The sequence below is a fragment of the Capra hircus genome, chromosome 18 (genome assembly GCF_001704415.2).
Source record: "Capra hircus breed San Clemente chromosome 18, ASM170441v1, whole genome shotgun sequence".
Taxonomy (NCBI): Eukaryota; Metazoa; Chordata; class Mammalia; order Artiodactyla; family Bovidae; genus Capra; species Capra hircus.
Genome location: NC_030825.1, coordinates 20,743,751 through 20,887,929, shown reverse-complemented (window position 1 = coordinate 20,887,929; position 144,179 = coordinate 20,743,751). Strand labels below are relative to the sequence as shown.

General features: G+C 46.2%; 1 protein-coding gene across 1 annotated transcript; it reads right to left on the bottom strand.

Moving 5' to 3' along the window:
* Nucleotides 82,533-143,191, bottom strand: ABCC12 (ATP binding cassette subfamily C member 12). The gene is given in 30 exon segments (XM_018063266.1): nucleotides 82,533-82,644; nucleotides 82,747-82,911; nucleotides 85,362-85,475; nucleotides 86,414-86,492; nucleotides 87,744-87,903; nucleotides 88,358-88,547; nucleotides 90,185-90,274; nucleotides 94,204-94,360; nucleotides 97,809-97,946; nucleotides 100,692-100,743; nucleotides 100,746-100,917; nucleotides 101,503-101,700; nucleotides 103,597-103,700; nucleotides 104,400-104,489; nucleotides 107,354-107,428; nucleotides 107,503-107,584; nucleotides 107,691-107,825; nucleotides 111,064-111,267; nucleotides 112,923-112,995; nucleotides 115,042-115,166; nucleotides 116,800-116,871; nucleotides 120,977-121,252; nucleotides 125,712-125,819; nucleotides 128,436-128,584; nucleotides 132,761-132,908; nucleotides 133,310-133,483; nucleotides 134,781-135,010; nucleotides 135,299-135,450; nucleotides 138,671-138,826; nucleotides 143,073-143,191. Coding segments are annotated over 30 exon segments (4,080 nt in total). The 3' UTR covers nucleotides 82,533-82,551.

Below are 144,179 nucleotides of genomic sequence, written 5' to 3'. Positions count from 1 at the left end.
ATATATTAATAGTAGTCCACGCTATGAATATGTGGTTATTAAAGAGTGCAGTAGGTCAAAAGCATTAAAAGGGATAGAATTTTTGTTAGCAAAAATTATAATACACAAAGAAGAAAATAATAGATATGAATCCTTATGAAATAAAAAACTAAGTAAGAAAATATGTATAATAGAAATGCTTAGAAATGCATGAAGTATTTGATGGAACCATATTAGTACTGAAGGACTTTGATCCAGGTCTTTTGGAATATGATAAGCCAACTAAACAAAATGAAAAGGGAGGCTTCCCTGTTGGCTCAGTGGTAAAGAATCTGCCTGCCAATGCAGAAGACACGAGTCCGATCCCTGGTCTGGGAAGATCCCACAGGATGCGGAGTAACTAAGCCAGTGTGCCACAACTACTGAGCCTGGGAACCACAACTACTGAGCCCAGGCACCTCAGCTACTGAAGCCTGCCTGCCCTAAAGTCCATGCTCTGCTGCAGGAGAGTCTACCTTAATGAGAAGCTTCTGAGCCAAAACAGAGTGGCCTCCACTCACCACAACCAGAAAAAAGCCCTCACGGCAATGACGACCAGCGCAAATATAAATAAGCACAACATGAAAAGGGCATAAATGACGTGAATACCACAATTGACAAACTTGAAATATATTTGGTATACTACAAATAGAGAACACACATTGCTACATTTTTTGGATATGCTCACAAATTATGTATAAAAACTGGCCCTTTACTTGGTTATAAACAAAAGCCTTAAATTCTCCAACTATAAACATTTTTGGACCACATCAATGAAATAGAAATTGTCCCCCGAAAAACGCTACTTTGAAATTTTTTAAAAGCTGCCTTTAAAATAGTTTTTTGTTCAAAGGAAAAAATCACAACTGAGATGAAAATGTATTTGTGATTGAAAGTGAAAGTGTTAGTTTCTCAGTCGTGTCCAACTTCTTGCCACCCCATGGACTGTAGCCTCCCAGGCTCCTCTGTCCGTGGGATTCCCCAGGCAAGAATACTGGAGTGGGTAGCCGTTCCCTTCTCCAAGAGATCTTCCCAATCCAGGGACTGAACTCAGGTCTCCTGTATTGCAGGCAGAGTCTTTACCTTTTGAGCTACCAGAGATGTAAATTATTTATCTTAAAACCTTTAGAACGATCTTTTTAACATAGAATCAAAATATGTCACCACCCTGTTTAAAACACCTCGGTCTATCTCCATAGCAACTTGAATAAAAATCCAGGTTTCTTTCATGGCCTTCAAGTGCCTGCATAACCTGTTCCTGCCTAACTCGCCAAGCTCACCACTTCCATCTCTACCTTCTATCAGTCCCCTGCGGCCGCACTGCCTTTCTTTTCAAGCAGCAGAGTGTCAAGGTAATTCTCATCTTAGCTTTTGCTTATTTATTTTTTCTGCCTGAAAATTGCTGCTTCATACCAGTGCTATCCAACAGAACTTTCTGTGATGACGGAAATATTCTGTGTCTGTTCTGTCCGATATACTAGTCACAAGCCGCATGTGGTTCTTGAGCACTTGACTTGTGAATACGGCAACCGAGGAACTGGATTAATTAATTAATTAATTAAAGCTTAATTAAAATTAAAATGTAAGCTTAATTAAAAATTTTAACTTATTAAAATTTATTTTAACTAATGAAATTTGGGTAGCTAGTGGTCATTTTGGACATTACAGCTCTAAGCATTTGCCAAACTGTTTCTTATCATTCAAACTTCATTCATCAATATTTCAACATAAATATTGCCTCAAAGAAACTTTCAGTAGGTGATCAAATAAAGCTTCATGATTCAGTCTTTATAAGTTGTGTGTTTCTGGGAATTTATCTACTTTTTTTTTAAGTTATCTAACTTGTTTATATAAAAGTCGCTCAGTGAAGTCGCTCAGTCGTGCCCGACTCTTTGCGACCCCATGGACAGTAGCCTGCACCAAGGTCCTCCATCCATGGGATTTTCAAGGCAAGAGGACTGGGGTGGGTTGCCATTTCCTTCTCCAGGGAATCTTCCCAACCCAGGGATTGAACCCAGGTCTCTCACCTTGTAGACAGATGCTTTACCATCTGAGCCACCAGGGAAGAGTCAAAATTATTCATAGTATTATCTTATAAACATTTTTTTTATTTCTGAGGCATCAGTAACAATGGCCCATATTTCATTTCTAATTTTAGTCTAGACTTCTATTTTTTTTTCTCTTAAGTTAAATAAGGGTTTGCCAATTTTGTTGATCTTTTAGAAAGACCAGCTCTTCGTTTGGTTGACTTTTTTCTGTTTTTCTATTTTCCATTCCATTTACCTCTGCTCTAATTTTTACTATTCCCTCCCTCCTTGGTAACTTTGGCTTTAATTTGTTTTCCTTTTCTAGTTCTTTGAAGAGTAACTTTACTTTACTTGAGTAACTTTAAAGTTGTTGGCTTGAGATCTTGTTTTCTTTTTTAATGTAAGCATATATAGCTATAAACTTCCCTCTTAGCACTGCTTTCATTGCATCCAATAACTTTGGCATTTTGTGTTTTTACTTTCATTTGTCTAAGGATATTTTCTAATTTCCTTTTGACTTCTTCTTTGACCCTTTTTGTTGTTAACATGTATGTTTAATATCCACATATCTGTTTTCCAGTTTTCATTCTATTAATTTCTAATTTTATTCCATTGTGATCAGAAAAGATCCTTTGTATGCTTAGTTTCTTCACGTTGTTAAGACTTGTTTTGTAATAGTCTGTCCTGGAGAATATTCCATGTGCATTTTAGAGAAATGCATATTCTGTTATTGTTTGGTGGTGAGTTTGGTATACATATATTAGGTCTAATTGGTCTATAGTGTTATTCATGCCCTCTTTTCCCTACTGATATTCACTCTAGTTTTCTATCCAATACTGAAAGTGTGATATTGAAATCTCCTGCTATTGGGCTTCCCTGGTGGCTCAGATGTAAAGAATCTGCCTACAATGCAGAAAACCTGGGTTTGATCCCTGGGTTGGGAAGATCCCCTGGAGAACATAACAGCTACCCACTCGAAGTTTTCTTGCCTGGAGAATTCCATGGGCAGAAGAGCGTGGTGAGCTACAGTCCTTTAGTGTGATATTGAAAGTGTGATCTCAAAGCCTCCTACTATTATTGTATTGCTGTTTCTCCCTTCAGTTCTGTCAAAGTTTGCTTTATATATTTAGGAGCTCTGAGGTTTAGGGTATAAATGTTTACCATTGTCATATCTTCTTGGTGAATTGACCCTTTTATCATTTATAATGTCCTTATTTGTTTCTTGTAAGAGTTTTCGACTTAAACTCTACTTTGTCTGATATTTGTATAGCTACTCCTTCTCTCTTCTGGTTACTATTTAAAAGCATGGAACATCTCTTTCCATTCTTTGACTTTCAGCCTTTGTGTCCTTAAATATAAAGCAAGTCTCCTGTAGATAGTATATTGTTGGATACTATTTTAATATATTCAGTCAGCCTCTGTCTTTTCACTGGTGAGTTTAATCCATTTACATGTAAAGTAATTACTGATAAGGAAGGGCTTACCATTGGCATATTATTAACTTTTTTGTGTATCTTATAACATTTGGGGGGATAAAAAATTTTTTTATCCCTCCTTTCCTCTCTTACTGTCTTCTTTTTTATTTTATAGTGATATGCTTTGATTTCTTTCTACATATATTCTCTAAACATTTTCATTGTGGTTACTGCTGCAATCACATAAACCATCTTGAAGTTATAGCATTCTATATTAAACTGATAATTTCAATCATATACAAAAACTCTGTCCTTAACAAATTCACCCTACCTCCCCACTTTATGCTTCTGATGTCACAAATTACACCTTTAGATGTTGCATGCCTAACAACATAAATTTATAATTTTATTTCTAATTCCATGCAACAAAATTACAATAATAATACAATAATATAGTTTACACATTTGTCCCTGTATTTTACCTTTACTGGAGAAACATTTATTTTTGTACAGCTTCATGTTGCTGTCCACCATCTTCTTGTTTCAGCTAAAAGGACTCCCTTTAGCATTTCTGGTAGAACAGGTTTAGTAGTGAACTCTCTCAGCTTCTGTTCATCTGGGAAAGTCTTCACTTCTTCTTCATTTTGAAGAATAGTTTTGCCAGATACAGCATCCTTGAATAGATTCTCTTTTCTTTCGGCATTCCTAATGTATTATCCTACTGCCTTCTGGCATGTTAGGTTTCTGCTGATAAAAACAACTGATAATCTTACAGAGGATCACTTGTACATAACAAGTCAATTTCTTTTCCTGTTTTCTATAAAGTATATATATATATACTTTTTCTAAAAAAAGTTTTCTAAAAAAAAAGTTATATATATATATATAAACAGCTTTTTCTAAAAAGTATATATATATACTTTTATATATATATATATAAAACAGCTTTTTTATCTATTATACTTGGAAAAGTCTTGAGAAAGAATAACAAAAAAGATGGAGAAATTGAAAAGGATAAACTAAATGAAATGGGATCACTGAATGTGAAATAGAAAAAGGGAAACAAACTAGATACAAGTGAAAGACTATCATACAGGTCAGTTGTTTCTAAATATGGCTGCTCATTAGATTCACATCTGGATCTTTGGAGAAAAAAAAAAGCTGGATATTTGTATTTTACAAAAAAATTCTAACAAAATTCTAATGTGCCTCTGGATTCTAAAAAGTGATTGATTTTTAAAACTGTTAAAAATTAATAGAATGAACAGACAGAAAAGTAGAAGGTTATTTGTTGTTTGGTGGCTAAGTCATGTCTGACTCTTTGTGATCCCATGGACTGCAGCATACCATGCCTCCCTGTCCCTTGTTATCTCCCAGAGTTTGCCCAAGTTCATGTCCTTTGAATTGGTGATGCCATTCAACCATCTCATCCTCTGTCTCCCCCTTTACCTTCTGCTCTCAATCTTTTCCAGCATCAGGGTCTTTTCCAATGAGCCGGCTCTTCACATCAGGTGGCCAAAGTATTGAGCTTCAGCTTCAGCATCAGTCCTTCCAATGAGTATTCAGGGTTGATTTCCTTTAGGATTGACTGGTTTGATCACCTTGTTGTCCAAGGGACTCTCAAGATTCTTCTCCAGCACCACAGTTCAAAAGCATCACTGATAACTTCTTCCACATAAAGAAGTTGGACCTTTTTTATGGTCCAACTTTCACATCTGTACATGACTACTGAAAAGACCACAGCCTTGACTATATGGACCTTTATTGACAAAGTGATGTCTTCACTTTTTAAAATACTGTCTAGGTTTGTCATAGCTTTCCTCACAACCTGCAGTGCTTTCAGAACCCAAGAAGAGAAAATTTCCCACTGCTTCCACCTTTTCCCCCTCTATTTACCATGAAGTGATGGGACTGGATGCCATAATCTTAGCTGTTTTTTAAAAAAATACTGAGTTCTGCAATGAACATTGGGGTACATGTGCACTGGGATGACCCAGAGGGATGGTATGGGGAGGGAGGTGGGAGGGAGGTTCAGGATGGGGAACACATGTATGCCCGTGGCGGATTCATGTTGATGTGTGGCAGAACCAATACAATATTGTAAAATAATGAGCCTCCAATTAAAATAAATAAATTTACATTTTAAATAAATAAATACTGAGTTCTAAGCCAGCTTATTCACTCTTCCCTTTCACCCTCATCAAGTGACTCTTTAGTTCCTCTTTGCTTACTGCCATTAGAGTGGTATTATCTGCATAAAAAGTTTGTTGATATTTCTCCTGGCAATCTTGATTCCAGCTGGTAACTCATCCACCCTGGCATTTCTCCTGATGTACTCTGTATATAAATTAAATAAACAGTGTGACAACACACAGCTTTGTTGTACTCCTTTCCCAATTTTGAACCAGTCAGTTGTTCCATACAAGGCTCTAACTGTTGCTTCTTGACCTGCACACAGGTTTCTCAGGAGGCAAGTAAGATAGTCTAGTATTCCCATCTCTTTAAGAGCTTTCCACAGTCTGTTGTGACCCACACAGTCAAAGGCTTTCCCATAGTCAATGCAACAGAGGTAGATGTTTTTTCTGGAATTTCCTTGCTTTCTCTTTGATCCAGCAAATGCTGCAATTTGATCTCTGGTTCCTCTACCTTTCCTAAAGCCAGATTGTATGTATGGAAGTTCTTGATACAAGTGCTGCTGAAGCCTAGCTTGAAGGATTTTGAGCATAACCTTACTAACATGGGAAGTGAGCACAATTTTCTGGTAGTTTAAACATAATTGAGTACTGCTCTTCTTGAGAACTGGGGTGAAGTTCCAGTCCTGTGGTCACTGTTGGGTTTTCCAAATTTGCTGACATATTGACTGCAGCACTTTAACAGCATCATCCTTTAGGATTTTAAATAGTTCAGCTGGAATTCCATCACCACCACTAGCTTTATTGGCAGCGATGCTTCCTAATACCCACTTGATTTCACACTCCAGGACATCTGGCTCTAGGTGAGTGACCACACCATTGTGGTTATCTGGGTCATTAAGACCTCTTTTGTACAGTCTTTCTATGTATTCTTGCCATCTCTTCTTGATCTCTTCTGCTTCTTTTAGGTCTTTACCCTTTCTGTCCTTTATTGTGCCCATCTTTGCATGAAATGTTCCTTTGATATCTCCAATTTTCCTGAAGAGATCTCTAGTCTTTCCCCTTCTGTTGTTTTCCTCTATTTCTTTGCATTGTTCATTGAAGAAGGCTTTCTTATCTCTCCTTGCTATTCTCTGGAACTTTGCATTCAGTTGGGTATACCTTTCCCTTTCTCCCTTACTTTTCACTTCTTTCTTTTCTCAGCTATCTCTAAAGCCTCCTTAGACAACCACTTGCCTTTTTGCATTTCTTTTTCTTTGGGATGGTTTTGGTCACTGCCTCCTGTACAATGTTATAAGCCTCTGTCCATAGTTCTTCAGGCACTCTGTCTACGGGATTTAATCCCTTGAATTTATTCATCACCTCCACTGTATAATCATAGGGGATTTGATTTAGGTCATAGCTGGATGACCTGTTGGTTTTCCCTCACTTTCTTTAGTTTAAAACTGAATTTTGCTATGAGAGCCGATGATCTGAGCCACAGACAGCTCTAGGTCTTGTTTTCGCTGACTGTATAGAACTTCTCCATTTTTCCATCTTTGGCTACAAAGGAATATAATCAGTCTGATTTTGGTACTGACCATCTGGTGGTGTCCATGTGCAGAGTCATCTCTTGTGCTGGCAGAAGAGTATGTTTACTATGTTCTCTTGGCAGACTTCTGTTAGTCTTTCCCCTGTTACATTTTGTACCCCAAGGCCAAACTTGCCTATTACTCCAGGTATCTCTTGACTTCCTACTTTTGCATTCCAGTCCCCTATGAAGTAGAAGCATCCTTTTTTGGTGTTAGTTCTAGAAGGTCTTGTAAGTCTTCATAGAATTGGTCAACTTCAGCTTCTTCGGCATTAGCAGTTGGAGCATAGGCTTTGATTACTGTCATGCTGAATGTTTTGCCTTGGAAATGAGATCATTTTGTCACTTTTGAGATTGCAAGTGCTGCATTTTGGACTCTTCTATTGATTATGAGAGTTACTCCACTTCTTCTATGGGATTTCTTCTATAGGATGCTTGCCCACAGTAATAGATATAATGGTCATCTGAATTAAATTCACTCATTTTCATCCATTTTAGTTCACTGATTCCTAAGATGTCAATGTTTACTCTTGCCACCTCTTGCCTGACCACGTCCGATTTACCTTGATTCTTGGACCTAGCATTCCAGCTTCCTAGGCAATACTGTTCTTTAGAGCACTGGATTTTACTTTCTTCACCAGACACATCCACAACTAAGCGTTGTTTCCACTTTGCCCCAGCCACTTCATTCTTTCCTCTGCTCTTCACCAGTAGCATATTATGTCCAAGTAGCTATCAACAGGTAAATGGATAAGAAGACGATCACTAAGCCATAACAAAGAATGAAATTTTGCCATGTGCAGCTACAGGGATGGGCTTGGAGGGCATTATGCTAAGTGAAATCAGTCAGACAAAGACAAAAAACTGTATGTTACCACTTTTATGTGGGATCTAAGAAATGAAACAAATAGAATGAATATTATTAACAGAAATAGAGTTACAGACATAGAGAAGAAACTAGTGGTTACCAGTAGAGAGAAGGAACGGGGAGGAGCAAGACAGAAGCAGGGGATTAAGAGGTACAAATGACTGTATAAAATAAATAAGTCACAAGGCTATATTGTAAAGCACTAGGAATACAGCCAATATTTTATAATAATTTTAAAGAGAGTATAATCCATAAAAATATTGAATGACTATGTTGTATACCTGAAACTAATACAATAAGATTAATTTAAAATGAAAGCTTGTTTGAGTATTTCCTAAGGATTCTGCACAATTAATACTGGATACAGAGAGTCTAGACTAAACCAAGTAGATCACATGAGTTTTTTTCCCCCTCTTTTGAGGTGTAGAAACAAGAAACTTCAAATCGAAGAGTGCTATATTTTTCCAATAGGAAATCCATATCTTTTTTTTTCTAAAGTAATTTTCCCTGTACTATAAATTCTTGAGCAAAGAAAGGAAAATCTGAAGGCCACATTCTGGGTAATCTTGGTCAAAACATTTCCCTTGAATGATTCAGATAATCAGGCCTGGGATAAATGTTTCTCTGAATTATTCATATAGTATCCTCAGCTTTCCACTTTATTTTTTAGACATAGCTCTAGGCTCTGTTTATTTAATCCATTTATTTAAACCCTGTTTGTTTAATCTATACTCTGATCACATCATGAGAAATGCCAGGCTGGATGAGTTACAAGATGGAATCAAGATAGGTGGGAGAAACTCTGACAACCTCAAATACAGATGGTACCGCTCTAACGGCAGAAAGCAGAGAATAACTAAAGAGCCTCTTGATGAGGGTGAAGGAGGAGAGTGAAAGAGCCAGCTTAAAACTAAATATTAAAAAAAAAAACATGAAGATCATGGCATTCGGCCCCATTACTTCATGGCAAATAGAGGGGGAAAGGGTAGAGTGCTGCTTTCCATGGGGTCACAAAGAGTCAGCCATGACTGAGAGACTGAACTGAACTGAGTGACACATTTCTTTTCCTTGGGCTCTAAGATCACTGTGGATGGTGCCTATAGCCATGAAATCAGAACACATTTGCTTCTTGGCAGGAAAACTATGACAAACCTAGACAGCGTGTTGAAAAGCAGAGGCATTACTCTATCGACAAATGTCCATACAATCAAGGCTGTCGTCTTCCTAGTGGTCATGTACAGTTGTGAGAGCTGGACCATAAAGAAGGTAGGGTGCCAAAGAATTGATCCCTTCAAACTGTGGTGCTGGAGAAGACTCCTGAGGGTTCCTTGGACAGCAAGGAGATCAGACCAGTTAATCTTAAGGGAAATCAGCCCTGAAAACTCATTGAAAGGACTGATGCTGAAGTTGAAACTCCAGTATTTTGGTCATCTCATATGAAGAGCTGACTCATTGCAAAAGCCCCCAGTGCTGGGAAAGAGTGAACGCAGGAGGAGAAGGGGACGACAGAGGATGAGATGGCTGGATAGCATCACCGATGCAATGGACGTGAAATTGGGCAAATTTCAGGTGATGGTGAGTTCATGCGTCACACAGAGCTGGACATAACTGGGCAACTGAACAACAACAGCTCGAGGCTCCAGGCACAATGTCCCACGGGGCTCTTTATCGAGGTCGTCATTGTTCTGTCTATACCGCACCCTCTCTTCTGAGTATAGTGCCCCTTCTCCTGTGGTGATAGCCTCTGCTGCTCCAGTTCTCTGCTTTCACAACCACAGAGTTGTGTCAACAACTCAAGGCCAGTTGGAGTTCTTCCCGAGGATATTTTTGAAATTGAGTTGGGGCAATGATATGGCTTCTCAATATAGAGTGAGACTCAATTTCAAACATTTTGTTTACCATGGATCAGAGAGAATGAAACTAACACACAGAAAGTGGCACAGAAAAAAATAAAAAGCAAAGTTCTTGTCCTTTGTTCCTTGGCCTGGCTGTATCCTTGCTCTTACCATAGTTATCGGAGAAGGCACTGGCACCCCACTCCAGTACTCTTGCCTGGAAAATCCCATGGACAGAGGAGCCTGGTAGGCTGCAGTCCATGGGGTCGCTGCAAGTCGGACACAACTGCGAGTCAGACACGACTGAGTGACTTCACTTCACCATAGTTATATGAACCAGTACTTCCTCCTCTTTTAACCAAGCTGATTCAAATTGTGTTTCTGTCATTTGCAATCAAAAGAACCTTGTCATGTTCAATCCTTCAAGTGTATACAAACTATTTTGGGGGAACCAAATTCTCAAAGAGGTCAGAGGTCCAAGGCAAATTCAGAGTCCTTTTTCTATGCTCTCTAGTAGGCTATTTGCCATATCTTGTCCATGCCTTTTTTATTTTTATTTTTTGGTCTTTGGGTTCTTTGTCCAGAGATCAGCCCTTCTAACCCAGGGTATGCTAAACCAGGGATTATTGCTTCAGGGAGAAAGTTCTGGAAGGGGCTTCTTCCAGGAAGAAAGAGCTATGGGGAGTGTAAGGAGTCCCCTATTGTCTATAATGCGAGGCATAGGGATTGTGTGAGAGGCACCCTTGCGGAGCATAGGTTCTGGAATCTATGTCTGAATTTGAACCCCAGCTCTCCCTAAAATTGACTATATAGACTTACAGAATTTATTTATTTTCTCTGTGCTCTAGTTCACTTGTCTGTAAAATGGGGAGGTCTATAGCTACCAGACACTCCAGACCACCATCTTACAAGCTGAAAAACAAACAGAAAGAAAAGGCTTTTCCCCAATAATTCTAGCAAAAGTCTAAGCAATGAGTCTGGAGGGCCACCCTTGAGTCATATGCCCTTTTATGCATCAACCAGGGGAAATAGTCTGAATGGGTAGCTCTGCATCAAATGGCCAATGGTGAAATTGGAGAAAAGGCAATGCTTAAAAGCCCCACAGTCTAAGAGTGGAGGCTGCATGGTTCCTCAAAGGAAGTCAACCTTTCTTGAGCAGCATAAAGAAAAATGGACACAGCTCCTTGGTGGTAGTCTGTGAGCCTCATGCTTTTCTGAGCACACAGTAGGTGCTCTGTAAGCACACAGTAGGTGCTCAATAAATAATCTTCCCTTTAGCCTGCTAGCACCAAACCTGACTAATATTGAAAACTCCTTGATTTTCAGTACTATGATCCCATCCTACTTTTTAGGCAGAAAAGTCTAGAGAAATACTAGGATCAGAAATATAGCATAACACTTGAAAAAACTTTCACTTTTCAAAGTTGTGAATGGTGCTCAGTAGCCTTAGACTCAGGCTTTGAGCAGCAGGCTGCAAGGTGTCTGGAAACTCAGATGGGATTACCAGTCATTCAATTGCATGTGGGTCACATGACTCAAGGCAGACCATAAATACATGGTCAAATATGAGCCAGGTCCAGAGCTGTCAGTTGGAACAGGGCTTTATGGGGATACCATGAGGGTCCCAGTGTCCCTGTGGGGACCCTGCTGCCATGGATTTGTGGCCCCCAACCAGCCTGGGATGCACACCTCCCAGGACACAGTTGGGGTTTGCTCTTCAGTTAATATGCTGTGGAAAGGAAGTGTTTTCCTGCCTGTAAGTCTGCTCAAGCTCAAATGCCAAGACAGTTCTTTAAAGGCAAGGATAATCTGACCAATATAACACAGATGGAGGCCGCCTGGTTAAATGTCACGAAATAAAGGAATTAGGATAATAACAAGAATGAGGAGAAAACCTCCCTCTGTTTTCTCACCAGCAGCTCTGAGGCTGCTCCAACTAGGGAGTGCTGCAGGCTGGCTCAGAGAAGGACAGGGGGTGACCAGGGACCTGGGATTCCTCCAGCAGGTGTGAATTTGAGGCAGGGGGTTCTGAAAAGATTTTGGTCTTTAATCTGTTTTTTAAAATATAAGAATAATGATGGGAAGAATCACATTATCAGACCCTAACAGGTAATCTTTTGTTGGAAAGAGAGAGAAAGACAAGGAGAGATGGAGAGAGAGTATATGAGCTCGTGTGTCTGATACCCTGCAGATGATGATGTCATCTCTTGTTGATGGTAAAAAAAGGAAGATCTGGAGAAGGGAGCAGCTCCTGGAAAGACTCATCACAGCAAGTGGGTGGGAGCAAAACAGTGCTTGAGTGGCTCTGAAATTCATCGACATCTGGTGGAGGAAGAGGAAGTGAAGGACGTGCTAGTAAATACCGTCTGCTTTACCTGCCCAGCATCACTGGTCCCTTCTGCCTGGAATTCCTTTAGCCCTTTATGCATGGGGTCTGTCTTAATCTTACTTGCCCCTCCTATAGCCATAGTTGAATGGTCAGAGGTGGGAACCTGACCTAAGATGGGCCAATGATAGTATCTCTACCATCCTGGCCATGACTGATTGGTTTAGGAATGAACCTTTGATCCATCTGATTCAATAAGCCCCCTCCCTATGAATTTAGGGCTTCCCTGGTGGTTCAGCTGGTAAAGAATCTGCCTGCAATGTGGGAGAACCTGGGTTTGATCCCTGGGTTGGGTAGATCCCCTAGAGAAGGGAAAGGCTACCCGACTCCGGTATTCTGGCCTGGAGAATTCCAGGGACTGTATAATCCATGGGGTTGCAAAGGGTCAGACATGACTGAGCGACTTTCACTCACTAGGAATTTATATTAGAAACATAGATCTTCTCCATTCAATGACTCTCTGGTGGATGAAGTAAATTTGGAGCTTCAGGGAGCCGCGTTCTCTGAGGTGCAGAGAAAGCCTCTCTATGGAGAGCGAGAGGTGCAGCCGAGGCATAGAAGGCAGCACGGGTGCAGGCATTTGGTGGCAATTGAGGCCCGGCCGCCATCTGCCCCTGAGGCCCATTCTTGCCTTTCTGTGGCTGACTGCCCAACCTTTCCTTGGATTCCCTTGGGCCTATGAAATTCCTTTATTACTTTGGCCATTTCCAGTGGCTTCAGTTACTCATAGCTGAAAAAGCCTTAACAGCTCAGGCACTTAAAATGGTCCTAAGAAGACAGAGAGTAGAAAGGTGTTGCCAAGAGCTTGGAGGAGGAGTGATGGGGAATTAACAAGCAAAGAGTTTCAGTCTTCTAAGATGAAGAGGGTTCCGGAGATTGGCTGCACAACAATGTGAATGCGCTTGCCACTGCTGAACACTATGCTCGAAAGTGCTTAGAAAGATAAATTTTGTTACTGTATTTTACCACAATTTTTTAATGCCTCTGAAAAGAACGCACAAAAAAACATGCTTCCCCCAAATCTCAAAGTCGAGGGTCAACCTTGTGGCGGATGCAGACCACTGATTATTTTCTTGGTATCAGTTTTGTGACTGAGCTTGAAGCTCTTTTCACCCCAGTCTGACTAGATCCCATCCCTGATCATCTTTGCTTTGTGTGACCTCATTTTAAGAACATGGAGTCTATGAGGCCAAGCTCTAACAAGTAATTTAGAAAATACATTGGTTCCCTCAGAACCAAGTTCATTTGGTTTCTTCCAAAGCCTGCTCCGGTATTCTTGCCTGGAGAATCCCATGGACAGGGGAGCTTGGCGGGCTACAGCCCATAGGGTCGCAAAGAGTCGGACACGACGGAGTGACTAGCACAACTGCAAACCTTGTAGAAATGATGTGGGTCTTGAGCCCTGCAGCCACCCTCCATCAGCCCCGATGACGGACAGCGGCCTGAGCAGGTGCACATGTGTGTGAAGAGGGCCCCAGTCTGGATGGGGGTCTCACAGAGGGCAAGAGAAGGACACTCTGATCACAGCTCAATCTTAAAGTCCTATTCTGGGCTGGAATTGTGGGGAGGGGCTTCTAATGGACACAGTGTGGTGCCCAGCGCATTCAGCACAAGTTGGCAGAATGACGGTGGTAAGGGAGACAGGGCAGAGAGTCTTCCCACTTCAGGAAGCTTTCCTCCAAGGGCTCAGCCAGAGGCAAAGCAATCAACAAAGAAAGGATTTCAACAAAGAAAACTCCCAAGCTGATTTCCCTTTACCACGCTGAAAAGACCTATCAATCACAACTATATAGCTTTGTCCCCTAGACACCTAAATATTTTGTATTTGAGTGTATAATCTTATCCACAAACCGAGAAATCCCTGTCTTTGCAAAATGTGCTATTAAAGACATAAAAATCTTCAAAACATTTAAAGGGAATTGACTTGTCAAGATGAAAATCTGTCCCCCCGCCAAGATGTGAAAATGGAAAAAGATTTTTATAAAATGTGTGGTGAAGGTGAGTTTACGTTTTAAGAGACACGGAAGAAGCCATGGCGTGGGGGATAATAGACATGCATTTCTTTTCGAGCTAAATGCAAGATGTGTTTTAAAGTGCAAAGTGTAAAATTTTAAAGTCCTTCGGCTTTAAATCTATGCTTGTGTGTGTCTGTGAGCACACCCTGCTGAGGTGGCTCCACTGTCAATGTACATATTAATATTCTGGGCAGCAGCAAGATGATTTGATTTTACCAAATTTGGGAAGCTATTAATAAAAGCAGAATTGAAATAAATCACCATCCTGCAAATGCTGGCTGCTGGACTTTGAGGGAACGCGAGAATCGTGAGACTGTGCAGCGAGAAAAGAAAAAAATGAAACAGTTCCCTTCTGAGCATCCGGCAGGGATGCTGTAGTGAGACCACCAGCTCTCTCTGCTGGAACCAGCCATCCTGCTGATGGCAGGTTTGCTCAGCCCTTCTCTCAGCGCTGTGTGGATCCAGACTAGCCCTAACCCTTGCCTTGCTCTTCTTTTTTCCCCCCTTCCTTTTTCAAGGACACATACACACACTGGAGTTCATCTGTTTCTACCTCTGGGAAAATGTGATTCACCTTTTCAAGACAGCCAGTTGCCCTGGAAGAAGTTTCTTCAGCCTCAGAAAAACTGACAAAAATACATATTCTGCTTTTTTCTCCCCACAAAATCCTTAGAAATGGGCTTGGACAAAGTTATGAAATAGATAAGGTATGTCCTAGTCACAGTTGCCCATAATTCCCATCGACATCACTCTTCTGTGCTCAACCTGGTTTGCTTTCCTACAGTCCACGCTGGCATCATTTGACCTCTGATCCTTATCCTGGACATGTATTCCATCCCTCACATCTTTCTTTTTTTCTAGGGAATAACAGGTAACAGTGATAGTCACCAGATAACAAACTCTACTCAGTTAATTTTCAAGGAAAAAGATCTGTACTTTTAAGTTTTTAACACGTCCTTGTAGTGCAATTGGTGTTATTGGAGGGTATTTAAAACATAGCAGGTGTCCCGTGAGATAGGGCGATTGGGAGGCAGTTGGGGTGGTGGCACTCTCTCTGGTCCTGGCCTGCCGCTAGGTTTAACGTCTGATTAACTTCCTTCTCACCAGACCACGCTGGTTCACTTTCCTGGTCGTGGGTTTGCTGAAAACAAAAGTAACTGCCTGGTATTTTTAAAAGGCAGGCCATTATTACCTCTAACCAAAATGATAGCACAGCAGCGGAATGAGGGGTCTATTGACTGAGAGGGTCTCCAGCTTGTGGGGGATCCCCACTGCCACCTCCCCTCTAGATTTTGCTGGTGTGGAGCTAGCCTACCAGAACAACACTGAAGAAAAGAAGTTCAGAACTTATTTTGATGCTGAGACGTACAGATCTCTATCACTGACCCTGACAACTGAAGTCTTTGTAGAGGGTGTGAGTTTATGTGGAAATCCATAAAGCTGTCATTCAAAATGACCCTGATCGTTGGTCAGATAAAGTGTGTGCTATGATGGTTCTTGCAATGATTGGTTCCAAGAAGGAGAAGATGATGGAGTTAGCTCCTGTCTGGCTTCCTGGTAGCTGGGAAGGTCTGAGATCAACAGCTGATGTAGCTCCATTACTTGCTAATAACAAAGATGAGGAGGAGAGCTGATTGTTAAATTTAAAAAAACAACAACAAATCCAAAATAATTATTCAGGGAATCACATATCTGCTCTATTTGTTGAGATAATTCCCCAGCATTTCTCTGGACCAAGATCCAAGTCTATTTCTTTGGCTTGTGTGTGCACATATTTATATATGTCTGAGGCTTCAGAACAGACTTCATGGACCAGGAGAAGCACACAAAGTGTATTTTAGATCAAAGCCAGAAAGTGTGCTCATGCGTGCGTATTTGTACATGTGTGCATGCGAATGTGTGTGATTGACGTTGCATCCTGGCAAGACTACAGGAATTTGATGAAAAGCAGATTGAAGGCAGCATGGAAGTGCCCTGTTCCCCAGCAATGCTGAACACCTGCTATTCCCGGAAAGGCTCCAAGGCGCCCTGTTGTTCCCCATTCCTCTGTTTCTGCGATCATGTCTCACGAGCTGGAAGGCCCTCTTCATTACCTCTTTCAAGGCTTAGCTTAAGCATCTCTTTCAAAGCCTTCCTTGACTATAAACAGGCAGTTAGTCATTTCCCCCATGGTTCCCACTATACCTTGCATTCTCCTCTGATAGAACATTAAACTTCGCCTCCAGTACTTATTTACATGATTCTCTCCCCAGCTGTCTCAATTAGCGCAGGGATTATGCCAGGCAGGAGATGCTTCTGTGGTCACAAATCTGCACTGTGCAGAGCATGAAGACACGTAGCTGTGAGGAAAGCTCACGTGGGCATCTCCTGCCCAGGCAGCCATCTGCAGGGCGCCAGGCATGTGCCCTGCCTGCCTGACTGTCAGAGTGTGACAAGAGCGACCAGGATCTTTCTGGCATCTTACCAGAACTTCTAAGGGTTTCACAGATCTCACACCAAAGGAGAAAATCAGTTTGTTTCAGATTTCATTTGAAGAATATTTACGTGTTATAGAAGAGTTTTAGAAAATGAGAAGATTCCTTTCTGGGTATAATTGATTTTCTTATGTCATTTGCATGAGACAAGATTTTAATTTTGCCGCTTATCTCAGCTTCGCCATTTGTTCATTTACTTCTTTGACTAGTATTTACGGGGCAAAATAACTTCCAAATTGTCTCATGCACCTGAACATGACACAGAAATCTTTATCCAGAGTGTCATAATGTGGGATTTAGAAATATTGGAGGTAAAACCACTGTATTATCCATCTGTGGTGGCTGCCCTCCCCCCTGCAACTTAATCTTTCCCCTGAAGAAGCCCAGATACCCTGATCATGGCGTTTACAGGAAGTTTACCAGCTCCTTCTGTGAGCACCTGTCTCTGCATAGCGGGAGGAAGGCAAAACACAGTAGGATGCGATGGAGGAAAAAGAAATCAGTCAATATTTATTGAACATTCTCTACATGCTGAACGCAAAGAAGACATAAGGAGAGAACAAAGCAGTCTTCTCCAGCCCCCTTACTCCAGTCCATCGCAATGACCAAACTAACACATGGGTAATAATTACGAACAATAGAAGACAGTTCATTCCCAATCAGCTTTCCTAAACTTCTTCCACAGAACTGGTGCTGCGGGAAATGCAGGGTAATGATTCAGTTCCTGTCCACAGGGGGCTCCTGGCCTAAGGGACATCAACACACAACATGTAAGCTGCAGCAGTGGAGAGTTGTGAATGTGCAGTGAAGCAAATACTATGTCGACTGGAGGCCAGTGCAGCCTGTCAGAGAGGATGACACAGAGGGGTGAGTTCACTGGGGAGACTGGGACAATTAACTACTACGGGGGGATTCTCAGGAGGTATTCTGATTATATTGAGGTCTGATACTGAACAGTACTATCAATTAGTTTGAAGAAGAGTTTCACTTTGCCAAGGCTCATTTGCTTCAAGATGTATCTTAAGCCAAAATGCCCCTGAAGGACATGGGTCCTCAGACATAAAGCCTTTTCTTTGTTGCTTCCTTTCCCATTTACTTCTTGATTCATTCCACAAACTTTACTGAAGGTTCCAGGCAGGATTCTAAGGACTAAGGAAACAGTGGCATACAAAATAAAGTCCACGCCTTCAAGGAGCTTTTATTTTGGTGCAAATAAACGAGATTATATCAGCTTTTGACAAGTGCTGTGAAGGATGAAGGTGTGAGGGACTAGGAGGTGCTTCATAACAGGGACGTCCATGAAAAGGTGGTGCTTATATGTGCAAATGGCTATATTTAAAATGGATAACCATCAAGGACCTATGGTATAGCACACGGAACTCTGCTCAATGTTACGTGGCAGCCTGGATGGGGGGTGAGTTTGGGGGAGAATGGTTAATGTATGGCTGAGTCATTCTGCTGTGCATCCAAAACCACTGAATTATTAATCATCTATATGCCAATATAAAATAAAAAGTTGAAAAGAAAAGGTGATGTTTGAGCTGAGACCTGCAGATAAGTAAGTACTGGACTGTGTGAAGATCTGGTGGGTGGGTGAAGGAGAGGCCCTTTTAGGCTAATGGAGTTAGGAAGTATCCATTAAACAAATGTGCCTTCAGGCCTTGATCACTTAGCCCACTCAGAAAAGGACTTGACCATCAGTCAAGATAGGCTGTGTTCTGCTATAATAGTAAGTGATTCCCAATCTCAGTGGTTCAGAGTGATACAGGCTAACATGGCATTCGTGGCAGGCGTCCACAGTGTACTGGGGAGAGGGGGTGTTTCTTCATGTCTCCTCACCCTGGCACTCAGGGTGATGGAACAGCCTAGATTTTTTTTTTTTTTTTTTTTGGCTGTATTGGGTCTTAATTTCAGAATGCGAACTCCTAGTTATGGCATGTGAGATCTAGTTCCATGAGCAGTAATTGAACCTGACTGCCTGCTTTGGGAGCATGGAGTCTTAGCCACCAGACCAGCAGGGAAGTCCCCAGCCTACGTCATAATGTTGTGGCAAATGAAAGGAGAGGAAGAGACAAGGATCAATCACACACTGGCTCTTTAACAGCCTTTAACTGGAAGAGACCGCATACATTGTATTGCCCAAAGAGGGTCCCATGTGCACACCTAACTCTAAGGGTTCACATAATGTAATCCTGCATTGTATCAGAAGAACAAAAATGTTTAGTGAACAGCGCTAATGACACATTACGTGGGAAGAGTAATGAATTTATGTTTCTCGCATATCTGGTACACGAAATCAAGAATTTACACTTTCAAAGTTTGTCAGTGAGCCCAGGCAGTTTGGGCATAGTCTTGCTGAGCTCTCTGAACAAAGGAGCAAGCTTGGCTTCTGCTGGGAACACCCCCGTCTTAGCCTGCTCAGGCTGTTAGAACACCACAAACGGGATGGCATCAACATCAGAAACTTATTTCTCCCGGTTTTGGAGTCTGGAAAGCTCAAGGTTGCGGTTTGTTCTCATGACCTCATTCAAACTTGATGACCTCCCGAAGGTCCCACCTCCAAATACGCCATCATATTAGTGGTTGGGGCTTCAACATGAAACTTTGAGGAAGGACACAAACATTCAGAACTTCATAAGCCCCTTCTGTCACGAGGCGGCCTTTCAGAGCCATTTTTCTATCTGAACATTCTCCACTTACCCTGAAATGAAGGACTCTGTGGGCAACAAAATCTCCAAAGATCCGGCAGCCAAACAAATGTGCCTTAATTTCTATTACCTTAGTGCCCCAGAGCCACAGAGAGAGAGAGAGCTCCAAGGAGCCAAAGTACCCATGAGACCATGCGGAAATGCAGAGAAAGTCAAGATCTGCGAGGGTAAAGTAAACGTCCATTGACAGAAGTGCTTGGCTCTTCCTCCAGGCTCAGAAGTCTGAGAGGAAGGAGACAAACCTGGCCCCACACCTCTCAGCCTCTGCTCTCCCTCAGCAACCAAAACCCAGCGAGAGAGGCTTCATCTCCCCAAATCTCAGTTCCCTGAAGCGCATGCTTCAAAATGCTCAAAGAGCCACCGAGAAAAGCCTCTGGGCTCATAGGTGTCTGAGCTGGGGCCTCAAGGAGAGCTCAGAAAGCAGTAGAGAAGCCGGGGCTCTGGTTTCTAATGACAGTGGGAAAATGCCAGGAGAAGGGTGGGCAGAAGGGGAAGATGAGACTGGAAGCATTTCTGACGAAAGAGCCCAAATGAAGTGAGTGTGAGGAGAGGTGGGTGAGAGACACAGAAAGCGAAAGGAATGAGGCAGAAGGAGCGCAGGTCAGGGGAGAACGGGTATCCACGGAGCAGTGTGACCATCAAGTCACACGGAGGCCAGCTCGGCACAGCGCCACCTGCCGGCCACTCGCACCTCGGGGCGAGGAGAGATTGGTTTGTCGCTGTTAGGTTAGGGTTAGGGTCGTGCCTTTTAAAGCTGAAGACTCAAGAGTGGGCAGAAGCAGTGGGTGCAGGATTTGGCTGATGAATGGCTGGTCCCCATCTCTCTGTGGATCCTGGAGAGCAAGGGTTAAGGATACTCACCCTCTCTTCTGCTCGCAGCACCCTAATTTTCATATGGGGACCTTCCTTACCAATGCTTAACATCTTCGCTCTGTTACATTGTGCCAGGTTTGGACAGGTAAGCCAGGTTTGGCCAATATGAAGAAAGCATCAGCCAAATAATTGGTCTGGAGGCTGAGATGTGACCCAAACTAAACCAATCACACTAATAAGCCTCTTCTGGCTGCAAGCTTTCTGCCCAGTTTTCCCCGTGTCTACTAATTTGTCTCCTTCCCATGGCCACAGCCCAAATCCAGCGTCCTAATGTGTGATTTGAAAGCTAGCCCTGCTATTTACAAAGTGTGAGGCTTTGAGTAAGTTTCTCAAGCTCTCTGTACTTATTCCCTCATCTGTAAAATGGGATAATTGTATTATTTATCTCATCAGATTGTTGGCAAAATTAATGCATCAACAGCTGTCAGTTGCTTAGAAAGATGCCTCGCACATAGTAAGCTCTCAATAAACATGAGCCAGTTCACCCCATCTTTTATCCCATTTGCTGGCCCAGGAAGAGTTGCAAAACAGTTGCCACTGCCACAGAGTCTCTTCCTGCTGTGCCTACTCTTATTAGAGTACTGGGCTTTCCTCCCACACCTCCTGTGACCTTAAAAACCTGCAAAGGGCAAAGGGAGTCTTGATGTGTGGGGCAAGATTCCAAGGTGCATCTAGCCACGGCCCCAGAGAGGTGAGGCGAGCATCCCATCTTCATGGCAGCGGGAAAGGCGTGGGCTCCAAAGGGCACAGCAGCTGCAGGGCTGGCGGTCAGCAGGAAGGGCTTTCTGCAGCTGGGCAGCAAACAGCTTCAAAAAGGACAGCACATCAGTCCCTCCATGCTCTGAAACTTCTCCAAAGGGCTTGGAACCATTTAAAAGTTTATTTGTGGGTCTACTGCCTGCATAGGAATTGAATTATACACCCCTGAATTATATACTCTAACTACAGTCTCCTCCTCTTCATTTTATTTTCTGAAGTCTTAAATTGTCTATATAAAAAAGACAAAAGGTGAACTTATAGGGGACAATAAGCTAAAAAACTCTGGTATCTCTAGTACTCTGCTTGCTGGGACCTTTCCTGCAGTGATGATGCTGTTTACCTTGGACATGTGGTGGGTAGCCCTCCAAATGCCCAGGGTTCGTTTTCAACTCCCCCATGTCAGAACACACAGTTCTTTCTTCATGGACCCTCCACTCAGCTTGTTACCATAGAAACTGCTGCCTGTGTCAGAGCACCTCTGAGAGGGTGGGAAGGAGGCAGGAGCTGCTGCCATGGCAACAGGCGTCTCCTCAGCAGCAGCCCACACTCAGTGCCATCTTGATTCCAAAGAGGGAGAAATGGTCCTGGGGATGCCTGAGTAGTTTCCCCAGGCCGGGAAGCGGGAACTCAAATTACTGATCCTTATCAGGAATTCAGGCAGTTCTGCCTGCAATGAAAGGATCGGGCAAGTTCATTTCAGAGTCCTGAGATGACCACAGGGGCCAGAACCATTTGAAGTCAAAGTACCAGTGAGGCCGCTTGCCTCGTTGAAAAAGTTTAAGTGTTAATTAATCCTAATGTTTCCACTAACATTGTACTCTCACGACTAATGCGCACAGCCTCAGGGTTAACAGTAAGGTGAGGAGCCAGACTCCATGGAATCAAATGCTGCCTTTGTCAAGTATGGGCTCTGTAACCTCAGACAATGAGTCTGTGCCTCAATTTTCTAATCTGTAAGATGATAATAACAGTCCCTAATTTGCAAGGTTTCTATGAGCAATAAGTCACTGAGTTTTATGGCAAGCTCTAATCCCATCACATAATAATTCCCCAGTAAACATTAGCTCTTATGATTAACGCTAGTAATAATGTGATAGTAGTTATGAGTGCTTAAGTGACCCCAAGCATGTGCTGAGCTCGTTACTTGCAGTATGACCTTTAGTTCTTCAATAACCCCATGAGGATGTGCTGTTTTTTCCTGTACAGACCAGAAGCAGAGGCCACGCTAATCTGTATTATCTCTCTAGAGCCTGCATTCTCAACGGGGCAAAATCAGCCCCAGGGGGGTAAAAATTGGTCCCTGGGAGAACAGGGGTAAAAAAAAACATCTCTCTCTCTTTAGGCATAAGCAGAGATGTATATAGCATGTAAACAGACATACAGTGTATCTGTGGTACTAATATTTCATGGATGAGTGGAAGGCAAATAAGGAAAAATGTCTAAAAATACTTTTGATAAAGGTGATAATGAAACAGGGTGAAGAAGTTAGCACACAGGAAGATTTGGGAAGCTAGGCTGAGGCAAATCCAATGCCAGCCTGCGTTCCCTACAGGCTGTCACAGCCAGAATGTCCCGACCATCCTCCTTTTATACCACCTAGGTATTAAGGACGGGCAGGAGAAAGCACACCTTCCATAGTGACCTTGGAAGAAATGAGTCCAACACCCAAGAAACTGTTCTGAGCTTGTAAGAAGCGAGACCCCATGTAAATCTATAGGATCGTTGTGATTCCTGCACTGATGGTGAAGTCTGAAGTTGCCTGGGAGTCAAGTCTGACCTGTGAAAGAACAGTAGAGCAACGGCTGGGGTCGGGGAAGCTGGCAGGGGCCAAGGAGGAGCCAGCAGGGTCCTGCCTCAGTCTCCCCAGCTGCTGGGGTGCACGATTTCCTGCCCTGACTAGCGCTCAGGCGTATGGAAAAAAACTGACAGGGCTAAATCTTCCTGGAAACATTTCCCAAAGGACTGGAAGCTTTTCTATCCCCATCACCTAAGCAGATAACCTCTGGGCGTTGAGCTTCTAATTGGAAGCAACAGCACCCGAGGGCTGGCAGGTGGCAGTGGCCACAGGGCAGTGAAATGGGAGACTCTGGAGCCCGTGATGACATCCCTGTGATACACACCACCCCCGCCCACACATCTGCCCCTGGATATGTGAGCAAAACCACTCAGCAGAAATGAAAATCAACCTGGATACTGATGATATGCAACATTTCAGCATTTGCTCAGCAACTTCATGTCCATCAGAGCAAGGAAAAATCTCTGCCACAGATCACATAATTATAAGAAGTAGCAAAGAGAGGGAACAGGACCCATTCAACATTTCCCCAGAGGGACCCCATAGCCCAGAGACCTTCAGACTGTTTTCTTTGGTTGTAGCTAAACTTAGGAGGGACTCCTTACACTGTAAACAGGGATGTGCACACACCTATGTGTTGAGTTGAAATCAAGTGTCGAGAAAGAATAAAAGTCCTTAATATGGACAGTGCTCTTTGATGTTCCCATTTGGAACCTGGTGTAGTCTATTTTTAAAAGTGCATGATTCCCTAAAACGACTTTGTGGGTCACAAGCCAAGATGTGAAGAAAGCTGTGGACGATGACATGTGACTCTTTAGAACACCGATGCCCAGATGTTAAGAACCTGGGCTCCGGAATCAGACTCCCCTGGTTCAAGATCACTGCTATAGAGAATTCAGCCAAGTTACTTAGCTTCTCTAATCTTCATTTCCTTCCTGACAAGGTGGGAGTCATGTTTGTGGTATCTAAGTCCCAAGGACTGCTCTGAAATTAACTGAAATAGTGCTTATAAGGCACTTAGCACCATGCTTGACATGGCATAGAAAACGGCCTCTAAATAGTATCATCATTATCACTGTTGCTATTGGGGTTGTTACTGCTTTTAAATCATGCAGAAGGAGGAATGTTCACTGAAGTGTGGTCATTTGGGAGTTCAAGGCTGGATAAAGCAGTGGTGGAAATGAAGCCAGGACATCATGCAGGATGATCCCTAATGTACTGAATAGTAAGAAGAAGGGGAGGGTGGGGAACAGAGTGGGGAGAACCCAGGGTGGGGTGGAAGGGGTACAGTTCCTTCAACAGGCTGCTGCGTGTGTTGGGGTGGGGGTCAGCCTTAGAAATCCTCACATATGGATTGTTTTCTTGCAAAAGTCTAGAACTGACTTGTTTTCAGATCACAGTCAGTTGCACCATTAATTCCAGAAGAGAGCATGGTGGTCTAGGCGAACCTGGAGGCTTGTGATGCGCTAATAGAAAATTACACCCTTGGCTTTCTGACTGCCAATCACGGCACAAGGATGATGTTAAATATGTGTCTGAGCACACAGTTTACCCTTCTGCTGACTCACAGGCTGTACTTATTGAACAGCTGAAATTGCTGGTGAACCTGCAGAAATAGCCCAGTTTGGCTAAAAATCATGGTGTTCAGGCCAGAAGCTATATGCCAGCTCCTTGCCCTTGCCCTCACCCTACGGGACAGCCAGTCCAGGCACTCCCAGAGCCAGGTGGTCAAGGGAGAGGTGTCGGGGGGTGGGGGGGTGCAGGGGGGTGCAGGGGGGTGCAGGGGGTGGGCTGGGCACATGAGGAGGGCAGCAAAAACAGATGGCTCTCAGGAGTGGTGAATAAGGCCACGGTTTCCCCAAACTGAGCACTGCTTGTCCCTGAGATGCAGCATGAGAAAAGAAGAGACAGTCACGATGATGATCACAGAAACATAGAAATGACTGACATCTGTTAAACATTTGAGCTCTGTAACTGGCGCAGTCGCATCTACTCTTCATAATAACGGTGCAGCGTAGCTGTTACTATTACCCCCACTTTACACAAGAGGAGCCTGGACTCAGAGATGTCAGGCAACCAGCTGGCCAGTGGCTGAGTGGGGACTTGGACAGTTTGACTTAAAGCAACACCCTAAGGGAGGCAGCCAGCAGAGTGCATCTTCTATGGAGGGGGATAGTCTTCCGAACTGGGCTTGGAGCTGTCCCTCCTTTTCCAGGTTCAGATGCGGGGGAGAAGGGGCTGTAGACATCTTCAGACAAGTTGGGGTGTTGAGGAGGAGTGGGAAGAGCAGGAAGAAGAGCTGGAAAGCTTTGCTTGAATATTGTCTTTCCAAGAAGTATAGACTGAAATATGTGCTCTGAAATTGCCTTTTAGCTTTGACGATAGGGACATTGAGACTCAGAAAGGGGAAGTGACTTGCTGAAGACTATACAACCAGTTCGTGGCAGAGACAAGACGAGGACTTTCAGGCCAGAATGCTGCTTCCACAGTCCCAGTGACCACAGTGGAGGTAATAGCAATATAATAAACATTTATTGAGTGTCTATTATCTACCAGACACCATACCAGTTACGTGTATAAACTCGATTATGCCTCACAACATCCTGATTTATGTGTACGTGCTGGGTCGCCTCAGTCATGTCCTGCTCTTTGCGACCCTATGGACTGTACCCACTAGGCTTCTCTGTCTAAGGGACTCTCCAGGCAAGAATACTGGAGTAGCTTGCCATGCCCTGCTCCAGGGGATTTCTCCACCCAGGGATCGAACCCAGGTCTCTTACATTGCAGGCAGACTCTTTACTGCTGAGCCACCAGGGAAGCCCCCAAAACCCGATCATGTCAGTTTTATTATTACCCACATGAGAAAACAGCGGCACAGAGAGGTTAAGCCACTTGCTCAAGATCACACAGCCAGGAAATGCCCTGGGTCCATCAAAGCAGACAAGGGAGTTACTGTCCTTCCCTGTTTCCTTTGCTCAGCGTATTTGGCCCAAATTCCTCCCAATTCCAGTTGCCCACAGCTGCCTCCCTACTCCCCTTGCAGAGAACTCCAGGGATCCTTTCTCTCTGATTTCAGGAAGTCTAGGCTGATGGGTATGGGAAGGTGTGGCAGGAAGCCAAGCCAGCAGGACAAGGAGCAGGGCTCCTGCTCTTCCAAACTGAGAGCTTTCTAACAGCTGCAGCCTTGCCGGCTCCTAGGTGGCTGATGGCCGAGAGGAGGTCGTGGGCTGGGCTGTCGGGCTCGTGCTGTGTAAGCCTAATAGCTCTGCACCGTCCCCTCAGATTCCACTCTGAATCGGGTGTCATCTTAGACGGAAAGGCTTTTGTTTAATTTGGGTTATCTGGGTGGCAGTTGTGTTTTTCAGCTTCACCTTACCCTTTTTATAGCCGTAGATAATCTTTCTTTCCACAGACAGGCCCAGAAAAGTAACTGTATTTATGGGTCAGGCTTCGCCGACGATCATCACTCAGAGGATGAAGACAGAGCAGTAACTCACCGCGGCAGCCAAGACGCCTTCACACACTCGGCTCTCTCTCCCCAAGCTGGCTCACATGGGAGGGGGTTGTGAAGGTGACCCCCCACCGCAGTGGAATCGGAGATGAGAACTCAGCCCGGTCAGGGAGGCCCAGAGGGGACTGGGTGAGGTGGTTAATGACCTGCTTCCAGCGCCACGTGACCTGCACCAGGTTCTTGGTCCCCTGGCTCTGGACTCAGACCCTCAAGTTCTAATTCTGACTGATTCACTGACTGGCAATGTGATCTGAGCAAGTTACTCAAACTCCGCAAGCCTCAGTGTCCCCTGCGAAACGGGGGTGATAACCACACGCCGTGAGATTATTACAAGGACGTAAGGAATGGAGAGCACTGAACAGCTCCTGGCACACCAGCAGGCTTGGAATATGTTAGGTGTTATTTGAAAGAATGTAGATGAATCTGAAAACATCATGTGGAGCGAGAGAAGCCAGACACAAAAGAGCACACACTGTCTGGTTTCCTTGAGAGGAAGTTCTAAAACAGGCAGGAGAAATCTATGGTAAAAGACGTTAAACCAGCAGTTCTCCTTGAGGCGGGAGGTGGGGACAGACAGACCAGGAAGAGATGCAAGGGGTCTTGCAAAAGAAAAGGAATTGTCCTGTGTCTTAATAGGGGTGTTCATACATTTGTCATCAAAACTCACTGAACTGAAGATCTAAGACCTGAGGTTTACTGTGTATAAACTATACCCTCATTAAAAATTACAAGTAAAATCATTACTATTCATTATCACTCTACTTGTGTTTAACATTTTGTGTCCTAGGATCAGTCTTCATGAGGAGTCCTTCAGTGATGGAGACCAAACCAGATTAAACAAAAAAGGGGAATTTATTGACTGTCTTCCTTGAAAAGTCCAAGAGTTCGGCTTCAGGATGGCTATGTCATTCGCCTCTCCAGTGGATGCAGGCGGCATTAGCTTCCCAGCCTGCGTTGCGGTGGTCAGAAGATTCAGAGCAGCCTATCCAGGGAAGGAGTTTGAAAATCACAAGCACTAACAGTAAGAGTTCCAAGAAGCAGTCGTCAGCACCCAGGTAGAGAGACCCTCGTCTGTCCCCTCAGCCGCCTGCAGGTTCATTGTCCAGAGCCCTGAAGGAGGCTCCTTCTAAGCCCCAACCCAAGCCTGAACAGGAGACGCTGAGTTTACCCCATCGGGAAGTCCTTGTCACCCTCCCCCACAAGCCCCTGTCCTCTGTCCAGCTGCTGTGCTGTCCTTTAACATCTTCAGGGCAGAATTTAAGTGCATTCTTCAATGCATTTTCGTGTCAGGGAATCAGCCTTATGACGGGATCATCCACACATACTAAGACCTCCAGAAAGGAGGGCTCGTTGCACCGTATTTGTGATAAAAAAAAAAAACCACTATAGAAATACCCAAGTGTTTATTATCAAGGAGATAGTTAAACACATGAAGGTACATTTAGATTATGGAATGCTTGGTGGTCTCTAAAAAAAAGTGAAGTAGGTCGATAGATCTGCTTCTTGGGAAGAAAAAAAAAAAAAAGAGTACGTTGATGAACAAACCATTTATTCATCTAGCATTCAACACACGTGATTGGCCACCTACCCAGGACTTCTTCTGGGAACTGTAAAAAAAAAAAAATGAATAAATGGAAATTTCATTTAAATAGAGTTGGGAGACTAAAAGGGGGAGTTCTCACACCCTGTGACCACAGCAGAGCCCAACAGGAAGAAGAAAGACCTCTCTTATTTCCTGTCTAGGATTTGGTCAGTGGAAAGCCAGGGACTGTTTACTAGAGCCCTCCTGCCTTCCTTTCCCCTCTATAAAAGCCCTTGCCCTGTGGGGACTTGTGTGTGGCTCACCACAGTTGCAGACCCCAAATTGCAGTTCTCTGTTGATCCTGAATAAACTCATCTTCACTGGAGAAATATCTGGCTGTCTTTTTGTTTTAGGTCAACAGAACAACAAGGAGCAAAACAGACACAGTCCTGGTTCTCACGGGCCTGTTTTTGGTATAGAAAAAGTTGATGTCACATCCTCAGAAAATGCCTGCTAATGGCCACTGTCCCCAGAGTGTGGGATCTGGGGAAGGCCACAGAAGGTGGGGGTGGTGGGGAAGAAGGAGGGTGGTGTTTTCACTTCTTCCATTGTATTTGTCTATGCTATTTGTTATTTGAATATTTTCACATTGAGTATTTTTCACTTTGTAATTTCTGTAAAACCAATAGAGGAGGAAGCAAAATAAATGAACTGCATGTACCCGTGAGCCCACATCATCCACAAAGAGACAGGCTGGAAGGAGATGGAGCAGGGATAGGGAGAATCCGTATGAGAGAGTGGTCTTCCCCTGTCCCTGGGGGGCAGCTGAAAGGAAATTGCTTTCAGAGTCAGCAAGTCTGTGTTTCCTTCCCCCAGTGCTCCCGTTCCAGAGCCCAGGCCTGGCCTGAGAACGTGGCCCCTTGTGGTCCTATGCATAGAAGGGGCAGGCACCAGCCAGGTTGCACTGTTCCCTCTCTGGGAGAGGAGGCAGGCTCTGTCCCCTGCCTTCACTGGGACTTCATCATCTTCTCCAGGACCCCCATCCTGTGCCTTCCTGCACAGAACAATCCAGAACCCTGGTATAATCGTGCAGAGTTCAAGTGCTAACTGTACTGCTCCTGAGCAGTGTAACCCCAGGCAACTCCCTCCAGCTCTCTCTGACTCAGCTTTCTCATCGCTAAAGGGGAGAGGATCATAATGATAGTGTTCTGAGGTTCTGATAATGAATGTGCTGAGGGTTTAGTAAGCTGATACCTGTCAAGTGCTTAGAATAGTGCCCAGCACACAGCAAGAATTCAGTGAGTGTTAGCTTTATAGTTGTTGTTATGATTGCCTCTTACCGTGGTGATTTTACTATACAAGAAGGAGAACAAGTTTTTACTTGGCTGCAGTAGCTTGAGCTATTATTATCATCCAGTAAATCTGCCCTCAGAGTTGAATATCTCAAACCCAGAAGGCCTTAGAAATATACAACCCAACCTCCCACTTTACAGATAGAACCACTGAGGCCCAGAGAGCCCAGACCTCAGGTCCTGAAACTCACCGGGAGTATGGATTCGTCCCTCTGCCCCTGTGTTAAAGAGTGTGTAGGCAGAAAGGCGAGCTCTGAGGGTGTGCTAACTTGATTTGTACTAAAATTTCCCTGCCTTTCTCTTGTGGGTATGACTAGATGTAAATTTCTTGCTGTCACGTGCACTTTCGTCTTGGACCACTGTCACGGTTAATTTTATGTGCCAGCTTGGGCGGATCACAGGGAACCCAGATATTTGGCTAAACGTTATTTCTGGGTATGTTTGAGTGTTTCCAGATTAGATTGGCATTTGAATTGGTAGACTCAGTAAAGTAGCTGGCCCTGCCCAACGTGGGTGGGCGCCATCCCATCTACTGAGGGCATGAGTAGAACAAAAGGAAAAAGAAAGGAGAATTTTTCCTTCCCTGCCTGACTGCTTGAACTGAGACTTTGGTCTTCTCCTGACTTTGAAATGAGAATTACACCATCAGTTCCCCTGGTTCTCAGCCCTTCCAACTCAGACTGAATTACACCAACAACTTTCCTAGGTTTCTGGTTTATAGACAGCAGGTCATAGGATGGTTCAACCTCATAATTATGTGAGCCATATATAGCCAATCTACATATGTGCGTATATGTAGATGTTTATATAACCATGTATTTTTTAAACTTTTATTTTGAAATAATTTTAGACATAGAAGAATTGCAAAGATAGCATAATGTTTCCATATATATACCTTTCATCCAATCTCCCCCAATTTTAATGTCTTATATAACCATAAACAGTTGTCAAAACTAAGAAGTTAATATTGATGTAATACTGTTAACTAAACTATAGGCTCTATTTAGATGCCCTTTTTCTGTTCCAGAATCCAATCCAGGCCATCACATAGCATTCAGTCACCATCTCCTAGTCTTCTCTCATCCGTGACAGTTCCTCAGTCTTTTCTCGTCCTGCATGACCTTGATTTTTGAAGAATACCATAGGCTATTTGAATTTGGCTGAAGATTTCTTGTAATTAGATGAGGCTGTAGAGTTGGGGAAGTATACCACAAAGATGAGTTCTTCTCATCCCATCATGTCAGGGGAGACCAACATGTCTTATTGCTGGTAATGTTAACTTTCAATGCTTGGTGAAATTGGTGTCAATTGTGTTTCTCCCTATAGAGTTACTGTTTTCCCCCTTCCATACTCTGTGAATTAGATGTGACTCACAGAACCCAGCTCACACTCAAGGATACAGGAGATAAGCTCACCCTCCTGGAGCAAGGCCTGTCAAAGAGCTTGTATTCAGTTCAGTTCAGTTCAGTTCAGTCACTCAGTCATGTCCAACTCTTTGTGACCCCATAGACTTCAGCACACCAGGCCTCCCTGTCCATCACCAACTCCTGGAGTTTACCCAAACTCATGTCTATTGAGTCGGTGATGCCATCCAACCATCTCATCCTCTGTCAACCCATTCTCCTCCTGCCTTCAATCTTTCCCAGCATCAGGGTCTTTTCCAATGAGTCAGCTCTTCGTATCAGGTGGCCAAAGTATTGGAGTTTCAGCTTCAACATCAGTCCTTCCAATGAATATTCAGTACCGATTTCCTTTAGGATGAACTGGTTGGATCTCCTTGCAGTCCAAGGGATTCTCAAGAATCTTCTCCAACACCACAGTTCAAAAGCATCAATTCTTCAGTGCTCAGCTTTCTTTATAGTCCAACTCTCTCATCCATACATGTTGCTGCTGCTGCCAAGTTGCTTCAGTCGTGTCCGACTCTGTGCGACCCCACAGACGGCAGCCCACCAGGCTCCCCCGTCCCTGGGATTCTCCAGGCAAGAACACTGGAGTGGGTTGCCATTTCCTTCTCCAATGGGTGAAAGTGAAAAGTGAAAGTGAAGTCGCTCAGTCGTGTCCAACTCTTTGCGACCCGATGGACCGCAGCCTACTAGGCTCCTCCGTCCATGGGATTCTCCAGGCAGGAGTACTGGAGTGGGCTGCCATTGCCTTCTCCAATCCATACATGACTACTGGAAAAACCACAGCATTGACTAGACGGACCTTTGTTGGCAAAGTAATGTCTCTGCTTTTTAATGTGCTGTCTAGGTTGGTCATAACTTTTCTTTCAATGAGCAAGTGTCTTTTAATTTCATGGCTGCAGTCACCATCTGCAGTGAAAGCTTGTATTAATAGGTATATATTAAATCCACCACAGTAATTAATTAATATTTGAAATGAGATACTTTGAGGCAAATGTCCTATTTCTTCTTAAATTTTTCCCATGAATTTTAGCGTGTATTGGTGGATTTTGCCTGCAGCAATGAGTACTGCAGTGCTCTAATAGTGATTTTCTATTCCCCTCACTCCTTCTCCAATTATTAATTGGAATTCTTCTGAAAGGAGAGTCAGCCTTTCCCCTCCATTCATTTATTTATTCAATCATTTATTTATACAGGATGGGCTCATGACTATATATTTTCCTTTTGGGGTTAAAATGCAAGACCATTATTATTCATTTTGTTGCTGAAAGTATTTTAGTTTGTTCATTGGGAGCTATTTCAGGTTGGTGTCTGTGACTTTTTAATATGATCCCGCCTTTAGGGGTTTGGTTTGGGTTTGGTTTGGTTGTTTTGTTTTTCTTTCTTCCTGCGAACAGAAATATCTTGACTATTAATCTTATTGTTATTATTATTGAGCCATATATTAAATATTTTTTTCCTTGCAATGAGAACTTTTTAAGGGTTTACTCTCTGTTTTTTTTTTAATGTATTTTTTTTGGCTGTGCTGGGTCTTCACTGCTGCACATTCTAGTTGTGGTGGGCGAGGGCTACTCTTCATTTCAGTGCACAGGTTCAGCAGCTGTGGTGCACCGCCTTAGTTGCAGGTGGCACGTGGAATCTTCCCAGACCAAGAACTGAACGTGTGTCCCCTTCATTGGCAGTGAACTCCTATCCACTGTACCACCAGGGAAGTCCTGAGCCATGTATTTTTAATGCATCAATTAGACATGTTAGTCTTCAGCTCGAAACCTCCTAGTGGTTCTCGTTGTACTCAGACTAAACCCAGAGATTTCCCTCAGCACATGAGCCCCTGCGTAATCTGACCTCACTTTTCTTGCTCTCTTGTTTCCTGCTGAGCCTAGCTCCCTCTGGGTTTCTTCCTACACCTGTGACATACCTAGTTTGTCATCTGCAAGTCCTTTGCTCCTGGGGCCCCTCTGCCTGGAGTATCCTTGCCCAGTTGTCACCTTGGCTAGCTCCTTGTCATTCAAGCCAAAGCCCAAGGAGGCCTCCCTGACCGTGAGTGAAGTGGTAGGAATACTTAGAGGAGTGACTGAGGAAAATTTAATGAAGGCGTATTTTACAGAGGTACGGATGGACTTATAGGAAGCATCGGGGATGAGCCAGATGGGGGGCATTACTGACCCCTGGCTTGGAGGCACAAGAGGAGGAAACAATGCCAACAGTGCTCAGCAAGAGCTGGAACCACAGGTTCAGGAACTCAACCACTGCCCAACCCGTGGTCCAGGCTGGGTCAGAGGTGGGTCTTGGAGTGTACTAACCTTTGCCTCCCACTCTTCAGTCTCCTGTGAGTGTCCTCCATTGGCCAGACCCAATAGGGAAAACAAAGAGAGGATGTGTCTGCTACTGTACCCCATAGAGTTCAGCCTCCTGGTATATAGGGCAGGGGAGAGAACAGATCTGCAGGGGACGATGGGGAATACCACCCATTCTGACCACACAACCAGACCGTGCCCATCATTTCATCTTGTTCATTCCCCCCCTTCTGTGTATTTACCGCTATCAGAAACTGTTCTATTTATTTACTGATTGTTTCCTCTACTCCCCACCTCCAACATAATGTGATTTCTGCGGAGAAGAGGCCATCTTGTTTACCACCATATTCACAATCTCTGGCACATTGTAGGTGTTCCATAAATGAAAGAAAGTGAAAGTCACTCAGTCGTGTCCAATTCTTTAGGACCCCATGGACTATACAGTCCATGAAGTTCTCCAGGCCAGAATTCTGAACTGGGTAGTCTTTCCCTTCTCCAGGGAATCTTCCCAACCCAGGGATTGAACCCAGGTAGACCACATTGCAGGTGGATTCCTTACCATCTGAGCCACAAAGAAAGCCCAAGAATACTGGAGTGGGTAGCCTATCCCTTCTCCAGGGGATCTTCCCAACCCAGGAATCAAATCGGGGTCTCCTGCACTGCAGGTGGATTCTTTACCAACTGAGCTATCAAGGAAGCCCATAAATAAATTCCATAAATAGTTGTGTATAAATAAAAAGTGAACCCATGTTCAAAGGCCAAACCTCACCTTTAGGCCCATGGTACTCCCAGCTGGCTTTTCTCCTTTCAGAATTCTTCTGTGGCAGGGATGATCTGTGTTGGAATTCCTCCAACACATCTGCTCCACCCTCTCCTCACACAGTCCTCATCAGCACGCAGAGCTGACTTTCAGTGCAGCACTGATGTGCCATCTCTCTCCCCCTTCCTTCTCTGAGGCCCAGCTCCACCTCCCTCCTAACCTCACCATTCCTGTTTGAATGCAGGTACCCATTGCCTTCCACTGCTAGCCAGCTTCTCTAGGCCTTTGTGATTACCAAAGAGGACTCCCGGCAATTGTCCCGATGGGAGATCAAACCCAAGGGTCTTGTGTCTGCTGGATTCTTTACCACTGTGCCACCTGGGAACCTCAAACAGAGGGACCTATATTCAATATCTTATAATAACCTATAATGGAAAAGAATCTGAAAAATAATATATATACATACATATGAGTGTGTGTGTGTGTGTAACTGAAACTAACTGTACTTTGCTGTATACCTGAAACTAACACAATATTGTAAATCAACTATATTTCAATAAAAAAGAAAAAGTAATACCTCTTGGATACAGTAACATTCCCCACTAGAAGTCTTCCTCAAAGGGACTATGGACTTCTGGAGGGCAAATCAGGGCCTATCTGCCTGGGAGATAGGGAGGGTACCCAATTTTCAAATACACTGTGAGTGGCACGCATTTGCTGAGTGAAGTTTATTGGGGCGAGATTGAAAGCCGACTGCAGCTCCAGGAACCAAACCTGGTAGGGACTGATGTGTGAAACAGGAAGTAAAATCAAAAGACCAGACTGGAGTATATGAGGTGTTAACCTTCTACTAAGAATGGCCCGCTCAGGGATTGCAGGAAACACATGGCTCTTACAGAAAGAGCTCAAGACCCTAGAGGCCTGTTTTGCTCTGCAGGGAGGCTGCCACATGCCAGTTTTGTTGACAGGAAGATACTTGTGGGTGCTGGCTCTGCACATGTTTACCTGACAGACGGGGAAAATATGTAACCTTTTCTGCTACAGGAGGTTGTAAAAGGAAGAGCTATCGGCCTCTCCCCAGAGACAGAGCTTGAGCCAGACATTGTCGTGAACACTTTAGAATTGGTATTTCATAAATCCCTTCAATGCCTCTGCGAGGCAGGTCGCATTACCAGCTCTGCTTTACTGATGAGGAAAATGAAGCTCCAAGAAGTGAAGTAACGGAGCCCAAGTCTCAGAGAGGCAGTGGCAGAGTCAGCAGCGGGGTGAAGTTTCTTGCTTCTTTATCCAGTGCACTGTCAGGTGCACCGTACTGCGTCCACCCCTAAATTGAAAGAGAGGGAGAGAGAAAGAGAAGGAGAGTTTGAGGGGTCTGTAATTCACTGGTTTCTTCCTTTAATGATAGAATTGTTCAATGATAAGCTTTTCAATTTTTCTGTTTCTTCAATTTTTCAATTCCTTCAATGATGAGTCTTCAATGATAGAATTTTTCAAAGCAATCCAGGTGAGCTTTCCTTCAGAGCACAGCTATATGACAAGAACCCAGCTCTAGAATTCTAGAATCAACAGCCATCTTTCTCCATCCAACCACTGGTGTTCTGAATCCTCAAAAACAGTACTTCCCAGTTGCCAATGCCCCTCCTTCCTCTGAGATGCTGTGACTCTTCACGTTTCCCGTATATACACATAAAAGAGGCCTTGGGCAGGCAGGGCCCTTGTATCAGTCAGTTACTGCTGTGTTACAGAATACCCCCAAATGGACATGTGTGCAGGTCTTTGGCGGCATCTTTGCTTCACAGATCTCGGCTCAGGGCTCAGACTGAAGGGGCAATGACTATTCAAGGAACGTTCTTCTCAAGTCAGGGGCAGAAGCACAAGTGGGTAATAGCAATCCTCTAGCACACTTTGAGCCTCGGTTTATATGCCCATCTGCTAACATCTAATTGGTCAAAGCAAATCACATGGCTCAGCTCAAAGTCAGGGCAGGGAAATTCACTTCTCCCATGGAGACTGGATGAGATGTGTGGGAGGAAATTTTGTTTGTTTGAGGATAATCCAATCTACTATGTCCCTTCATTGATCTGAGCCATATGACTATTGGTGTCAATGACTATTTGACCAAGGAATAGAAACACACATCATGCTTCAAGGATAATAGTGGGTGTATTCTTGGTTTGTAAAATAATGCTACAAGAGATTTCTATTACATTCTGGCTCATTATTTCCAATATTTCACAGGTTAAATCCCATCTCTGAAACTGAACTATATCTGATTTGATGTAATTTGCCAATATATAAATCTCATTTTCCATTACCAAGGTGGTGACATTTCCATTGCAATAACATAGAAACTTACCATAGCATTGGAAGAGAGCACTATTCTCCAATAGTAGTTTTCTCCCTGCATGAATTATTAATGACAAACACTCCCCTCATAAATCTACTCACTTTTCCTTGGCCTTTTCAGATTTTAGAGCTTGCTACTTTTCTAAGAGCTTTCTGTGAAGCTTTGCTGTGTGTAAAGGCAAATAGGTTGGGTGTTTTTATTAGCAAGTAATCTTAGATGTGTGGGTACCAGTTATGCATAGGGCACTGCAGTAGGAAAGCAAAGAGACTGAGTGGGAAGAGACAGTGCCTACCCTCAAGGAGCTTAGAGTCTGGCTGGGAAGATGATATGCCCCCTGTGCCAACACAAGCCAGCCACGTTAGCACTGCAGTGTACGTGTGGTTCAGGTCAAACCATCACTGAAAATATCACCTTAAATTCAAGAGTTGAGGCCATAGAATAGCATATTTTCCCACATGTTCTCAAATCAGACCTCTGTAACTTGAATCTCAGAAGCAAATATGAAACGTAAAAAAATAATTCCATTTTCTGAAATGATGATTTCAAATCTCTTATCAGTAGTGCTTAGGCTTCTCCGGCATTCCTTTCAGCTGAATTTCTCATCAAGAATTTTTTTATCAACTGATGAAAGAAAACTAATTTTATTTGATATAAGAAAAATAGAGACACTAGATGGTAGGTACTCATCTTGCTTTTGGTTCATGTTTCATTATGCATTTCCATTGCATCTGACACTCTTGCGTTAACAAATCCTTGGATGCATCATTTTGGAGTTAAGACAATAATTTGCCTGCAAATTTGACCAAAAATTCAGTAATGCTGGAGCTCCATCATACAGATATAATTTGTTACTGCTGTGATCATTTTCAGTAAAATGATCCAATTACACTCCACATAGCTTATTATTAGTTTCTCTCCCTCAACCAGCTGGAAAAGGGAAAAGAGTGTCATGCCATTAGTAAATGGATAAAGTTTTTTTTGTGCAACTCAAAGTCTGATTTTAGTAGTGAATTTTGGGGATGTTAAGCTCCAAGCCTTGTGATCACTTATTTGCTTAATAAATACATACCTTGCTAGACACTGTGCTGGGTATAAAGAGGAAGAAGAGGAGTTTCACAAAAAAGGAAGAAAGGCGGGCCCCAGATTCAGGGTTTGCAGTTGCCAGGCTGATGACATACATGGCCCAAGTGGGCACAAGGCACTCAGCCAACAGGAGACCACACATCCCTGACTTCTCAACTCGATCACTTCATGCAAACGTGAAAGGAAGAGGTGTGACCACATCATCTAAATTTTTTAAAAAAGCCAATGAACTCGGGCATTTGGTAAAATGTTCTGATTTGAAAACTGTCTGTTGGCCTATGGGTGCTAATTGGGATGCCCTACTGGAGACAGGACTCCTGTCCTCAAGAACAAGAGGCGGCAGTGGACACAGGTCACTTGCTACAGAGTAGAGTGAGGTTAGTGGTGGGATAGATGTATCCGCAAATTCCTGGCAAAGCAATAAGGCAGGGGAGAGCCCTCCAAGTCTGAGGTTCAGCAGGAGTCTTCCCCGTGAGACATCTGTAAGACCTCATATGCTTTTTCCTTTGAAGTTCCCGCCCAAGATATGGTAATCATACTAAAATACACCCAGTTCTCATGTTAAATTTAATAATTTTTGTCAACATTTATCTTGAAAATATTTGAATTTTGCAGTTTTCATATTTTGGAACTCATGCTTTCTTTCTGAGAGGAACCTCCACTGTGGGTCTCAAACCTTGTCACAGGCTTGCGAATGCCCTATGGGGCCTGATGGATAAATCCTCTTGGGGTCAGGAATGATGGCATAGATCTTGAAAGAGGAGAGTGTTCCAGCAGCAGAGAGGGAGCTGAAGGGCTTTCTAGAAAGAAGAAAATGGTGGGATAATGTTCAGGAACATTCTGGAGGGGATGAAGTGTTCAGCCTTTGCCAGAGGCAGTATAGAGAGAAGTCTGAAAAGATAAGGAGGAAAAAAAAATTTGGAGACTAGATGTGGATTTTTAGACTCCACTTTTTAGGCCGTGAAGGACCACTGATGGTCCTGAGAGAAGTCTCTCCCTTGATTGCCTCAAATTTATAGTATGGAAAGCTGGCTTAGGCGGGAAAAATGACTTGCCTAAGGTCACCAGAATGAGAACGAGAGTTGGGACAAGAATCTGTGTCATTTGGTTCAGATAAGCTTTCTTCTCTGTACCTGGTCACCTCCTGGGGGTATAACTTAGAGATTAAATTGACAGTGTGAGACAACACTGTCTGAATTGAAATTAGTATCCTCTCTGAGACAACCTAGAAATACTTTTGGCCATGGGTTGCTGGGATTAGTAACCAGATCATGTTACCTTGCAGTTGATTAGACTGAACCTGGGATGCTCTGTGGATGCACATGGATTATTCAAGTCAGTCTCTGATTTACTTCCTTTTTTAACCTGTTCAAATTGGAGTAAACTAAATGTTGGGACTGATCAGCCACCCTTTTGCTGATCCTCCATTTTTTAAGGCTGCTGTCTACCCTTGGAAAAATAGTGATTTCAAACATAACCATGAGTTTCCTTAGTCATTTAACCCACCTTCTCCACCATTTCAACAGAGAGGGCTTCCCAGGTATCATGAACTCATGAAATCTTCATTCGTCTATAAAGGAGATTTAGTGTTGAAACTTTCCACAAGAGTCTGTAAATGTCAGTATCACTCATGGTGTTGTGGAGGAAGTGAAAGTGGGCAAAATAGCTGTGAAATCACCCTCAACTATTAAGAACCTACGTTGTAACTCAGAGAACCCTACTCAATGGTCTGTGATACCATAAATAGGAAGAAAATCCAACAAAAGAGGGGATATATGTGTATGAATAGCTGATTCATTTTGCTGGACACCAGAAACTAACACAACATTGCTAGCAACTCTACTCCAGTAAAAATTAACAGAAAAAAAAGGACCTGTCCCACTCCCTCTCCTGGCGCTGTCTTCGGGTAGCTATCACAGCGTTTCCTGAAAATCTCCAAGAAGGGACAGGCTGTGCCCTGACTCCATAGCTTCTACCTGGTGTTTTATCATGAGACTTCCACAAAGCTGATGCTCTGATCAAAACTGCAACCCCTTCAACATCCTTTTAACGTCTTCCTTTCTCAGTTTGGTGTTTGAAACACAGCCGTTGACACTCAACTTGTTCTCCCCGTTCTTCTTCTTCACATGACATCATTTCTGATGAGACTGGCACCAAGGGCTCTCGGGGGCAAAAGCAGTTCACGGGGGTTTCCTTGGACTCATGACCCCACGTTCTCACTCTGGGCTGCATTTCAGATAGGCTGTCTTGGAGAAGTTGGTAGCTCGCTTCTCTGCTGTCTCTTCATTTCTTTAGGATCCAATGAACATACTGCCTGTAAAATGAGAATTCTTCCCTTGTTTGAATCTGTGCTCACAGCTCCTAATTAAATAATAACTTTCACAGCATTCTGCTGCTCTAATCCCGAACAGAATTTTCATTCCCTCTACAACTAAAGTCAAAATTACAGGCCTGTCATTTCCTGGATTCTCTCATAAAAGCAAGCATTAAATTATCCCTACACTCACCCATTAGTAACTTCTCTTTGTGGTGGGTGTTTAAATGTCTTACAGTGACTCTACTCCCTCTTCAACTTTCCATCCCTCCCAGAAAAGCAATAAATTCCACCTTGTTCTAGAGTTCCTAGTTTGTCTGCTAATTTCTTGATGTAACATGAATTTGATTTCATAAAGTTCTTTTTTCCTTCTCTTTGGGAAAGGAAAAGAGAAATGTCTTCCTTATGTAGCTACCATTCCTTAAAGAGTAAGAAGCTGCTTAGAAGAAGAATCACCTTTCAACTTTCAAATTATTCTTGGAGCGCTACAGCTTGGGTCCTTTTGAAGACAGATTGGGTTCTTCCTTCTGGGGCTTTTTGCCACCTGATCATACATCAGTGACAACACATGTTCTGGGTGCTTTATGGGTACTGACTATTTTAATCTTTCCAATCATCCCATGTTCCCATTTTACAGATGAGGAAACTGAGGTGATGAGGTTAATAAACTTTCTCAAGCCCACACAGCTAGCAAGAGTCAGATGAGATTGAATTGAACTCTAGTGCCAGAGTCCATATACCCATCAGAGTTTTTCGAATGACAAGTGACAGAAGCTCAACTCAAATTAGCTAGGCAAAAAGTAGGGTTTGTTTCCTCACAAAACCAGTCCTTGAAAAGAACAGGAAGGGAGCGGCTTTCTGAGACGATGGAGACAGAGAATTTGATTGCCGTCAGGACTCTCTGCTTCTGATCTCCAGGTGTTCCTTCAAGCTGGCTTCTTTCACAAGGCTGGAGTCTTTTTTCTTAACTGACACTCTCCTAACTTCACAATGAAAAGAAGCCTCTTGGCCCAACTCTCCAACTGTTTAAAAAAGAGAAAGAGAGAGAGAAGAAGAAACAGGAATGGATACTGACTGACCAAGTTGGGCCCCATGCCCATGACCTGGACCAATCACTGTGTCCATGGCCAGCAGGCTGAGGTACCAGGATCATTCAGGCTCTGTTAGGTGCCCATCCTTGGAGAGGTTACTGCAGACGGAGAGAGAAAATAGCTTCTGTAAATAACATTTTTATGTAATTTTTTTAATTTTAAATAACAAAAAGTGTTTTATGTTATTTTAAAAAGAGTACAGAATAGGAGAAAAACCAATTCCCTGAAAGATGGAGAAAGCACAGATTTGCCAGTGGAAAAATTACTACAAGCAGGAAAAACAGTTTGTGTTAACCTTTATGTTCCTCTGAGTTTTCTTGTTGTTCCTGAAGTGGATGGGACAGATCAGCAGATCTGGCAACAGTAGACTTGCAGGTCAACAGTCAGCCGGAGCGGAGGACCAGGTCCTCAGGTGGGAAGGGGACAGTCCACTTTGTCAAAGCTGCCAGCAGTTCTGCTTGCTCATTTATGTGGCCTGGCTGGCTCCTGTCGGCATTAGAGTTTGAAGCAAGTGGTTTAATGTATCACCAAATCGTCCATTCAATCATCCGGATGCCCAAGGAGAGCATCCGTCTGCTCCATCATCTTTGGCCAACAGCCCATGAAGAAGGTTAATGCTCTGAAGAAGAAAGACGCAAGGCAAAGGATCTGGCAGTGAAAAACAAGAGTTTTCTTGACAGAATGGCTTATGGCATTTGACAGAATTTTTCAAGGTGCAGAAAAACAAATTTGACAGCATGTGTTTTAAGCAGAGATTCTTACATGGCACTTCTAAAGTCAGTCACTGCCAGCCAGTGAGGAGCGGGGAAGATGGGAGGGAGGGGGCCTTTATTTCTCTCTCCTTTCTTCCTTCCACCCAGAGCGTCAGTCTGCCCTCTTTAGACGGTTGCGTAAATAGGCAAAATCACTTCCGTCTCATTCCCACTAATTTCCAAGTCACTCTCTGCTTTGGTGTTCCCTTTGTGATGATACTTAGAAGCTCCTGGAGAACCATGGACCCCAGGGCATCATATAATACCGAGCTTTTCAAACTGTCGTCTAGGAGATTCTTTGCTGCATAAACCAGGAGATGTTTTCTGGCAAGATGCCTGCCAAAAGCCCTCTAGAGCTTAGAGAAAAGATTTTGCTTGCCCTGATGGGCTGGGACAGAGTGGGCTGATAGTGGAACCAAGATGAAAGTTTCATGCTACACATTCAGTTCAGTTCAGTTCAGTTCAGTTCAGTCACTCAGTCACGTCCGACTCTTTGCGACCCCATGAATCGCAGCACGCCAGGCCTCCCTGTCCATCACCATCTCCCGGAGTTCACTCAGACTCATGTCCATCGAGTCAGTGATACCATCCAGCCATCTCATCCTCTGTCATTCATTCTTCATATTTTCCACATCTTGGAGCTATAACAAGTGGGGAGGGGAGGGCAGTGACCCTGCGGTGGGAAGTGAAAAGAGAGGAAGAAGGTGATCATTTAGGAAAGGACGTGACATCGCTCTGGTCAAGCACCCTTCCCCGAGTGCCTGTGAGAAGATGCATCTCTTGCTTCCTTTGATGAGATTATTGGTTCCATTATCGTGTTTGTGGTGGAGCAGAAACTTGGCTGCCAGTGACTGTCTGTCTCTTTCTATTGTCCCTTTTGGAATGAAACCCATATTTGTGCAGTGGATTCGGTTTTCCTGACTGCTTTGCAGCACCTCTGGGCACTGTTGTCCTCTCTTGTAACTTGCGTAATCACTCCGCCACATTTCTAAATGATTTTGGTGCTCATTTGTATGTTTTCCTCTCATTTCACAGAGAGAGAGAAACAGTTTACTGCTCCCTAGTTGCACACCAGAAGTCTTAGCTTCAGCTTTACCATTAGCTTTAGATCATCTTGTCCAACCACTCATTTGGCTGATTTTTTTAAGTTAAGAAACACTGTCTTTATCAAATTCAGCTCTTAACCAAAGTAAATGAGAATGTGTTTTAACCACACTTTTTTGTTTCAAGTTTATAAACTGTGCTCAAGGTCGTCTTTAATCTAACAAATGATTATCTTTCACACCACATGAGTCATTTATTCACCCAGCCAGTAATCCATCCACTCATCCAGCCAGCCAGCCAGCCAGCCAGACAATTAGCCATTTTAACAAGTATTTTGTTGAGTGAATACTGTGTTCCATTCATGAACAAGTTTATGGCTCTTACCAGTTGCAAATAATATTTATTCATGTATAAGCACCAGATAACAGACATCTTTTTACATTTTAGTTCATTCCAGTGATGTTATGGAATCAACTGTAAAAAAAAATACAGGTACCATGCAGATATCAGTTTTTTTCAATATGTTATTTTTTAATTGGAGGATAATTGCTTTACAATATTGTGTTGGTTTCTGCCATACATCAATATGAATCAACCACAGGTATACATCAAACAACTAATAAGAAGGAACATAGTCCCACCTGTCAAAAACACAAAAAATTAAATAACAGATATCAGTTTTTAAAACAAAGAAGCACTACGACTAGGCAATAATTAAGTTTATAACTGAACTTCCTGGAGAGTTGTTTTTCGTTGTTGTTCAGTCACTCAATCGTGTCCAACTCTTTGTGACCCCATGAACTTCAGCATGCCAGGCTTTCCTGCCCTTCACCATCTCCTGGAGCTTGCTCAAACTCATGTCCATCAAGTCAGTGATGTCATCCAACCATCTCATCCTCTGTCACCCCATTTTCCTCCTGCCTTCAATCTTTTCCTGCATCAGGGTCTTTTCCAATGAATTGGCTCCTCGCATCAGGTGACCAAAGTATTGGAGCATCAGCTTCAGCATTAGTCCTTCCAATGAATATTCAGGGTTGATTTCCTTTAGGATTGACTGGTTTGCTCTCCTTGCAGTCCAGGGAACTCTCAAAAATCTTCTCCAACACCACAGTTCAAAAGCATCAACTCTTCCTTCAGTGCGCAGCCTTTTTTATGGCCCAACTTTCATATCTGTACATGACTACTGGAAAAAACATAGCTTTGACTATACGGACCTTTATGGGCAAAGTGATGTCTGCTTTTGAATACACTCTCTAGGTTTGTCATAGCTTTTCTTCCATGGAGCAAGCATCTTTTAGCCACACAGTCACACTCTGCAGTGATTTTGAAGAGTATTATTCCTAAATTCTCAAAAGTAATTTTCAGTTGTGGAAGTAAAGTATGTTCCTATTTCTTAAAAAAGAGAAAAAAGAGAAAAGGGAGAATAGGAGAGAATGTTACACATGTCCCTTTGTTCAGGTCTCTTTCCTCCCTATGGCCAGCATTGGTCCCCTCCCTTCTCCCTAAAGGCCACCGTTGTTACGAGATTTGCAGAGCTTTTCAGATGCATTTATATAACTGTTATATCATACTGTGTATTCAGGTCAGTTCAGTTCAGTTCAGTCGCTCAGTCGTGTCCGACTCTTTGCAACCCCATGAATCGCAGCACGCCAGGCCTCCCTGTCACCAACTCCCGGAGTTCACTCAGACTCACGTCCATCGAGTCAGTGATGCCATCCAGCCATCTCATCCTCGGTTGTCCCCTTCTTCTCCTGTCCCCAATCCCTCCAGCACCAAAGTCTTTTCCAGTGAGTCAACTCTTTGTATGAGGTGGCCAAAGTACTGGAGTTTCAGCTTTAGCAACATTCCCTCCAAAGAAATCCCAGGGTTGATCTCCTTCAGAATGGACTGGTTGGATCTCCTTGCAGTCCAAGGGACTCTCAAGAGTCTTCTCCAACACCATATATATATATTATATTTCATTGTATTTTATATATGTTATATTTATTTCAAAATGCACACAAAATAATGCCACATATTTCTCCATGTTTAAATAAAAATGCGTATACTCCCTTGTTTCCTTATGGCAAGCAATTTCAAAGATTTCCCATAGTTTCAGTAGAAATAGATTCTAGTCATTTATTTCTTGTTTGGGGGCATACATTTGGAAGGCCCTAGTTAAACATCAGTTCTTTGGGTGGCAGCAATGTCTGGGCTTGGGTCAGAAGACTGGCGTAAATTTGGAGAAATGTAATTTGCCCAGGTCAGTTGAAAAATAAACCCACCCACTTTTACAGAGGGCACTGTGTGATCCACTTTGCCTAGCGCATCTCCTCAATAGGTGCTGGGGATTGGAAGAGCAGCCTGCAGCTCCCTGTTTTCCCAGGCTAGCCCTCTCCCACCAACCCACTCACTCTCAGTTCACGCTCCCTGAACTGAAAGCAGAAAAGATGCCAGCCACCAAAAAATTACTCGAGGAAGAGAGAGTCTAAAAGCATGGGGCTGTCATGATAATCAAGCCCAAACTGGAGGTGGTAGAAACGTAAAACAGGGCTTTAGGTCCTAAACGCTAAGCTTGCTGTCATTGACGGGAGTCTTTCAGCTCTTCCCTCACATCATAACTCTGTTGTATATTCACCTTTTGCTTCACTCTGGTAAGACTGATCAAAATAAGTTCATTTGCCTTTAACACGAGAGCTCATTCCTCACCTTCTGCCCCAAACTTATCACCAGCTCTGCACCCCCACATGGATAAAGAAAGCACAGTGTCATGCTTCAACAGCACCATTGCTGTTAACATACAGAGAAATTGCTAAGTTGGAAGTCTTTTTAGAATTTCTTTTTAAATATTTATTTGTTTATTTAGCTGCCTAGGGTCTTAGCTGTGGCATACGGGCTCTAGAACATACAGGCTCAGCAGTTACATCACAAGCCTAGTTGCCCCGGCACGTGGGACAACAACCAGAGATTCCCCAACCAGAGGCTGAACTTGTATTCCTTACGTTGCAGAGCGGATTCTTTCGTTTGTCTGCTTTTTCAATTGGCAGAAGTCTTTATGCTTAGAAAGCATGTATCTTAAGCTATAAATCACCAGGATTTATAGGCATATTCAAATAGTCCGGGTAAACATGAAAAATCACATATGCTATCCTAAGAATCCACTTTAAATTATTTATCTCTACAGCAGATTTTCCAATTAACCCAGGGTTCTTTTCCTCAAGACGCTTTTTTTTTGAGAGTAATTATTATACGGGGCTCTTTTGTTTTTAACAGTTTGTGTTCGTTATAAAGAATTTAGGCAATGCCAAATCTATACAGAATGAAGTTAAAGATTTATCCCAAATCTAACCCCTAGAAATAGATACCAGTAAAATAGTGTGAATATTTTTTAAATTATAAAAATATTATTTCAAATACCTCTTTCTCTCCATGTATATGAATTGGAAGCCACATAAATTATGTAAACTATATTTCCGTGAAGTGGATGATACTATACATGCTGTGTTTTAAATTAAATTTTACTTAAATTTAGTAGGAAAAACGACATTAAACTAAAAGAGTTTACAAATTTGAAGTAAAAATTATACTACCACTAGAGGTATTAACTCCTTAAAAAAGCCTTCTTAGATTAAGATAATAATAATAATTAAAACGTGAAAATGTTTGTCATTTTTAACTTTATAAATCAATTTTAAATAATATTTATTTGCTTCATTCTGTGGGAGATATGAAAATCAGCATTACCCTCCCTTCTTTTGTTAGTTGTTAACAAAAATTTTTAAGGTTTATGACATGCACAGTCTAGTCTATAATTATGACTCCCAGTTTATTTCATCCTGATTTATATTGAGGCGACTCTGTTGCTCAGAATCTGCCCTTTCCCCAGTGCTTCTTTACTATGCTCTTGGGTGTCCTTTTCAAGAGGACTCAATATTGTTTTTCCGTGGTTCTTTCCAAAGAAAATCTGGGTCTGCTACTGCTATAGCCAAATGACACCTTGTTGGAGCAGAATAGATTAGAAAACTGTGTTACATTCAGAGCCTCAGAGATGCAGGCAACTTGGCACCCAGTCTGTTGGGTTTCAGTGGCCCCAACATCGTCAGGCTTAGAAGGAGGACCAACTGGGGAGGAGGAGGAGGCCGAGGGAAATGTGCAGGAGCGGCAGCGCGTGGAATGCCTAGATTCTGCTTCAGCCCAGATGAGGGGAAGGCACCCTGGTCCTCTGCGGGTGCCATGGAGGGGCCCCCCATCAGAGGGTGACTCCCACACTTGTTCCAGCTCTCCCACCAGCTGACATGGAGTCCAATGGGAGGGCAGAAGCACCACAAAATCCCAGAAGACTGGATGCAAGCCTGCCAGGGAACGGAGGAGGAGTTCTGAAGGAGGCGTTCTGCCACCTGAGAGCTGAACCCTCTGAGGCAAAAGCAGAGTGAAACTAACTCAATCAGAGCAAAGGCAAATGAAAGGGGAGTGAGAATAGGAGGGAATGAAAAGCTGGTGATCAGGCACAGCTGGCCCATTCACAGCTAGCTGAATACCTCTCAATTACAGGATGAGCTCTGCTCTTCGAGAATGTTCACACTCATTTCCCCATTCATAGCCACCCTGCAAAGTTGACAGAGCTCGCCCCATTTTATCACAAGGATGCCAAACCTGGAGATGCGGGTCTGAGACTAGGGCCCCGCATACTAATACAGGTTGAGGTGCCCATGTGCTGCCTCCAGTATATTCAAAGACAATAAAAAGAAAAGACTTTGCATTGTAATTTTTTTCGTTGCCTTTTGCAAGATGGAGGCTGGGCCAGCTACCTAGTGGACATCCATCAGCTTTGACTACCCACCATAGCCCCTTCCCTGATGGCCCACCACTTTCGTATTGCAGAATCATCTTCTGCCCCTCTCCACTGGTGACGGTCTTGGTGAAAAATAATTTTGCTACAAAAACTGAGTCAATCCCACCCCAGGATAATGAGAGCACATGTTCTCTCCCCAGACCTTCAATCTTGAAAAATGCTGAAAAGAAAAGGGTTAATGGTCAGAGGTCATTCACTGTGGCTGTGGCAGATGGAGCAGCTCCTGCCTGTTATCAGTTCAGTTCAGTTCAGTCGCTCAGTCGTGTCCAATTCTTTGCGACCCCATGAATCGCAGCATGCCAGGCCTCCCTGTCCATCACCATCTCCCGGAGTTCACTCAGACTCACGTCCATCGAGTCCGTAATGCCATCCAGCCATTTCATCCTGGGTCGTCCCCTTCTCCTCCTGCCCCCAATCCCTCCCAGCATCAGTCTTTTCCAATGAGTCAACTCTTCACATGAGGTGTCCGAAGTACTGGAGCTTCAGCTGTAGCATCATTCCTTCCAAAGAAATCCCAGGGCTGATCTCTTCAAGCTGGTTTTAGAAAAGGCAGAGGAACCAGAGATCAAATTGCCAACATCCGCTGGATCATGGAAAAAGCAAGAGAGTTCCAGAAAAACATCTATTTCTGCTTTATTGACTATGCCAAAGCCTTTGACTGTGTGGATCACAATAAACTGTGGAAAATTCTGAAAGAGATGGGAATACCTGCCTGTTATATCTTTCCATAAATCTCCATTTGTACAAAGAAGCCAAAGTTGCTTGCTGTTGCAGGCAACCCAGAACCCTAACCAATACGAAGTGCTGGCAGGATGAAAAAATCTTTCCAAAACTATAGCCCCCTGCTTGGTCACTGGGGCCCTCATGGCACAACCAAGAAACTGGGAAGGGAGCAGACAGGACTAAGTCCTCACTGGACCATGCAGCTACACATAAGCAGGTCCGGAGTCTGGTGGATGGTCAGCAGCATCACTGGGTCATAGTGAGAAGCTCCTGGAACCTCCACATGGTAGATTCCTGGCCAACCAGAGTAGTTCCTGTCTCAAGGGGGACTCTGGGACGAAAGGCTGCATTAAGCTGGGGTTGCCTGTACACAGGCTTTGTAAGGAACATCTCAGAAGTGCCTGTCCATCACAAAGCCTTTTCAAAGTGTTATTTCCTCCTACAACGGGTTCCCTGCACCAGCAGAATGGCAGGCATCCTATGCAAAGGCTTTTCTGGCTTCTGATTGCTGTTTGCAGTAGAGATGCTTGAGAGAGCTTGCCCAGGAAATGTCAGTGAGTCATCTGGAGCGCTGCTCTCTGGATCTGCACTGGGGCGGCATCCACCCCCTTGGCTGCCCCTGAACATACATTTTGCATTTTATGGCAGACCTGTGTTTTCAGAGCACTTACTTGGGGAGTGGATGGGCATAAGAGCCTCCATAAATCATACCCCAGAGCCCACTTCTTTCAGGCTCTTTCTTGCTGCCTTTGGGGTGGAAAATGCGGCTTACTTGGTGCCATGGGAACTCTGCTTCTCCCGTTTCCTCCTCTTGCTGCCCAGGCAAAGCGATGTAGTTGCTCCTTGTGGGAGTCAATGTTGAACAAAAGAGTGGGTTTAGCCCCAGACAAAAAGCTTTTCTTTTGCTTTATTCATTCTCTCATTCTTAACAGGGCTGCTGACAAAACAGAGATAAGGAATACCTGATGGGCCTATAGCTGTAGCAGCAAATGCTGCTCTCTGGCCTCCCCCATCTGAGTTGCAGAGTGTGGGCTGGAGAGCTGCTAGGCCGGTGCCACTCTGCTGGCTCCTCCGTTCTATTGTTCTTTCTTAGAAGGGAAGCTCCGTGAAGGCTGAGGCGCTGTGCTCTGCGTCTCCAGGGCCTAGGAACATGCCTGGAGGGTGGGGTGAAAAGAAGTAGGGTGCCCCAGTGGTGCCATGTGGTGGTGGGGAGTCTTTTTCCTTCCAGTCAGAGCCCAGAATGATAAGGTAGAACATGCAGGGAATTGGTGATGTGTCCCAACAGCCTCATTTTATTTTTTTTAAAATGCTTTTAATTAACAGCTGTACTGAGACATAATTCGAATACCACAGTTCACCCATTTAAACATGTACAAGTCAATGGTTTTAATGTATTTACAGAGTTGTGCAACCATCGCCACAATCAATTTTAGAATATTTTCATCAAGGCCAAAGAGAAACGCCATATGCATTGAATCACTCCACATCCCCCTGAATTCTTTTAACTCTAAAACACTTTATTTTTAAAGACTTTTTTAAAGCGATGCGTTAAAGCAATTGATGCCTAGATACAATTCAGTGCCTTCTCATTAGCACTGCTCTTATCTAAATGCATCTATGCCAATGGCCTGATTTTAGATGAAGACGCCCAAAGAAGTGAGAGGATTTACCCCCTCTCCCCAACAGGACTCCCTGACACTTCTGTCCAGACCACAAAAGTATAAGTCCCTCTAAATTACTATTTCTTCAAGCGACAGTGGAAATACATGATTTTTAAAATATAATTGAATTGTGGTAAGAACATTGAACATGAGATCTACCCTCTTAAATTTTAAAGTTTTGTTAATGATAGGTACAATGGTGTACACAGATTTCTATAACTTATTCCCCTTGCTTAACTGAGATTTTATGCCTTTCGATTTGTAACTTCCCAGTTCTCTCTTTCACCAGCCCCTGAAAACTGCTATTTCACTCTTGGATCCTATGAATTTGACTATTTAATTACTTCATGTTAGTTGTATCATGCAGTATTTGACCGAGACTAGTTTATTTCATTCATGTAACGCTCTCAAGTTTCATCCATGTCTTTGCATGTTGTAGAACTTCCCTTCTCTCTAAGATTGAGTAATATCCTGTTATGTGTATATGTTATGTATGTTATGCGTATATACTACATTCTCCTTATCCATTCACCCGCTAACGGATATTTAAGTTGCTTCCACATCCGGGCTGTTGTGAAGAGTGCTGTAATGAACATTACAGTGATAGTACCTCTTCAAGATCCTGATTTCAGTTCTTTTGGGCAAATAAACTTTTTCTGGAAATATTTACGTTTTGTATCTGCTTCCAATTGTGGTAGTATACTTCTCTAAGCCTAAATATGGGCCTCCCAGTTGGCACTAGAGGTAAAGAACCTGCCTGCCAACGCAGCAGATATGAGACTTGGATTGGATCCCTGGGCTGGGAAGATCCTCTAGAGGGGGTATTGGCAACCTATGGCAGCCTTTTTGCCTGGAGAATCCCATGGACAGAGGAGCCTGGCGGGCTATAGTCCATAGGGTCACAAAGAGGTAGACACACCAGAAGCAACTTAGCATGCACACATGAGCCCAAATACAGAATATTCTATTGAATTAGTAAGATAGATACTACCATGTGTCATCTTCATTTCATCTTAACAAGTGGTTAGTCCATGAATACACCAAATCGAGATTACTGGATCATATGATTTAAAAGGAAAAAAAAAAATATGGTCTTGGTTGGTGGTTTAGTTGCTAAATCGTGTCCAACTCTTGCAACCCTGTGGACTGTACCCTGCAAGGCTTCTCTGTCCATGGGGTTTTCCAGGCAAGAATACTGGAGTGGATTGCCATTTCCTTCTCCAGAGGATCTTTCCAACCCAGGAATCGAACCCAGGTCTCCTGAATTGCAGGCAGATTCTTTACCAACTGAGCTATGAGGGTCTTGGTTAACTGCCAATTTTTAAGAGGGATAATTCTTTGGAAAGAATTACTTTGACAACTTGGATGAACTGAAGAAGAATGGGAAAGGGGTCTGAGAGCCATATTGTTTGAATGCATTGGGAGTCTGGAGAAGAAAAAGCCATGGGATGAAGACTGTTATCTTCACATACACATCTTTCCTACCATGCAAACACTTAGCAGAGTGGGCTCACCATAAATATTCGTTGGGTGAGTGATTTAATTCCTTTACTTGGAAAAGAAGGGGATGACGTACTACATGCTGCTTCAGAAAGCCCGATGATAGCTAATAAGTAAAAAGTTTCGAAAAGCTGTCTGACTTTGGGGCAGTGGGTGGTATCTGTCAGAGCTGAAGAACGGTGCTTCTCAAATTTCAGCATGCTCCAGAATCACCTGGAGCTCTTTCTAAAATGCAGATCCTGACTCATTTGGTCTGGGGTGGAGCTGTGATTTCGCATTGTCAACAAGCTTCCAGGTGATGCTGCTAATTGTGGACCATCCTTTGGGCAGGAAGGATATAGGTGAAATTCCTCAGCGACGTTAGTGTTAATCATCACTTTAGATCACTTCCTTCTCTAAGAGTCCCTGAGTGCTGAACCTTCTACAAAAAAAAGACAAAGTTGAGAAATCTGGTATGGTGTGATTTCCAGACATACAAATGCATCTTTATATTTATGTAAATCCAGAGATCTCTATGCTGGGAACTGTGATCAAAGGATGGAGGAGGTATTTATTTGTCTTTGTGTTTTCACACCAGGAGAAAAGTATTCCTGGTGGCTATGATTCTAAAATACTCAGCATATGTGTACCACACTTCACAACGAATCTGCTTGGTTTGATGCATTTAAAACCTGTCAAATGCTTTACAAGCAGAAAATACATAACTCATGCAGAACCCATGAGAGAGTTAAGGCCCTTTGCTGTTACTTTCAGTAAAACGGGGACTCTCATACTCCCACAGTGTCTCCACTGAGTCTGTTTCTCTGGGTTACCAGCTTTTCATCCAGATTTTTACCCTGATGCTGTTCCTCCATGTGGCCCTGGAGAGCCCAGGAAATTGCCCTCCAGGCCCTTGAGCTGAGGACACCAGCCATTCCTAAACCGCTGGCCATTCCTTCCTCAGCAGAGATCACTGAATTGACAGCTTCCCTTTGGAGTGGGGGTAGCAGGTTGAGAGGAAAGGAAGAAGGGGAGGAGGAATCACATCGCTGTGCACAAGCTGCGTGCCAGACAATGGACCAGGCTTATTCACACCTTTTCCCCTAATGCACATTGCACAACGTTTAGAGGGCAGTGAAGGCTACAGACAGAACAAGAAGCTTCCTGACTATGCATTAGTGTCAGGAGTGAGCTAACAGTTCTCAGACTGCTCTCCTGTCCTGCCACACAGGTCCCAACTTTGACTATATCCAGAAACCTCCCACTGTCTCTGGGGGGCCACGACAGACACCAGAGTGTGCCCAGATCAAGGCTGCCTGGCTGCACAATGAGACTCGAGCGAGGCTGGCTCCAAATTCTTTCCTCCTCGGGCTGTCTGCTCCCAGGAGTGGCTGCAGGTAGCAAATGCAGAAGTCCTGCCCAGATTCTACCCTCGCCAAAATTACAGATCCTCTGCTGGAGCCTGAAATGCCATCCATAGAGTGCCAGAGCCCAGACCAAAATGTTGTTGCACAAACACCTTGGTATCAATGCTGCTGGTTTCAGATCTATTGTCAATAGGGGAGGAATGGGTTTGTCTTTTTTTTTTCAAATTGAAAAGGGCTAAATTAATAAGCAACGATAGGTATCCTCTATGGACAATTGCTCACACTGGCAAAAAACGTTCCAGGTAAGAAGGACGATAATAATAACAACAGCAATGACGATGCCACCATGCTTTTTTAGCATGTGGAGGAAATCTCTCTTCAGCAGGGAATCATTTTCAAAACCACAGGAAATAAAGAAAGCAGTGCAGGTGACTCTAATTCACTGTTTCTCCCATCCAGTGAGAATTTTTATTTCCTGGTAAATAAATAGGTGCAGTTTACAGGCTTTTCTTACTTTCCTTGCTCCTGTGAGCTCTGTTCTCAAAAGCCTCTTAACTCTCCCCCATCCCTCCCTCCAAATTTCTAACATGGCTCTTCTGAATAGAGTTTATGTAAACTAGAGTAAGGTATCTTGCATGAGGTAGGTGCTTAATAAAGGGCACCCTGGATAACACTGAAGCACCAATAGTTGATTATCTTGGCCTCAGCCTGATACGGAATTACAGAATCTGGGGGAAAGATACCTTGCCTCCCTAATCTAGGTTGCCCTCTTCCATGTTTATTATTCGAGGTTTGTCACTGACGGTCCAGCTCTGCTCAGCCCCCTCGGAGAAGCTCTTCCTCCCTAAGCCGAGTGCTGCAGATGAAGCCCGAAGCCCAGCCCAGCCCAGCCCCTGTCAGCCACAGCAGCCTGCACCTGTCAACACAAGCCCCTGATCAGCCAGACGAGACCTTCATATGGGACTGCCCTGGCAGGGCCACGCTGTAAGAAAGGACCCACGTACTTGATAAATGGGGGCAGAGGGCAAGCACCCAGATCCTCGGAAATCACAAGGATATTCACAAGCTGAAATAACTCCTGCTTTGTCTTTCTTCTTTCTCCCTCTGAGTAAACAGCACTCCGTTCTGTCTACTCCCTGCCCACAGCAGCCCCTAGTGGCAGCCAGCTGGGCCATGCACTCCGCACAGGATCCCAGGCATCCAGACAGTTCCAAGCACACCCTCCGTGCTCACCTTCATCCATCTATTGTTTATTTCTTGCAGGCAGAGGTTAACCTTTTGGTTTTTCAATGCATGCAAATGCATACAAATAAATGTTCACTCACACTGACTCTGTGTGTGTGTGTGTGGGGGGCACCCAGATCAAGGAGCCTTGTGGGTAGAGGGGGTGCAGAGCTGGAGATCAGCGAGGAGGGAGGGTGTCTTAGCAAAACCCACTGTTCACTGGTCCAGCGTGGCCTGGGAAACTGGGGCCTGGCTCTGACTTGATCTTTGTCCAGCAGAATCTGCTGTTGAAGAGTCAGGGCTGGGTGGGGCAGGCCTCACCCAGGGGCTCGCAATATCTGCCTTTATCCTCACACCCCCACAGGCAGCTGCCAGCAGCCGAGGTGAGAAAGGCGCAACGGCACCCTTGAGAGAGAGAGCGCCCCTCATTAAGCAAGAGAATGCCTTCTCTCTTCCCAGAAATGACTTCATAAAACCTCAAACTTCTAGCTTGGATGACAGTTTAAACAACTTTTCTTAAAGAAAACCTAAACGCAGATGCTTATTCAAACAGCATCCCAGGGGAGTCTTTGGATCCCTAACCCAGGTGAAGAACTGATATAAAGACTACTTTTTCTTAAGGGAATTTAAGTAGTCAATCCCTTCACAATCCCCTCTTCCCGGAATCAGAGGCTGTGGAAATACGAGGCTGCTCCCAGGCCCATTTTGGAGGGGCTGGGAAGGGAGGAGAAATGAACCTGTGGATGCCTACTGGGGGCTGAGGCTCTACTGAATGCTCCCTTCACTGAATTTAGCTCACTTCAGACTCTGCACAGAGAGCCCAGCTTGAGGAGAATTCTTCTCGGAGGGAACTGATGCTTAGGTGAATGGAACTCTTGATCCTGCCTTTAATGGACCCTGAAGTTTAAATGGATTCAAATGCAACTGAAACTGAGTTGGTTGATTTTGACATCAATTAGTATACTCCAATGAAGTTAGCAGAAGGGGTCTTTGAACTAAGCTCAAAAAAAAAAAAAAGATAAGAATAAATAGCCCTTATACTTCCTGCTTGAAATTAAAACAGTGCACACAGGGCAATTCCCCTAGGGCTTATTTCAAAGGCTCAGAAGATGTTTAGCCCATGAGGAAAAGCCTGGAGCTCTGGATCTTGGAGAGAAATATGAGTTAGACAGTAAGTGGATGGCAGATCCTTCCAGGCATGTGTGGTCTTGGATTTGGTATGGCTTGCTTCTTGGTTGTTTGGAGGATGGATGTCAGAGCAGGAAGGCTGGGCATTCAGGGATTAACTTCTAAGCCAAGACCAGGAGAGAAGGAAACCTTCCCAAGGAATCCAGGCAGTTTAAGAACATGAGCCTCCTTCTCACAAGGCCTGCTCTCAGCTTTCTGTGGGTGACTTGGGGTTATTGAATATTTCTAAGCTCCTCCCAAATCTCAAAATATGACACACGCGAACTGTTTCCACCTGTCCATCCACCTTCAGCTGGCTGCCTCGCTAAAGCAGCTTTGGGGAAGGGCACCATGTGGAGTGGCCTTCCCTGGTGGCTCAGTGGTAAAGAATCTGCCTGCAAGGCAGGTGATGTGGGTTCAGTTCCTGGGTTGGCAAGATCCCCTGGAGAAGGAAAAGGCAACCCACTCCAGTATTCTTGCCTGGGAAATCCCATGGACAGAGGAACCTGACAGGTTACAGTCCATGGGGTCCCAAAGAGTCAGGCGCGATCTGGCCACTAAACAACAGCAACAGTACCACGCTGCGCACCCTCTCCCCATGCAGACCCAGAATCTCCTCCCAGCCCTTCCTGCAGCTCACCTGCCTCTCTGAGCTGCTCTCCTCATGGAGCTCCTGAGGCATCCACTGTTCTTCCTCAAGCTCAAGTCACCCTTGGTGATGCTGTCTTGCTGACACGCATCATTTTGTTGATGCTATCTGTGGTTTGGTGGTGGGCATCCACTCTGTACAAAGCCTCTTCCCTTTTATCCATTTATTCTGTCATGTTCATTAAATGCCTACACCATCTGTCAGGCACTCTTCCAACCCTAAGGATGCAACAGTGAATATAACAGACAAAAGTCCCCGGGCCTTAGATTCTCATGCAACGGTTGACCAACTTTTCAGCTCTGTTTTTATAGCTCAAAAGCAGCCATAGGCAATGCATAAATACACATGGCTGTGTTCTAATAAAACTTTATTTACAAAATGGGTTGCAGGAGGGAGGGATTTGACCTGTGGACTTCAGTTATAGTGGATTAACAGCACCTCCCATTTTTCTTTGGAAATACACGCTGCTCTTCTTTCATTTCATTTCATGTTTGGGTAGGTCTGAGTCCACTCCTCAGGGCTAGGGGTGGTCTTGTGACCCAGGCTCGGACAAAGTCGTAGTGATTGTCTCAGGAATGGGTCCAAAGCCAGTGAACAGATGAGAAGTAATCTTGGTCCTTTTTCTGTGAGTGATGAAAAAGATATACTCCTTTTCTATTAGGATTTCTAAATAAATAGAGTAAGTCCTCAGGGTCATCTTTGTCACAATATGGGGAGAGCATGCATGAGAATGCAGCCATCTGGAAGGAAGGCAGAAGGAAGAATCCTCATGTCATCTCTGAGCACCCCAGGATCAACCACGCAGCCGTGAATGAGGCCTTTTGTGCCTTCCCTTGTACCTTTGGTTACAGGAGTCAGTAAACATTCCTCCCTTCTCCATCTTTTCTTAATCCAATTGAACTGGGGTTCTGTCTTTTGGAACCAGAGTCTTGACTGATACAAAACCAAACCCATTCTTGAACAGCCTTTCTCTTTATTCTACGTACTTTCTCTGGGCAATCTTATCTACATCCATGAGGTTCTGCCGTCACCTTTATGTAGATGACCTTCCTATCTTTATTTCAGGCCCTAACTTTACCACTGGATTCATACTATCTACTGTCTACTGAATGTTCCTACTGAGAAATCTTGCAAATATAACATCTAAAACTCAACTCTTTATATAGCCTCACCCCTCCAAACATTTTCTCCTATGTTTCATAATACTACTAAAAACAATAGCACCAAATGAGCTCTGTGCAAGGCCCTCTAGTAGGCAACATATAATCATTTGTAGTCTTCCCAACTAACATGCAAGGCAGATAGTATAAGCCCTACTATCAGATGACGTAACTACATCTCGACGGGTCTAAGCTCATTTGATTAGTAAGTGACTGAGTCACAATTTAGCTTCAGGCCCAATCCTTACTGCCTGCCTTCAACTCTACTATGTCAGGCTTGGTGTCTTCTTGTTTGGTTAAGAGCCCCCACCATTCAGTCAGTCTCACAAGTCAGCAACTCATATCCCTTTGGTCATTAGGGCCCGCTGACTCTTCTAGGCATCTCTCTGTCTTCCTCTCTCTACACAGCCTTTAGCTTGGTCCAGGTTTTTATTCCTGAGGAAACGCAGTCTTCTAAATACTCCCTCTTTCCATTCCACTCCAGTGTACATTTCATTACATCATAAAGCCAAACCTAAAAGAACAAAAATAACAAGTCTCTACCTCTTGAGACTCCTCTGCTCAGAATAAAAACCAAGCACCTTAGCTTGAAGCCAAGCGCACTTTCTTTTCTTTTTGTTTTCTTTTAATAGCTTCATTGATAAAAATTGTATACAAAAAATTACACACAATTATTGTGTATAATTTTACACATAATCTTATATGTTTACATACACATATACACAAATACACATACACATATACAACTTGGGAAGTTTGGACATAAGCATACACACATGAAACCATCACCTCAATCAAGGTAGCAGACATACCTGTCACCTCCAAAAGTTTTCTTGTGTCCTTTTGTATGTCTGAGATAAAAATATTTAATGTGAGGTCTACCCTCTTACCCCATGGCTCAGTGGTAAAGAATCTGACTGCAAGGCAGGAGATGTAGGCTTGATCCCTGGGTCTTGAAGATCCCCTGGAGAAGGAAATGGCAACCCACTCCAGTATTCTTGCCTGGGAAATCCCATGGACAGAGCAGCCTGGTGGGCTATAGCCTGTGGGGCCCCAAAGAGTCAGACATGACTGAATATAGCAACAGCATCAAACAACTACCCTCTTAACAAATTTAAAATTTTTAAGTGCACAATACAGTATTGTTAACTATGTTCAATTGGTAGAAAGTTTCAGTTAAACACAGTGAATAAGTTCTAGAAATCTGTTGTGTGACATAATCAAGGCTGTGGTCTTTCCAGTAGTCATGTACGGACATGGGAGTTGGACCATAAAAGAAAGCAGAGTGCTGAAGAAATGATGCTTTTGAATTGTGGTGCTGGAGAAGGCTCTTGAGAGTCCCTTGGACTGCAAGGAGATAAAACCAGTCCATCCTAAAGGGAATCGATCTTGAATATGCATTGGAAGGACTGATGCTGTAGCTGAAGCGCCAATACTTTGGCCACCTGATGGGAAGAGCCAACTCTTTGGCAAAGACTTTGATGCTGGGAAAGATTGAAGGCAGAAAGAGACGAGAGCAACAGAGGATGAGATGGTTGGATGGCATCACCGATTCAATGGACATGAACTTGGGCAGACTCCAGACGATGATGGGAGCCAGGGAGGCTTGGCGTGCTGCAGTCCATGGGGTCACAAAGAGTCAGACACTTGGTGACTGAACAACACAAGGACCTTTCAATCCAGCCCGTGACCTAGCTTTTTAATCTTCTTTCTGACCCACCATTGAATATATCCTTGAGCTAAAGACTACTTTCAGGAAATAACAAGTTTAATCTGCTTTTCTAGAACTATTGAGACCACTTTAACTTGGTATGATACATCTGTTATCTAATTCTCCTAAATCCCTTCTCAAGCTCCAATTCTCCTGCAAAGTCCTCCTGAACACTTGAACTTACTCGCATCTCCACACCTTCTAAACTTTATTTTTTCTTTCTTCTCATATGGAAAGTTCTCTCTCTCTCTCTACTTTGAAACATCTTTTGAGTCTTGTCTTAGTTCATTTGCTAATACGTACATCATTTTTTAACTATATCGTATTTCCCTAACTAGGCAGTAGGTAGCAAATATTTAGAGGCCAGGATTGCTTTTTTCTTTCAATCTGGCCATGATTCCAAACACATTTCTTATTATAATTCTTCTCAATGTTGGCTTTACTTTAGAGTCTCCAACAGAGCTTTGTAAAAAAAATATAAACACCAGGTCCCATGACCAGAGATTTAAATTTAACTGATTTCAGGTTTTATTGTAAAGCTTTCCAGGTGATTCTACTGTGCAGACAGGATCAAAAACTAATGGTTCAGCGCATCGCAGATACTCAGAAAATAGTCAATGGTTATTTGATTGATTGAATTGAGGCCAGATGAGGACCCAAATTTCATAATTGATTACCCCAAGTTTATTTGGTTATCATCACAAGGTGCCTAATCCTGCAGACTTAATAAACACTGTCTAAGGATGAGGATGGTAATGTCGATGATGATGGTGGTGATGGTGATAAAAACCTGAAACATATTCACTCTTGTGTTTCTATTCTCAGCTGCAGGACAGTTCCCCCATAAGAAATCAGGTCAACCCCAGTTTGATCTCTGCAAATTCTTTTCTTCTCAAATAGGTACCTTCCTTGTGCCTTCCTGGTCACTCCATACAGGACTCTTTGCAAGACAACATCAGTGGAGCAGACTCACTGGGAATAACCCAGTTCTTTCTCATCTCCAAGGCCACATTTTATAAAAAGCTTAGTTAATTTGTCATTTTGAGGAACTTCGGGGTACAACTAGTTCTTTCCTTAATAAGGTCTGGTTCCTAGGGGATGGACAGGGACACAGACTTCTTGTCCATGGCCTAAAATGTGCTTGGAAGAAAAGGCAGTGGTTGTCGCCAGTTGTTCAGAGATATTTGCTAATGAGGCTAGTGTCAGGGCTCCACCCCCATACAGAGTAACAAACTTTGCTTGTTCTGTTAGCGAAGTCCTCTCCTAACCTCACCCAGCATCTGTCAACTGTCCTTGGAGCATTCATACAGATGGTAAGAGGGTGTGGAGGATGGCTCATTACTGCTGGATTGGAGGGAACATCCTTTTTTTAATTGAAGGATAATTGCTTTACAATGTTGTGTTGGTTTCCCCCATACGACTACACGAATCAGCTGTAAGTATATATATGTCCCCTCCTTCTTGAGCCTCTCTCCCACCCCACCCCCATCCCACCCCTCTAGGTCATCACCAATCACAGGGCTGGGCTCCTGTTTTATATAGCAGTTTCCCACTAGTTATTTTACATACAGTAGTGTATGTACATCAGTGCTACTCTCCCAACCCACACAACCCTCTTCTTCCCCTGCCGTGTCCACAGTTACATTCTCTACCTGTATATTTCTATCCCTGCCCTGCAAATAGGTTTCAGTTCAGTTCAGTTCAGTTCAGTCGCTCAGTCGTGTCCGACTCTTTGCGACCCCATGAATCGCAGCACGCCAGGCCTCCCTGTCCATCACCAACACCCAGAGTTCACTCAAACTTATGTCCATCGAGTCGGTGATGCCATCCAGCCATCTCATCCTCTGTTGTCCCCTTTTCCTCCTGCCCCCAATCCCTCCCAGCACCAGAGTCTTTTCCAATGAGTCAACTCTTCGCATGAGGTGGCCAAAGTACTGGAGTTTCAGCTTTACCATGATTCCTTCCAAAGAACACCCAGGACTGATCTCCTTTAGAATGGACTGGTTGGATCTCCTTGCAGATAGCTTTACAGTACCGTTTTTCTAGCTTCCATATATATGCATTAATATGCAATATTTGCCTTTCTCTTTCTGACTTAGTTCACTCTGTATAACAGGCTCTAGGTTCATACACCTCAGTTCAACTAATTCACATTCATTCCTTTTTATGGCTGGGTAATATTTCATTGTATATGTGTAGCACAACTTCTTTATCCATTCATCTGTCAGCAGACATCTAGGTTTCTCCCATGTCCTGGCTATTGTAAATAGTGCTGCAGTGAGCATTGGGGTACATGTGCCATTTTAAATTATCATTTTTTCAAGGTACTTGCACAGCAGTGAGGTGGTTGGGTCATATGGCAGTTTTACTCTGAGTTTTTTGAGGACCCTCCATACTGTTCTCTATCTGTGAGGCAGCCCTGCAGTTATAGCTAAGCATTCAGGACCTGGGTACTGCTTTGACTATTTTATAGCATAATTAATTAAGGACTTTTATCTTTGTTAGAAGTCAAATAAGATTTAAGAGGCAAAAATCAGGCATATACTTTCTTTTTGTTTAGTCCAATTTCCACTTAAAGTCAAAAGAAACCAAAGCAGGTCTGAACAGATCAGAAACAGGGGGCCTTGGGTAACACTTGTTTGGGAGACCACAGGGACAACAGGTCAGGGGATCAGAGTAGTATGGTGGTCAGGAACATGAACTCTGGAGTCAACCTACCTGTGTTCAAACCCCGCACTGACCTTTGGCATTTAACTTCACTTCTCTAGGCTTCAATTTCCATATCTGTAAAATAGGACAGTAATAGTAATGGTAATAGTCTTGGAATGTTCTAGGTCAGGAAGAAATGAATTGTGAGAACTAGAACATTGAGGGAGCCTCTGTGACTGTTGTGTGATAATGATGTTGACCCAGATCCTTGCTCTTTGCAGCCTGGCCTCTGTTCAGCATAGTCCTCAATTAAGGGAATCAGCTTCCCACCTCATTGGCCAGTGGAGGTCTTACTGGTCCCCAACCCATAAGATAGGCCATTTTAACCAGGATCCAGTCAAAAGTGTGGAAATCACACCAGGTCTTCCAAACAGAAGCAGGTTTAGTATGGGGAGCTGGTGACACTGGTAATGCAAGGGCCAAGAAGCCAAGCAAAGGATAGTGAGGTGAGCCAGAAATTGGCATCGGCAAGAAGTCACTATTATCTGAGGCCTGGAAGGACATGAGGAAATATGGCTGTACACATCCCAGAGGCCAGGCTTCCAGGTAGGTGCTGAAACCATAAGGTGCTGCTAGGATGTACCTGGGACACTGGAGGGAGGGACAGTTTGGTGGAAGCTAAAGCCATGTATGCCTGCCAAGGCAGGAGACATGGGTTCAATCCCTGGGTCAGGAAGATCTCCTGGAGAAGGAAATGGCAACCCACTCTGATATTCTTGCCTGGGAAATCCCATGGACAGAGGAGTCTGGAGGACCATAGTCCATGGGATCACAAAAGAGCTGGACATGATTTTGAGCCTGAAAAACAACAAAGCCTTGGAAGAGACAGAGCCACTGCTCCGTATGCTATAAAACAGCATAGTAAACAGAGGGAGACCGGAAAACACCCTGGCTTTTCTCCTCCTGTCTTTCCATCCAGTGAGCAAGGGAGTCTGGGAAATGTAGTTTCTTATGACACCAATTTGGGATACAGAATGCAAGCAATGCGTGAGAGAGAAGGGTAGTTGACAGGCATAGCCTCCTCTCCGAGTTGCTAAGGCACTCATCTCCCTTGGAGCCAGCGCTGAATTTTGTCTCTTGAGTGAATTAAAATGCAAAGGGACATTTCTCACCTGAGAAGCATCAGAGGGTCCTGGAACCACATTCCACCCCCAGAGCAGTTCTGTTGGGATGGAATGCTGTTAGGAAGGAAAATGAGGCTGAGACTGAGGGAATTAAGTTTCCTTGTTTTCTTTAAATTTTTTCTGACAAGTGCTTTCGTTCTTTTTATTATTAATTTGAAATTTTTCTTTCATGTTCTCCATACATCTTTGAGAAGATTAATTTAAACCAAATCTGTCAGTTCCCAAGGGGCTAATCCATTTCTCTGACTGAACAAAGGACAATTATTATTTCTTATCAACAGAAAAGCACAGCTGTTTGAGTGAAAACCCCAAGAAGCTCCCTGCCTCCTTGGAATCTGAAGGCTTGAGACTTGGTTGAGGATCTCAGCACAGAATGTCTTGTGGGATTTTTAACATAGTTGGAAAGGAAGGAAGAAAGAGGAGGGCTTTTGCCACACCAGGCAAAGACTTTAGGACCTTGGATACTGCTTTCCCGCCACCGTCTCCCACTCCAGCTGTGTGAAAAGGGCAGTTTCCCCTCAACCCAAGAGTAAATGCCTATTGAGGGAGACGATTCGACTGCAAGCAGAAGTGAGCCTTCCATCTTTGGTACAAAGCTCACAAGCTGGGGTTTCTGGCAGAAATGAAGCCATGGCAGAGACTGCCTGGGGGCACTGAGAGACCCAGCTAGTGATAGGCTATACCAGGATTTGCGCTCAGTCGTGCCTGAGTCTTTGCAACCTCACGGACTGCAGTCTGCCAAGCTCCTCTGTCCATGGAATTTTCCAGGCAGGAATACTGGAGTGGGTAGCCATTTCCTACTCCAGGGGATCTTCCAGAGTTAATGATCGAACCCACGTCTCTTGCATCTCCTGCGTTGGCATCTAGCTAGTGCTAGAGATGCCAAATAAGCAGAGAGATTGGGAAATAGTGCCCTGGCTTTCCCCTCTTCCTGCCCTCCAGTCCTGTTCAGTCATGCCTGACTCTTCGCAACCCCATAGACTGTGACCCACCAGTCTCCTCTGTCCATGGGATTTCCCAGGTGGGAATACTGGAGCAGGTTGTCATTTCCTCCTCCGGGGGATCTTCCCAACCCAGGGATCCAGTCCATGTTCCCTGTGTCTCCTGAACTGGCAGGCAGATTCCTTACCACTGAGCTACCTGGGAAGCCTCCTCCAATTTTGGAGCTAGCATCAAAATGACAATGTGAAAATGACACAGCCTCAGAGCTAGAATGTCAGCCTTCTGACAAATGTCTCCTCCCTTACACATCCCGCCCCCTCCCCTACCCTCTCACAGACCCTAGATGCTGTTAGGATCTGCCTGGCACCAGGAAGCTCGCAGTCCTTCCATCCTCACCGTCTCTGGCCCGAGTGCGCCACTTCTTCCTGCCCCTGAGCCAGATCTGTGCACTGACTCCCAGGGGAAGAAGGACGCAGTCTGCCTCCCTGACCACCCCCAGGCCTCCCCCATCTCTCAAGTATTGCCTCTTCTGGATAGAGAGCCTGTTATTCTCATATCAAAGCACTACTTTCAGCCTTTGGTTTTATGTTTGCCTGCTAACCATCTGAGCCAGGTTTATCCAATACGTGTCACAGTGTAGAAACTGGTATTCCCTGCAGGAAAATAGAAGTCTGTGGTCAAATAAGCTTGAAAATGCTGGATTACTCAACTTTGGCAGTCACTGTTGGTGCCGCGTCCCTGACTCTTCAGTGAATGTGGTCCAAATTCCATGGTTGGAACCTACATTTCTGTTCCTAAAGGCTTTGTTTGACCCTTGGAGTCCACCCTGCTCACCCAAGACAAGCAAGAAGTGCCAAGGCCTGGGCACGCCTGAGGAGCAGCCCTCCAGCCAAAGAGCCAGGAGGTGGTGTGTGACCACCCAGATCTCCCACCCCGCCCTTTCATGGGGGCAGCAGACCCGTGCTCTCACTGCTGCAAAGCTCCCTGGTAGGATCAAGCTTCAGTCACAGGGTCACTGGCCCTGCAGCTCATCCTTAGCTGTCTCACTTCCCTGCCTTCATTCCCTATTAGGAATCAGGAAACTTTGTGGGGTTTTTTTGAGCACTTTAAAAAACAACGGCAACAGCAACAACAACAAACCTTGATCTTTCCTCCCCATCTCTCTCTTCTCTCTTTTTTTTTTTTTTTTGGTTGTGTTGGGTCTTAGCTGTGACATGCAGGATCTTTGTTGCATCATGCGGCATCTTTCGTTGTGGTGCACAGGTTTCAGTGGTTGCAGCACGCCAGCTCTCTAGTTGTGGCACATGGGGTCCAGAGTGCACAGGCTCAGCAGCTGTGGCTCACAGGCTTAGCTGCCCACGCCTCCCCCCAGTGTGTGGGACCTTAGTTCCCTGGCCAGGGACGGAACCCACGTACCATCCAGCCAGGGATGGATCTGCATTGGAAGGCAGATTCTGAACACTGGATCACCAGGAAGTCTCTGGAATCAGGAAACTTTATCTCAGTCAGTGCTCTTGGGAAACGGAGACTGAAGACACAACCAAGACACATGTTAACTCTCCAACCAAGGCCCAGAGTCTGGGGCCTTCTTAAATATATTTGACCAAGGAACCCTTCTCTCACAGTTTATCTTGGAGAGCAAGGATTCTAGAGAATAGTCTTTGGGAAGCCCTGTGGTGGTAACTCCTGGGCAGGATGAGCACTTGTCACAGAGTTGTGTCAGGGGAAGAAGTCAGGGATGGGTTGGCAGTATGTGAGGCAGGAGAGATGTTGGCGAGGGAATATTCAGCCTCCCAGAAATACCTGGGCTTAGGACTCCTCAGGGACAGAGCCCTCCCAAAGGCCCAGGCTGCCTGGAAGTTCTGACGTGGGAGTTAAACAGCTTCATCTGCTGTTACAGGGCCTGCTTTGAATTCCTGCTCTCCTGTATCAAGGACAGGGTTCTAGAGGATTCACACTCCACAAACAAAGAATATTTTGCTGCCTGAGAGGGAACAAACCATCCTGCCCTCTTCCTACCTGTAAGGAAATGGTACCAATCTCCTTCCAGCTGTGAGATGGAGAGGCAAAGACACCCCAGGACTGGGCAATTATGTCAGGAAACTCAACATTTGAGATGAATGGAAAATAGCTGGGGAGGAATTTTTCCAACAACTTGGCTTGAGCAGGATTGAGTCCAGGTCTGAGAGGCATTCAAGCGATGCAGAACCTGGAGTGTTATAAAATAGGATCATTTTATAGTTGGAAAATCTAAGGTGTGCCCAGCAAAGCACAGGCATTTAACAATGTTAGTGGAAGATGCAGAAGGTGGGAGGAGGGAAATCAACCATGAAATGCTGGGTTGAACCTGTGTTTGGAATCCAGAGCATCACAGAGGCGCAGGGAACCCTCCAAGTTTCGGCAAGGACTGGGAAATGTTACCTTGCCCTTGAAGGACATGGGATGTCCTCTCTGGGACACTCCACAGTACTGTCCCAGGAAATCTCTGTGATGATCCACAGCAGACAGGAAACTCTGTCTGAACCTGCATACTGATCCTTAGGTTTCCGCTTGGCAATTGCTTCACGTTTGGCATTTGGTGGTCTGTTATATATGTGATGGGATATAATTTTAGAAGAGTATGTTCTGAATCTTTCCTGATCCCTACCCAATCTTGAACATTCTGGCTGGGCCTGCTTCCCACCCTCCGAGAAGGGCACTGCTTAGCAGACCAGCTCTTCAGAATTGGAAGCACAGAATCTAGAGAAAGGAAAAGGGAGAGAAGCACAAGGAGTCTGGGAGCCAGAGTTTAGAGGGGGAGTTCTCCGGGGTGGCTTGAGAAAAATAAGATCAGAGCTGCTGCAGTGCATGAGCAAGATGGGTGAGAGAGAAAACAGGAACGGGTTAAGAATGGCTGAAGACTTTTGTGCCCTTTTTGGTGTCTGAAAAATGTAAACTAAGCATAAGGGTGCTTGCTTTGAAATTACTCTTGACTGTGGAGCCTCTTGAGCTCTAAACCCACCTTGGGACAGGGTTTTGTGGCTCACAGTGTAAAGCACTGCAGAGATACACATCCAGACCCCGAGACTTTAAACACCACTCACCCACACAATGTATGGCTAATGATCAATAAAAAGAGGCATCGGGACTTCCAGGCCAGTTCTCAGCAGAGTGTCAGGAAACCTTTTCTTCCGATCCTGTTCCTCGCCATTCACCAGTTTTTTTCTCGACTTCTGACTTTCCAGTGGTTCTCCCCTGTTTGGCCCGAGCATCCTCCTTGAACTTGAGCACGGAAGTTGACATCCCTGGTGTCGATCCTTGCTGTCCTTAGGAAACAGTTTTTTTCTCTTTCTGGTTCTCTCCTATCCTAAGCCTCCAGCCTGAGCACAGCCCAGCCTTCCTCCAGTCCCTGCTGCTGCTGCTAAGTCGCTTCAGTCGTGTCCGACTCTGTGCGACGCCCTAGACGGCAGCCCACCAGGCTCCCCTGTCCCTGGGATTCTCCAGGCAAGAACACTGGAGTGGGTTGCTGTTTCCTTCTCCAATGCACGAAAGTGAAAAGTCAAAGTGAAGTCGCTCAGTCATGTCTGACCCTCAGCAACCCCATGGACTGCAGCCCACCAGGCTTCTCCATCCATGGGATTTTCCAGGCAAGAGTAGTCCTCCAGTCCCTAGACCACCTCATGCCTGATGCTATCTGGGCTGGCTCTGCACCCCACCACCACTTCTGACGGTGTAGAACATGTCCATTTCCCCTTAAACTGTACCTTCCCATTTAGGTCCTGTCTGCTTGGTGTCCTCCCCACTGCCAGGCCTACAGCTCTTCCAGAGCAAGGGCTCAACAAGCGTTCACCGACTCCCAGTCACAGGACCAGCTTCAGTTCTCAGCCTGGGAGAAACATCAACAAGAACAAAGGCATTTGGAATTCACCATGGTGACACATGAGTTAACAGAAATTCCAGAACAGCAGAGAAAGGCTCCTGGATAAATTAGAAATCACAGGAAACAGGATGCTATTTTCTGGCCAATAGCAGTTCACTGGGCCTCCATGACTTTCCCACATTGAGTCATGGTCCTTCTTTGCTCATAAGAATCAGTCCTCTCCTGGCTCAGCTGATTTCTCCCAGCTGGACTGCATTATTCCCAGGCCCCTAGAATCCTGCCTTGTGTAGCCCTCTCTGCCCCCCTCCTCCTCCTCATTAAACCTAGAATCTGGAATCTGATAGAACCCAAACTTCTGTAGGTCTGTGACAGAATCTTGAGTTGTTTTTTAATTAGACTGCATGTCTTTCCTGTTTTTATTTACTTTTTCACATTTTGTTTTGTATCTGCTATGGGGCAAGCCCTCTACTGGGCTCTGGGAATACAGCAGCAGTCCTGACATTAAGCAGTCCCGACATTAAGCAGTCCCAACACAATGAGGAAGACAGGCAAGAAAGTACAAAATGCTGCTGTGATGGGGCTGGTATAATGCACATGTAGAGGAGGGCTGCCCAACCTCACCTCTCCAGGTAGAAGCTAAAATTCCCACTGCTTTTTCTTCATCAGAGGAGGCAGAGGGGCACCACTGTGGGAAAGTCATCAACCTGCATGGCACAGCCTGGGATCCCATTGCCCAGCTCCCAGGAACACAGGAAATTGTGAAGCCTGAAGCCTTTGAAACACTCCTGTTATGTCCATCTGTCCTTGGAAAAGCTGCCCAGATCTGACTGGTCCCCAGCCTTCTTCCCCAGTGTGGTTACCAACACCTCCAAGAGAGCTCCATCTTCAGGCAGGTGCCAGGAGCCCATGGAGCAATGATTCTCTGCTGTACTCCTCAACACCCCTGCCTTCCTCCGGTGGAAGCCTGCCCCCAGGGACTCCACTCTGCACACAGTTGCAAAATCAAATTTTATAGCATCATGCTCTTCACGTTCTTAACTTCCAACTTTTCCTCTGCTCTCACCCTCATCCTCCTTTCTGATGCCAGTCTCTTGAATCCTGTTTCAGTTTAATCAGATAGCTTATCTCTGGGGCTGCTGTCACCAAGGGCTTCCAACAAGTAGCTTTTGGTAACCATTTTCTGTCTTCCCACATCCCTGCCCCCAACACCTCTGACTGCGCTCTGCATCTTTTTGTTGTTGTTCCTCACTTGGCCTCATTCATGAAAGCCATTTTAATTTGTTTTTTGCTTGAGTCTATTAATACAAGGCATTTCCATTCTATTGCCCTCATTAATTTTGTTTGTGCTGCTGACTTCAACCCAGTAGATATACATCAATCCACACATGGTAGCTTTGCAGAAGGGAGAGTGAAGAGGCTCCGCTTAGCGGTTGGAGTCTGCATTGCCTCTGCCGATCTGCATTCTCCACCTAGTGCCGGTGATGGGTTTCTCTTCCCAACTATGAGCTCCTCTCGGCTGCAGCCTCCTTCTGTGTCTTCTCTGCATTAGTGACAGCCCACAGGCCTGCCTGCCTGGCTGGTGAAGCCCTCCACTCCCACCTTCTCCCTGTTCGCTCTCCCAGACATTCACGGTCTGGGCAGAGAAAGACCAGAGTCCTCACAGCAGCCCTGTTGCACACAGCTCTGACCACCGCCCCCCACCCCAGGATGGTGGTCCCTCCATCATGTACTTGCCTCCCTCCTCAGCTCAGAAAAAAATCAGGGAAACCTTAAACTCCCTTGGACAATGAGGATATTTCCTGGGGGGTCGGGGGGTGGGGAAAAAAGTCATCTGGGTTTGAGCTGAAATGCTGCCTAGCTCATCAGAGGGATGGTGGCTAGCACAGACCTGCTGCTCCTCCTAATGTCAGAGGGAGAGATAAGGGATTGGAGGGTGAGGGTGAAAATGAGCAGTTCTGAGAGGGTGGGCGGGTGCCATATGCGTTCATGTGTGCCTGTGTGTGTGTGTGAGACAGAGTTGCACGGAGACAGAAACACACCCCTCCGGGGAGCATGGTAGAGTGAAAGAGCTGAGAAGATTAAGCCACCAGACCTCAAGTTGCTTTCGGACAAACTTCTCTTTCCTCTGAGTCCATCTCCCCTGCAGTTAGATGAACAGCTGGAACTGTGTGGTTTCCAAAGTTCTTCCAACCCTGAGCTCCCATGTTTCTGTGAATGAACCCTGACGTGAGACTCTATCTGACCATAAGCAATTTATTTCAACTTTTTATGCTTTGGGGTTTTAAAAAAATTCTGTCTGTGTGCTAAGTCACTTCATTTGTGTCCGACTCTTTGCAACCCTATGAGCTGTAGCCCGCCAGGCTCCTCTGTCCGTGGGATTCTCCAGGCAAGAATACTGGAGTGGGTTGCCATGCCCTCCTCCGGGGGATCTTCCCCACCCAGGGATTGAGCCTGAGTCTCTTTAGTCTCCTGCATTAGCAGTCAAGCTTTTACCACCAGCACCACCTGGGAAGCCTTTTAAAATTCTAAATGAAGAATCATAATTCCAATTCAGGAAGCTGTTGTGATGATAAAAGGAGGTTAAAATGTAAAATCATTGGAAATATTCAATGGTACTTTTAAAATGCAGGATCCTTGAGGAAGTAACTTCATTTCCCTAGGCCCTAGTGAAGCATGGATCCCAACGGTGGGATGACAACATCTCTTATGAGCAGTGAGTGGGGTCATCCCACAAAAGTTGATAAACAGGATTTGGCACGTGGCAGGCTCTAAACAAATCTGTGCTTAGTTCTGTGCTTCAAGATGCTTGTGGAACAGTGTAGTAGTGCAGGGGACCCCCTGGGATTGACTTGTAGGGGGAGGCTTTGTGCAGGGCAGGCCTGGGCCTGAAAGAACATCTGGCTTCCCACCTGGCCTTCTTGTGAAGGTCCTTCTCCCCATTCAAGGCATGACACAGTATGGCTCTTCCAGAGTGGGAAAATTTGGGTACTTTGGGCCCAACACCCCGTCAACAGCAAAGCCCCAGCAGGCACTGTGCTATCCAAAAGAGATTAGAAACACCCAGGGCACATGATAACATCTTCCCCATCTCTCAGGTCTTATTTCTTCTGTATTGGCTCCATTCTCAGGCAGACGCTCTCCCTGGGATATCAAAACTGACATCTGGAAGCAGGAAGTTAAAGAGGTCTGTGGCTCCCTCACCTCCATTCAAGGAGAGTTCCCGGCTTCCCCCTTGAAAAAGTGAAAGTGTTAGTCATTCATTCATGCCCAACTCTGTGTGACCCCATGGACTGTAGCCTGCCAGGCTCCTCTGTCCATGGAATTCTCCAGGCAAGGGTACTGGAATGGATTTGCCTTTCCTTTCTTCAGGGGATCTTCCCAACTCAGAGATCAAACCCGGCTCTCCTGCATTGCAGGCATATTCTTTACTGTCTGACCCACCTTAGCTCTAGCTAAAGTCCTGGGTTTGACTCTCACTGACCTGGCCTGGGGTCATGTGCCCATCCTAGACCTCTCGTAACACCACAGAGGTGTAACTCACTGGCTGGCCCACCCTGAGACACAGTTGGTGAGTCCGCATCATCTGAACTGCCCAGGACCTGGGTTAAGAATAAAGTGGGTAGTGGTCCCCCAAGAAGTGCTGAGATCTTGGAAATGATGGGTTTGGATTTGAGTTGAGATTTCCTTGATCTTCTGTCTCAGGCAGGCTTTCCCAGAAACAGACCCAGAGATAAGGATTTATATGAGAGTCATTTATCAAGGAAGACTATACTGGCCTTCCCTGGTGGCTCAGTGATAAAGAACTCAACTATCAAAGCAGGAGATGTGCGTTCAGTCCCTGGGTTGGGAAGGTCCCCTGGAGAAGGAAATGGGTACCCACTCCAGTATTCTTGCCTGGAAAATCCCATGGACTGAGGAGCCTGGTGGGCTACAGTACACGGGGTCATGAAGAGTCAGACATGACTGGGAAACTGAGCACACACACACACAGTTTATCAATGAAGTGCCCCCAGGGAACATCTGTAAGGGCAGAGGGGAAGCAGGACAACGAAGAGCAGAGGTCAGATTCTGGCCATGTCCTGGGCAGGCTCCCTGATCCCACAGGGGACCCTGCCAGCGTGAGTTTCACTTCCAGAGAGCCCCACCCTGAGACTAGGGGGCTGGCCTCTGATCAGTTCAGAGCTTCCTTTAACCTGGAAGACTGTAAACTTCCAGGCTCTTCCGCATTTACTTCTGTGAATTCAGTGACTCCAGCAGCCAGGGTGGTTCTGGGGAGAAGAGGAAATGGTAGAGCCCTCAGGAAGCAAGAGCTGGCTGGAGCATCCCCTGACCAGAGGGATCCAGGCAAGTCACCGACAGCGCTTCCTAGAAGGCCAGGGTCCAGGTTCGTTTTTCTCCCTTCACGCCATGCCCTCCACTTTGTCAGTCCAGATAGTAACATGTTGCCTTCACTGAGAATAAGGACACTTGGCTCTAAAATTCCTACGTCAGAGAACATTGAGGAATTTGATTAGTGTTGAAGCACCATAATGACCACTTACCAAAGAAGCCCTTCGGTTGCCAAGCCAAGTGTGCGCTCTGCACAGAGCAGTCTCATCATTTCCTAAATGATCCTGCTGTGCAGATCACCTCAGACTTACCCACTGCAGAAGCAAAGAGACATGAAGTAGAAACGGGTGTGCCAGAGGAAACTTGGCTTCCCTTCTACCACGTGCCGGGGAGAGAGCTTCCAGTGAGCGGGCAGCCTGCTCGTTACCGGCTGGTGAATGTGAGCCTTGCATGTCACTGGCAGTTTGTCCTCAGGACACACCACCTGCCCTGGGGAGGGGGTGATATGGTGGAACCAAACCACTCTGTCCCCCATGGCTTGTTGGCTCCATGGCAGTGGGATAGTCCAAGGCCTGCTCTCCCTGGCCAGACTCCCTGGATTGCTAATGAGCTATTTCCAGCAGCTGCCCTAATTGTTTCCACAACAAACTGTTCTCCACCACCAATTATATCCCAGCCGTTGGTGGTCTCCAACTGAGTTTGGAGATGCAGACTGTGAAGTACCTGACAATTTTTCAACCAGTCCTCAACGCTAGTTAGGCAGTCAACTGCCATCATCCGACAAGGTGAACGCTCACCTCATGTGTTTGAATGACTTTCCCAACCAGGAACACCCTTCCCAATTCCCCGCCTTCACGGACCCTACATGTCCTGCCAGGCCTATTAATCGTTCTCACCTCTTCTGACATTCATTTACCTCCTCCTTTTTATAGAGAAAGTGAAAGTGTTAGTCTCTCAGTCCTTTGCAACTCCTTGAAACCCTATGCACCATAGCCCGCCATGCTTCTGTCCATGGGATATATTTTCAGGCAAGAATACTGGAGTGGGTTGCCATTTCCTCCTCCAGGGGATCTTCTTGACCCAGGGATTGAACTCACTTCTACATCTTCTGCCTTGCAGGTGGATTCTTTACCACTGAGCCCTTGGTACAAATTTCTCATTAAAAGAAACGCAAGGCCAATGTGTGTTACTTGCTCAATCGTGTCTGACTCATTGCCACCCCATGGGGTGTAGCCCACCAGGCTCCTCCGTCCATGGGATTTTGAGTTGCCATTTCCTTCTCCAGGGGATGTTCCTGACCGCAGATTGAACTCGAGTCTCCTACATTACAGGCAGATTCTTTACCATCTGAGCCGCTAGGGAAGCCTTCACACTTACTAGGTTGGCCTTTAAAAGGAATGAAATTCTGACACATGCCTTGGAGACAGTACACTAAAAGAAATGATCCAGTCACAAAAAGACAAACACTGTATAAATCTGCTTACATGAGGTGTCCAGAGTAGTCAAATTCATGGAGACAGAAAGTAGAATAGCGATTACCAGGGGTTGGGGGAGGGTGGAATTGGGGGTATTATTAATGGGTATGGAGTTTCAGCTTGGAAGGATGAATAAGATCTGAGGCTGTGTGGGTGGGGATGGTTGCATAACAATGTAAATGTATTTAATGCTACTGAATTGTTCACTTGAAAATGGTTAAAGTGGTAGATTTTACATTATATATACTCTAACATAATAAAAATATTTTAAAGAAATATAAAACAATTGCCATAAACCAAATTTGCCAGAGGCTCCTGGAACTGAGGGTAAAGATCAGCCTGGCTGCCTCCGTGCTTCGTGCTGAAACCGTGGCAACAGCCTGGGTCTGGCCCTTTAATGCCAGTCCCACAGAGGAAAAGGCTTTCAGCAGAAGCTGTGAACATGCACGCTGGGAAGTCAGACAGACCCTCTCTGTGGAAATCAGCATGTATTTGAAGGTTTTAGTGCCCGATTTAGCCTCACCCAGAGGTGACCTTCTACACAGGGCCAAAAGAAAAGTGATTTCTTTGATCGTCCATCTGACCACAAACTGACCTCCTGTGCTTTTCAATTCATGTTAAATCACACTGTTCTGGCCAAAGTGATTCTACCTCTTAGCAAAGAATATTTCACATTTTGACCAGTAATTCTGGGCCAATTTCAGACTTGTTCACTTGAATAGCAAGAATAAAATTTGTGAGTTCTTTCTGGATCTTTCTGATCTCAGGCAGCAGGGAAGGAAATAGCCGTAAGTGGCATGAGCCTAGGGCAGAAGATGAGAATTGGAAAGTCCTCCTTGCTTAGATGTGAACTAGTGCCCATTTGGACCACATCCAAGGTTAGAGGAAGACTGGTGTGACTCCAGGGCAGGGACCTGAATTCGCTTTCCTTGGGTCAGATTCAGCGTCTTCCCAAAAAGAAAGACCTCATTTTCTTCTGCGTCGTTTATGATGTTTTTGGCTGCAAGCAATGGCACCCGACTCCAGTACTCTTGCCTGGAAAATCCCATGGATGGACGAGCCTGGTAGGCTTCAGTCCATGGGGTCGCTAAGAGTCGGGCACGACTGAGCGACTTCACTTTGACTTTTCACTTTCATGCATTGGAGAAGGAAATGGCAACCCACTCCAGTGTTCTTGCCTGGAGAATCCCAGGGACAGAGGAGCCTCATGGGCTGCCGCCTATGGGGTTGCACAGGGTCAGACACTACTGAAGCGACTTAGCAGCAGCAGCAGCAGCAGCAACAGCAACTCATCTCTAGGGAGAATTCAACCTCTGACATGACGAAGAGGAGGGGATGACTGCAGGGTCAGCAAACCAGCTGCTCAGTGTCATAAGCAAAGACTTATTCTCTGTCCATCTCTCCACTTCCTCTGCGGGCACAAGATGGCTGCAGCTCCAGACGCCATGCACACACCAGGCCATGGGAGAGAATAATTTCCAGAACCCAGCCCCCCCAGCTGACTTTTCATTGGCCTGAATTGCATCACACACCAATGCGTAAACCAGGAGTCGGCAAACTCTTTCTGTAAAGGGCCAAGAGAATAAATATTTCTGGCTTTGAAGACATGTGTTTGGTTGTACACAGCTCTACCAAAAAGCAGCCATCAATAACGCATTAACAAAAGACAGTGGCTCTGTTACGAAAACACTTTATTGATAAAAACTGACTGGACTTTCCTGGTGGTCCAGTGGTTAAGACTTCATGCTTCCATGGCAGGGTGCATGAGTTTGATTCCTAGTCAGGGAAACTAAAACCCTGCTTGCCACATGGCAAGGCAAAAAAAAAAAAAAAAAAATCCTTACAAAACAAGCAAGTTGGATTTGGCCTATGGGCTGTAGTTTACCCACCCATGCTCTAGATCGGCCATTCTGAAACATATCACAAGCAATTTGTTATTTTATAATAATACTTGTAAGTGGCTTATTCTATTTTTTGCTGGCATCTAACAAAAGATATTGGAGAAGTTCTAATTCATAACATTGAATGTATGATCATCTAATAGGCATTTTAACAGAACACAGCAAAACTGGGACACCAAATGAAGTAAAAATTTCAAAGAATTTCTTACGTTCTAATGAGCACCAAAGTAGACACTAAGGGAAGACTCAGAGTGCAGTTAAACCTTGTTCTGTACTTGCTTTGTAGCTTACTTTACAAATTAACATTTGCAAAACATCTAGGGCTCACTATAATCCCCTTGGAAGTCCAAATTCTATGCCCTAGAAGCTATTTTCATATCTCCTTTTTATCCTTCCTGTATTGAAAGTCAAGACTGAAAAGAACTCAGTCCAAACCCCCAAATTTTATAGATGAAGGAATGGAGGCTCAAAAAGGACAAGCTACTTTCCCAGATCACACAGCCACACAGTGCCAAAATTAAGACCCAAAGCCAGGCTGCGGTAGGTTGTAATCTTGTTCAAAATATCTGCTGCCCCTCCCAAGAGGTGGAATCTACAAACTCCTGCAAGGAAAACTTTGACATTTGCCTTGGCGTGCCCCTCCCTGGAGCCAGAGTACATAACCCATCTCCTTGCTGAACTCCAGAGTGGCCAAGTGACTTGCTGTCCATGAAGTGTGGTGAAGTGGGCACATGGCCCTTCGGATTACTCCTCCAGCCTGGGCTACAGGGGGAGGAAGATAAGTAGCACCAATACAGCTGACCTGTGATAGACATGCCGTGTGCATGTGAAATAAACTCCTGAAATGTGAGGCTGTTATAACAGCTTAACTGAGCCTACTCCTGACCAATACACAAGCTTTACAGCTCTGAACACTGGGCTCTGTCTCACCTGGAGAGTCTCAGGTTTCCAGTGGTGCTACTCAGAACTGTTGTTGCCCAGGCACTCAGTCATGTCCGACTCTGTGACCCCCATGGACTGCAGCACCTCAGGCTTCCTTGTCCTTCACTGTCTCCCGGAGTTTGCTCAAACTCATATCCATTGAGTCAGTGATGCCATCCTACCATCTAATCATCTGTCATCTGCTTCTCCTCTTGCCTTCAATCTTTCCCAGCATCACGGTCTTTTCAAATGAGTCAGTTCTTCATATCAGGTGGCCAATGTATTGGAGCTTCAGCTTCAGCATCAATCCTTCCAATGAATATTTAGGGTTGATTTTGTCAAGGATTGACTGGTTTAATATCCTTGCAGTCCAATGGACTCTCAAGAGTCTTCTGCAACTCCACAGTTCATAAGCATCAATTCTTTGGCACTAAGCCTTCTTTATGATACAATTCTCACATCCATACACGACTACTGGAAAAACCATAGCTTTGAGTATTCTGAACTTTGTTGGCAAAGTGATGCCTCTGCTTTTTGATATGCTGTCTAAGTTTGTCATAGCTTTCCTCCCAAGCAGTAAGCATCTTTTAATTTCATGGCTGTAGTCACTATCTGCAGTGATTTTGGAGCCCAAGGAAAGAAAGTCTGTCACTGTTTCCATTGTTTACACATCTATTTGCCATGAAGATATAGGACCAGGTGCCATAATCTTGGTTTTTTGAAGGCTGAGTTTTAAGTCAACTTTTTCACTCTGCTTTTTCATCTTCATTGAGAAGATCTCTAGTTCTTCTTTGCTTTCTGCCATTACTGTGATATCATTCGCATATCAGAGGCTATTGATATTTCTCCTGGCAATCGTGATTCCAGCTTGAACTTCATCAAGCCAGGCATTTCGCAGATGTACTCTGCATAGAATTTAAACAAACAGGGTGACAATGTACAGCCCTGACATACTCCTTTCCAAGTTTTGAACCAGTCGATTTTTCTGTCTGGTTCTAACTGTTGCTTGTTGACCTGCACACAGGTTTCTCAAGAGGCAGGTAAGGTGGTCTGGTATTCTTATTTCTTGAATATTTTCCACAGTTTGTTGTGATCCATACAGTCATAGGCTTTAGCATAGTCAATGAGGCATAAATAGAGGTTTTTTCTGGAAATCCCTTATTTTTTCTATGATCCAATGGATGTTGGTAATTTGGTCTCTGATTCCTCTGCTTACAAGCTCTAAAATCCAGCTTGTATATCTGGAAGTTCTTGGTTCATGTACTGTTGAAGCCTGTTTTGAAAGATTTTGAGCATTACCTTGCTAGCATTTGAAATGAGTGCAATTGAGTTGTAGTTTGAGCATACTTTGACATTTCCCTTCTTTGGAATTGGAAAGAAAACTAACCTTTTCCAGTCCTGTGGCCACTGCTGAGTTTTTCAAATTTGCTGGCATATTGAATACAGAACTTTTACAGCATCATCTTTTAGGATTTGAAGTAGCTCAGCTGGAATTCCATCATCTCCACTAGCTTTGTTTGTAGTAATGCTTCTTAAGGCCCACTTAACTTCACACTCCAGGATGTCTGGCTCTAGGTGAGTGATCACACCATCGTGGTTATCAAGGCATTAAGACCTTTTCTGTACAGTTCTTCTGTGTATTCTTTCCACCTCTTCTTGATATTTTCTGCTTCTGTTAGGTCCATACCATTTCTGTCCTTTATTGTGCCCATCTTTGCATGAAATGTTCCCTTGATATTTCTAATTTTCTTGAACGGATCTCTCTTCTTTTCCATTCTATTGCTTTTCTCTATTTCTCTGCATTTTTCACTAGAGAAGGCTTTCCTATCTCTTCTTGCTTTTCTTTGGAATTCTGCATTCAGATAGGTATATCTTTCCTTTTCTTCTCTTTTCACTTCTGTTCTTTTCTCAGCTTTTTGTAAGCCCTCCACAGACAACCACTTTGCCTTGTGTTTCTTTTTCTTGGGGATGGTTTTGATCACCACTTCCTGTATAATGTTATGAACCTCTGTCCATAGTTCTTCAGACACTCATCTATCAGATCTAACCCCTTGAATCTAATTGCCACTTCCACTGTATAATCATAAGGGATTTGATTAAGGTCTTACCTGAATGGCCTAGTGGTTTTCCCAACTTTCTTCAATTTAAGTCTGAATTTTGAAATAAGGAGTTCATGATCATGATCTGAGCCATAGTGAGCTTCTGGTCCTGTTTTTACTGACTGTATAGAGCTTCTTCTTCTTTGGCTGCAAAGAAAATAATCAATCTGATTTCAGCATTGATCATTTGGTGATGTCCATGTGTAGAGTCCTCTTTTGTGTTGTTGGAAGAAGGTGTTTGCTATGACCAGTTCATTCTCTTGGCAAAACTCTGTTAGCCTTTGCCCTGCTTCATTTTGTACTCCAAGGCCAAACTTGCCTGTTACTCCAGGTATCTCTGGACTTCCTACTTTTGCATTCCAGTCCCCTATGGTGAAAAGGACATCTTTTGGGGGTGTGAGTTCTAGTAGTTTTGTAGGTCTTCACTGAACTCAACCTCATCTTCTATGACATTAGTGGTCGGGGCATAGACCTGGATTACTGTGATATTGAATGGTTCGCCTTGGAAATGAACAGAGATCATTCAGTCATTTTTGAGATTGCACCCAAGTACTGCATTTTGGACTCTTTCGTTGACTATGAAGGCTACTCCATTTCTTCTAAGGGATTCTTGCCCACAGTAGTAGACATAATGGTCATCTGGATTAAATTCACCCATTCCAGTCCATTTTAGTTCATTGATTCCTAAAATGTCAATGTTCACTCTTGCCATCTGTTTGACCACTTTGAATTACCTTGATTCTTGAACCTAACATTCCAGGTTCCTATGCAATATTGTTCTTTAAGCATCGGGCTTTGCTTTCACCACCAGACACATCCATAACTGAGCGTAGTTTCTGCTTTGGCTCAGCCTCTTCATTTCTTATGGAGCTATTTCTCCACTCTTCTTCAGCAGCATGTTGAACACCTATTGACCGGGGGGGTTCATCTTTCAGTGTCATATCTTTTTTATTTTTCATTCTGTTCGTGGGGTTCTCAAAGCAAGAATACTGGTTTGCATTCCCTTCTCCAGTGAACCACGTTCTGTCAGGACTCTCCACCATGACCCGTCCGTCTTGGGTGGCCCTACACCGTGTGGCCCATAGTTTCATTGAGTTACACAGAGCAGTTAGAACTGGACATGGAACAACAGACTGGTTTCAAATAGGAAAAGGAGTACTTCAAGACCATGATCAGTAAATCTTTAATCCAATTTTCTGCTGATGGGTGGGGCTGTGCTCCCTCTCTATAGTTTGGGCTCAGGTCAGACTATCATGGGGTAATGGAAACTCTTCCAAAAGGACTTATGCCGAGCCTCCCAGGATCACTGCTCCCAATGCCCCTGACCCCACAGCAGTCCACTGTGGGCCCGCACATCTGGCAGAGACTCCCAAACACAGGCGAGTCTGGCTCAGTCTCCTGTGGGGTCACTGCTCTTTTCTCATGGATCCTTGTGCACTAGGATTCGTTTGTGCCCTTCAAGTGCCTCTGTTTCCCCAGTCCTGTGGAATTTCTATGATCCCACTGACCGTCAATGTCAGATTCCTTGGGGATGCTCAGTCCCTTTGCTGGATCCCCAGGTGGGAAAGTCTGTTGTGGTGCCTAGAACTTTCGCAACAGTGCAAGAACTTCTTGGTATAGTTGTTCTCCAGTTTGTGGGTCACCCACCTGGCAGCTCTGTGGTGGGGCTAGTGGCAATCTCTTCCAAAAGGATTTATGCCACAGGCTGTGTGAGGAGCACACATTCCAGCGTCAGTCTGCCTGGGTTCAGATTTCAGCTGTGTGATGGGCCAGGGGCTCTTTGTGCCTCAGCGTCCTCATCAGTAACATAGAGATCAGTACCTTCTCTACAGTGATCTGGTGAGGATTCAACGAACTAATCTGTGTTGTAAGGACTATAACCCACCTCATTTGATGGCTCTTTGCTTTGTTGCACTTTGTACATACTGAGTGTTTTACAAACCAAAGGTTTATGTCAACCCTGCATCGAGCAAGTCTATTGGTACCACTTATCCAACAGCATCTGCTCTCTTCTTGTATCTTTGCCACATTTTGGTAATTCTCACAATGTTTCAAACTTTTCATTATTGTTGTATTTCTTATGGTGACCTGTGATCCGTGATCTTTAGTGCTAATAAAAGAATAATAATGATGCCAATAAAAAAATAATTCACTGAAGGCTCAGATAACAGCATTTTTTAAAGTATCTTTTAATTAAGATATGTACGTTGCTTTTTAGACATACTCTTCACACTTAGTGGACTACAGTATAGTATAGCAAATATAAATTTAACACACACTGGGAAACCCTCCCCAAAATTGTCTGACTCACGTGTTTGCAATATTTGCTTTATTGCTGTGATCTGGAACCAAACCTGCAGTATCTCTGGGAGGTCTGCGTATACTGGCTAAACATTGGTTATTATTATTCTACATACTGTCTTCCTGGCTGATGTTTCGACAACAGTAGGGGTTGAGAGGTGAGGGCTCTCTGAGACTGCTCCATGTTGTTGCATATGCAAACAACAGTCTTCCTACCAGAAGTCAGTCTCTGCTGTGTGCCATGCTGACAACCATCATTGTCCCTGCTCAGGGCCAGGGGAAGGGACAGGAAGGGCTCTTGTGGAGAGATTACATGCAGGGTCCTAGAGTCAGACTGGCTAGAGTTCAATCCATGCCTCTGTTTTTCCCTTCTTATACATCAACAGCTCAGTTAGTAACCTGAATGACCCTCAGTTTCCACCTCTGTAAAATAGGAATAATAAAAGTGTCCATCTCATGGAGTGGGGTGAAGATTCAATGAAATTATTCATGTAAAAATGCTTACCACAGTGCCTGGCACATGGCAGGGGCTCACTAGGTGTCAGGCTGGTATTCTAGTCTAGATGGTACCAGCCAAGGGAAGTGTGGGCAGAAGCAAGTGGTAGGAGGTGAGTCATCTTTCAGTGCACCTGAACAAGCCACAGGGATCTTTGTAGCCTTGGTTCCCGTCTGCCTTCCTGAGATCATAGCCTGATTGCCTGGCTTATGCTGAGTTGGTAGAAAACAAAGCATCCTCCCCGCATCGCGCAGCTGGCATGGATTCCCACGACCAGCACAAACTGCCTGGTCTGCTTGTCACATGGGGGAGTCACTGGACATCCATCAAGGTGAAGGCTACACTCAGCGTGAGGCAGCTGCCCAGTGCATGTGGGTTTAATGACCCCAGATCAAGGTCACATACCATGATGGAGGAAGAATCAGATTGGGGCAGTGGAGCATTCTAAGATACACTGTGCCCTTTCACAGTGGAGATCCAAACGGCATGGAGCTGCCCACAAAAGGAGCCCCCTCACTCGTAGACTTTTCAGCCACATCGTTTTTGCTGTGTACCCTTTTTGCTGTGGCAGAGTTGCTGCCCAGCTACCTTAGCCAGGGCCTTGAGGCTCACCAGATGGGGAGCTCTACCTGCGGCTGGTTGTACTTACTTCACCTCCTGTCCTGCAGATACTTGCCCAGGCCTGGTCAGAGAGCTGGAGAGTGACTTGTTGAAGGCACATCCCACAAGCCTAGCCTTTGAAATGCTAGCCCATAGCTTGTCTGCCCTAAATCTCAGTCTCTCCAGGTTAAACCCTCAACATGCAAATATACCCAAGGAGTAGGGAGATGAGGGGTACCTGCCAGGATGAGTTCCTCATGGTGTCAAGCACTCATGTCACTCATTTTTGACTACTATGTGCCAGGCTTGTCTTCCTCATTGTTTGGAAGGGTAGGGTGAAGTACGGGACCAAGGTTAAGAAGGGTTTGGGGTGCGGAGTTCATGGGCCATGACTGCCCCATGCCACATCTAGCGCTCAGCCTGGGGGCCGGGAGGAGAGTCCAGGAAACCTCACCGAAACACCGCCAGGGACTTCAGTCCTAAGGAAGAAGAAGCAGACAGACTATGGAAAATACTGTAGAAGAACCCTTTGGATTTCTTTTTTTTTTTCCTTATCAACTGTTATTGTGAATTAGCAGCACTCACTCCTGAGCCACTGGGACTATGTCTTTACAGCCTCCGTTGTAGCAAACCTTAAGGCTGGAAAGAAAAGCCTTTTATTTGAGAAACGCTGTGGGGGTTTATTACTGAGTCAATGTTGAAAGCAAAGGGAGTCTGTGAGAGGAAATAGTACAAAGACTAGAATATCTTCAGCAAAATAATTGCAAGGCAACATTTCAGGGTAGTTTAATTTCCTACTGCATTTTAATGACCAATATAGAAGATATAAAAATGTCGTTTACAGACAAACTCCAACATTTTGTTTCCCTGGTTGTTCTAATAGATCAAATGGGACATACAATATGATTTTTTTTTTAAATTTTTTTCACCAAACACTGTAATCAATCTTTCAAGCTACAGATCTGTGTAGTTACCTCTTGTCACACACTCAAAATAGATGTGAATAGGAAGTGGGAAGAAAACTCTTCTTTTCCCTTCTGATAACCAGGCAGGAAACCTTTACAAAGTACATCCTTAGGCATTTTCCCATTCTGTTCGTAACCTTTTTGGAAGTTACAATGTTTTCATTCCCAGGCTCTGAGGTGTACTGATGAGAACACAGGAAGGATGATGAGGGACTTAGGAATTGAGCGTCAGTTTCCTAATCCATGAGCTTCTTCTGCCCCTGCTCATCACTGAGAGCCAGGCCCGAGCCCTCCAGGAGGCATGTGCTGGGCAAAGCAGGGAAGCAACCTCCACCCCGGCTCTTCCTGTGTTCCGGGCTCTGGGACAGGGCAGGGTGGGGTGGGGGGCGGGATGGTGGACCAGATCTAACCCCTGAGATGACAGCCCCTGCCCGCATAGGCGCATCTGACTCGGCTCACACAGCCTCCTCTTCTTCTAAAATCCGCTGATGGCGTCCTTTGGAACTCTTATATTCGGACTTTGTTTTCTGCGGCTAGTAACATCGCAAACGCAGAACCTGGCTTCTCAGCAAGGACTTCAGGCTTATCAAACTCGACTACCTGAAAGGCAGAGAGGAAGAGCTGAAATTGTCAGAAGAAAGCTACCCACCACAGAGCCCAAACCACTGAAACCTCTGGATAGGTGACACCAACTTTCTGTACCTTCCCGTTCTCCAGGACCAGGACACGGTCACAGTTGAGCACTGTGTTGAGCCGGTGGGCAATGGTCAACACAGTGCAGTCTCTGAAGGCGTCTTTGATGGTGTTCTGAACAAGGGTGTCCGTCTTAGAGTCCATGGAGGCAGTGGCTTCATCCAGGAGAATGATCTGTTGAGGAAGGAATGTTGTGAACCTCACACCAAGCCAAAGCTGTACCTAGAGGGAAACTGACAGTCTTACTTAGCTCAATTCATTAAAAAAGAAGAAGAGGAAGGGCTGAAAAGTTAAGGAGCTACGTATCCATCTCAGAAAGTTAGAAAAAAGAGCAAGAGAAAAAAGTCATGTCACACAATCTTTATCTTTCTCAGAGGGAATTGACTTGCTGGAGTAACAAGACTGTGCATTCTTTACTTACCTTTTTATAAATGGTTTATTCTAATCCCACAAACTAGTAGGAAGAAATGCCCCATGATCTTTATCTACCGCGCTTATGAGTCAGCATGAGGCATAATAACAGCACTTGTATTAATTTCCGGTTTCTGCTGTAACAGAGTCACACAAATCAGAGGCTCAACACAGCACAGGCTACCTTACACTTACTTCTGGAGGTCAGAAGTCCTAAAGCCAAGGTCGTGTCGGCACTGCGTTCCTTCTGCAGGCTCAGAAGGAGAGATGTTTTTCTTGCCTTTTTCAGCTTCTAGAGGTTGTCTGCATTCCTTAGCTCGTGACCCCCTCCTGGTATCACTCTAACCTCTACTTCCATCGTCACTTTCTTTCTGACTCTCTTGCCTCTCTCTTACAAAGACTTGTGTAATTACACCGGGCCCACCAAGGTAATCCAGTGTAATCTCCCATCTCAAGATCCTTGACTTAATCACATTTGCAAAACCCTTTTCCCCAGGTAAGGTAACACGTTCACAGATTCTGAGTATCAGGACATGAGCATCTTTGGTGGCGGGGCGGTGGGGGGGCATTATTATGCCTGCCACAGTTGCTGCTGCTGCTGCTGCTAAGTTGCTTCAGTCGTGTCCGACTCTGTGCCACCCCACAGACGGCAGCCCACCAGGCTCCCCTGTCCCTGGGATTCTCCAGGCAAGAACACTGGAGTGGGTTGCCATTTCCTTCTCCAATGCATCAAAGTGAAAAGTGGAAGTGAAGTCGCTCAGTCGTCTCCGACTCTTCGAGACCCCATGGACTGTAGCCCACCAGCCTCCTCCATCTATGGGATTTTCCAGGCAAGAGTACTGGAGTGGGGTGCCATTGCCTTCTCTGGCCTGCCACAGTACTGGTTTGCAAATCAGAGGACTTGATCAGCTCAGCTCTAACTCTGCTTGACTTTGGCTAAATTATATAACTTCCCCAAGCCTCTATTTCATTGTCTGTGAAAGGGGGTTACACCTTATTATGTATGTAAAATGCAAGGACAACCCATCAACCACTCAGCACCGTGTAGGGCCACAGTCAGCAGTGAACGTATATTGGCCCCCTTCCCTGCCATTAGCACGCTGGAGAGCCCATGTGATGGGTTACGCTTTGATTGGGGTTCAGAGGACATGATTTCTTTTTTTTTTTTTTCACTTCAAATAATTGATTTTATTATAAAGTTAAAATTCTACCAAAATATTCTTTAATATAGTAAATAAAAACCATGTCAATTACCATGTCTAAGACTGTTCACCTATACCTATCACAGTTTTGTAGTATATCATAAATACAACTTGATGGTTTAGTCACTTAAGTTGTGTCTGACTCTTGCGACCTCATGGACTGCAGCCCACCAGGCTCCTCTCTCCATGGGATTTCCAAGGCAAGAATACTGGAATGGGTTGCCATTTCCTTCTTCAGAGGATCTTCCGGACTCAGGGATCGAACCCAGGTCTTCTGCATTGTAGGCAGATTCTTTACCACTGAGCCACCAGGGAAGCCCAAATACAACTTAACATTATGGAAAAGACTGAATTTCTTATGGCAGAATTTTCTCTGGATCACTGAATTTAATTGAAAGATTGTAACAAACTTACACTTAAAGACACAGAATATACTTAAACAATTATCTACCTAATGTTTAAATACCTTCTTAAGAGTGGACAAAATAGGCAACCGCTTATTTGTTTTCATGGTATTTTTAAAAGTCTGGTTGATTAGAGAATGGGATTTCTAAAGCAGCAGCAATCCTTTCCTTGAAATCAGTAAGCAAAGATGACTAAGTCACTAAGAAAAATGAGTATAATTGTATAGTCCTCATAGACTGGCATACTGAAGCCCTTTTTCAGTATCCTGAGTACTGTTTATCAGGCCTCAGAACTGTTCAGGGACAAAGGAGAAATGTTGAGAGGCTGATTTCTCAAACCCAAACCACTTAGGAGGACAGAAAGAATACCTAAGCAAGCCCTCCTGGGGAAAGGCCCAGGGGAGGCAGGTGCTATTGCTGTAAATAGCTGTTATTTTTCAATTTTTACCCTTCACAACTTTGTCTTGAGAAAAGCGATCGGTTTTTAAATGGACCAATTCCTCTCTCTTTGCTGAAAGATGAACACGTGGCTCTATCCCCTGGATTGAGCGGCGCTGCAGGGAATATCAAAAATTTGACCGATCCATTTCTCATGCTGCTTCCTTACTTTTGAATCACGGAGAAGCGCTCGGGCCATACAGAGCAGCTGACGTTCCCCTACTGAGAAGTTTTCTCCATTTTCTGTGACTTCTGCCTGCAGTTTTTCCGGGAGTTTCATTATCTATGAAACACAGAGAATGCCATATCTGTACTGACGATCTATAACATTGTCCTGCATCCGCTACACCGATGGCCCCCTTCTCTTGCATTTATCAGCTGGCTTTATTTTACTGCAGAAAAGAAAGCTCAAAACAACAATCATTTCAATATTGCGAACAGGCACCAGGGAGAGACCAAGGAGTAGGCAGACATTAATAATTTAAAATCACAGTGTGATTCACAGAACCCCGTAGACACCTTGCCAAAGCAGTACAAGTGATGCACAGACGGCTCCAGAGAAACGCAGACAACTGTAAACGGCTTTCAGCGTCCCTGTTTCCACGGATAAAATAGAGACGGGATGGGTGTTTTCTGGTCATCAAGGAAAGGTAAGACAGGGTCTGATTTATTTAGCATTTTAAGTCAAAGTGGCTTTGCGAGATGCTCACCTTGGTCCCAAGTCCTGTGGGGGAAATTCCCTCTGGGCTGCAGAGGTGCCCACGCTCACCTGCTGACCCAGCTTCAGCTCATACAGGACAGGGGCACGTCTCACAGATGGTTCATTCCATACCACACCCCTCACCTTCCCAGAGCTTATCTGTTTCCATAAGCAAATGCGGCTACTGGCACTTCCTCTGCTCTGGAGTCAGATGGCCTTCAGTTCAAGTCTCCATTCTGCCACTCATACCTTACTTCCCTGAGTCTTAACTGCCGCATCTCTAAAAGCGAGGGTAGGAGTACCAACCTCAGAGGGTTGTAATCAGGACCAACTGAGATACTGCAGGTAGAGCTCTTGACTCTATTTAGGCCATTGAACTGGCCTAATGAATAGTCTATTGCAACTTTTAACTAGGAGTGATGTGGTGCCAGCAAACATCTAGCCAAATGTAAACCCGGACCAGGTACTTGGGGCACTGGGGCTAGGAAATGGACACATCCCGGACAGCCCCAGTGACCTACTGTGTCTCTCATGAACGTTCTCTCCAGAACCTGCCAGAGCATCTCATCACTGTGACTCTCAAATGGGTCCAAGTTGTACCTGCAGTGAAGGAAAGGAGAAGAAGCTGAATTTCTGAGGATGAGCGGATGGAAGAGCATATTTTCCACAGCACGAGGGAAAGAGCAGAGGTGGTAAGTGATGATGCCGCGGCAACAAGGGCAGTGCTTAGCCTGGGACAGTGGTCCATGGAATACAAACCTCAGGCCAAGAGACCGCAGACCCATGACTCTCGGATGGAGCAGAGACCACACCAAGGTGGGCAGACCACCGCCAAGCGAGGCACCAAGGAAACACATTCGGTCCTCTCGGTGGCTGTGTGCAGAACAGCAGGTCTGACCTCGTGCAAAGTCTTGGCAGTGTGGGAGGGAGCAAGCGATTCCATTTGCTGGTGCATTCACTCTGCCTTGAGAGGCAAAGCTTTGTCAGCAGCTTCAGGGCCTCGCAGAGGGTGAGCATCTCATGTGCAGGGTGTGAGTCTGGTGTTTCAAGACACGGAATGTCCTTCTTTTCACACAACTCTCAATACAGCCCCCTACTTCAGCTGGAACTCAGTCAGGGAAAGGTCCCTCTTGTTAGAGGGGCAGCCGCTGCACTGGGCTAAGTGAGAAACTGTGCTTTTCCCCTTGCGCCTTGCCAACAGATCCTGAACCCTGTAGAGGTTGCAATGGCCCTACTTTTCTTGTACTTGAGCAACTTCTGTTCACTTCTCTCTCTCTTTTAATATTTATTTGTTCATTTGGCTGTGTCAGGACTTCTCTCTAGTTGTGGCTCACAGGCCCCAGAGCAAGTGGGCTTAGTTGCTCTGCAGTGTGCGGGATCTTAGTTCCCCAACCGGGGATGTAACCTAAGTCCCCTGCATTGCAAGACAGAATCTTAACTGCTGGACCACCAGGTGAGTGCCTCTGTTCACTTCTTAGTGGGAATAAATTGACGTGCTTCCAAAGGATGGCTACATATGTAGAATAACCATTTATTGTATTGTGCAAACTGGGGTAATTTAGGGAGTGGCCATGGCTAAACCTGATAGGATGCTGGACAGGCATCCCAGAGTCAACCGGGATGTCTGCTCACCCTGCACATAGCATCTTGCTTATTTGCAGTGCAGTTTATAAAACACAGGTTTCAGGGCCTTGGTCCTCAGCTCCCCCAGTGCTTGTGAACATCTCAGGACATGACTTCCCTCAGATAGAACAACCCCAGGCCAGCCACTATGTGACAACTTCTCAAAGCTCTTGTTACTCTGATTTCACTATCCAAAAATAGGGTTGCACAGCAATCAAAATCAGCTACCTTACTGTACCTACAAACAGGACAGGATCCTGGGGGATCACAGTCAACTTGGTTCTGAGGTCTTCCAAATCAACAGTGCAGATATCCACGCCATCAATGAGGATCGTGCCACCAGCGGGCTCCACCAGACGAAACAAGGCCATTCCTAAGGATGACTTGCCTGGGACAATAAATGAGGAAGCAGCAAATATCACATAAGTTTGCATTGCATCATATCTGAGTAGCTGTCTAATCAAGTGAATTTTTAATGCAATGAAAATGGCTCTGTGCGGACGAGTGTATAGACAGAAGTCCCACTCTGCAGGGGTGATTGGCTGCTCTAACACTATTACCCTGCCCATCCCTGCAGGGCTGTTAGCGCGTGACTCATCCTCTGGGCCTTGTCTCACCAGAATGATTCTCACTTAATTAATTCAAAAACTGATGTGTGTTTACTTCCAACTGCATACACACCCATTCAACCTGAAATCCCAATTTACAATAAAGACATTTCAGGAAAACAACAGCCAATCCGCCACACACACACATCACCCTCTGGTGTGATATAACTAGCACACCCAGTGGAAATGCAAATAAAACAGCCTGCAAAAGACACAATCAGAGCTTGTCCTCACCAGAACCTGTTCTTCCAACGATCCCAACTGTCTGCCCACTTTGGATGTTCAAGTTCAGCCCGTTGAGAACAAGGGGAGAATCGTCTCTGTATCTCATCTGATAGTCTCTGAATGTTATCTCCCCGTGGCTGGGCCAGTCGTGGGGACAGGGCCCCACCTTGAGGCGGTGAGTACATTCGGGAACACAGGTCTGAAAAGCAGAATAACAAATGGCAGGTTAATAGTCATTTGCTTTTCCATTCATTTCACTCAGTCATTCACGTAGTCATTCACACAGTTCTAGGTACTGGTATTCATGATGGTGAACTAGATCAATAAGGATCCTGCAGAAACTCACACTGCAAGGGGAATTCAGATAAGAAAACAAGAAAAGAAGTGAGAAATAAGACAATTAAACAGACTGTTGCTGGAGAATACAGAGTATGTGTGGTCAAAGGGGTAGAAGTGAAAGGAACAGTGTTGAGGAAGGCATCTGTGAGGATGTGACCTTCAAGCCGAGACCTGGAGTGCTGAGACAATGCCAACTGTGAGAAGATTCATCCCAGACAGAGAGCTGCTAGTGCAAAGGCCCTGAGGCCAGAACAATCTTGAGGACTTTGAGAAATAGAAAGAGAAGTTGTACGGCCAGGGCTTAGTGAATAGAGGGATGCATAAATATAAGGAGCAGGGCATACTGGTCCTTGTGAGCCTCCGCACGTGTCAGCATTGTGAGCAATCCAGACCAAGCCTTGAGAGATTTGCAGAATTCAGCCAGACGCAGTTTCATTATCTGCAAGACTCACTGTGGTGTTAGAAGTAGGAAGCACAGCATGTCAAGTTCAGAGTTACAGGGAAAAGGAATTAAAGTTTCCTAAGAGCCCAAGAAATGCAAAGTCTAATTAAGCAGTGAAGCAACGTGACTGCATTACAAGACTAACCCCTCCTCTGAATTATAAAGTCCCTGTTAACCAGGGAGAAATAAGGCTCCCATGATCCCCATTAGGGTGGCTGACCAGCTCAAATTGCTGGACGATAGGCAACCACAATTAGCTGAGAAAATAATAGTATTCCTAGACAGTGAGTATTTTTAACCCCTAGAAGATTTAGAATTAGTAATAATAGTATTTAAGAGAAGCAAAATTATAATGGTAATATTTTTAGTTTATGAACTCTGCATACTTGGTGTTTTAACTATTCATAATGTTAATAACATTCAGACTGTGATTCTAAGTTAAAATGTATAATTGAATAACTTATCTTAACATGGTTTTAGGTTTTAAAACTTACTGTTTATATACTGCATTGGGATTGTTAGGAGAACTTAAAGCTCTCCATATTTATAAGTTTAATTTATTAGATTTATATAACCTCAGGAAGGTTTGTTTGTTGAATCAGATTATCGAGGTACTTAAAAAGGAAACAGAATGCATTAAATTTTAAAATGCAGTTTAAAATGTTTTAAAGTGTTTAATTAAGTTTGCAAATGGGGCCAAATGCTGTTCAAAGGCCCTTAAAAGTGATTGCTTGAATTGGCGAGACTGCTTTTCAAAGAACAGCAAGATTTGTAAGGGGAACAGAAAAAGCTTTTAAAGAAGAGTTAGACTATTTTTTTTTTTTTTACTTTAGTCAGTCAAATATTAATTTTTAGAAACTAAAGTAAGCCACTGAATTCTCTTTTCTGGGTACAGAACGCCCTTGAGGAAATATTTTTAAAAAGAACCTCTCCCTCAGCATTAAGGACTTCAGACTATATAAATACAGATTTTAAGAAAATCCACGCGGGAAAAGGAGCAAATGCCTGAGTTCTGCCAGAGTTAACTGGCTGCTCCTCTGGCCCCAATTTCTTACCGAAATGTACTCCCTGAGCAGCTCCACGGAGGTGAACTTGGCCTGGGTCTCGGTCCCCGTTCGCACGCACACTTGGAGCAGCCCGCTTAGCTATGGAGGGGGAACAAGCGACCGCAGTCAGAGCCCTTTCCACCTTCAGGGGCAGCTGTGAATCACCCTCCGGCCTCACTCAGGACTACACAAAAATAGGCCTCCACTCCCAGCCAAGGGTCCAGATGTAAAGACACTCCTGTTGGGCTGTTTTGCCTTAAACACTTCCTTTGTATGTAGAAACAAATGGTAATTACATCCTCCCTGGCATGCCAGATGGTCAGAGTCAACCCACCACAGCGTCGCTCCGGCACAGATCTCTTGGTTGGAGCGGCGGGGAATTCCTGTAAGCAGAGATTCTCCAGGGCGCCTCTGCACTGCTGGGTGCCCACCCCTTAAAGCCACTTTGTGGGCTCCTGCACCTCTGTGCCCTCCCCGATTACCCCGCCTGCAGCCGGAAAGCCCTAGTCACCACAGATGGCAGAAGAGGAAGAAAACCATGAAGCCCATCAGCCTGCTTGAGACATGAGAGAATCTAGCCTTAGACCTTGGCCTGCTAAGGACACCCGCCTTAGGGCAGGATCCCCCAGAAGCCAACCCTGAGATTCGAGGGCAGGAGTGTACTGGGCAGGTTGGATGGTGGTTCCCCCACAGGTATGCCCTACCCAAATCCCTGGTCCTTCAGCCTGAAGCTCTCCTCCCTCCGTCTTCCCTTGGCTCCTTTGTCAAGTTCAGATATCAGCCTGCAAGTCACCTCCTGGCAGAGACCCTCCTTGACTCTATGGGCTCTCTTGCAGCTTCCCCACTGACAGCCAGTTACCCTGCTTCATTATCTTCATAACAGTTCAACACTTTCTGAAGTCTTATTTATTTACTTGCACATTCATTTATCCCATCCCACTAGAATGTAGGCTCATGAGTGCACGGACTTGCCCAGCTTGTTCACAGCTGAACCCACAGCAGCCGGCATGGCTCCAGCTCCTGGCAGACGCTCAATGGACATCTGGTGAGTGAGTGAATGAACTCTGCTCTTGAGAAAGGCACATACATTTTTGTTGTTGTTGTTGTTGTTAAATTTAAGGGTATCAGCGAATGAACTTACTTACAACAGAAAGAGACGAACTTATGGTTGCCGAGGGAGAAGGAAGTGGGGAAGGGATAGTTGGAGAGCTGGAATGGACATGTACATACTGCTATATTCAAAATGGACAATCAACAAGGATCCACTGCATAGCACATGGAACTCTGCTCAATGTTATGTGGCAACCTGGATGGGAGGTGAGTTTGGGGAAGAATGGATGTACGCACATACATGCCTAAGTCCCTTCGCTGTTCACCTGTAAAGATCTCAACATTATAAACTGTTGATACTCCAATACAAAATAAAACGTTTAAAAAAAATTCAAGGGTATCAGCTCTTCAAGGCCCCAGGCAGCCCTCCACAGGGTTAGAATCCCCTTGTCAGCACAGTGCTGGCCCCAGGAAGTGTTTGTTCTCTCCATGATGTTATGTGATATTACTTTGCACTTGCTTTCTGCTCTGTGGGACATCACAACAAATTCTCATCCATCTAGGATTTGCCTCTGTTCTCAAGGGAAGCTCTGTCAGCTGGATTTTCTGTATTCTCCAAAGGGGGCTAATGTTCAAGAAAGCCAGTTGCAAGAAACATATCCCTTAGATCTTGATGTGGGCAAGTTCTCCAGCCTTACAGGCATGTTTGAAAACAGTCTCACAGAAAGCTGGTGATATCTCCCAAGAGCGTGACCTCAGTTGAGGAAAGCTGAAACAATACAGGAATCTAGTTGACATCATCTGTTTAATACTTTACTAGGCAACAGCAAATAAGATCAGCCATCAATGAGGGAAACTGCCTACCCAAGGGAAATCCATTTTCCTCGCTTAACATAGAGTCCTGAGCATATATTTTTGTTCCTCCTCTTTTCGAAACTATCATTAAAATGATGGTAGAGAGACTTCAAAAAGGAATGGACCATGAACAGCAAGGGGCTAGGGAAGAGGTGTTGAATGAGAGTTACAAGTTTCTGGAAGATGGAAAGAGGATGAAAGCCTTTTGATAGGATTGAGGCTGAGTGTGCTGCAGGGGTTTCCAGAGTGTTCTATGTAGCAGAACTCAGAGAGGCTCCAGGTATGAGGGGCCCTCAAAGACTGACTGAGAGATGGTGCCTTGACAAAACTTCTGTTGGGCCCATTTCTTCCCCTTCCTCATCTTCCTCCCAGCTGGACACTACGCCTAGGCCAACACATACACACACACACAGAGGCTTCTTTAAAGAAATTGAATAAATTATTTTGGGCTAAATGGGGCTCCTAGATAAAGCCCCTTTAAATCTAGCTTTTGTGTGCCTAGAGGCCTGCTCCCTGGCTGCCTTCCTGAAGTGAAGCAGCCTGTGGACAAGTCCAACCCACCCATCCACAGTCGTAAAACCTCCCATCAGGAGAGACCTAGTGAAGCATACATGAAGACAGAGGAAACCCTGAAAACCCAACATAGATCCTCACACTCAAACACAAAAGGATGAAGGGACATATGATCAAAACCAATGCAGGGAAGAGCACGAACCAGACAACAAACAGAACCGGATAAACAAACAAAGCGCCTGACCCTGGAAAACAGCAGCTATCAGTCGAAGAAGAGAGGAGACTTTAAGGAAGGCAGAGTTTAGAGTTTAATCTGATTAATATCCTCAGAGAGCTATAAAACACATATTTAAAGATGATTCTTTTAAAAACTCAGAGGCTAAGACAGAGTATGTGAAAATTAAGTATGCAAAGAATGGCTGAATGACAAAGCAAAGGCAAATTCCCAGAATACAAATAAAAAGACAAGAACAGGGAGACTTTGAGATGAAACAAAGGAAACACAGAGCACTGATGCAAGAAATCCAATATTCAAGCAATGCGTGAGTCACAGGAAGAGGAAACAAGGGAGAGGAGACAAAGACAGTATCAACAGGGGGAAGAAGAGTCAGGAGGAAAAGGAGGAATTTCTCCGCTTGCAGAGAGACTTGACTTTACTCTCTTCCCAGCCTGAACAGAATCAATGGAAACAGACCACCACTCGGATTCGTCGTCCTAGAATGTCAGAGCGCTGGGGATTAGAACTGCATAGGAACAGCTTCCAAAGAGAGAAACGTGAAGCATGTAGCCCGTGTCTACTCTATGCAAACTCAGATGGGTATCAGACCCAGATGGCCTGGGTTCAGATCCTGGCTCTCACACATGCAGGTGTGCGATCCTGGCAAGTCTTTCTGGGCCTCGGTCTCCTCACCTGTAAAATGGGGATTATGGCACGCCTACCTCATGGGTTATTGTGAAGATAAATGAGTTAATTTATGTAAAGGATTTAAAACAGTGCCGAAAATAGCGTGTGTTTCCCTATTATCATTATCATTCCTTATTACTATTATTTCCGTATTGTTATTTTTCAAAAGAAAAACACCAAAGCAACTCAAAAGAGAAGTCAGTAATTATTTGTCATGGACATCGTGGCTGCCTCTCCAGTATTCCCTTCCCTCTTCCCACTGTGGGGCAGCTGTGTGACTTGGGGCAGGATGGAGTGTGACTCCCTCCCTTGGCCTAAGCCAATCATCTCAATCCCATCAGTTCACGAATTATCAATAGTTCTGGGATGCCTAAATTAATCCAGTAAAAGTAAAGCAAGGGCTTTTGTTCAGTGGCTGGAGCAGGAAAGACTCTCCTCCTGCTTTCTTCCTGCTAGACCCCCTAGAGGCTGCCAGCCACCATTGTACAACCATGAAGGAAGTCATCATAGGAGGATAAAGCCAGGGGCCATGATCCAGCTGTGCCTGAAGCCCATACAGCTGCCAGACCTTTTAACTGTGTGAGCTGCTGCGAGCCTTCTTTATTATCTAAGCCCATCTGAGTTAGGTTTTCTGTTATGTCCACCCTGCCTGATACACTCTATGCCAGAGCCTCCAGGCCAAGCCCAGCTGTACACTAGGTGTTACCTGGATGATGTAAGATAATGACAAGCCTTTGGAAGAAGCACTGATTGAGGAGAAACTCAGGGTCACCAACAAGGCCACAATGAAGGTGACAATGTTCATGAGGACATCCATTCTTAGAGCAAACCACCTGAGAGCGCAGTTAAAGTACAGCAGATGGCTGCAGTTTTCATCATTCAGCATCTTGAACCTAACATTAAGAGATGAGACAAGACAGGAGGTCAGGTTGTGCTTCCATAGACTTAGGGTTAGGGCTACCAGAGAAATAGGGCAAGAGGAACTTTTAATCAAAGGCCAACACATTAGTACGTAGGAATCTCTTACAAAAATGAGCATAGATCCAGACTCTAAAATCTGCCACCATAAGCATCTTTGATTTGCATGTATTTTGAGAAATCCCAGGTGGCAACAGAGTATGGTGCTGAGTGGGCTCTTTCTGTTTTTCCCAGAACTGGCAGCTGGAACCCATAGCTGAGAACAAAAGGGGCTGAGAACCTCATGTTCAACCTTCAAAGGACCCTTGTCTTCAGGGTAGCCATCCCCCAAAGGCCCAGTAGAAACGACTGTTAACCCCTTTGATCTATAAAGGGGGTGGGGGGAGGTAGAGGGAATCTCAGTGTTTGTGATGGTAGGGAAAGGAAGAGAGAGTGCTGGACTGATTCTCATCCCCAGTTCAGGGAAAGAAGATTCGAAGCAATTGCTTATAAAGCTGGAGGGAAAAAGAGTAAGCTGACATCCTGCACCCCTGCTGCGCGTCTCCTGGGCCAAAGAGGAGAGGGGGCACCGGGCAGAGCCACAGAGCAATGACACGGCCAGGGGATGGGGAAGACCCATCCCCGGAGCTGCTCATTCCCCAGATGTATGGAAGATGGTCCTGCCCGTTCCTGCAGTACCTAGAGTCGGGGTTCAGAGGGAAGATGGCATGTGGGGCTGCAATCTTGATGCCACACTGATTGCCATGAAGCAAGAGGCCCCGCATCAAAGGAAAGCAGTGAGGCTGCCAGGCGGAGCTCACAGAAGAACAAAGCAGAGCCCATGGGCAGTGTCCAGCAGAGTGGCTGGGGACCTGGGTCCTGGCGGGGGCTCTCCCCTGCCACGCCACATCTGCATGAGGAGCTGGCTCAGCAGAAATGGGCAGCAGAAATAGACAGTGGTCACCTGAGAGTGTGTCCCTCCCCTACTCCCCCACTTCATCTCCTTGCACCAGCCTCAGATAACCAGGCTCAGAGAAAAGGGAGGGGGCGTTTAATCCAACAGACCAGGTGCTTCCTAACAGCTACCCTGCCCCCTTGCCCGAGACATATGGCAACACAGCATGATGGCTCCAATTCTCTGAGCAGATGCCCAGGGGGCGGGGGTGTGTGTGCTATGACTTGTGTACATTTAAGAGTGTAATTTTAACTTAACTGAGCTAAACAGACCAGAAGGGACATCAATCACAATTGCCACTAAAGGCTCCCCTGACCTCCTGGGAAAGGGGCTTCTTCAGAACAACTGGTAAAAGAAATTATTGGTAAAACTGAAAACCATTCGTTGTTTAAACCCCTAAGAGCTGAGATTCCTCCACTGGCACAGTCATGACATCCTCAGGCACTGCTGCTCCATCCTGTTCTAAACCTCCACCAAGGATTCTGGCCTGAAACACCTCTCAGCACCCAGGCTGGCCCTGTTTCCACTCTAACTTACTTTCCTCAGTTAAAATATTCTTCCAAACACCATGATGTTTTTTACCATATCGCTGTAAAGCCTACAAATTCAACTGACAGCTTGAGTGACTTAGGAGTCATCTGTGGTCTCCTCTGCGTGCTTGGTTAGGTTGTGCAGAAACAGAACCACTGGCTGGGGTCAAATTGGAATTTGACCTCAAACCTTTTTTTCGTGCTGCAGCGTTTTTGTCTGGCTGCAAAAGCAACTCAGGTCAGAAGCCCAAGCCCTCTGGAAAGTCCATGACTGGAAAGAATGGATAAAGACGGCAGAGCCCATCAACACTGTGGGGGCTCAGCTCGCCTATAGGATCGTTCCGGAAACCTTGGAGGACAATCTGCTGGAAGACAAGGCTTGACTCTGTTGCTTGTTGAGAGGTGATGAATGGCCCACGACCAAGACACTGGAAGGGGGGTTGCAGGGCCCTTGACAGACGATGTTCAGGTCAAACCAGTAACAAGGCTAGCTGCTGACTGAAGTGAAGACAGGCTGGAGTGCCAGGTCTACACTGAGGTTGTGGGTGGCAGGGAGAAAGAGATGCAACCTTTGAAGTGTACATTAAGCTTTTAAGAAAGGAAAGGATGGGGGTGGAATAAGAACATCCGTGTGGCAGAGACACTATGCTGCTGCTGCTGAGTCACTTCAGTCATGTCCAACTCTGTGCGACCCCATAGACGGCAGCCCACCAGGCTCCCCCATCCCTGGGATTCTCCAGGCAAGAACACTGGAGTGGGTTGCCATTTCATTCTCCAGTGCGTGAAAGTGAAAAGTGAAAGCGAAGCCGCTCAGTTGTGTCCTATAGATTCACCAAATTCCATTTTTACAGCTGGACTACATTTCCCAGCCTCCTTTGCAGTTAGCCGCACCCAGGTAACTGAAATCCGGCCAGTGAATGTACACAAATGATAAGCACCTTCACTGGGGTCCTCCACTCACATCTCTGCTCTTACCTTCCAATTAGACCAGAGGAGCTGTGAGATGGAGAGACCGTGTGCCTGGGTACGGAGCAGAATCGCCGACCCCTGCCCCACAGACCTTTGTTCACTTACGACTTGAGGAAGAATAAGCATGTGTTAGGTTAGCCCCTAAAATTTGGAGCTGTTTGTTACCACAGTGAGCCTACTGTGACTGATACCACAGTGATAACATGTGATTATATGGTGTTTTAGAAGTTTGGAGCTGGAGGACTCCAGAGAAATTTATTAACCTAGTCCTGGCATCTATCTTAAAAAGAAGAAAACTGGTCCATCTATTAAATGAGATGTAATGTGGCCTTTTGGACTTGCCTGGTGGCTCAGCTGGTAAAGAATCCGCCTGCAATGTGGGAGACCTGAGTTCGATCCCCGGGTTGGGAAGATCCCCTGGAGAAGGGAAAGGCTACCCACTCCAGAATTCTGGCCTGGAGAATTCCATGGACTGTATAGTCCACAGGGTCGCAAAGAGTCGGACACGACTGAGCGACTTTCACTTTCAGAATGACCTTTACAAGGAATATGTAATAACATGAAAAAACTGCTTTTAAAAAATAAAACAAGACTAAAATGCTTCAGAAATAGAAAACCAGAAAAGATTGGAAGTAAATACACAAAAATATTACTAGGATTTGGGTTGCAGGCCTATGGGTGATTTTTGTTGTCGTTGTTTTCTCCTATTTTCCTGAACTGAAAACATTCTACTTTTAGAGAGGAAAAACAAAACACATACAGCGCCATGGTAAGCTTGTCATTGGATGAACTCGAGTCTTTGGGGGCCTCGGACACTGGGGAAAAAGGCTTAGTGCATAAGGGGCTCCCCCTCCATTCTACCCGCTCTCCATCCGACCAGTCCCCATCCCTCAGACTTCCCTCCTCAGAGCCGGCCCAGCGGGGAGCAGAAGCCCGGGGGCAGCACAGCCCAGGACTCACTTGCTAACGCAGTCTTCCCTCCTGTTGTAGGCGTGGATGGTTCCCAGGCCCTGCATGGACGAGGTGATGTGGGAGAACAAGGGGGACCGGCTGATGTTCTCCACCTTCTTGAGCTCCTGGATTCCTCTGTGGAAGACGCTGCAGGGAGACCACGAGAGCCCCAGATAGGGTTTCCCAGGGCTCCCCTTGGCTCACTCAAACCCAACTGGGCGCTCAAGACAAATGCAAGATGGCCGGTGCCACTGAACAAGGGAGGAGGGGCTGGCCCACCGTTCTCCCCCGGGAGCAGCCATCCCTGTGTGTCAGGGAGGGAGGGAGGGTCTCAGAAAGTCGAGCCACTCCTTTCTGTGTTCTCAGTTCTGAAGGCTTCCTGTAGCATGAGGGTCTCACTGCACGCGCTATGACTCTAGTCTTTTCAAAGACTAGAGATTTTCACACACTGCAACTCCTAAATACAAGCCAGCCACTTTGGGGTGCCCAGCCAAACAAAAAGGGCTTCCCCGACGGCTCAGTGGGTAAAAAATTCGCTTGCAATGCAGGAGACACAAGAGACGAGATTCCTGAGTGGGGAAGATCCCCTGGAGAAGGGCGTGGCAACCCACTCCAGTATTCTCGTCTGGGAAATCCACTGGACTGAGGAGCCTGGCCGGCTACAGTCCAAAGGGTCGCAAAGAGTCGGACACACCTGAGTGACTATATACACAACCAAATAAAAAGGGATCTCTTCCAATTCTGGAGGAAAATCTGAATCTGGCATATCAACTGCCAGCGTGTGGTCTTCTAAAGGCAGTTTCAAAGGTAATTTTGAGCCATATACGAACATCATCTTCTTAGGAACTGACTTTAAAACCAGACTCTCCACAGTATGTAACTCCCCCTGGGCCCCAGTCAGTGAGAGATCACTGCCCTCAGCACGCACAGTGGCAGCTGACCCATGACAATGAGTCTGACCCAGGGCAGAGGAAGCGAAACCTCATTTGTTCAGAGCTCAAGTGAGCTGGTTAGAAACATCGAACAATTCAGTCTGGATCAGCCTGATCTGGCCTGTCTTACAGCAAATAAGAATGCAGTGCAGAGAAGAACCTTTTGCAAAGTAAATAAAAAACACAGAGAGGAGAACAGACAGGAGCGACGGTCAGACAAACACGTGGATTGTAAAAACTAACACTAGCCCAGGGAATCACTTTTCTTAATAAGACGCGGCACCCACGACGTGGGGGATTCTCCAGTGGCTCAGTGGTAAAGAACCTGCCTGCCAATGTAGATGTGGGAGACACGGGTTTGATCCCTGGGTAGGGAAGATCCCCTGGAGGAGGAAATGGCAATCCACTCCAGTATTCTTGCCTGGAAAATCCCATGGACTGAGGAGCCCGGCAGGCTACAGTCCACGGGGTCACAGAGTCTGACGCTGAGCGACTGAGCAGGCACGCACCTTTTATATTTGTAAAAAAGACCTGCAGATATCATTTTTATTAGATCATCACAATAAACCCTTGAGGCCAGACACGGAGGCCCATGTGTCCTCTCTCGCAGTCACCAAGGGGGCAGTGGGAGACCGAAGTGAGAGCCCAGCTCACCCAACTCCCAGGGCGCACGTGCTGGTTCCCATGGTGATGCCAGCTTCAGCCGAGGATGCAGTCTGCCTCTCCACCCATGCGTCCCTGCACTCACATTTCCCACTGTCGGCTCGCTCATCTGTGGACTTGATCCACAGCCTTGAACTATCCAAAACCAAACCCCTAATCTTGGTCACCCTCAGCTGCATCTCCTCCTGCGTCACTCATATCTGTCTTCACATTGCTCCCCATCTCGGATGCATCCTTGGCCTCGCCCATCCCCTAACCTCAGTGGACTCTCTTGGAAATGGCTTTAGGATCTACCTGTTTTCTGCCAGGACTGCTGCTGCCTATGTCTCATCTCTCAGTCGGACTCTGCCATGCAAGGGTCTCCAATCCTATAGCCCTTCCCCGTTCTTTCTGAAGCTTCATCCACCCTCCACACTGTGGTCAAAGCAATATTTTGCGAGCTCAGCTCTGAGTGTGGTGTTCCTGGATTTGTGGGCTGAATCCTTTGCAATCTGGGGGACCCTCTTCAAGATGCTGTGTGTCCAGTCCAAAGCAATTTTGCTGAGTTTTACTGAAACTCAAAGTTTGTATAACATTTAGGCGGCCTAGTCTCATCTGACCCTTGTGAGAACCCCTTTGGAAGAGGGTAGTCGCATGTTTTGATGATTGCCATTTTAGAGATGAGAAGACTGAGGCTTGCAGCATTCCTTTGACTTCTCCAAGGTCCTCCAGCTAGTTGTGCAGCAGAGTTGGGACTCTGGTGCAAATTTCATCTGATCTCTAATCCTTAGCCCTCATACAACACCACCAGCTGCCAGCTGAGAACTCCAGCTCATCCAGGACAGGGCAGAGCTGGGTTTCCTGGAAGGCCGGGAGAGATGCTACCCTCCTGCTTTTCCCCAGGGTGAGTGAGAAGGTGGGCACAGGGACCACCCCCCCCCCCGCCCAGTGCCAAACTGACCACATCAGTGGTCAGGTGGGGCTATTTCTCAAAGCTCAGAGAGACTGAGTACTGGTCTCCTCTCTCCTGCAGCAGCAGAAACCGCAGAGCCCCGTGGTTAAGAACATAACATCAGTCAGAGAGCAACCACTGTGGCTACTTTCCTGACCTGGGACCAGTGACTTAATCTCCCAACCCTACCCACCTCTCAGCATGGCTCTGAGGATCAAATGCCTGATGTACGCCGAGCACTTAGCGCAGCACCCAAGTCAACATGCTCCGGCATTCAGAGAAGACAGCAAGGACTCAGCACCACCGGACACCACCGGTCCCTGCCCTGGTTTTGTGCGCTCCGCTTTAAACAGCACATCGACCTACCGTAATAGAATGCAGAAGCCTACAGCCAGGATGGCCAGGACTAAAAGGACAGCGGAAACACAGCGGCCAGTATCACGAGAATAAACAGCACCATAAAAAACTGCTGCAGAAAGTTCTCAGCATGAAACGGCAGCCTCACGTCCAGCTCGTCCATATCCTTGGAGAAGCGGTTCATTAGCCTGCCGGTGGGCGTCCTGTCAAAGAAGCTCATGGGGCTCTCCAGGATCTGCAGGTGACCACGGAGAGTCAGGGTCGAGGTGCCCGTTTGGTGGCCGCCCCCCGCCTGCCAACACCCCGGGAGGCCTGCCCGGTGCCTGGGATCTCGAACCAGGCCTGAGTTTCCCTCCGGGGCCCGACAACCTGGGAAAGTGAGGCTGCGGCCACCGTGGAGGAGCGTGACGGGGGAGGGATTCAGCCTCCATGAAGGATGGAGGGATTTTGTGCCCCAGGGCAATAAAAAGTCAAGTTCCACTGTCTCTATGCGGCCTCCCCTGTGCGCTCCAGCCAGGGACCTCCCGGCCGCCGGGGAGTGAGGAGGGGATCCCATGTACTCAAGAGATGCTCTCTGGGCCTGCGCTCACCGGCTTAACACCTGACCACCCTCACCTTCACCCCCAGCCCTGTTAGGCCCATGACACGCCTGCAGCTCCCCAGAGTTTGCCTTTGTTGTTGACAATCAGATATGGGAAACTCAACGGTAAGCTCAGCGAGCAACTGTGTCTGGCGCATCGCAGGTGATCCGTATAAACCCTACTGACTGCTGTACTGGGATATGCATGCGGCCCCAGGGCGAGGGACAGGGGGACTGTACCTTGTCAAACACTTGGTCATGCAGGGAGGAGGAGGCCATCAGTGTAGTCTTGGTGAATATGAAGCCTTTGGTGATGCCAAACACCAGTATGGACACCATGCTCCCTGGGTACACCCACTGGTACACCCTCGGCCCGGAGTCTGCCAGCACCGTGCCCACCTCGCACGTGCTCATGTTGCTGTGAGCCCCACACATCATCTTGGGAGGAAAACAAGAAGCACCAAGAACTGATCAACTGTCAAAAGAATGGGAATTTTCCAGAGAATGTTCCCGGGGAAAAGAAACTAAACGGATGAGCATAAATGTTAAGGATGAATCAGGTGGTAAAGTCAAGTCAGTTCTGTGCGGGACTCTTGAACTTTGCGTGGGTCCTCCTGCTGGGCTCTCTGGGATGACAAGGGTGCCTGGCTGACGAGGCTCAGCACAGTCAGTGGAAAAAGCAAAACAGACAGATCAGACATGTACAGGACAGTCGTCTTGGAAACCAACAGTGCCTTAGGGGACCAGAGGTGATGCTGGGCCAGGAAAGTCACAGAAGCAACAACATGTGGATTCCACAGGCTGGCTGTGCAGCCCTCAGGCGGCGCAGACAGGTCAGGGAATCAGGGACCTGAAGGCAGAAGCCACCGGGCCTTTGGGGAGACTCAGGAGCATCTCTGTAGGAGGGGTCAGCCCCAGGGCCCTCTTTCTTTCCTTTTCTGGGGGCGCACCTAGGAGGGCACTGGTTCACTGCCCTGGAGTCCCCAGGGGGTAGGAGGGAGTCTGATGAACCAAAGACTCTGGGAGGATCCAAAGTGACCCCACTTGGCTCCATCTTGCCCCAGGAGAACACATTTTTGCCTCCATTTCTGGGGAGAGGCCATCTCCTCCTCCTGAGAAATTGGCAGTTTCATTCTTTTCAGAGCTGTGTGCTAAAAGTCAAGACTGCCTTTGGGGCGCAAACAAGCATCTTCCTTCTAAATGCCATTTTGCTGATTACAGCCCTAGAGGAAATGTAAACCAGAGGTGGTGGCTGATGGATGCACATCCATAAAAGCGAGAGCATCCCTGGGGAGCTAATCGACCAAAGGACCAGCTTGAAGAGGAGGCTTCTCTGTGCTGTGGGCTGTGTCCACGGTGTCTGGGGGTGGAGCCAGCACGTGGGTAGGCCGTCATGGCTGCTGCCCAGTTAGCCTAGCACTGGCCTACTGGGGAGGCTTCACTCTGACTAACACCCTGGGCTCTCCAAGAAAAGGGCTTTTCAGGAGCAAGCAAGGATCTGGGGGAATGTTCCAGAAGTGCCTCTCTTTCTGCAAAGTGCAGGCCATCCCCCTGAGACTGGTCTCAGGGAGCTGTACTGAACTCCAGGAGAGCAATCCCATCCTCTCCTCTGCCTGTGTCTTCCCAAGGCCTCCCCACTTTGGTTGTCATAGCAACAGCACTATACCAAAATGTAATCTTGGAGGATGGGGAGGCAACCTCACAGCATTTCCTGGGGGCTCCAGGAAAGCTTTGAAACCATGGGCCAAAAGCTGGGAGAGTTTCCAGCAGGCCTGAGGGAGAATAGACTTCTCAGTCCTCAAGAGGAGCCTGGCCTGGATGCAAGTTAGAGAGGCAGGGAGAGGCCTGCAGGGGCCCTGCAGCAGATCCAGGCTGACTTTCGCATGTCCTCTTCCTTTAGAGGGACTTCGGGGAGCCAAGCCAAGTGGAAGCCACTAACATCAGATAGTGTCCGTGATGAGATGTCTGTTTCTCTTCAGAGACAAGAAGATGGAAATCCACGTTAGGCTTCCCCAGTCCCTCCCAGACTCTCCTTGGAGGTCCCTTACAACATAGGCTGCAAAAAACTGACCCTATCCTGCCTGTGTGTGACTCCAGACAGGCTGCATTTGCCTGGCACAAGCTTTTTAGCCAATCCTTTAAAGTTCGAAAGTGGCACATACAAATTCAGATGCCCTGCTTGTCTTGAAAGATCAAAGGGGATTACGGGAGTCAAGTTGCGTTGTCATAAGCCGCTGACCTCCGTCTTGTGGAGGGGGCTGTGGGAGGCTCATTGTGTTCAGACTCTCTGTTAGCAACTGACTCAACATTTGCCAGAGCCAAAGGGGAACTCACCTGTGAGCCCTTGTCTAACCAGACACCCAGCCACCAGCTGCTGAAGGCAGAGCTGCCGATCATCAAGAGGAAGAGGGACACCACGAAGAGAGAGAGCAAGTACCCTGCAGGGGAAGAGACAGGGCCAGGGGTTGCAGAGGCCGCGCGGCAGCGGCGGGCTCCTCTTCCTCGGGGTCCAGTCCTGGCGGGGAGGAATCGAAGCCTATAGGGAAAGGGCTTCCATCCTGGGAACCACTTTCTAGGCTGACGTGACAACTCTGAGCATTAGGTCCCAGAAACCCCAATGGGGACATCTATTCCACCTGGTTGGAAAATGGATCCAAATGTCAACATGTTTAAAAAGGAAAAAACACCACTATTCACTGTAATAGAAGTGACTCAATGTTTTGAAAACAAACAAATTTTAAAAAACCCGGTCTTGCTGGAGAGTGACAAGAAACGGAGCTATAGGTATCTTTTGCACAGGGCAGCAATTCTCGCCCTGAAGGCAGGCAACGAGCAGATGGCACTGCACTCGGTGATTAGAGTGCAAGGTTACACACGCACCACAGCCAGGTCACGCTGCTGCTCATTCAGTTTCAATAAATAGTGTCTGGCAGCTTTAATGGAGATAAAGGATGATTCCATTTAAAAGGCTGCTTTAGCAGACTTTGGATTATAAGGGGAAAAAAATAAAAGCACTGATAAACGACCCTAGCATAAAGAGAGCAATTGTTAGAGGAATCATAAAACATGAACCCAACAGTTTAAGAAAGAATTTTTAATGCAAATTAAATCAAGAAACCCGTCGTTTTCTACCAAACCTCCAGAAGCCTTAATGTACGTGTGATACGTTTTCCAGGTCACAGTTCCTTCCCGGGGGGACTCAGTCTGGATGAGCTGGTGCGGAGGAACTGTGGAGACAAACACGAGTCCTGTGACACCCGCAGCGGGGTGGCCCCCTCCCGCCCACCTCTCCACCCCCACCACTAAGGCCAGCTGTCATCCTTCCTTCCACTAGCCCTATGCTTTGAAATTCCCAACACACTTCTGCTCGTTTTATCCTGGTTGGTCCTCATGACAGCCTAGTGAGGCAGGGGGCTTTCAGTCTCCTGAGACATATTTATTAAGCAACTACTATGTGCTCAGAGCGCTGCAGTCCATGAGGTCGCAAAGAGTCGGACACAACTGAGCGACTGAACTGATGTGCTCAGCTCGGGGGAGACAGGGGTTGTCTTTGTCTAGCTCTACAAGAAGAGGATGTGAGCACATGCAATTTACTCCGGAGCTAGAGGGTACAGGGAAAGGAAGTCAACAGTAAAAGGTGTCTCATCAAGGCAGCGCTCCCTGCTCCGCCCCCCTACCCACTTCCATGGGCAATGGTAGCTTATCTCAGCACGGAGAACTTTCAGACTGGGGCATCACTACACCTCAGAGGGTTTTCGCATGACCAGTGAGACCTGGGATGTTTCTACACCAACTCCCATTGGCATCCGGTGAGGGCTCCCCCCAAGGGGTTAATATCCCCACACTTCAGGTTTGACCTGCGGCTGGCAGCTCTGAGAGAGCTCCAGGCAAAGGGCTGCAGGTGTGAAATGCCAGCTGGGAGTTGGGCTGGGTGGTGCAGACGTGCTGAGGGTACCCAAGCCGTCTACTACAGGGCCAACAGGAAGGCCTCCACCACAGACATCACACCATGAGAAGAAACCAGGGCATCCTCCCAGGTGGGTCCCTGGATCCCACCACGTGGCTCCCCCAAGTCCTTTCCATTTTCCAAGGTGTAAGGGCAAAGGACCACCAAGCTCCCGCTGGAGCAACGTCCAGAGGTGCAGGCGTGAGCTCCCAGCAGCCAGGAGTGAATGCACGTCTCTCCCCCTCCAGCATGAGAGGTACGAGAATGTCGGCTCCGAAGGAGCATCCTATGCTTATGCCTGGCTCTTGTAAACAGAGATGACTGGAGCCTGACAAGGGGGTCCCTCTGCGCAGGGCTCTTGGTACCCTGCCCCGGCAAAGAGAGCTCGCATCTCAAAGGTGCCTTTGTGAACAGAGCTGCCATTATCCCCTCTGCCTGGGAACACTCGCTCTGGCTTCTTTAAAATGTTCAGCCTGACTTTTGCTCATCATTGTGTCTCCCTCTGGGGCTGCAGCATGCAGGGGTCGCCTTGATGGGTCAGCAGAGCCTAATGAACAGCATCCTGGAACGTTAAAGGACCTGTCAGACCCCCTTGCAGTCCCAACCCAGTCAGCTCTGCTGCTGACACTGCGTACCTTTGCGGGCTGTGCCGCCTTCAACTCTTCCATCCCTACAGCTCTCAGAGCATTCAGCTTCACACCTTCCCTTTCCTCTTCAGAGAAGGGGGTGGGGTGAGGAGGAGAAGAGGAGCAGGGTTTACTCTCCCCACAAGACCCCGAATCCTCAGTAGCCTGGAGCTTTCCTAGGAAAGCATGGAAGAGACTACCAGGGCCCCACTTCAGCCTTGGCCGCCTCCAGAGTGATAAAAATACATTGTCCAAATGGGCATGCGTTTGTCACAAGCACCATTAATGGTGCCAACTTCCATCGATGTGAAGACTCACATTTTTTCCCACATTTTAACATCTCTGAAATCAGGATGTGCCCCGTTCGGTAGCATGCCATATCATTTAATTGGCAGAGACTTTTCTTAGTGGTACATAAAATGACGCTGCTCTTAAAATAGATGGCATCTTAAATGTGATGAAATATACTAAGGTTTTTTTTTTTAGCCACACATTATTGAGGGGCCTCGCTGTGGGCGTGTTTAGGAAGGTGCATTTTGATTCCTGTCTTCTCAGTGCCCTTCGAGGGGCAGGGTATAGAGCAGGTGCTCAACAAATGCTGACTGGATGAAGGGATGAAAGGCGGCAGAGTCTAAGAAGGAGAAGGAGTTTGACCAGCCTGGTCCTTGCCAGGTTTATCCCCCACATTTCTTCTCTCTGCATTCCTGGAATTACCCGTTACCCTCGACCCCAAATCCCCCTGCTTTCCCCACCTTTTCACCAGAGGGTCCTGGGCAAACTCCTACATATGCTTAAAGGACCAGTTCAAAGGTCACCTCTTCTGGGGCGCCCTCCCTTCCTGATTTCTTGCTCCCACTTCAGCTCCCTATTCCTCTGATCACATCTGCCCATGATTATCCTTTTACCTATGGCCCCCACCGAACCAAAAGATCCTGAAGACAGGGGCAGTCTAGCTTAGTGACTGGCATAGAGTAGAATGCTGAGTCCTTATTTGTGGGAAGAATGAATACCCTTATTCCACCCCGATCTCCTCTCTGCTATACAATTCTTTCTCAACACTCAGCATAAAAGCTGGGAAACATCTCATCTCCTGTGTGTGCATTGTTTTGATTATGCACATGATCTCTCTGCATTGTTTCGATCTTTCCAAATAACAATAACAACAACAACTAATAACAATAATAACTATATGTCAGGCACCGTGCTAGTCATTCTATGTAGAGTTTCTCTTGTAATCTTTGCAAGAACCTATGAAGTTGGTACTCTTATTTTCCCCCGTTTTATGGATTAAGAAACTAAGGTTCAGCATGGCCAAGCATCTTGCTTCAAAGTCCTAAAACTACTAAGTGGTTGAGCCAGAATTAAAACTCAGGGAGTTGAACCCCAAGGCTCACACTACAGTAAACCACACAATTCCAGCTGCCCACAAAGGACAGCATGCCTGCACTTCTCTGTCCCAAACGGTAGATGCCCAGCAAATACTCAACAGTATGTAACCGAGGGAATGAACAGTAAATACCTTTTATATCTACAAATTCTGATTCTGTTTCAGATTCTTTTCCTTCACGTTTCTCATCTCCTGGAGCCAAAACTAGGGTGAGAAATAAAGAAAGATCTGTGTCCACTCATGAGCCATGAGTGATAAGAGAAGTGTGATGGGAACTCTGATTGTACCAGCGTCTTCATTTCTCTCAGCAGGGCTCTCCTTCAGGGCTTCCACCGCCGCTGCATCGTACATGTGCTCAGGATCCTAGAGACAAAATAAAATTCCTCTGAAAACGAAATGACAGAACTTCAGGCCAGAAATTATGAGGGGAGGCACCCAGTCTCTTGCATCCAAGTAGGGAGAGACTTACCTTGAATTGCAGCCCACGGAGATTGTGAATCAGTTTTGCATAGCGTCCCCTCTCCTCCATTAACTCCTTGTGGGTTCCCTTTTCACAAATCTCCCCGTCTTCCAACAAGATGACTTCATCACAAGACTCTAAGAACTGCAGGGATATTAAAGCAATCTACAGTGAGCTTCTGTCTTGGAAGAGAGAGAAGAGCATGGTGCTGGACTCCTATCCAGTAGTATCCTGGGCTCATGTGATCCAGGGGGTCCCGATATTGGGAACACTGATATTGAGGGCCAGATAATTCTTAGCTGGGAGTGAGGTGGGGACTGACCTGTGCATTGCAGGATATTTAGCAGCCTCTCTGGCTTCTATCCACTCGATGTTAGGAGCACCCCCCACTCCCAGGTTGTGACAAGTAAAAGTGTTTCTAGACATTGCCCAAAGTCCACTAGGAGATAAAGTGGCCCCCAGCTGAGAAACACTGACTTAGTGCCTATGTGTCTCATGAGAGCAAAGGGGGCCTTTAGCTGTCACTGTGAAGCACGATGAAACCTCCTCTGCTATTGGTCCCTATATGAGCCTCCTTGCTAAGAAATCTGATCACGGGAACTTGGAGTGTGAAATTAACGAGGCCACTGAAGCCATGATTTGGTGGAGAAGGAAAGCATGACCTCAGCGATGGCTCCCCTCTGTTGTAACGTTACAATCCCTCCTCGCCATCCTTATCCAGCCCAGGAGATGCAGCCCATGGCACAGCCCCTGGCCTCCAGGCCACATTACCTGGCTTGAGGAGTTTACACCAGCCTCATCTGTAGCTTTAATGATAGCATCCTACATTTTGTCCAAAGCACTTCTGTTTTTCTAATTTGAGTTCCTTTCATTTCTGTATCATGCCTGAGATCAAAGAGCTGCTAAGAGGACTTTCCTTTCATTTTGGAATGAGACAAAGCTCTCCCCATAGGATCAGCCCATCTGGGGGCAGGAAGACCCTCCTAGAGGTGGACAAGATGCTATGAGATCTAAGATAGTTCAGCCTAAACAGGGCTTTGCAATTAAGGTGAGAGGTCCTCCCTTGTACTTTGGGGTTCACACAAGGGTTCACTTGATGCTCTTGATTGAAACCCTGAAAGAAGTAGCTACATTTGGTCCCTCTGCATCTGTTGGGGTTTGTGGGGAAGAAGCCAAATGACAAGTTTTTCTTGGCCTTGGACAGCTCCAGCCTTTCTGGCTTCTTTGGACTAACTGCCTGGTTCCATGTCCACTTTCCCAGACAGGCCAAGGAGGAACAGCTGGGTCTTAATATCCAGTTGAGACACTTTCTGACAGAAAGTCTCTTATCTTTGCACAGCATCTTCTAATTTTCAAAGCCTGATTTCATCTCCTCTCTGTCTCCCACAATCCAATCAAGAAAACAGGCAGCATGATTATCAGCCCATTTCCCAGATGGGGAAACTAAGGCACAGATGTGAGAGCACACATCCCAGCCCCTGACGCTCCCGGTGAAGCCCCTCTGGCCAGTGAGCTCCCAGTTCTCTCCAGTGAGATGGAGAGTGATCTGAGCAGCTTTGTTCTCCAAACACAAAATCTGGCCCTGGGTTGGATGTCAGCAGTTGGCCGCTGGCCTCATTTCATTTGTTTCCTCAAGTTTCAGAAGAGCAATTGTCCAGTCTGAGCACCCAAAAGCATCCAGATTGCCTGTGGACCCCCGAGTGAAAGTAGCCGGAGAAATGTTTTGGAAAAGCCCAGGGGGCTTCAGGTCCGCCTCTGAGCCCCTCCTTCCCATTAAGGATGACCGGATTGAGACTCCAGCGCCGTCTAGTGGCTGCCTGTATTTTCAACACGCAAAAAGTAAGATGAAATGACCTTGGTGAAAAATAGTCTCTGAGGAGACTGAGCCTCCTGGGATCTAGTCTGAGGTCATTCTGCTGGTGAGCAAGGTTCAGAGACTGGGCCAGGGCCAAGGTCACGTTGTACCCCTTGAGGACTCCTGCACAGACAGCTCTGACCCACATCCGTCGGACCCTCCAGGAAGATAGCCCTTCCCACTGCCTGTGGTCTCCAGGGACTGGAGCCTCACGGGGCAGAGCTGTGGTCACCACATTTAGCTCCCAGGCTGGGCGAGAGCCTGTTCTGAGTCACCTTACGGGGGCCCAGAAGAAATCCAGCCTTGTCCACACGCTGCCCCTGCCTAGCAGAGGAACAAGGAGCTCTTATCTCACCCGCCCAGCTAAGATGCTTGCTGGAGGTGATGGACACCACTCGGGTAAACCCCATACGCTAAATTCAGATGCTCAGTGCTTCTTCTGAGACAGAGAGGCAGAGGTCGGGGCAAAGCCACAGGTATAGGAAGGCCTGGTTTTCCTGGTCCTTGAGAACCCGGCCTTCTTCAGCTAGACCTTTTGGCCACTGACAGAGGAGCCTAAAGATGCTGGCTACTGCATCCGGTAACCATGGCAACTTCACATGCTGTCAGCTCGGAGCCCTCCCCCAGCTTGTCTTACCCTTGCAAAGGCCGGGAGTCCCATCTCTTACTCCTAGTTTAACATTCCCCCCGAGTCAGAAGATAGGACTTCTGCTGCCGCTGCTCCAACTGACTTCTCATTATAGTCCAATGCTGGGGGCTCTCTCCTCCAGCAACACACACACACACATACACACACAGACGCACAGAGCACACCTCTGGGACTCACTTACCTACTCACTGTAGATGAGCCAGGACCGACCTAACTTATCTCAGGGTGGAGAGGGGTCCTGAACCCTTTCCGTGGGGCTGACACAGTAAGTACTGTCGCCACTTTGCCAAATTTCCAAGCTTATTCACGGAGTTCAGTCAGTCCCTTTCCTGGGCAATATTCATGTTCCTAAGCCTGAGAGTGGCTCTGAGTGGGGAGAAGCTTCTTGCCTCAGCCCTGAAGTCCTAGTCTCCAGCCCCTTTCCCCTAGGGAGTGATATAAGGGTCATCTGAACCCCGATCAAGCGTTCATCGTCTTCTGTCACCCCCTACCCCTGGCCTCAGGCCTGCCCAGCCCTTGATGGAGGAGAAGGCTGTTCCTACCGGGCTTCCCACCTCCCCACCATCAGTGATCCAGAGCTGGAGGAGGTGCCCCGTGTCAACCCCACAGGTAGGGGTCAGGTATTCCTGGAGAATTTCCCTCTGATGGATGGTCTTGGCTCCACTGAGCCCAAAGTTAGGGTAATGGAGGCCAAGCCCAGAGAGGACTGGGCAGGGCTCCACACAAGCCTGGATGGCTGGGGACCATCACAGTGTCCCCTGCTCCTTCCCTGACCTGGTCCAGGTGAGGACTGCAGGTTTAGGCAAAAGAGGAGTCTTTGCGAGCATCAGATGCCACACTCATTTCATGGCCTCATGGGTCCTGCTGGTCCCAGTCACCTGCAGCTGGTGGGTCACCAGAACAACGGTCTTCCCCCTGAGCGCCTTCTTAATGCACTCCTCAAAGACGTGCTTCCCCACGTGGGCATCCACGGCTGACAGCGGGTCATCCAGCAGGTAGATCTCATGATTCGAGTAGATGGCGCGGGCCAGGCTGATCCTCTGCCTCTGCCCCCCAGAGAGGTTGAGGCCCCGCTCCCCGATCTGTGGACAAGAGCAATACTACGGTCCATCATCAGGCCCCATCTCCCACTCCGCAGTCCTTGGGGACCAGGAGCTTCCTGGAGACTCTTCAGCAGACCGCTCATCACTATAATCCAGTTCCTCCACCCTCTTCCAGAAATGCCCTGGCCATACCAGGTACCCTGAGCAGTGGGAGGCTCCACTTATGCAGGAAGCCTGGTGGGCAGTGGCAACTAGGGAAATACCCCTTCCAGTGTTGAGTGAGGGGTACCTGGCTCACAATACCACCACCCCAGTACAGCCCCATAGGGAGGGCTTCATCTTGACCAGTAGCACCAGAGGGCATTGTTGAGTAGGAATCTCTCATTGTGGAGCAAGAAAGCCAGGAGACAAGTGAACAGGGGGCAGAAGTGGATGGGAGCAGAGGGTCAAGCAGGGGGTATCTCTATTTGTCCACATGTGGATCAACTTTTCACTCCCACTAGGCAACTCTAAGCTCTATGAAGAAAAGAGATGTGTTTGCTTTGTTCACCGTTACATTCCTAAGGCCTGGCACCACACTGGACCAGAACAGGTGCTCAGCAAAGATTTGCTGAAAAGGTGAAAAGCCTAGGTTGCCTGCTTGAGGTGATTCTATCCAACTGACCCCAAAGCGAGCCTCCAGGACTTCAGCCAGGCGTTGGACTGAGCGCTAGGACAGGATATGTGAAGTCAGACAAGAAGAGTCCCCTCTCTCCCGGGAGCTCACATCTTAGCAGGGGTGGGCAGTTTTAGTTCACATAGTAATGGCACAAGGGAGATTTTAACAGGTGCCGACTGAGAAGCATAAACAGAGTACTCTGGGGCGTATTACTTTAGACTCTGGGACTCAGGGAAGTCTTCTCAAGGGGATGGATTTGGAGTGGGATCTCGAATGGTGGTAATCGGCAGGAGCAGAGGTCTAGACCCTGGAAGGGAGGGCGCAGCTAGGCAAGCACGCAGGGGCGGGTGAAAGCAGACGCTGGCGGTGGCTCGGGCCTCGGCGGCCCTTCCCCTAATGCAGGCACATTGCGGCACCAGCAGAGTGACAGTGGGCTCTGAACAGGCCTTTCGTCAGATGCCTTCCTTCTCTGGGCTCCTGGCAGATTGGAAGACTGCGCGGAGGGCCCACTGGGATGGGGAGACAGAAGGTGGCCTGGGGGCTTCCCTCAGCCACCTGAGTTGGCAGGCTCAGCCCCCGCCCTTTAAATGAACACCCTTCAGGGGAGATATCTGGAGATGACCCTTACACTCCTGGGCAGGTGGGGCCGCAAAGCAAGAAGGGGCCTCTGAGCATCCAGCCACAGTGCTGTACCCCCAGCCTCTGTCTTTGGAGGACAAGCCAGCCTGGGAGGTGGGGAAGCAGCTGTTGCCAGAAACCATCCCTGAGATGGCAGACAAACTGGAAGTGACCCCAGGAGTGGCCAGGCAGAGCCCAACCCAAGTGGAGCTGGTGTCACACCCATTGTGACATCTCCCAGGAAAGGACCCAGGTGGAGAATACAGGATGGTAGAGCCTGACTTTCCCCACATCTCCTGGGACCCTTCAGTCCTCGGGGCACCTGGATATGATGGAGCCAGAGCCGGCAGAGCTTCAGCCCAGTGGGCATCTGGGCTGCTACGCACTGTTGTGGGGCTGAGCTCTGGGTTCTACTCACCTCGGTCAGGTCTCCATAAGGAAGGCTGCTCAGGTCCTCCTGGAGGGCACAGACGCGAACTGCGTGCTGATACCTGTGGGAGCAAAGCTCGAGGTCAGTACAGTGAGAAAGACCCCACGTCCATGCAGCCCAGGGTGACTCAAAAGGCACACTGATGTCATGGGCAGGCAAGGAGGTGGCTGGTTGCTTGATCTTTGATGTCCAAGGGCAACTCCCTCTTGACTTCTTCCCGCCTATCTGATGCAGAGTTGATTCGGGAGGATCCTGGCCCCTCCCCTCACAGGCTTCCTACCATTTGAGAAAGATGAAATCAGTGCACACAAGACCTCTGAAGGGAAAATTACTTATGGGGGTCAGAGCAGGGATTCACCAGTGAAGGCTGAGGTCGCTGGAGGAGATCTCCCAGAGGATGCAAGACCGCTGATGGACAAGAAGATGCATGTGGGTGGCACCAGCAAACAGTGAGCAGGCAGTTCACAGGTCTGCACCAGGCTCGGGACACACCTGATGCCCTGAGCATTGCACCCATGTGTCAGCTTCAGGGCTGCCCCACCTGGTGGCTGAGACCATTGGCTTTGGAATCAGAACAACCTGGGTTTGAATCCAGCTGGGTAACCTTGAACAAATGACTATACCTCCCTGATCCTCACCCTCCACTCTGTACATTAGGTTAGTAACTCATTGGGTTGGGAGAAGTGGGAACGCTGTCTGATGCTCAAATTCTCCATCAGCAGTAGTTACAACTAATGTTATCACCTTGGCCAGTCTTTGACTATGAGCCTCAGGCTGCTCGGGACATCTTCATCTTGCCACCTCCACTCCCATCTTAAACTTCCTCCCACCCTCCTGCTTCCCTTGGTCCTGAGAGTCTCAATATCCATCCCAAGAGCAAAACCTCTGCTAGAGATGCCACACACAAAGGGTGTTCAGTCCATCCTTCAAGCCCCAATTCAAGTGCCACTCTCTCTTCCCTCTTGTGGTCTCTGCTGCCTCTGAACAGTCTGGCAGCCTCCTGCCCTTGGCATATTCCTCCTCGGCCCATTGTCACTTCTGTGTGTCTCCTACCACGCATTCCAGACTTGAGCGCTTGAAGGCCAAAGACACGTCTGAGCCACCCCGGTGGCCCCCCTGGTCATGCACAGTCCTGTGTCCTGCGGGCATTTGGTAAATACTTGCATTCTGATGCCCTAAGAGATAAAGACAAGAATCCCTTCCTCTAGTCTGCCCCTGTGGAGAGAAGCCGTTCCAGACAGGGCTGGGAGGAAGCACAGGAAAAGGCAGGCCAGGAGATGCTGGGAAGAACAGTGTGGCCAGTGCTAAGGACTCCCTGACGGAGCCTCTTGACAGCAGGATGTCATGACCAGGGACGAGGAGGGGAGGTAACATCTCTCCTGCTGAGAACCCATATGCTGGCCAATGCCAGCCAGCAGGAATGGAGTTTGGCAGGGTCAAGTCTCTTTGGCAGGTCAGCTCTCCTCTCTGGGCCTTAGTCTCTTCTGTTAAATGGGGATATGATGCCAGAGTCCCCCTAAACGGTTGGTTATGGGACTCTAATAAAAGAATGTACGTGGCAACAGACCAAACTTGGCAAAGAACCTTAAGAATGTGTTTCCAGAGCTTAAATATAATGGCCCTATCCGTGGATTCAAAAATTATGAATTTTGTTTTCATTCCTTTCATGTTGAGGACATCAACAGCAACATATCCCGACAGCTCTGGTGTCAGTTAATAGTTTCAGGGTTGATTAATTGCATGCCTGCTGCACACAGTTTCAAGGAAAGTTCCTGTTACTCGGCCTAAAGCAAAACTGTCAGATTCCTCTTTCTGCAGTCAGACACCATATGCGCTGCTACAGAAAACCTCAGAACATATGCTACTCTGCACTGGGATGGAGTGCTGATTCCATTCACTTCTGGGAGTGTGATCTCAGATCTGCAGAAGGCACCTCTCCTGAACTCTGGGATCAGGAAGGAAAAAACCAGCACCCTTCCACATATGATGAATGTTTAATCAGAACTCATTAAAGAAACCCACTTAGCAATCATTACCCATGACATCAGCCTCTGTAGCAGAGTGTACCAAATACAAAAGTACTTCACACTTTCAAAGTTAATATTACCTTCGGTGATCGTACTTTTCTCCAAATAATATGTTTTCTCTCACATTTCCATGAAAGATCCATGCTTGCTGGGAAACATAGGCCAGAGTCCCACTGACGGCCACAATCCCTTGTTGTAACTGCATCTGAAGCAACAACACCAGAGAACGCTCAGGAGCCAGGCCTCACTGGCTTCTCCTTGGGGCCTTGTTGCACTTTTGCGTGTGTGCATGAGTGTGTGCTAAGTCGCTTCAGTTGTGTCTGAGTCTTTGCGAACCTATGGACTGTGGCCCACCAGGCTCCTCTGTCCATGGGATTATCCAGGCCAGAATACTGGAGTGGGTCACCATGCCCATCTCAATCCCGGGGTAGCATCTTCCCTACCCAGGGACTGAACCCACATCCCCTGAGGCTCCTGCATTGCAAGTGGATGCTTTACCACTGAGCCACCAGGGAAGGCCCGCTGGGCCTTTGCCACTTGCTTATCCCATGAGCACAAATTCTGAAGGCAGGGAGGGTGACAGGATGTCTCGCCACACACAAAGCCCAGCTCTGCTGACCGAGGCACTCAAACACGTTTGAGAGGCCAGGTGGGAATGTTCCAGAAGGGGCAGAGGCAGCCCCTGCATGCTGGAGAACACAGGCTGTGTGGCTGCTGTGGACACCATGCACCTGTCACATGGCAGCTGGATTCTGTTTTCTCTGGGACGTTCCAAAGGAGCAGGGCAAGTGTAGAAGTTAGAAGGAGGGAGATTTCACTCCCACACACCTCGAAACTCTCCAAAGAGGGATCAGGGTGAGGTCATGAGTCCCCCGTCACTGGAGGTACCTGAGTAGAGGCTGGTTCATCTCTTACAGGATTTCGTGGAAAGGATTCCAGGTGGAGAATTAGGTTGAGTCACCTGTCATGCACCTGCTGACTCTAGGGTTGTCACAGAGACACATGCCAAATCCCAGAGCACAAGGGGCTGAGCAGCTCACCTGCCTCAGTCCCTACCTCTGCCTTCAAGCAGGGAAGGAGCTGTCACCCTTCCTACAAGCGAGCCAACTGAGGCCAGCAGAAGTCACCCTGTTTGGAGAGGCTCTTCTGAGCCTGGCATTCCCCTATCTCTGCTGCAGGCAAAGGCAGTTGCAGGTCCCAAGCTCTTTTGGAGCGTAGAGTGAGGGGAAAAGGGACTTAATATTTTCCCCTGAATGTTTCTCATTCACTTGGGAAGCCTTGGTAACTGAACGGTTCATTTACTATGGATACAGTGAAAGGCTTGGCCGTTTACCTGGGGTCACGCAGCTAGAAATAGCAAACAAGGGACAAGGGTCCCCCCTCCGTTCCTACCACGAGGTGTGCTCTGGTTCATGCATCCACTCGGCCCCTCCTCCAAGGACCAGCACCTGCTCTGGGCAGACGCTGGGGAAACGGAGGTGGATCTAAAGTTCCAGCGACTTGCAGGCCCTCGGGTGCTTCCCCGCCAAGCCGCCTGGCTGGCCTTTCTAATCGGCGCAGGCCAAGCATGCCATGAGAAAACCGTGGGTTTAATGACCCGTCTCTCCCTTTGACCAAGATGGAGCTCCAGGCAAGAAAGCTCTCACTGCTTAACTCAGCGGGCAAAGCAGAGAGTGTGTGGAAGGTCCGGCCCCTCAGCCCTGGAGCTGCCAAGCGCATCGACTGCCTGGGACTCACTGTTAACTCTGAGGACAGCATCCAGTGCAGCCGAGGCCAGGACCCTGGACAAAGCAGGTGGGGAACCAGTCCACCGTCACAGCACTGCTCACGCAGCTTACCTGTCCTAGCAGAGCTGCGATAAGGGAGCTCTTCCCACTCCCGACATTCCCGCAGATGCCCAAGATCTTCCCCTATCAGAAAAACAGAAAAAAGACAGTCAGTCTCCCAGCTCTTAGAGGGTCATCCGCAAATTGTGCTGGCCAGGCCAGGCAGGGACCAATGGGTCACTGCTGGCTCTGTGAGGTGGCAGCCACAGCTTCACACCCCAGTCCTGATACACAGCCTGGGAGGATGCTGGAACCTCAGCCCTAATTGAGTGCCTCCCCTGCACAGCCCAGCAGAGTGCCTGGAGGACTTCTAGAAATCATGTGTAAGCACTGATGTGAAACAGCCTGTGCTGGTCTGGGACACACAGGCCCTGAATCTGAGAGTTGTCCTGTGCCCAGACTCCAGGCAAGCAAATTCAGTGGACGCTTGAAGGGACAGGGGCAGCCTTGAAGTGCAGAGGCCTGGGAGCTTTCTAAAAGTCCTCTTAAAGCACCCTCCCACCATAACATCTCAGTCCGGAATTACTGAGCAGTTATGTTGTTCCAGCATGTTGGGTTCATGGATTTTTCTATGGCTGCAGATTTATATACGGAGAAGGCAATGGCACCCCACTCCAGTACTCCTGCCTGGAAAATCCCATGGACGGAAGAGCCTGGAAGGCTGCAGTCCATGGAGTCACTGAGGGTTGGACACGACTGAGCGACTTCACTTTGACTTTTCACTTTCATGCATTGGAGAAGGAAATGGCAACCCACTCCAGTGTTCTTGCCTGGAGAATCCCAGGGATGGGGAAACCTGGTGGGCTGCCGTCGATGGGGTTGCACAGAGTCGGACACGACTGAAGTGACTTAGCAGCAGCAGCAGCAGATTTATTAATTCAACTAGTAAATCGTTGTTAAAGCCTGCTTTGTGCTGGGTGCTGTTCTGAATCCCAGCAGCAGCACAGTGTAGCAAAGACCACAACAGTCCAGTCTGGGTCTACCCTAATGGAGGTTATGCTTTAGTTGGGCAGACAGCAAACAAGATAATTGAATAAAATACGAAGTAGGACTGATGCCTGCTGCGGAAACAAACAAAGCAGGCAGGAAATGGGGGCGGGGGCCTTACCGGGAATGTGGATATCTTAGCTTGAGTTCTCCCAGAAAGAGGACCCAAAGCAAGGAGTTGAGTGACGGTAGCTCATTGGGGAGGTGCAGGGAGTGGGGGGGATGGTACAGGAGAAGGAAGGTGGCCCATCAAGGGTGTGCTGCTGGGTCAGCTCCCACAGGAGGCAAATGAAGCTCAATGCTGCTGGGAAACTCAAGGAATCGCAGAAACTGAGTCTTTATCCTCCCAATGGTTGAAGGAATCAGGATAAATATCCCACAGCCAGTGTTTGAGAGCTGTTCCCTCAACTGTTGATGTCTTGGCTCATTGAGCATGGTGGGGAGGGCGCCCAGGCACACACATGCTGATCTGGCCATTGGAAGGTGGCCAGGACACACAGATGTGTCAGTGATAGTACCTGCTACTGGTGATGTCTGAGTGAGACCCGGGGGAGGTGAGGGGGTGAGCTGTGTAGCTATCAGCAGGGAGCCGCTGCTGGCAGAGGAGGAGTCCAAGCAGAGACTCTGAGGTTGGCACAGACCCACTCGAGTTCAAGCAGCTATTGCAAAGCTGTGGTTGCAACATCTGGAACATTCTCCTTAAGACCTGCTCCCAGGGCGTCCCTGGCGGCTCAGGGGTAAAGAATCTGCCTGCCAATGCAGGAGACACAGGTTCAGTCCCTGATCTGGGAAGGTCCCACATGCACAGCTAAGCCCATGTGCCACAACTAACGAGCCTGTGCTCGAGAGCCCAGGAACCGCAACTACTCAGACAACATGCTACAGCTACCAAGCCTGCACAGCCTAACACCCACACTCTGCAACGAGAGAAGCCACTGCAATGCGCAGCCTTTGCACTGCAACGAAGAGTAGCCCCTGCTAGCCTGAACTGGAGAAAAGCCTGCACAGTGTCAAAGACCCAGCACAGCCATAAAAATGAATAAATAAAATTATTTAAAAAAAAAAAAACCTGCAGCAATCCCTCGGAACGCAGATGCCCAGCATGGGACCAAATATGACTCCTTTTCCACCTGAGCTAGATCAGAAGGGCCTCTTGCTGGCCTGCTACCCCAGCACATGAGGGTTGCTGCCTGTCCACACTCATCCCTTGGGTAAGTCTTCACGGAACACCAGGCACAGCAGTAGGCACTAGCAATGAAACAGTGATCAGGGCAGATGCCTTGTAGTCATCGGAGCTGCACGTAAATAAAACTGATCATCTTAATTCCACTAAAAGAACTACAAGGAAAGGGGGCATTAAGGAGACTTTGAGACAAAGAAACATAAGGGTGGATCCAGCCAGCCTAGGCATTTGGCTTTTCATTGAGTCCTGTCTACTGCCTGCAGCCAGGTCTGAGCCTTGTTTCAGCCTAGATTCATCCTTGTTTTCAGCAAGAAATCCATGAGGCCTCATCCCTGAGTTTCTGATTATTCGTTCATTCAGAAAACAGTACTGGGAATCTATTCTGTGCCAGGCACTGGGCCCAGTGTAAGGTCACAGCTGTGTAGACCTGGGCCCTGATCTTGAAGAAGCTACAGTCTAATAGAATCTTGGAACTGAATTTGGGAAAACATGGATGTCTTGAACTTCGGACACTAATGGGCAGCACTTAAGCTGGACATGATTATTGGAGGAAAAAGGCAACAACCATAGCTCACCTCCACAGGGACTTAGCAATTGTGTGTGATGTCTTTCTGTCCTCACACCCACCTTGGGAAGCCAGTACGATTGTTAAAAGACCCATGGAGCAGGTAAAGAAGCTGACTTCAGAGGTTAGAGAGTATGTTCAGGTACACAGCTGACCAGTGGCAGGGACTGGAGCCCAGGTCCGCTAGGCTGGAGAGGCAGAGCCCGAACCCCCAGGACAGTGTGCTGCCCCTTTGAACTTCACCTTACTTCACAAAACATTGACCATGTCGTTGATGACAAGTCAGGAGCAACCAATGTACTGAAAAGGAGGAAAGCAAGTGCAGAGATCAGAGGCAGCTTCTTCACAACCCAAGAGCAGTTCACTGAGGCCTCTTGGGAGCAACTCTGAAGGCATGGTTGAAGTAATCTGGGTGCTGCATGTCATAGGCGGGGGAAAGTGATGAGCAAGCAAGTGGGCTGCACACAGCAGGACTTAGCTGCGAGCCAAGCTCGATTGCACTCAGCCAACCAAATAGCATTTTCAGTGAATGTGTGCAGACAGCCTTGTTAACTACAAGAAGTACCACTCTACACCAGCTATTGAGCTTAGCGTCGCATAACACATAAGAACCTCTCCCTCTATAGTGCTCACATGGGGAAAAGGTGAGTCAACAAGAGGGGAGATTAAAATATTAGGCACAAGATTAATGCTGAGCCCTTTGCAACAAAATCAACACTGCCATCCGGGGAGCATGGCTGCTGAGTTCCCAGGGCAAGAAAACCACACGCAGGAGAAGGTCAGACATTCCCCAAATGCAGAGCTTCTCTAAACACTCTACCCCACCCGCAGTCCCCAGGGGCGCAGGCAGCAGACTCTGGCTGGCTTCTGTTGCCGGGCTGCTTATTGCTCTCATTCTGTTTTTTTACAAGAGCGGTGTCTCATAATGGTTAAGTGCAGACTGTGGGGCCAGGCGCCCAGGGTGTGAAGCCCTCTTCTGCCACTTTCGAGCTGTGTGAGTTGAACAAGGTTTTTAACCTGCTGTTCCCCTGGTTCCTCAGTCATCAAGTGGGGTGGCTATATACCCATCTCATAGGGTCATTGGGGTGGTTAAATGAGTTCATTTCGTGCCTGGTAAATAGAAATTGCTCATAATTGTCAGCTATTATAATCTATCATAGGACTTCAATGTGAAATTAAGAACAAATCCGAAAAGATTTATGAAGGCTAGCCAGTTTGAGTCTAGCCACCTGAAATGGAGTGTCCATTCAACCCTGGAACTGGTTGTCAACTCCTCTGTAATTTGAAAATCAGCACAAACAACCACCAAGACCGCGGTATTCTCTCGGCTTGGAGAGATAAGCCCGTGGTTGATTTACTAGCTTTAAAATCTGGGGAGAAGTGGAGACATCCCACCACCACCTCCTGCTCAAACTGAATCATATTCAGGCCGCACCTTTGGAACACATACCCACCTTTCTCACCACAAAGCTTATATTGTGCAGAACTGATTTGGGGCTGTCTTGTTGATCCTCCTTGTCAGGGGCTTCCGGAGCTGACGGACTCAAATTGTATGCCTCTGGCCTCTGTTTCTTGAGAAAATGCTTTTTCTGGTTCTGCACATTCTTTAGGCCACTTTTCCTGCTGGTTTCTTGCTCCCATGTCAAGGTGGCATTTGCTAAAAGCAAGACAGTATCTGGGTCTTCTGGTTGGGTGATGTAAGATGGGGGGCTTTTAGCTATGAGAATTTTCTAAGATTAAAGAAACAAAATTAACTTGGCAGATGTCATCCATTTGCAAGAATCATCCCAATATATCTTCTAATGACCTCAAATCACAATCTTGGCAATTCTACCTGGGACATCCAGGAAAGGTATTCTGAAGATATTCCCCCCAGGAGAAGCTGCAACAAAAATAGTCCACTAGCTCATACTATCCAGGACAGACGACTCTTCAACCACAAGGCCTATCTGGGTCACCCACATTGGAGAATGCTGAGTCCAGCTACATTTTTACCCTCATGCCCACAAGGGCCAGTTTATGCCAGTCTTTGGGCAGTGGGCTTTATTGCCACTCAGCTCAGTTCAACAAAACACCTGCCAAGTGCTTAGTCTATGCTAGATTCTGGGGTAAGCAACAGAAATGCAAGTATTAATAAAGCACACTTCCTGTCCTTGAAGAGATTGCAGTCTCGTAGGAGACAGGAACACGCGTGGGTCATTTCAGTGAAACGTGATAGGGACTGCACCCTATAACTGTCAGAGATGGGATCCTTGATCCCCATCCTGGAGACCCAGGTAACTGATGCCCGAGCTGAGTCCTTACAGTGTTGTATAGGCAGTGATGAGGGAGGGGAGGGGGAGGAGAGCTTTATCTTATAGTAGAGGGCACAGCGTGAGCAAATGCAAGGAAACATGGAATAGTGTGGTTTTCAGGGAGAAGGTTTATGAAGCAAGAAATTCAGGATCACCAGGCCCAGAGCCCAAGGTGGAAAGGAAATGAGGTGGAGAAATAACTGAGGACCCGCTGATCAAGGGCTCAGCCCTGGAGGGTGAAGGACAAGGATTTCAAGCAGGTTAATATCAGTGATCAGACAAATCATTTAACAGCTCAATTAACAGTGAACATGGATTTGAAAAGGACAACTGTGGGAAAAGACGATGGATTCTTAAGTCACTGAGACTTCTGTGAGAGACTATGAGGCCTTAAATGGAGGTGATCCCCACCCACTAGGGACAGAGTGGAGTTTGAGGAGTCAAGAAATAGAATTTTTCCTCTAGTCTAACACATCGGATATTATTATACTAATAATGTGATGAGATCGACTTGTGTCTTATTTTTAAAAAAATACAAATGCAATCTTCCAATCCAGTCTTACAATGGTGCCTCTTAAACTTGAAGGAATTCAGCAATCAGGAGGTGAGTCAGCAAGATTCATGACTGGTTGGATATGGACAGAACGGGAGAAGAGGGATGCAGGCACCCACGTGCGTGCGCTCAGTCACGTCCGACTGTTTGCGACCCCACGGACTGTAGCCCACCAGGCTGCTCTGTCTATGGGATTTCCCAGGCAAGAATACTGGAGTGGGTTGCCAGGCCCTCCTCCAGGGGATCTTCCTGACCCAGGGATCAAACCCATGTGTCTTACGTCTCCTGCATTGGCAGGCAGGTTCTTTACCACGAGCGCCACCCTAAGACATTGAAAACGACATCTACATTTCAGGCTTGAGTGGATAAGATCTCCCCATCAATTCACAGGCATCTGAACATGTTGCTCTCTTGACTGAAATCCCCTCCTTTCCTTTTCTTGCCTCAACTTCAACGCCACTTACTCAGTCCTTCCTGCACATCACATCCTTACTTATAGCAGTTACTGGGCTACCAGGTCCTATACTAGACTGGAGGCTTTTCAGAGTAAAGAGCCTCTTCTTTGTATTTGCACTTTCCACAATGCTGTGTATACGGAAGCACACAGTAAATCTTGTTTAAAATCAGAGTATAATTGATTTACAATATTATATTAGTTTCACATGTACAATATAGTGATTGCAAATTTTTATAGATTACATGCCATTTAAATTGATTATAAAATATTGGCTATATTCCCTGTTCTCTGTGCTGTACAATATATCCTTGTACCTTATCTATTTTATACACAGTAGTTTGTAAATCTTAATTCCCTTACCCCTACTTTGCCTCTTCCCCCTTCCATCTTCCCACTGATAACCACTAATTTTTTCTCTGTATCTGTGAGTCTGTTTCTTTTTCGTTATGGTCAGGGTTTTGTGGGGGTTTTTTAAGATTCCAGATATAAGTGATATCATTCAGTATTTGTATTTCTTTGACTTATTTCACTTAGCATAATGCCCTCCAAATCCATCCATGTTGAATGCAAATCTCAAAATTCCATTCTTTTTATGGCTGAGTGGTATTTCACTGTGTATATATATACCACAATCTTCTTTATCCATTTATCTATAAATGGACACTTAGGTTCCTTCTATATCTTGGCTTTTATAAATAATACTGCTATGAACAGTGGGGTACATGTGCATGTATCTTTTCAGATTAATGTTTTGGTTTTCTTCAGATATATACTGCAGGCTTCCTGGTCATATGGCAGTTCTATTTTTAATTTTTTGAGGAAAAAAAATTCCTCTCTTCTTTTGTTCTCTTCCTTTGTGATTTGACATCTATCTTTAGCGTTATGCTTGGATTCCTTTCTCTTGTGTGTGTATCTCTTATAGATGTTTGATTTGGGATTACTATGAGGTTTATATATAGCAATTATATATGAATACATGATTATTTTAAGTTACACATCTCTCCATTTCAAATGCATTTTAATAACCCTGTGTCTTTATTCTCCTCCCTCCATGAGTGCTATTCTGCATATTTCACATCTTTTTGTTTTGTTATCCCTTAACTGTTTATGGTGGATTTAGATTAGTTTAAGACTTTTGTCTTTTAACCTTCCTACTAACTTTGTACAAGGTTGACTTACTGCCTTTACTGTATATTTGCCTTTATTGATGAGCTTTTTCCTTTTGTAATTTTCATGTTTCTAGTGGTAGCCTTTTCTTTCTAGCTTAGAAAAGTCCCTTTAACATTTCTTGTAAAACTGGTTTTATGGTTCTGAACTGTTTTAGTTTTGCTTATCTGTAAAGCTTTTGAACTGTGGTGTTGGAGAAGACTCTTGAGAGTGCCTTGGACTGCAAGGAGATCCAACCAGTCCATTCTGAAGGAGATCAGCCCTGGGATTTCTTTGGAAGGAATGATGCTAAAGCTGAAACTCCAGTACTTTGGCCACCTCATGCGAAGAGTTGACTCATTGGAAAAGACTCTGATGCTGGGAGGGATCGCGGGCAGGAGGAGAAGGGGACGACAGAGGATGAGATGGCTGGATGGCATCACTGACTCGATGGACATGAGTCTGAGTGAACTCTGGCAGTTGGTGATGGACAGGGAGGCCTGGCGTGCTGCGATTCATGGGGTCGCAAAGAGTCAGACACGACTGAGCGACTGAACTGAACTGAACTGAAAGCTTTTGATCTCTCCAACAAATATGAATGAGAACTTTGCTGTGTAGATTATTCTTGGTTGTAGACTTTTCCCTTTCATCGCTTTAAATATATTGTGCCGCTCCCTTCTGGTCTGCAGAGCTTCTGCTGAAGTCAGCTGTTAGCTTTATGGGAGTTCCCTTGTATATAACTTGTTGCTTTCCCCTTGCTGCTTTTAATGTGCAGGCTGAGTCGCTCAGTTGTGTCTGACTCTTTGCAACCCTGTGGACTGTAGTCCGCCAGGCTCCTCTCTCCATGTAAATTCTCCAGGCAAGAATACTAAAGTTGGTTGCCATTTCCTACTCCAGAGGATCTTCCCAACCCAGGGACTGAACCTGCGTCTCTTGCATACCCTGCATTGGAAGTGAATTCTTTACCACCGCTCCACTAGGGAAGTCCCTGCTGCCTTTTACCACTTTAATTGCAAAGTGTCTTGGTGTGGACCTCCTTTGGTTTGTCCTGTTTGGGACTCATACAATAAGTCTTTGGTGAATGGAAAAGTTAAAAAAACTAAAGTGGCTAAATGAGTGTGTAAATATGGTGCCCCCTCGCTATCATCACTCCTGTCACCATCATAGGACAAACTAGATAGGCAAGGGGGGATGGCTCAGTGCAGACTGAACTCCGCGCCTGGAACAACTTAAGATTTATAGCTTGGAAAAAGAGTAGAGGGTCAGGAACATCATCTCCCCGAGTGGAGACTCCATCTTACTTTTACTAAAAGAACAGGCCGCCTATAATATTCTGCCTCTATCCTGCTTGATGCATATTTATGTATCCATCACTGAATGGAGGGTCTTCTCCCAATATCCACCAAACCAGTGACCAAGCCTTCCAAAGGATTGACACGTGCATGCTTGCTAAGTTGCTTCAGTCATGTCTGACTCTTTGAGACCCCTTGGACTGTAGCCTGCCAGAGTCCTCTGTCCATGGGATTCTCCAGGCAAGAATACTGGAGTAAGTTGCCATGTCCTCCTCCAGGGAATCTTCCTGACCCAGGGATTGAACCAGCCTCTCCTGTCTCTCCTGCATTGGCAGATGGGTTCTTTACCACTATCACCACCTGGGAAGCCCCAGCCTCCCCTTCTCTGAGAATTTTCCCACCCAAAAATGAGATCTCTCTTCCCTACTCACCCAGTGTTAGTTATACCTTCATTCTCCTTAGAGAGACATTGGCTTCAGCCGCTGCTTTGACCGAGAAAGGTAAGATTGCAATTGAAAACTTCATTACATTAAACATGGCTATCACACTAAATGCCTGAAGAACAAAAGAGAGGTATAGAGTTTAAGATGGGATGTTGCCTTGCCTTTGAACCATTAAGTCCATGGGGATTAAACTTGCTGAAATGAGAAACAGTAGCACAGTTGGGATTCTCAGAGGAACAATTTTCTCATTTCATGGCTCAGAAATCATGGGATGGCAAATTAAAGATATCAACATCTTAATCTATTTTGTTTTTGGATTTGCATCAACATGGTGGGAAACTTATCCCCTTATCTCTGTCAGTCCAGAGGATAAAGTTCGAGAAGGGCCTCTAATTGAGTGCATTTGGAAAGCCCCATCCACCCCACATCCTTATTTGGCCTACACAATTCACTGAAACCGTATGCAGATTTTCCTAAATCATCCCCTTCTTTCAGAGGCATCTGACCCTTCAGAGGTAGGGCATCCTTTTACACACCACACAGGCCAGCGTTGAAGGTGGACCCTCCCTGCAATGATGTGCTTGGCCTAGGCTGGTTGCTCGTTCTCCTGCCCTCAGGGGCTGGCCTCCATGTTCTACCTCCACACACTCATAAAGGACTGATTTGAGAGCCTTTGTTCCGCCACCATTTCCAAAAAAATCATCCTCTTCACTAGGGCCTTCCCCACTGAGCCTTGCCTAGTGGGTGGCTAATATCATACAGCTTCAATGAAGACAAGTTTCCTTGCTCTGCGAGTGCCCCAGGGGGGACATGAACTCAGATTTCATCTTCTCATCTGTCCGACTTGTAATTAGCAGCCTCTCCCTAACCACCCATCTAAGAAATTAAAAACACAACTTCCTTCAACAAATCTGGAGTGATCATTCCCGCTGCTGAATGGGCCCTGTGGTCAGGGCTCCCAGGTGTCAACCAATCCCACTTAGTTCATTAAGAGCGTGATGAAGGATGCTCCCTTCATCATGAGTGAGTTCAGTCGCTCCAGTCATGTCAGACATTTTATGACCCCATGGACTGTAGCCCACAAGGCTCCTCTGTCCATGGGATTCTCCAGGCAAGAATACTGGAGTGGGTTGCCATGCGCTCCTCTGGGGGATCTTCCCGACTCAGGGATCAAACCTGCATCTCCTGTGGCTCCTGCATTTCAGGCAGATTCTTTACCACTGAGGCCCTGGGGAAGCCCGCCCCCCGCCGCCTTCATCACATCTGATCCTAAATACATCCCCAAAGAGAATTCAGCTCTTCCAGTTTCCAAAGTACCTCTTGGCTCAGGAAACCCAGAGCCCCCAGGCTGCCTGATGAGACAGCACCTCAGGGCTGACCTCCTACTGATGTGACTCTGGCAGAGAAGCAGCCTGCAAGGATTATTAGTCTAAAGAAATACAAGCCTCACGTTCAGTCAAACTGTTCTGGATCTAGATTTCTTCTAAATCATTGTTTTAGAAAATATTAACTACATGCACTCAATTTGGCTTCAAATTAATTTGCTTGGTGCGTTCTGGGTTTGGTGTTTTTTTTTTTTTTTTTTTTTGGCTTGAGATCATAGACAGCAGTTACAAGAATCAGGTAGCATTCATTCAGGCTCCAGTACAATCATCATTGACATTCACACCGGCTTTGGGTTTGTGGCTAGGTTCAAGCTCCCAGAATGCGTGTGTGTGTGACAGAACACTGTGCAAAAAAAGTGCCTTCTAAAGAAACACGGGCAGCAACGGGACTGACGGCCTGACAATGGACGCCCCAGAAGAGATCCTGCCTTCTCAAATGTCCCCGCCACCTTCCCTCCAGATCCCTGATTTTGGTGCAATTCTTCCCCTATGAGCATACTGCTCCTAGTTTATTTACTTTCCTCTCTCTCTTTTTCTTGCCTTTGTGTTTTTTCCTCCAACCGTTCACCCTTCAGACACTTGTTCAATATCTGTTTGTTTATTTCAGTTCGGAGCCATTCCCCCTCTAGCTCAGGGTTACCTTTGAATGGGCAGCCCCCTTGTAATTCAAGACCCGCCCGCCCCCCCAACTTCAATCCAATTCTCCCTCTGAGGCTTTCAACTCAGCTATGCCCGGCCTGGGTGAGCATCAGGCTAATAAGAAGAGCAAACACTTCTACAGAATTTGCTGCATTCTAGGTGCTGGCCCATGGGCGTTGTTTAAAAAACTTCTGTCTTCACAGCCATAGAGAGTGTCATCACCCCATTTACAGATGATAAAACTGAAGCAAGAGAGGCTCCATGAACTGCTGTAAGTCACAGCAAAGAGTGGCGTGGGGATTGAAACAAGGGGGACTCTGATCTAGACACCATACTGCTTCTCCCAACACCGATACCTCCTCCCACCCAGAGAACGTCCACAAACTGCTCCTGTCGTATATATGTATACATATGAACAAAGGGCTCCTTTGGCTTCAGTTTTCTTTTCCAAATGTAAAACTGTGTTCCAATGTTAACTACTGTCCCTATCCTGTGGTAGACTAAACAAGAATTGCTACTAAGCTCTCCTCTGCTCCCTGTTAGTCTAAGCACTGGTTTTAGAAATTGGGATGGAATTCTGGTGTCACCTAGCTCACCATGATAAGGTGTTCTGGTGTCAGGGCTGGGCAAAGGTGGGGAGGAGCTCCCCATCCGGCACTTGCAGAGTTTGGTTCAAAAGAGGCCAGTTCTAGAGAGGCACTTACCACAGGGGCAGTGAGCTTGCGTCTTAAGAGGATGTGGCAGGTGAACGTCAGTACAACGGCAATGGTGGATGCAATGGGGGCCAGTGCTGAGTTTCCACTCTGGACAAATCCAGCTTTTTCCAGTAACTTCTTTTCCTTCTTCCTTATACCTAGTAAATAGAAACGGTCCACAGTGGTCTTAACTTGCATGTCAAGCACCAGCATTGAGAAACATATTACTCAACGGAATATTGAAAGTGTTGTTCACTCAGTAGTGTCCAGCTTTTTGCAACCCCATAGACTGTTGCCTGCCAGGTTCCTCTGTCCATTGAATTCTCCGGGCAAGCATACTGGAGAGGGTAACCACTCCCGTCTCCGAGGGGTCTTCCTAACCGAGGGATCAGATCCAGTCTACTGCATTGCAGGCAGATTCTTTATCATCTGAGCCACCAGGGAAGTCCAGTGGAATATTACTCAGTCATAAATAAAGAACAAAACATTGCCGTTTGCAACAACATGGATGATTATCATGTATATATAAAGTAAGTGAAGTCAGAAAAGACAAATATATGACATCACTTATATGTGGAATCTTAAAAATAATACAAATGAGTTTATTTATAAAATAGAAAGTGGCTTATAGACATATAAAACAAATTTACTGTTACCAAAGAGGAAGAGGTAGGGAGATGTATAAATTGGGAGTTTGGTCTTAACAGATACTCGGGCTTCCCAGGTGGCCCACTGGTAAAGGATCTATCCAGTTCCTTTAGGTGATGGTTGGATCACTGAGTTGGGAAGATCCCCTGGAGAAAGGCACAGGAACCAACTTCAGTATTCTCACCTGGGAAATCAGACACGATTTGGTCAGACAGGACTTGGTCGGACACAACTTAGCAACTAAACACAAGAGTCAGACATGACTTAGCCACTAAACTACTGCAAACCATATTGGAAAAGAATCTGATTCTTTTCCATGTCATCCCTACATGAATATATACATAAACATGTGTGCTGAGTCGCTTCAGCCATGTCCGACTCTTTGTGACCCTATGGACTGTAGCCCACGAGGCTCCTCTTTCCATGGAATTCTCCAAGCATGAATACTAGAGTGGATTGCCATGCCCTCCTCCAGGGGATCTTCCCGACTCAGGGACTGAACCCATATCTCTTGTCTCCTGCATTGGCAGGTAGGTTCTTTACCACTGAGCCACCTGGGAAGCCCATATATATATATAACTGAACCACTTTGCTGTTTACCCCAAACTCGCACAACACTGTAAATCAACTATGTGTGTGCATGCTAAGTCACTTCAGTCATGCCCAACTCTTCGCAACCCTATGGACTGTAGCCCACCAGGCTTCTCTGTCCATGAGATTCCCGAGGCAAGAATACTGGAATGGGTTGCCATGCCCTTCTCCCCACCCAGTGATTCAACTTGCATCTCTTACAGTTCTTGCCTTGGCAGGCATGTTCTTTACCACTAGCGCCACCTGCTTCAATTAAAAAAAAAAAAAAAAAAAAAGGGCATAACTTCTGCTGGATCCTCCTGAAAATTAGTGTTAAGGGCTCCTGCTGAGAAGTTTAAACGAGAGGAAGCACAGACGGCCCTGAGCACAATGCCGGCATGTACTGGGGGCTCAGAGCTTGTCAGCTGCCATTGCTGGATGGCTTCCAAGGTCCTTTCTGATCTGATTCCCTGTGTGTCAGGAATCATACGCTCAGATGCCTACAGCTAAGTAATGTCAATAAAGGGAGCGGGCAGAGAGCAAGACCAGGGAGAGGGTGTCCCAGGCTCACTAGACTGTTCTGAAGTCTGAGATCTGGAATTTTGTGAGACATCGCCCTACATTTAAATCTTGGGAACTAATAGAAAAAGTTAAAGTACTGTAGGAGCCAAACAAAACACATATGCCAGCCTGAAGACTGCCAGATTGAGGCCCCGGCCCTGTATCTCAGGAACACCTACAAAACCCCAAGAACGTGTCTGCCGTCCGTAGTCCAGATGACACCAAGACTCTGTACCACTTTCGGATAGAATTCAAGCATCCCTCCCCTGGTGTTTAAAGTTCTCAACACCAACACCAGCCTCCTCCACAGAAACCCTTCCACGTTAGCAGCATGGTGCCACAGCCCTGCTCGGGGAGTGCGGCCTGTGGACCAGGTGCTGGGCTGAGCCCTGCCCAGGCAGGCTCTCACTAAGCTACTCTCCCCACCATGTGACAAAGGAGAAGCCATCACTATGCCCCCCAACAGTAGAGGAAAGTCTTCCTGGGCTAAGTGACTTGATCCTTAAGAGATCAGGGCAGAATTAGAATCCAGTTCTGGGATTCAACACTTGCTGTCCACATACTCTTCCCCTCGAGAACAGCAGCCACCTCCTTTCCAAGCACAGCCTCTAGGCCTTTGCTCCTGCCCAGTGGGGCTTCCCCAGCTCCTGCGGTGTCCACATCCCTCCTGTCCTTCAGGGCCTTTTTAAAATGCCACCTCTGCCAGGAGGCTTTTCCTCATCTCTCATGCCCACGGATCTCCTCTCAGTTTCTTTTATGGCTTTTTACCCATGTTATTCTATAATTAATTCACGTGTTTGCTTATTATTTTTAATAAATTTTAATCTGATGTCTACTATATGCCAGGGGCTGTGCCTGGTTCTGGGGAATATGGGGTAAAGAGGGTCTCAGCTTTTCCAGTAGGAGCAATAGACAAATAAACAAGTAAACAAGATCATTACAAACTGTGTTGGGTGATATGAAAGAAATGAACAGGGTGACAAGACTAAGAGCTAAAAAGGGAGTGGGACTGTGGTCAAGAAGGCCTCGTGCGTCACTGACATTACTTTAGGAGACCCGCAGTTGAGATAAAGTCAGCACAAACATCTAGCAGAAGACATTCAAGGCAGAGGGAACAGCAGCTGCAGAGCTCCTGAGGCATGAATGGATGCGGATGCTGTTTTAAAAACAGAGGATCCGAGTGGCTCATGCAGAGGTATCAGCCTGGGATGAGATGTGATGAGGTCAGGAGGTCAGGAGTTCAGCAGGGGTCAGATGGTGCTGGATCTAATAGGCTGTTGGAAGGAATCTGGACTTCATTCAGAAGTCCTAAATTTGAAAACACTTAAGTGTGATAAGAAGTCACTAACGATTTTTCAGCAGGGGAGAGACAGGATCTGATTGACATTTTTAAAAGGTCATTCTGGCTGTTGAGTGCATCATGGATTTTACGGGGCAGGCAGAAAGCAGAGGTTGCATCTAGAAGTTCTTTCCATAAATGGGAAGGGAGAGGATATTGGCTTGGACTGGGGTGGCAGTGGAATGAAGAGAAGTAGACAGATTCTGGATATATCCTAGAAGCAGAGCCAACAAACTTATAGCTATTTTTGAACTTAGTTAGCTCATCCTTCCTTCATTTTAAAAATAGAGATCCTTTCTAATTATTTTGTGTGACTCCTGTGGCCTTGTACATAGTAGAAACTTGGTACATATTTATTGAATTAAATTGAGTTACATTGAATTACATAAAATGGAATCAAATATAATCACATCAAATAAATTGTATTAAAGTGAAGTTCAAAGTGCACGGAAGTATTTCTGGCTCTTGAAAGAGGGTACATAAGGCCGCCAGTGTCTCAACCTGGGACACTTCCTTTGGCAAGTTCAAAAGCAGATTTTCTAAAGCCACTTTCGAAACAGTGGATACACAACTTTGGGCCCAATTACAGGCTGGTCTACACGTGTAATTGTAGATCCAGACAGTCAGCTGTAACAGTGGTTCAGATCATTAACTGGTCAACCACCTGAGTCTATGTCAGCAATTATGTAAATATTCCTGCAATTAGATTTGCATTTTTATTTGATTGGGAGTTTTAAATATCATCTTTAAAACAAAACAGCTATATATGCATTCTCCTATCTGCCTAAAGCATGTCAAGTCAGTGGGACATCCAATCCTGATGAGGCTGCTGCCAGCAAGGAGGGGACACGTGTATAAGTGTGAGTGCATACATGTGCCCATATGGAGAGCTTCCAGGTCAACAAAATAGCCTGAGCCAGCTCTTCTGCTCATAATGCTTTAGTGGATTATTTTTGTGAAGGGTAGCTGGCCAGTACAAGCACTCACCAGCCTCAGTATGGCTAAACCATATGCCACTCACCTACTAAGCTTTCGGTTCCCTAGAAGAGATGCCTGGGACTATTCCAAAATCTCTATACTCTTTTGAAAAGCCTGCAGATCAGCTTGGAGGTCCCCTCAGTCCATTTCCAGAATTCCCAAACCCAGAATCTTAAGAACCCATTGGAAAAGCACACTCTACGGGGTAAGTGGTTCTATCAGCAGTTGCTCATCCTACCTCGGATGGTGTTGGTAAAAGATTTCTCCCAGGCATACATTTTAATCAGCTTGATGCAGGTCAGAAACTCATTCATTGTCTGAACTCGCTTGTCTGTCACTGAAATTGCTGATTGTCGGAAAGCTGAATTGAGCTTAGCCAGAAACATCTGAAATCAAGGTACAGTGTTCAGAGAGAATTGCTGAGTTGTTGCTGGCCTAAAAATCCAGGGATTGGAGTGTAAGTGCCAGGAAAAGTTCTAAGGGAGAGATTCTCAGCTGAATCCTTCCATTGAGTTGTGGTCAATGTTCTCTGGGGACACAACCTGAGTCTGGCCAGGTGATATAAATGCATGAATCACCAGGATACAAGGGACGCACTGCGGACTTTAGCAAATTGAAGAAGCATGCCCCCTTCCCCAGGGCATTCAAAGTCAAGTTCTTTAAAAACTATACTGTCCATGAGCCCAAAGTAAGGGCTCAGGTTTCAGGGCCAGGCCCTGGAAGCAAAGCCTTCTACCCACTTCAGTGAGAGTGCACGTGAAATACAACTGCAAAGACCTGCTATTACCTGGATGGGGATGAATAGCATATACACGGATATCCCGATGAAAGCTGTGGGCCCCAGAATGAAAAAGGCGTACACTGCACAGACAGCCATTAGGATAGGGATGGTGGCTGGCAAGGGACAAAACAAGGCAGCTTCAAACAAGGAATAACTATCACTCGACAGTATATTGAGCACCTGGAAAGAAAGCACACAGGTTCAGGCTTTGGAAGGGCCACCCGAGCATTTCCTCAATGGACGGCCTTTGGAATGGCTGGGGCATCTTCGGAAGGAAAGGGAAAACTGCCTTAAAGGGGTTGGAGGTCATCAGAGAACCAACACAGTGAGTTTTGTGAGTTTCATGCTAGTATGACTCTGGAGAAGCCCATCTTTTAGGACTGAGAATCCCAATGAAGAAAGGCGTAAATACCACCTAGGAGTACGTAGCCAAAGCCCACTGTCTACCTGACAGCTCTCTCTCCTTCTTCTTTGTTAGCTCAACCCTGCTTAATCAGGGCATCCATGGGCCCAGGAAAAAGAGCACATTTCTAAGCCTGTTTTGCGGAAGCATTGTGACCATGCGTCTGCGCTAAGTGTAATGAGACACAAGCCAAGGAGCTTTGGGGGTGAATTCTGACAGGGAGCCAGCTCGACTTGGAAGACTTATCCCTTTCTCTTCTCTGCTTCTTCCTACCAGTTCTTTGAAACATGACTGGATGTCTGGACCTGCAGTTTCCATCCTGAACAATTATGGAAACCATGTACTAAGGTAGTGATAAAGAAAGATAGACGAACCTGGAAGCCCCCATTCCTGCCCTCGATCACCCTCTTTCAGACTCCTTTTATACAGAGTGAAATAAATTCATCCTGTTTAACCCACTGTTATTTGGGGGTTTTGGTTTAACACAAGTGAATCTAATCACAATTGATACTGGATGCTTTAAACAAACTGGAAGAGCAACTGAAAGAAACAGTCTCTTCCCTTACCTCACACTACCTAGGGTTCCCTTGGCCAGGGAAATATTCCCATGTAAAAGGTGAAGTTTTTATTGCTAAGGATTAAGGGCTTAAGGAAATGTCAACTCTAAAGTCTAACAGGCATGGTCTTTGTTGTGACTTGGCATCCAAAATGCTACACAGTTGGAATCATCAGATCCATTAGTCAATGTTATTAAATGCCGTAGCATGCTCTGTACTGCTTCGATGTCCTCACTGACAATCAGAGGGCTGAATGAGGTCAACCCTAAGCCCTGTTCCACCTGGAACAGGGAAGCCTTTCCAAATTCTTCAGCTCGAATGGAATCCTCCTTTCTCTGAATTCTTCTGATGGTTTGAGTGTCCACCACTTCACTTAGCAGGAAGAAGGGAAATGATGGACAGGACATAGACAACCAAAAGAGGGGGCAGATATTCCACCCAGGAAGCACACCTCACTCATATTCAGAAAAGTCTGAATGCAGCTTCCTTAAGTTAGACTCCTTCTGGACCAGCTTACCTCACCAACAGAGATGTGTGTCAGCGTCTTGAAGGACACCAGGTTTTCGAAAACCAAGGTGGAGACGGCCACCTTCAACCGGATTGCCGTGCGGTAATTTATGGCCCAGGCAAGGGCCCAAAAGAGGACTTTGGTAAACTCAGTGGTGAAAAGGGCTGCGCACAGGCCAACGCCAATCCAGACCTTCCTGGAGACGCTTTCGGTCTGCTGGAGGATTTGGTGAATGAGAACTGTCTGTAAAACAGTGCGGTGGGGAGAGGAGAGTGCCGCTGGGGTTCGAGGCAGGTACGGGAGGCTTCAGATAATGTCAGCAAGCAGACTTTATGAGGCAAACGTTTTAATTAATTTCAGTGGTAGCTGCCGTGCTTGACAAGGATTAGCTTTATGAAAATTCTCCCCCAAGGAGTGCAAAGATAACAACACTGTACTAAACCCACCAGCTCGTAGAGAAAGTAACTAATAACATTCTTTGCCAGTCTGGGGACCTGGGAGACAAGGGCAGGGAAGGCCCACTGCACTCACCGGCCCTATGGCTGCCATGACAATGCACAGGATGTTGGCCACGAAATCCATCAAAACACGCGTCCTCTGGAATTTCCAGACCACTCGGCCCAGAGAGGCTTTCTCAGGACCCATCCTCTCTACCTCTTCATCCCAAAGGATTCGAAATCTGTGACAAAAGAACAGGAAGAAGGAAGGGACTTATATTCCTTCCCACTTGCTGTTGAAAGCTATGCTGATGGATAAAACAGTGCAAGGATCCACAACCCACATCCCTGGCAGTGGCAGCTTCAGAACAGCATTAGTTCCGTCACCTTTTACAGCAGGGGTCCCCAACCCCTGGGCCACGAACTGATGCCCGTCTGTGGCCCGCTAGGAACTGGGCTGCACAGCGGGAGGTGAGCAGCGGGTTTCATCTGTATTTACAACTGTTCCCCATCACTCAGTTACTGCCTGAACTTTGCCTCCTGTCAGATCAGTGATGGCACTGGATTCTCATAGGAGCATGAACCCTACTGTGAACTGCCATGCCAGGGATCTAGGTTACACACTTCTCATGAGAACCTGATGCCTGATGATCTGAGGTGGAGCTGAGGTGGTGACGCTGGCACTGGGGAGTGGCTGCAAATACAGACTATCATTAGCAGAGAGATTTGACTGCAGCTGCTGCTGCTAAGTCGCTTCAGTCATGTCCGACTCTGTGCGACCCCATAGACAGCAGCCCACCAGGCTCCCCCGTCCCTGGGATTCTCCAGGCAAGAACACCGGAGTGGGTTGCCATTTCCTTCTCCAGTGCATGAAAGTGAAAAGTCAAAGTGAAGTCGCTCAGTCATGTCTGACTCTAGCGACCCCATGGACTGCAGCCTACCAGGCTCTTCCATCCATGGGATTTTCTAGGCAAAAGTACTGGAGTGGGGTGCCATTGCCTTCTCCGGATTTGACTGCAGAGACTACAACAAATCAACTGTTTCCAGACTCATATCAAAACCCTATCAGTGAGTGGCAAGGGACAATTAAGCTGCATCTGGTGGGCTCCTGGGGTCGTGAAGAGTTGGACACAACTGAGAGACTGAACTGAACTGAACTGGTGGGCTCCTACTGATTCTGCTTAAGGTGAGTTCTATAATTATCTAATTATATACCACAATGTAATAATAATACAAATAAAGTTCACAATAAATGTAACATGCTTATTATATGTAATACAAAATCAATAATATGTAACATGAAACCAATCCCCTCACCCCTGATCCATGGAAAAACTGTCTTCCACAAAACTGTTCCTTGATGCCAAAATGACTGGGGACCACTGTTTCACAGGGTGGGTGGGACACGGGACACAGAACAAGCTGGGATCTGGCATTTGGGCTCTTTCCAGGCCCTGATTTCCTCCTCCTGCCTGTCCCTGGCACAATACCAGTTGTGACAGAAACACAGAGGCAGTAGAGAAATCAGGAAGACAATTTCCAGTGCCAGGAGGAGTTTGTCCATGTTAAAAATCAGAACAGAAGCCAGTGCGCCAGGCATGTAGGGGCACAGGGAGGCAAAGCAAGGCCAGATCTCATGGGACTTCATTGTCCTCAGGAAGGAGATTAGATTTTATTCCAAGTACAAAGGAAGCCATGCAGGTTTTCAAGCTGATGTGACAGGATTGCTTTACATATCTAAGAGAACATCTGGCTGCTGTGAGAATGGTGGGTTATGAGGGTAGGGAGCAGGGAGACCACCATGGAAGCGCATGGGCATCCAGGTGGGAGGTGGCCAAGAATTTACAGAAAGGTAGACAGGGGAGACATTGGGACTTGCAGATGAATTAGATGCGGGAGAAAAGGGGAACTGTGGGAATGGAGTTGACAGAGATGGAGAAAGGGAATATCATCAGGTAGGGCTGAGGATCAAGAACATAGCTTTTGATGTAGGATACTTATGAATCATCCAAGTCCTGTTGGACGGTGGGTGTATGAACTCAGAGTCCGGAAGAGAGGCATGGACTGAAGATCACGTGTTATTAAGGTTGTCAAGCATGTGTTTGGAAAAGGATCTAAACTGATGTTGGGTAGAAGGAAGGCAACATTAAAAAGAGAGAGGGGGGTAGAAGGAAAACCTGGTACTCCCCAGACACTGGTCCAGCCCATTTCTCTCTGCTCCCTGGACTGTAGGTTTTGGAAACCACCACTGACTGAGATTTCTTCGAGACACGGATAAGGGGATGTGAAGGCACAATTGTAGGAGCATGATTGGAACTCACAGCCCTTCAAGCATATAGACCAAAAATAAGGAGAATTCCAAAAGAAACAAATGCAGAGAGACGACTTTGAGAGCTTCCCCACTGCTTAAAACAATGCAGCCATTAGCAAGAATGAAGAAACTGGGCTGCACAGCAGGAGGTTTTCATGCTGTGGAAAAATACAAACTCTTAACTGAAAATAGCAAAATGGTTAACCATGAAATAGTATGCTTCAGTTTTTCTTCAAAGGGAAAAAAGATGACCTGTGAGTAGGAAAGAAGAAGAGGTATTGATCTGCAGAAGATGGTAGCACGGGGTGTGTTTAATTAGAGTAGAAAAATTTCAGACAGATGCAAACCAGCATTTAACACTGTTGACCTCTGGGGAGTCAGGTAGGCGTGTGGTGGGGGCACTTCCACTGCTTAAACTTCTGTGGCTTTAACATTTCTGTAATGAATCTGAATTAGGTTGAACCACTGAAATGTATGTTTTGGCAAGTCAAAATTATCAAATATTTCATTTGGTTCAACCGAAACGTATTTTGTAATATGAACGTCTACGATGTTCTGTAATAACCTAAACGGGAAAAGAATTTGAAAAACAATAGATACATGTGTGTGTATGTGAATCACTTTGCTGTAACATCTGGAACTAATACAACATTGTTAATGGAGTATACTCCAATTTAAAATTAAAAAAAATACTTTTAAGTCCAATGACAACTTTTAAAGTGAAACAAAACACCGTGCCTGGCACGGCAGGCAGCAGCGCAGGTGGAGTCCAGCCAGCACAGAGCAAAGTGAGATTCCAGACACTCCTGTCCTGATGCGGTGATCCTACAAACCAGCTGACAGCTGTGCCCGAGTGGTCCTGAACCCTCAAGCCCTCAAGAAGCTCTTTCTCCCCACCAACTCTCCCCAGTATTCACCTCCCCGGAGACTAGGCCAGGAACCAATGAAAAGTGTGATTTTGCCAGTCAGACTGTGAAATATTAGCCCAGTCAGCCCAGCCCACATCTCAGGGAGGAGCCAGGGAGAGTGGCCACCAAGACTGGTGGGTGTAGATTTCCCCATGGGAAAACGGGAGCACATAAAAGGGCTCGAAGGTCCCTTCCCAAGATGGGCTCCTCTCTAGACGAAACAGACTGAACAAACCCTCGTACCTTTTGGCATTGGTGTCGGATGAGTCATACAGTGACAGCGGGGGCAGGGTGTCCACAGTCAGCGTGTGCTGGTAGCCTCGCACCATCACGGGTGTGAGCCAGGAGAATGTAGCAAACGAGAGGAGGCCTGCGTCATCCACAGGGTTGGGCGCCAACCTGAAACAGGCAAAATGCTCGGTGTCCCAGGGTGTTGGGGTCCTTGCCTTGAGTTCCTGGCTAGAATTCTAAACTACAGTGATAACCATAGCCACTCTCAGGTGGTGACTCACATCACAGCCCTGTGAGCAGCCGTGGGCTGGGCCAGCCCTTGCTAGCTTGTAAGAGCTGATTTTTAGGAATTCTGCAAGTCAATTCTTAAACATAGCCAGTATTAAAATTGAATTACATAAATGTAAGTAAATTATCTTAGAGACAAATGCAATCAATACGCAAAACTCATAGCTTCCTAGATTATTTTACTGGATTTTACTCATGGACGTGAATCTGAGTGAACTCCGGGAGTTGGTGATGGACAGGGAGGCCTGGCGAGCTGCGATTCACGGGGTCGCAAAGAGTCGGACACGACTGAGCGACTGAACTGAACTGAACTGATTCTTTCAATTGTTTAAGTCTATGGTCTCTGTGGTGGAAATAGCACACATCATAGGACTCTGTTACCATGCATCCCTTCGCAACTTTGCAATCAGTGACAGCATGTTGAAATAAGCCATGATGGGAGAATTTACACCATAAAAAATGAGAAGTGCTACACACGAGGGAATTCTTTTAGTGAGCCAGTTGTTAAACATTTAGCAATGACCACCCCACGGGAAGGAGGGTACCTGCTTCTTTTGCCGTGAGGAAATGGAGACCAGGTAGCTGATGATCAGAGGAGTTGGGCACCTGGCTTTTGCTCTTGGGAGGATGGGGAGGGTCAGAGCAGGGTGTGGGGGTGACCCTGCCCAAGGAGGCAAGAGCTAAAGTCAAACTCATGGTTTATTGTGAGGATGGAATGGATTAATGTATGTAAGCTACTACACAATACTGGGCTCCCCTGGTGGCGCTAGTGGCAAAGAATCTCTCTGCCAGTGCAGGAGACACAGGTTCAGTTCCTGGATCGAGAAGATCCCCGGAGGAGGAAATGGCAATCCACTCCAGCATTCTTACCTGGGAAATCCCATGGACAGAGGAGCCTACAGAGGTGGGCTACAGTCCATGAGTAGTAAGAGCTGAACACAACTTAGCCACTAAACAACAACTATGATATAAATATTAGCTAGCAGATAAAGAAGGAGGACAGGGGAGGTAGAAGGGAAAAAGGAAAGCAACAAGGGAGGAAGAAGAGCTGTGTTTCTGCCCTTGAGGAATTAACCATATAAGATGGAATAAGAGTCAGAGACACAGGGTGTTACCTCCTAATTCCAGAGTGTTTGCTGTATTCCGGGCCCTGGAAGAGCTTTGTACTTGTAGCAGATGCTGTCAAGATGCTCTGAGTCACAGACTCTGTGTAGACTTTGTCACATTTACCTCCAATCTCAGCTGTGGAGGACAACGCTGTGCAGCTTGGGCTCTGCTGACAGTGTCCCCTCTCACAGGTGTGTTGTGCCTCTTTTCACTACCTTCAGGTCTTCTCAGAGCATAAGTGTAGCCCAGAATTTCAGGGGGCTAACGACGGCTCAGACGATAAAGCGTCTGCCTACAATGCGGGAGACCCGGGTTCAATCCCTGGGCAGGGAAGATCCTCCGGAGAAGGCAATGGCAACCCCACTCCAGTACTCTTGCCTGGAAAATCCCAGGGACGGAGAAGCCTGGCAGGCTGCAGTCCATGGGGTCGCTAAGAGTCGGACACGAGGAGCAACTTCACTTTCACTTTCAATGCCCCCAGGAAGAAAACCTAACTAATGGAGTATAAGAGCCCACAGACAACCGCCCCCACCTCCCACCCTATGGGTAGAAAATTGCATACTTCTGGAGGGGGCCTCGTGGAATCCAGTCCCCATGTCCACAAGCAGTGACACTGACAACACACACGCTCTCCTTCCCTGCCGCACTCTCCCTGAACCTTTCCTGCCTGGTATCGCCTCACAAGTAAGCTACCTGCACCCAAGCTTTTGGCTCATGCTCTGCTTTTGGGAGAACCCGAGCTAAGATAGTGTTCAGTTCAGTTCAGTCGCTCAGTCGTGTCCGACTCTTTGCAACCCCATGAATCGTTGCATGCCAGGCCTCCCTGTCCATCACCAACTCCCGGAGTTCACTCAAACTCACGTCCATCGAGTCAGTGATGCCATCCAGCCATCTCATCCTCGGTCGTCCCCTTCTCCTCCTGCCCCCAATCCCTTCCAGCATCAGAGTCTTTTCCAATGAGTCAACTCTTTGCATGAGGTGGCCAAAGTATTGGAGTTTCAGCTTTAGTATCAGTCCTTCCAATGAACACCCAAACTGATCTCCTTTAGAATGGACTGGTTGGATCTCCTTGCAGTCCAAGGGACGCTCAAGAGTCTTCTCCAACACCACAGTTCAAAAGCACCAATTCTTCGGCACTCAGCTCTCTTCACAGTCCAACTCTCACATCCATACATGACTACTGGAAAAACCATAGCCTTGACTAGACGGACCTTAGTTGGCAAAGTAATGTCTCTGCTTTTCAATATGCTGTCTAGGTTGGTCATAACTTTTCTTCCAAGGAGTAAGCATCTTTTAATTTCATGGCTCCAGTCACTATCTGCAGTGATTTTGGAGCCCCTCAAAAATAAAGTCTGACACTGTTTCCACTGTTTCTCCATCTTTTTCCCATGAAGTGATGGGACCAGATGCCATGATCTTCATTTTCTGAATGTTGAGCTTTAAGCCAACTCATTCATAACATATTAATACTATGTGCCTGGTACATAGTAAACATTTCCCAAAGGGTAACGTTAATGCATCACATGATATAATCCTAACAACAGCCCAAGTATTTGGGTGATATTATGATCCCATTTCATAGACAGGAACATCAAGGCAAAAAGAGGTTATAGTACTTGCCCAAAGTCTTATAGCTAGTCAGTGGTGAAGCAGGAAATCAAGACCAACACTTGCTGACTCCCATCTTTCTCTTAAGCACTATATCACACTGCCTCTCCGCAAAATTGTGAACAGAGCCAAAACAGTCGGTAGTTAGAGCTCTCCTGCCTGGAACTAAAGATGGTAGCCCATGCTGTGACCCTTCAACCTTCACCTCTCACCTTAGAGGATTCACAGGTTTATCTTTGGTCTACGTATTCCGAAAGGAGAGCAGTGCTATGTCATCTCACCATGGAGATGTCACTTGGCCTTCTGCTGCTCAGAGGACAGGTTATAGAGCACTTCTCATGTAGAAAATGTGTGTGTGCTTGCGTGCATGTGTGTTCAGCCGCTCAGTCATGTCCGACTCTTTGTGACCTGATAGACTTTAGTCCCCGGGCTCCTCTGTCCATGGGATTCAAACCCTCATCTCCTGTGCTCCTGCACTGGCAGACAGACTCTTAACCACTGAGAAAAAGCAGCTTTTTAGAATATATAATTAATGTAATGTTAAGAATACACATATAGTAATATAACATCACATTATAGTTAAGGATGTGAGCTTGGAAATCAGACTTCCCGAGTTCCTATTCTGCAGTTTAACCCAATTCTCTCTCTCCATCTGTGTTCCAGACCCTTGCAGCTTCTTCCTTCAAGATGTCAGATCTGTTTCTCCACACACCTTGGATCTGGGCTTACATGTGACTTGATTTGGCCAATAGAATGCCGTGAAGGAAATGGAGAACCTAGTGCAGGCTAGCCTGCTGGAAGTTCATAGTCCCTGGGGCCCACCTTCCCCCAGCCCATCACCCCCAGAAGCACAGCCATCTTGCTGACCAGCAACGCATAAGAAAATCTGGTCAAGCCTCAAACAATCACCATTTATTTAGCTCAAGTTGCTGAACCACCTATAAAATTTCAAGCTAAAGAAATGGTGATTGTTTTAGGCTACCAAGTGCAGAGGCAGTTTGTTACAAAGTAATATCCAGGTGATTAACTTTGTGCACATTATTCAACCTTTCTGTGCCTCTCTTATTCACACATCAGATAAATATAATCACAACACCTCCAGGGTGGTTGTGAGGCGTGAATGAGAAGATATTTGTTAAGCACCCAAACAGGTCCTGGCACATGGCAAGCTCTCCTTAAACATTTGCTGTTGCCTCCTTTCCACCAAAGGAAAGGAGGATTCTTGAAGTGAATGGTCAATAAATTTTAAAAATGAATGGATGGATGGATGGATGGATGGATGGAAGGCCAAAAGTACAAGCATACAGAGCCACAACTTGGGGAGCAGGGGCAGTGTCCACTGTCCTGATGGGCTGGAAATGATTCCTGGAAGTTCTGCCCAGACCTCCCTTCAATCCTCCTCCTGACTTACCTTGCATAGGGTCTCACAGGGATCATGGTCTTCAGGCTGGGGTCATATCTCTCTGTGAATGATCTCCGCTGGCCTCGCCGGTCCAGATCAGAGATAAGGTAGGGGCCATCACCCACCATCTTGATGGCAGTCTAGAGCCCTGGGCTCCTGGTCTACTGACCTTCACTCTGCAGCAGAAAGGTGAGGAGATGAGGACACTCTGAAATGGGGTTAGGCAGCCCCTACTCCACCCAGATCAGTGCCAGTCTGGTTTCACCAATCAGCCTTTCACATCATGGAGGAGACTGCAGATCCCCCATAATTTCCTCAACTCCACCAAGAGCCTTCCTTATTAGCAAAGACATTCTGTCCCTCTTTTTTCCCATTTTGGGCTGACCGGGAGAAAAGGCTATGGCAGGTTTTCTACCAGGAGCCAGCCCATGACGAAGCCTAAGTACCAGCCCAGCAAAAGAACCCAAGAAGGTGTGTTTGCTGCCTTAATGTGACCCAGATTGACGTTTGTCACACATACAGACAGCCTTTTCTCCCTAATTCTTTCAGATACCCACATTCCTATGTCTCCAAACCCAAGGATCAGAGAACTTCAAAGAGACCACCTCTCAGGACCAGGCACATCTGATCAAGTCTGCATCCTTCCCCCCACTTCTGTGACAACTGTCCCAAAGAGAAATCAAAAATTTAGGTTGAGAGGACACTTTTGGGAGTGCCAGTCCAGTTCACAAGCCAACCACCCCATTCCCCAATCACCTAATCCTAAGTATCATAGAGAACAATTCCTGAAGGTTTTCTATGCCTAGTTCAAAGTCTTTCCCGGTACATAGCTCTATTCTTGCCCTAAAGTTCCATGACATTCTGCTCCTCATATTCTATCAATAAATTCTCTTTTTTAACCTAAATTATCCCAAGTTAGTTTCTGTCACTAGCAACTGGAACCCTCACCATTATAAATACATGAATTCACTATGGAATTTTTCATGACTAGAGACATAAAGTTAATCAATCCCCATTGAGGTTTTAATGCCTGATAGACCTATGGCATTTCAGAGTTGGAAGCAACCTCAAATGCAGTCTTTACAGGCTCCTCATTGTTCAGAAAAGTAAACAGAG